Raw genomic sequence first — 111,563 nt, 5'->3', positions numbered from 1 at the left:
CAGACTGGGCTCAACCTGGCTAGGGCATAAGGGAGTTTCTTGGATGCCCCTAGGAGGTGGTCCAACAGCCAACAGGTGTCTCCCTCTCAGCCCTTCTTCTGGGCTCTGGGTGTGGAAGCAGTTGTAGCCACGCTGTGATCACGAAGCATGGCCCACTGTATTTTATTTCTCTGCTTTGTGACTCCGCTTCAGAAAGATGGTTTTCCCCCCTAGCTTAGAAAAGTTTCAAACCAATGGAAAAAGGGTAAGAACAGCACAGCGAATACCATGGCTCAGCAGATTAAGGATCTGGCATTGTCACTGCTGCGGTTACAGCTGTGGTGCAGGTTCACTCCCTGGCCCAGGAACGCCTACATGCCATAGGTGCAGCGGGAAAAAAAAAAGAAAAGAAAAGACAGCACGTGGCGTTCCCACCATAGTGCAGTGAGTTAAGGACCTGGCATTGCTACAGCTGTGGTATAGGTCACGACTGTGGTTCAGATTCACTTCCTGGCCTGGGAACTTCCATATGCCACGTGTGCAGCCAGGGGGAAAAAAAAGGCACAATGACTACCATATGGCCTTCACGTAGGTTCCTAGCTGATGATACCAATCCACAAAATGAAACAACTCCACATTTTACGCCCTGGTTTCAATAGTTTCCTAGTTTTGCGCCCCCCCACCCCCACCCCTGCATGTTGACTGCTTTCTTGTGACCAGAGGCCTCAGAGGTACTTTCTTTTTTTTTTCTTTTTTCTTCTTTTTTTGTCTTTTTGCCTTTTCTAGGGCCACTCCCGCGGCATATGGAGGTTCCCAGGCTAGGGGTCGAATCGGAGCTGTAGCCACCGGCCTACGCCAGAGCCACAGCAACGTGGGATCCGAGCCGCGTCTGCAACCTACACCGCAGCTCACGGCAACGCCGGATCCTTAACCCACTGAGCAAGGGCAGGGACTGAACCTGCAACCTCATGGTTCCTAGTCAGATGCGTTAACCACTGCGCCACGACAAGAACTCCCCACCCAGCACTCTTGATTTCATTTTAGCCATTAGAGATAACCAGAATGAAGGGGCTGTACATCTGACTCTTTTTGCAATTCCTTGTGCATCCGGTAAGCCAGCTCCCCTGGAGCTGGAGCTGTCTCCAAATTCCGCTGGTAATGTTTACCTTTAGTAATAGTGCAGCACAGCTGCTGCTCGGGCCCCATGACCACGTGACCGCCTAGGACTCAAAGGTTCCTCACCCTCCTCCCTCCCTCCCTTGCACACTGTCCCTTCCCAAATCACATGTTTCCACGAGCTGGGGCCTCTGCAGCAAATCCCACTTCTCTAAAATCAGCTGAAAGGGAAAACGATGTCCACTATCCGGGGACTACAGCACCGCTGTCCCCACATGTGAGATTTCCACAGCAAGCAATTCTCCACTTTTCTGCAGACACCAACAGGGTGTCCTACGGTTGAATTCAATTCCAAAACTAAGTGGAATTAGTGCAGATCCCACAGGTTAAGGGTCAGTCCCCCAAGCCTTTCCCCCACTTCAGACGGCAGTCATAAGTGCCAGGACGTCACCTGTATGTACTTCTGACCAGCTGGCTATAGATGGGAGCTTCCCACAACACTCCCCCCTCAGGTTTGATCATTTGTTATAACTGCTCACAACACTCGGAGGACCACTAGGCTTACTGGTTTACTATATAATAAAGGGCACGATAAAGCACACAGATGAACAGCTATATGGAGACATACATGGGGCATACATACATACATACATGCATACCTAGGGGGAGGTCCTGCAGGGTTCCACATGCAGGAGCTTCTGTCCCCATGGAGTTGCCACCCTCCCCGCATGTGAATGTGTTCACCAACCCCAGAAGCTCTCCAAACTGTGTAATTTGGGGATTCTTTTTTTCCCCCCTCTATTTGGACCCCCTGATGGTTTATGGAGGTCCCAGGCCAGGCATCAGATTCAAGCTGCAGTTGCAACCTACACCACGATGTGGCTATGCTGGATCCTTTAACGCACTGTACCAGGCGGGGTTGGGGATCGAGCCTGTGTCCTCGTGCTGCAGAGACCCCACTGATCCTGTTGCACTACGGCGGGAGCTCCAGTTTACAGATTCTTATGGAGGGGATTCATCGCATAGGCATCCCATGGGGCTGAAATTCAGTTTGAAGCTTCTCATCACAGTTTGTCTTTTGGGTGAGCAGCGCCCGTCCTGAAGCCATCCAGGAGCCTGCCAAGAGTTACCTTGCTAGAGCAAAAGAGGCTCCTGTCACCCAGGAAACTCCGAGGGACTTAGGAACTGGGCTCGGAGACCAAATGTACATTTCTTATTACGTCACACACCCCACATGTTAATTTAGAAAAGTTTCAAATCAACACAAAAGGTACAAGAACAACGCAACGAACACTCATGCGCCCTTCACCTAGATTCCCAGTTGTTCATATTTGTCTCGTTTGCTTAAATGCTCTTTGTACATATTGACTCCCCCCTGCCTTTTTTTTTTTTTTTTTTTTTTAATGCTTTTTAGGGCTGCATCCACAGCATATGGAAGTTCCCAGGCTAGGAGTCGAATTGGAGCTGCAGCTGCCAGCCTACACCATAGCTACAGTCACATGGGATCCGAGCTGCGTCTGCGACCTACACCGTAACACCGGATCCTTAACCCACTGAGCGAGGCCAGGGATGGAACCCCCATCCTCATGGATACTAGTCAAATTCGTTTACGCTGAACCACAATGGGAAACTCCTTTTTTCCCTGTTTGACTGCAGCATGCAGCAGCTTAATGTGGGATCTCAGCCCACAGACCAGGAATTGAACCCGGGCACTGAGTTCTAACCACTAGACCACCTGGGAACTCCCTATATTGACATTTTAAAAAATTGTTTATTATAGTCGATTTACAATGTTGTACCAATTGCTGCTGTACAGCAGAGTCACCCAATCATATATACACATACATTCTTGCTTTTATGATTTTTATTTTTTCCATCATAGCTGGTTTACAGTGTTCTGTCAATTTTCTCCTGTACAGCAAGGTGGCCCAGTCACACATACATGTATACATTCTTTTTTCTCACATTATCATGCTCCGTCATCAGTGACTAGATGCAATGCTATACAGCAGGATCCCATTGCTTATCCATTCCAAAGGCAATAGTTTGCATCCATTAACCCCAGATTTCCAGTCCCTCCCACTCCCTCCCCTTCCCCCTTGGCAACCACAAGTCTGTTTTCCAAGTCCACGATTTTCTTTTCTGGGGAAAGGTTCACTTGTGCCATATATTAGATTCCAGATACAAGTGATAGCATATGGTATTTGTCTTTCTCTTTCTGACTTACTTCACTTAGTAATATACATGCATTCTCTTTCTTACATATTATCTTCCATCGTGTTCTATCCCAAGAGACTGGATGTAGTTCCCTGTGCTGTACAGCAGAACCTTAATTGCTTATCCATTCTAAATGGAATAGTTTGCATCTACTAACCCCAAACTCCCAGGCCACCCCACTCCCTCCCCTCTCCTTGGCAGCCACAAGTCCTTTTTTTTTTTTTTTTGGTCTTTTTAGGGCCACACCCATGGCATACGGAAGTTCCCAGGCTAGGGGTCTAATCAGAGCTGTTGCTGCCGGCCCACGCCAGAGCCACAGCAACGCCAGAACGGAGTCGCATCTTTGACCTGTACCACGCTCATGGCAATGCCGGATCCTTAACCCACTGAGCGAGGCCAGAATTGAACCTGAGTCCTCATGGATGCTAGTCAGATTGGTTTCTGCCGAGCCACGATGGGAACTCCAGCAACTGCAAGACTGCTCTCTATGTCTGTGAGTCTGTTTCTATTTTGTACATAGGTTCATTTGTGCCATATTTTAGATTCCACATGCAAGTGATATGTATTTTGACAGTTTTAAACTGATTCACTCAAGAGTATGCTGAAGATGTGAAGACAGTTCATCCCAAAGCCCTTAGCGTGTCTGTCCTAAGAGCAAGGATGAATTGTGGGCCGTGGTTGTGCAGAAGAGCAAGGACTGTCTACCCGGCCAGGGTCCACCCTCAGGGACTCGGATCCTTGATGATTTCATTGAGCCACTGAATTAACCTGCCATGGAAACCTCCTGGCTCCAGAGGGCTTCTTATATGAATTTTCCTTAATTTCCAAGCAGTTTCAGTTGAATTTCCTGTTATTTGCAGCCCCAAACTCTCCTGATACAAGGGTCCCAAGCACATCATAGAAAACATTACAATGTGCCCACAGCCCATGTTAAATCTATTTATGGAAGGCCTGCTATATGCTTTCCCAGGTGCTTTTATACCTTGGGGGGGGGGGGCGTGTTCATGGCATGTAGAAGTTCCTGGACCAGGGATCGAACCCACACCATAGCAGCGACCCAAGCCACTTCAGCAACAACACCAGATCCTTAACCTGCCACGAGGCAACGCCTATCCTTTTGTTCTAGATGCTGATTGGCTATGGGGATCTAGCAACCAACCTCTAGGAAGACTTGGGCATACTTTTTGAAGAATATTCAACCCACAAAATCGTTTTCAAAGGTTATACTTTTTTTATGACCACCAAGTTTTAGGTTTGCGCGTAGTTTTGAATCCCAGCTCTGCAGTCTTAGTATTTTGGGGCCAACACATTTTTTTTTCAAGTCTCACATATTTTCAAAGCTCTAAGCTTCTTGTGAATCTATAATTAAGTATGTCATCCAAAAAGAAAAATTAAAAAATTAAAAAAGACTCATGCTTGGGAGTTCCAGTTGCCGCTCTTCAGTAATGAACCTGACTAGAATCCATGAGGACGCAGGTTGGATTCCTGGTCCCGCTCTGTGGGTTAAGGATCTGGTGTTGCTGTGAGTTGGGGTGTAGCTCCCAGATGTGGCTCGGATCCCGTGTGGCTGTGGCTGTGGCTGTGGCGGAGGCCAGCAGCTGCAGCTCTGTTTCGACCCCTAGCCTGGGAACTTCCATACGCTATGGGTGGGGCCTTAAAAAAAAAAAAAAAAACCAGGCTTGCTCCTTGGAGGGCTGATAAATGACAGGGTTTGGACCCCACCCAGCCAGACCTCACGTGAGAGGAGGGACGGTTCCCCCAAGGTGACCCAGAACCTGTGTCCAGAGGGGGACACAGGAATGCAAAAGTGAGTCCACTGTGTTTGGGGAGGTGGCTGTCTGGACAGGTGGACTGGCACACGCAAAGGCAGGAGGGTGGGACTGGATGAGCAGGTGAGTGGGGTGGGCTCCAGCACAAACTGGCTGGAAAAGCACCTGAAGTTGGAGGGACCCCCATCCCCACCCCCCGACTAGTCCTTCCTACCCTTCAGGAGCAGCAGGAAAAGATCTTTTTTCCAGGTCCAGGTTTCCCAGGACCACAGTGTCTTTCCTAGGCTCAGCGGATGAAAGGGCTGCAGCCCTAGCTCCCTGTGTGACCTTGGCCAGGCAGCCACTCTCTCTGGGTGGTCTCTGCATCATTAAATGGAGAGGCTCCGGGGCTGGCTCTGACTACCCACACCTCGCCCAGCTCTGCCAGCCAGGTTGCCTGGGGATGTGGGATGCGGATGAGGTCTCTGAGGGCCTGGCTGCCCTCCCCGCCACCGCCAGCTGGAGGAGGCGCAGTCTTGGTGGGGGCAGGGCGGGAGCCAGCAGGCTGGGAAGGGCTGTGCTGGCTTGGATCCCCTGTCTGGACAAGCTGAGCTCATTTCTCACAGCAGCAGCCAAGGTCCAGCCCATAGGACCAGCCCGTAGGACGGAGGAATTCCAGAAGGCTCGCTGTCTCTGCGGCAGGCTGGTGAGGAGGAGGAGCGTTGCTGGGGGTGGGGACCTTGGCCTTGGCGGGTGCAGGAGAGAGAGCTGACCTTGAGGCCCTCCCCCGTCCCTCCTGTCATCCTCCCACAGCTGGAAGATGGGAAACATTCCCACTTTCCAGGCCTGGATACAGGTTTGGGGAGCACAAGGACCTTGGCTGGAGTCACAGTCTGGCAGCCCCCAAGTCAGAACTTGCCCTGATGGACCCGATTCTAACGACAACTTCATGTCAAGGCCCCAGAACAGCCTCTCCGCTCAGAAGTTCGACCCAGTTGGCCTGATTCAGGAGGGAGGTGAAGATGAAATGACATAGTGTATGAAAGCAAGGTGCTGGGCACAGGGCCTGGCAGATAAGTGGGCACCACCGCTAAGAGACACCGAGCCTGGGAGGGGACACATGATGCACCTTGCACCTCCCTTTGTCCCAGGAGAACCACAGTCCCTGTTATAGGGGACACTGAGCTCTGGAGAGACTCCCCACCCCAGCCTAAGCAGGAGGGGACTGTTGGGGATGAGGTGGGGGTGAGAGGGAGGCCTTCCAGAGGTGTGGACGCAGGAAGGTAAACTCAGCTGGGGGGAAGAGACGAGAAGAAGGCTAGAACTTTCTGAGACTCCATGAAAAAAAAAAAATCATCTATGAAATAGAATGGGAGGAGTTCCCCTTCCCATCACGGCGCAGCAGAAACAAATCCGACTAGTATCCTTGAGGACGCAGGTTCTATCCCTGGCCTCGCTCAGTGAGTTAAGGGTCCGGCTGTGAGCTGTGGTGTAGGTTGCAGATGCGGCCCAGATCTGGCATTACTGTGGCTGTGGTGCAGGCCGGCAGCTACAGCTACAATTCGATCCCTAGCCTGGGAACCTCCATATGCCATAGGTGTGGTCCTAAAAAGACAAAAAGGCAAAAAAAAGAATAGACCTGAACTCCACCTTGTACTAACCTTGTGCAGGAGAGCAGGGCTGCACATGCCCAATTCACAGATGGGGAGACTGAGGCAAGCAGGGAGAAGCAATTTGTCAGGACGCCCTGGGGACAGTGTGGCACGGCTAGAACCAGAACCTGAGGCTCCAGACTCCCAGAGGGGCTTTTCTAGGGGCGGACAGACCATGTCACCATGCCTCTCCATCTCTCTGACAGCCCCTGGCAGGCCAGATGCCAGAGGAGAGAAAAGCAGCCCCCTGTCCACCTGCAACCATTTCTGGTGCTGGCCCGTCTTCTGGTTGCGGGGGCGGGGGAGAATGGAGGAGCAGCCGCTGAGGCCTGAGAGCCCAACTACTGGGTCGGAACAGCCGGCCAGGCCCCCCTGATGGCCGTCTGGCAAGACTATGCCTGAGGCAGCTCTGGCCTTGGTCCAGGACTCCTCCTGAAATGCCTCCACTCCTTGGTCAGGCAGAGGGGGTGTTTGTGGGCCTGGGAAGGGAGGCACAGGAGAGGCAATGGAGCGGGGCCTCACCCACCCCTCCCCAAGCCGAGTTTTTCAGGAGGCTCTGCAGGAACTCGTGAAGTGCTGGGGTTGGATTCTGAGGCAACCGGCTTGGTCTAGGAGGAGGGATGAGGGGCTCACTTGGGGGTGCGAGCCCCCGCCTCCCTGGGCCTGCCTCTCCGCCCACGCACCCCCACCCCGCCCCCCGTCTCCTCCTGTGGCAGCGTGGGTTTCGGCCACCTGGAGGAAGATGAGGGAGACAAGGCCGGGCTGTGGAGGCGCGTGGGGCAGGGTGGATTTGCTGGCCTGCCCTCCAGATGTGAGTCATTTCTGGTCTGCATCTTCCTCCTTGTTCAGTGCTGGCAATTTCAGAAGGGGGATGGTGATATGCAGAAGGAGGCCCCACGGGTAACTCCTTTAGCAAGCCCCCACCTTGCCCAGGGCTCCCCACGCCCTTCTCTCTACCTGCTTTCTGAGGATGAGGTGAGTCCCTCTCCGATCCACCCTCACCTCTGGTGCTATGGCGATTTTCCTGCAGCCTAAATCTGGCCTCAGTATTCACCCTCTCTATAACCTTCTGTGGCTCCCTAGTGCCTTGGGACAAAACAATGCCTCAGTCCTTCAGTGAGGCCCTTCATGATCCAGTTGGCCTCCCAGCCTCGTGCCCCGTCTTCCCCAGCACACCCTAAACTCCAGCCATGCCCAGATGCTCACTGTTCCCCAGACGTGTGCTTTGTCATTTCTGAGCTTTGGCCCATGCTGCAATGCCAGTCCCTGCTCCATTGTCCATCCTTCGAGACCCACCTTCTTCCTGTTCTGGAGCATCTCACCACTTCGCTCAGAACCAGCATCATGCTACTTCTCAGGTTCATGGTGAGATTCTGCCCCAACGGTGGGCCACTGAGAGCAAGGACTGAGGAGTAGTAGGGATCAGTAAAGCATCTGCTGAAGGAAGGAAAGGCTGTGCCTGGTGTCAGAGGGAGAGATATGAGGAAAGCGGACGGGGGTGCACAGCCCAGGGACCCCAACCCCTCATGGCCTGGCTCACCCTGGGCCCTCCCAGGGCTTATCCTCTTAGAGGCCAGAAGCTGTCAGGCGGAGGCCCCTGGAGGATCCCCTGCAGGCCCCTCGGGAGGCTCCAAGCCTGAGGTCTGAGCCCTGAGCCTGGGCGGCAGCCTCAGGCCTGGCACCAGCCCAGTCTTTCTTTAGCCCTTGTGAGGAGCACGAGCAGCAGCAGTAATCCCTGCTTCCGGGGGAGGCCCGGGCGGGGCCGGGGCTCTGTGGTTAATGGTTCTGGGCCCTCTGCAGAGATTGCCCCCCCAACAGCCGGCCACGCCCTGGCTCCTGCCAGGGAGCAGCCTTGCAAACCCCAGAACTAATTCTTTGAAGGAACCTGCACCCCCTCAGCCACCTTCTCTTAGTACCCCCTGAACTCAGGCAGCTGCCCCTGGCTCTCTTCCCACCAACGCTTGGGTCTAGCTCATCCTCAAACTATTTTCCACTGGTTTCCCCCAATCCCTGCCACAGCACAATTTGGCAGGGGTGCGGGTAGGGAAGGATGAAGCAAAATGGGAGGTGGAGTCTTGATCCTGGGGGAGTGGCTAGGAAGGAATTGGGGGGGGGGTCTCCACTCTGATTGGTCACCTCTGCTCCAGAACAGGCTTCAAAATTCCATTGACTCCACCTCCCCGTGGCCCCCATCCCCGTCCTGACTTACAATTGGCTGAGCCCCCAGGGGGCGGGACTCACCGGGGTCTGGTCCAGTTAAAAGGGTGGGAGAGGCCGGCGGCCCTTCTCTCCGGTAGAGTCTTCGGACAGCTGGTGCCACAGTTGTGGGAACATCCTTCTCTCCTCAGTCATGGCTTGTGTGAGTATGGGGACCCCACCCCAAGGCCCAGGGATGGCGTGGGGCAGACAGCTGGGGCAGAGTGAAGGCAGATCAGGATCTGGGTTCTAGTTCCTGGGGCGTGGCCTTGAAAAAAGTGTCTTCTCTTTTCTGGGCCTCAGTGGCCGCGTCTGTGAAATGGGGGTGGGCGCCATGGTCTCCCGAAGTCTTCTCTGGCTTAAGAATTTTCTGGATTCCTCCAGGGTCTGACAGCACAGTATTTCTGCCCATTTCTGACATCCCGCAGTAATCTGAGAAGTGGGAGTGGGAAGGGTGTGGCCGGCTGGAGATGGGGGCTGGTGTATTTTGATGGCGCCCAGGCCACTGTCCCTTCCCCCTCTTACACCCCAGAGAGCCTCCTGTCCCCTCCCCCCTGCAGCTGTCCCCAGCCACTGGGCCAGGGCAGAGTCACCCTCTGCCCCGGAGAGCTCTGAAAAGTCGCCAGGACCTGAGCCAGGCTGCCCGGAGGAAGCTTGCCTGGGTTAGCCAGGGGAGGGTGGGTCTGTCCAGGCAGGTCAGGTGGGGGCTGGGGGAATTCCCCACCACCCATTCCCCCAAGCTAGGAGGTGGGTGTGTGTGATAAAAGAGTGGGAAGGAAGCAAGAATGTTCTCCAGGCCCCCCCCGGGGGGGGGAGGGGTTACGTTTCTGGCTGAAGGAACCACTCACACCAGTTAAGTTGTAGGCTTGATCTCGTTAACCCTGAGCCAGCCAGGCTTCAGACCCCAGCCCTAGGCTACTCTCCCTTCTTAGAGGGGCCTGGCTGTGCTCCTTAGGGGAGTCGCCTCTCCAGCCTTTGCGCCTCTCTGCACCGAGGCGCCCGAAGGGCGTGGTGGGGGACGAAGGGCGTGGTGGGGGGCGGCCCAGTCTTCTCCTCTCCAGAAGAGGGGCAGACTCACCTTCTTGGTCCCCAACTCGCAATGTGACCCATTCGGCGCCTGGCTCTCTCCATCTATTCAATGGGGTGATGGCGCATAACACCCCACCTCCCAGGCCACTCTGCATCTAAAATCCCAGGCTGAGCCGCAGAAACTTCTAGATCCTGTCTTCTGAAACCTCAGTCATGGTACACAGAAAAAACTTAATGGTTGAGAGTGGGGAGTTGCCAGGACCACACGGAGAAGGAGAATCTCGAACTTGCAGCCAGGGTCCCCAGGCTTCAGGTCGACCTGGTCAGAGCATCCAGAGTGGGGACGACCCCGCCCCACCCACGTCCTTTCTCCCCACTGCGTCCTCTAACCCCGAGGGTGGGGTTTTGTCTGCGCAGGGTCTGGTCGCCAGCAACCTGAATCTCAAACCTGGAGAGTGCCTCAAAGTGCGGGGTGAGGTGGCTCCGGACGCCAAGAGGTGAGGGGGCGACGCGAGGGCTGCGGGCGGTAGGGGCGGGGGCTCCAGCGCCAGGGTCCCGCCCGGCGCTGGCAGGGGGCGTGGCCGGCCTGGCTCCTCCCCCCAGCGGGGCGGGGTTAGTGTCTGCAGCCGCTGAGGCTGCGTCTTCTGGGTGACTCACTTCTCCCGCGGGGTCTGGACGCCCCTACCACGGTCGCCCCTCTCAAACTAAACCAGCTGCGGCTTCGTCATTGCCTCGGCCGGCCTTCCTCTCCTCCCTGCCGTGGGCGGGGAGAGGGACTGAAAAGGTGTCACCGCCGCTGCCTTCCCTCGGCGGTCTTTTCTGCGCTCTTCACTCTGCGCCTCGCACTCCTTGGGTCCTTAACTCATCGATCGGTCGGCCAGCGGGCCTACTTCTCCGCAGCCTTGGACCAGTCCACCAACCGTCCTGAGCCTCGTGTACTAATCAGCTAACCGAGGCGGGAGGTGTTTCAGTGGAGGTGAGATGCTGGATCCCTCAGTGAAGATGAGGACCAGCAGACGGTATAAAGAGCCGCGCACTTCATATGCTCCGGGCATTTCATTCCTTACCAAACCCGCAGAGGTAGGCGTTGCCTTACCTCCGCTCAGCAAATGTATTATCATTATTCCATCCTTCGCCCTACAGTTGTTTTCTGTTTGTTTTACGGGGGCCCATTAAGACAAAGTTCCTGGGCTAGGGGTTGAATCAGAGCTGCAGCCGCAGATCCGAGCCGCGTCTGTGACCTATGCCACAGCTTGCGGCAACACGGGATCCTTAACCCACTTAGTGAGGCCAGGGATTGAACCCAAATCCTCACAGATACTATGTCGGGTTCTTTTTTTTTTTTTGCTTTTTAGGGCCTCACCACGGCATGTGGAAGTTCCGAGGCTAGGGGTCGCATCGGAGCTACAGCTAAGGAGCTACAATGGGAACTCCCACCCCACTGTTACTGAGCACCCACCGTGTGTCACACATCATGCTGAGCTCCAGGATTACAGAGACAGATGAGACAGGCAGGACATTCGCCCTTCCAGAAGTCACCATTGCAGGGAGTCTCTGACCTTGACCACAGGGACTGGGACACAAACATGTCTGCAAAACTCCACTGTGCAGATGAGGAAACTGAGAGCCAGACAGGGGCAGAGACTTGCTGCAGGTCACAAGGCAAGGAGGTGGCAGGGCCACGGCTGGAATCCAGGTTTCCTGCCTCTCGGCTCAACAGTGCCCCCAGGGAGGTGCATTACCAGTGGACTGACGGGCACAGACTGGTCAGTCTGGGGACTGCAGCTGGTGGAGGGGACCTCAAGCCCACCTGTCACCCCCTAGCTTCGTGCTGAACCTGGGCAAAGACAGCAACAACCTGTGCCTGCACTTCAACCCTCGCTTCGACATGCACGGGGACATCAACACCATCGTGTGCAACAGCAAGGACGGCGGGGCCTGGGGGGCCGAGCAGCGGGAGTCGGCCTTCCCTTTCCAGCCTGGAAGTGTCGTGGAGGTGGGCTGGGGCCTGGGGGTGGGGGCGGCGTGCTTGGTAGGCTGGGGCGGAGCTGGGTTTAGTGGCTAGAGACCTAGGTTCCACCCTGCCCCCCTCCCCTCCCTCTCTCTCCCCTCCCTCCCCTCTCCTGTATCCCCAGCAAGCGTCACCCCCCTCTCCCAACCTCAGGGCCTCACCCATGAAGCAGGGCTATAGTCTGGACCAAGTGAGGAAGGGGTTCTGGGAGGGCCTAGGACCTGCAGGCCATGGCTGTGGCTGCAGAGCTGAGGCTCCTGCTTTGGGGTCCACTGGCTCACTGTGCTTCTCCACCCCCAGGTGTGCATCTCCTTTGGCCAGACAGACCTCACCATCAAGCTGCCAGATGGGTATGAATTCAGTTTCCCCAACCGCCTCAACCTGGAGGCCATCGAGTACCTGGCGGCCGATGGCGACTTCAAGATCAAGTGTGTGGCCTTTGAGTGAAGCCAGCTGGCCCATGGCCCCCAATAAAGGCATTGCCTTTGCTGCCCCTGAACCGGCCTCCTGCCTCGTGTGTGTGTGTGTGTGTGTGTGTGTGTGTAAGAGGAGGATTCCGCCAACTCCTCCAGGCTCTGCTCCTTCTCCCATGCACACCTCTTGATACTTTTGGCCATACCCGAGCATGCAGAAGTTCACAGGCCAGGGAATGAACCCAAGCCATAGCAGTGTCAATGCCAGGTCCTTAACCCATTGAGCCACCAGGGAACTCTTTTTTCATGTACACTTAAGTGCCAGTGACATCTTCTTACCCTGAGCTTCTTGAACAGAGCTCAGAACACAGCAAGGGGCTGAGTGAGTGCTAAATAAGACCCAGTCACTGCCCTCACATGGCTCCAACTCAGTGAACCCCAGCGGCCAGTGGATGTTGAATAAATGAACACCGGGGGAAAGAGGCGAAGACAGACTGATTCATGCCCTGGTACGTGGGGCGGCACGGAGGGAGGGGGAGGGAAGAACACCTGGGGCCCCTCTCATGTGGTTGGACAAGCTAGGAAGAGATCAGTGTGCGGAAACCAGCTGTGTGCCCTTGTGGGCCTTAACTGACCTCTCTGAGCCTCATTTAGCTGAGGAGGAGGACAGCAGGTAACTTGAGAGTTTGTCGTGAGGATGAAAGGAGGCGTGTGAAGGAGGACGGGGCGGTGTCTGGCCCGTGGTGAGCACTTGGTGGACAGCGGTTTCTTGTCCCCACTACACTACCTCTTTTTTTTTTCTTTTTTTTTTTTTACCTTTTCTAGGGCTGCACCTGCATCATATGGAGGTTCCCAGGCTAGGGGTCGAATTGGAGCTGTAGCTGCCGACCTACACCCCAGCTCACGGCAATGCCGGATCCTTAACCCACTGAGCAAGGCCAGGGATCGAACCCGCAACCTCATGGTTCCTAGTTGGATTTGTTAACCACTGCGCCACGACAAGAACTCCTACACTACCTCTTAAGGTGGTATTAGCCGAATCTGAAGGAGAGGAAACACTCTGAGTGATGACTGCCCAGTTTGGCCTTATGGGGCTCCCCAGGCAGCCCAGCTTTGTGGCACCAGGCCACACACCTCAATGCTTGAGCATAAGGGCAGCTAGGGTGCCAGTCTGAAAACTCTGGTTCTCTAGGCCAACTTGGGACCCTCAACCCAACACTGGGAAGATGGGCCTTGGCACAAATTGCTGGCCTGTTTCTGTATAGGAGGGACCGGGGTGGAGGGCACTATGCCAGCCCCTGCAGAGAACCTAGAAATAGAGGCACATGGGTCAACTTGAAGCCCTGCCTTCCAGCTCCCAGAAGCCTCCTGCCACGCACAGCCCCTTCCCAGCAGAGCAGTGGAGGGCAGGAGGCTCACTCCAGGAGCCTCTCCTGATCTCCAGAGGATGAGTTTTCCAAGATCAGCCGGGCTCTGTTACCCTGGAGAGTAATGCTTAACCCAGCCCCAAACGATGGGATGTGAGCTGATAGCCGGGTAACCCAACCATTCCCCCGCTCCTCTTCTTTTTAGGGCTGCACCCTTGGCATATGGAAGTTCTCCAGCTAGGAGTCGAATCAGAGCTGCAGCTGCCAGCCTACAGCAGAGCCACAGCAATGCAGGATCTGAGCCACGTCTACAACCTAGCATAGCTCATGGCAATGCCAGATCCTTAATCCACTGAGTGAGGCCAGGGATCAAACCTGCGTCCTCGTGGATACTAGTTGTTTTCGTTACTGCTGAGCCACAACAGGAATTCTCCCCTGCCCCTTTTCCTTTCTGCTCCCTGCTGTAGGATCCCTAACTCCCTGGGAAGTAGCCCCTGGGAACTGAGCCCAATGTTCCAAGATTCCTTAGAACCAGAACCTCAGCAGGCACCCCCCCCCAATCCCTAGGGCAGTCTCCTGAGGTGTGTTGGGGGTGGGAGCTTGGCAATTCTCACTCTCCAGGACAGCCAGCACCAGCTATGAAACCCTGGGAAGGTCTCTGTCACCCCCCAGCCTTAGTTTCCTCACCTGGGCCCTTTTGGGTGGATGATTTGCATCTCATTGGGTCCACTTCCAGGAGGGAGGCACATCTCTATAAGTGGCCAAGGAGGATGGAACACATATGAGGGAGCCGCCCATTAGCCACACCCAATCTCCAGGCTCTCCTGGGGCACCCACGTGACCACCCAGAAACAGCTTTGGAAATCTGGCTGTGATCGGGCGCCCTCTGCTGGACGTTAGAGAAAGTGTCTCCCAACTACTTCTCTGGTCCCACCTATTCTCCCTATGCTGGCTGAACGCTGGCAATACACCAGGACTGGGACACCAGGTAGAGGAAAGTCCTGGGGCGGATAAGAAGAGAGACCACTAGCTGGGGAGGAAAGAAACTGGGTTCTGAGTCAGACCTGTGTTCAAACTCCAGCTCCATCACTGTGCATCCTAGAGTCACTTACTCAACCTCTCTGAAACCTGTTTCCTCATCTATCAGATTGCATTAATACTAGTATCTATCCTGTGGGATTGTTGCAAGGATTAACTGAGATAACGTGGAGAACTTCACAGTGCCTGGCTCCGTAAATCTTGGTTCTCTTCTCCTCTTTTAAGACTTGGTGGGGGAGTTCCCATCGTGGCGCAGTGGTTAACGAATCCGACTAGGAACCATAAGGTTGCGGGTTCGGTCCCTGCCCTTGCTCAGTGGGTTAACGATCCAGTGTTGCCGAGAGCTGTGGTGTAGGTTGCAGATGCGGCTCGGATCCCGCGTTGCTATGGCTCTGGCGTAGGCTGGTGGCTATAGCTCCGATTCAACCCCTAGCCTCCATATGCCGCGGGAGCGGCCCAAGAAATAGCAAAAAAAGACAAAAAAAAAAAAAGATTTGGTGGGGAGTCCCCATCATGGCTCAGCGGAAATGAATCTGACCAGTGTCCATGAGGACATAGGTTCGATTCCTGGCCTTGTTCAGTAGGTTAGGAATCCAGCGTTGCCATGAGCTGTGGTATAGGTTGCAGAAGCAGCTCAGATCCTGCATTGCTGTGGTTGTGGCGTAGGCAGGAGCAACAGCTCTGATTTGACCTCTAGCCTGGGAACCTCCATATGCTGCAGGTGTGGCCCTAAAAAAGACAAAAAAAAAAACACTCGGTATGTCCCAAGAGCCTATGAATCTAGGTCCAGAGATACTAAGTAAAGCCCTGTCCTTAAACCACTCGGGCTTCACCTTCAGCACTTGCTCTTCTCATCTGTGTGACCTCAGGTAAGTGACTGCACCTCTCTGAGCCTCAGTTTCATACCTCAAAGTGAAACAGCTTCTTTTGCCCCTTTCCCGTTGTTGCCTTCTAACCTTAAAAGAACCTAATTATAGGTATGAGATCACTAAGCAACTGAAACTAACTCCTGATTTATGCTCTCCTGAAGGCACACCATGCCTTGTCTACACTGTCAATTCTTTTCCTAAATAAAAAGAAGAATGAAGAATTGAGCAGTTGAAAAAATGACTCGCTCTCTATCCCCAACAGCCCCCCTAAGCCATCCCGCAGGTAGATCACTCAGGCAAGATAAATCCAAAGAGTCAGCCATCTGTACGCAATGGAGACTGATGCGGAACCCAACCTCCTGCCTTGATAATTCCCTGAGATTCTTCCCTCCCATTTTTCCCTTTAAAAACTGTTACGGCAGAGTTCCCATTGTGGCACAGAGGAAGTGAATCCGACTAGGATCCATGGGGATGAGGGTTCCATTCCTGGCTTCGCTCAGTGAGTTGGGGATCCGGTGTTGCCGTGAGCTGTGGTGTAGGTCGCAGATGTGGCTCGGATCCTGCGTGACTGTGGCTGTGGCTGTGGCCGGCAGGTGTAGCTCCAATTCAACCCCTAGTCTGGGAACTTCCATATGCCGTGGGTGCATAAAAAGAACTGTCACAGCTGAGCAGAATCTTTGGAGCTGGTCACTGGGCACAAGTCTACCATCTCCCCAGATTGCCAGCTTTCTAACTTGCCTTTCTACTGACATTTGCCTCTCAAATTATTGGCTTATGAGCAGCGAGCAGCCAAACCTGTGTTCCGTAACAAAAAGAGATAATCGGAGTTCCCGTTGTGGCTCAGAGAGTTAAGAACCCGACATGGTGTCCATGAGGATGTAGATTCAACCCCTGGCCTCACTCAGTGGGTTAAGGATCTGGCATTGCTGCAGGCTTCAGTGTAAGTCGCAGATGAGGCGCAGATCTGGTGTTGTGGCTGTGGTGTAGGCCGACAGCTACAGCTCCAATTAGACCCCTTGCCTGGGAATTTCCATATGCCGCTGGTGTGGCCATAAAAACAAAAACAAAAACAAGACAAAACCCAAAAAGAGACATTCGTGTGGGGGGCATCACTGCAGCCAGGACAATGCTCTACCTAGGGGGAGGGTGCCAAGGAGGGCATGGGGCATGGCCCCTAGGGGGCAGCAGAGGGTCAGTTCATCACCCTGTAGCCCCATCATTCAGGCAGCCTCCTGCTGTGCGCTGGATTTGAAGAAAACTCTCTCAGCGCCCACCTCAGAATCTGTCAGGTGGAGGACCCTTGTGAAATGGGTTCAACATTCATGGAGAGCTGCACCGACAGTGTGCCTGTGGCTCCTTTCAAAATTTATCATAGGGCAATGGGGTGTGCTAGCTACTGGGAGAGTGAGTCCTCAGGCTAGCGGTCCAGGATGCTGGGCCATGAGGCCAGTGACCCAGGTCAAGTCTCGCTTTACCACAGAACAGCAGTGTAACTCTATACAAGTCACGTCCCCTCTCTGAGATAACAGTTGCCTTCTTTGTATAGCTGGCATACAGTAGGCACTTAATATGTGTGTGCTTACCTTCTCTCTGGGCTCCAGTCACTTGTCCAAGAAGAGCAATGGTTCCTAAGGGTGGGTTATCCCCATTCTCGAACTGTTCTGGGGTCACTTCCTCTGGGAATCCCTCCACTGGAGGAGCCACCCCTGAGCTCCTACAACCTCTGGTGCTTCTCACTGCAGAGGTATCATTGCCTGGACTGTAATGATCACTGACCCTGTGGACTGGTGAATCCTTAAAGACAAGAGCAGCAATTTGAGAATGGGGGCAACGCTGGATCCTTAAGCCTCTGCACCACAAGGGAACATCCTACAAATCGGGTAACTGAGGCACAGCAAAGGCAACTGGCCAGGACCATACAGCTGTAACTGGGGTACCAGGATTCTAATCCTGGTAGTTTGGCTCAGAAACGTGCTCTTGGAGACCACCACTGAGTTGACTTCTAAACCAAAAGTAAGATCAGCAAGGAGTTCCCTTGCGGTGCAGCGGGTTAAGGATCCCACGTTGTCACTGCAGTGGCTCAGGTCGCTGCTTCGGCAAGGAAGGGTTCGATCCCTGGCCGGGGAATTTTCACATGCTAGAGTGCGACCAGGAAAAAAAAGATCAGCAATCTGGCCATTCGCCAATAACTCTGTATTGAACACTCTGAGAGACACAGTGCTAGGCGCTGGGACTTTAGGGCCTCGCTCTCACCGCTGCCAGTCTAAGAGTAGGATGAGTGCTGTAGCCGATGGGGTAAGGATTTTTGCCTCTAATGCGGAGAAGGGAGGTGCGGGGGAGACAGGCTGGGCGGCCCCTTTAAAAGGCGGGGTCTGGTGAGCGGGGCGGAACTACTGAGCGCGGCTGTGGGGCAAGTCCGGGACGCCGGAAGTGCTACACCCGGAAGTGTCTCAGGTGAGCGGGATCCGCGCCGCCGAGGCCTTACCGCTATGGGCCGAAACAAGAAGAAGAAGCGAGATGGCGATAGCCGGCGGCCGCGGCTCATTCTGAGCTTCGACGAGGAGAAGCGACGGTGAGTGCCAAGGCTCGACTAGAGCCCGTTGGGGCCGCAGGCCAAGGCCAGGGCCGCCGGCCCACGCTCCCGCGGAGGGCCCTTCCGGTCCCGCCCTCTCTTCAAGGTGTGGAACTCCCTCGCGGAAGGAAGCGGTTGCCCTGGGCCCCCATCCCTGAGGAATGGAATCGCCCGCCCCGCCTCGCCCTCGCTCCTTTTCTCAGCTTCTCTACCAGCCAGCCCTGCCATTTGCGCGGCCGGAGAGCGGGGAGCTGGGTTCTTGGAGCGACAGCTTTGATCTTCCCCACCCAGGCCGGCGGCCCCGCACGCAGTAGACTCAGCTATTTATGAATGATGAGTGAATGAAATGAGTGGCTTACATTCATTTATTTACCAGGCGATTACTAAACTCTTTTGGATTGTGCGCGTCAGGCCTCGGGACCCCTGAGTTGGACCCCTAAGTGTCAGCGTCCAGACTATCAGCGTCCCCACTCAGAGTGCTACATGGGCTTATGGTAGTGGGTCAGCGAAAAACCTAGGGCAGTCAGCTCTAGAGAAATGAGAAGGGGCTGCGATCAGATAGGGGGAGAGAGGGAAATCCTGGGGCATCATCCGGAAACTCAGGATGGCATCAACACGACCTATAGTTGTGCCCAGGAGGAGGGCCCTGGGGAAGTGGGGTCTTGGTCCAATGGAGATTTTATAGAGGTTTGGTTGCGGGTGGCCTTGAAAGCCCTCAAGGGCTTAAGAGGTGGCTTAATTCACGGGGTAATGGAGTTTACCAGCAAAGAAGGGACCCTTACCTGTTCCAGAGGCCCACACCCTGTACCCACTACCTGGCCCTGTTGCTGGCAGCTGAGAGCTCTGGAGAGGAGAGAGGAGAGAGGCAACATCTCCCTCTCTTTGCCTAAGCTTACATTCTCTGTGCCTCTGTGTCTCCCATCTGTAAAATGGGATACCTACTACTACACAGGTTGCTGTGAGGATTGGACAAGTTAACACCTATACATTTTTGGAATGATGCCAGGCACCTAGTGAGTGCGGTATGGGCGTCTCCCAGTCCCCCATTCCTGGAGCGAGACTTTCTTTTCTTGTATCCTGACTTGCTTGTGATTTTTCTTTTTTTTAAATGATTTTTATTTTTTCCATTATAGTCGGTTTTCAGTGTTCTGTCTGTTTTTTACTGTATAGCAAAGTGACAGAAAACTGTATATATATACATATTCTTTTTCTCACATTAGCCTCCACCATGCTCCATCACAAGTGACTAGATATAGTTCCTGGTGCTATACAGCAGGATTTCATTGCTTATCCATTCCAAAAGCAATAGTTTGCATCTATTAACCCCAGATTCCCAGTGGATCCCACTCCCTCCCCCTTGGCAACCACAAGGCTGTTCTCCAAGTCCGTGAGTTTCTTTTCTGGGGAAAGGTTCATTTGTGCCCTATATTAGATTCCAGATATAAGTGATATCATATGGTATTTGTCTTTCTCTTTCTGACTTACTTCACTTAGTATGAGAGTCTCTGGTTCCATCTATGTTGCTGCAAATGGTATTATTTTGTTCTTTTTTATGGCTGAGTAGTATTCCGTTGTGCACATATACCACATCTTAATTCATTCATCTGTCGATGGACGTTTAGGTTGTTTCCATGTCTTGGTTATTGTGAGCAGGGCTGCAATGAACATACAGGTGCATGTGTCTTTTTTAAGGAAAGTTTTATCCGGACATGTGTCCAAGAGTAGGATTGCTGGGTCATATGGTAGTTCTAGATTTAATTTTCTGCGTTACCTCCACGCTGTTTTCCATAGTGGTTGTACCAATTTACATTCTCACAAGCAGTGCAGGAGGGCTCCCTTTTCTCCACACCCTCTCCAGCCTTTGTTATTTGTGGACTTATTAATGATGGCCATTCTGACAGGTGTGAGATGGTACCTCAGAGTAGTTTTGATTTGCATTTTTGTAATAATCAGTGACGTTGAGCATTTTTTCATGTGCTTGTTGGCCACCTGTATATGTGATTTTTCTCTCTTGCCTCTTTCCTGTAGGGAGTATCTGACAGGCTTCCACAAGCGGAAGGTGGAGCGGAAGAAAGCGGCCATTGAGGAGATCAAGCAGCGGCTTAAGGAGGAGCAGAAGAAGCTCCGGGAGGAGGTACAGAGGGGGGCGGGTGGGAGAGTGTCTGACTTCCGGGGCACTTGCAGCCTCCATGGGCAGATGAGGGGCGGCGTGGGCAGGCCCGGGGAGCAGTTTGTGTGGATAGAGTCACTGTGGGCCCAGCTCTGGGGAAGGTTTCCTGGTCTCTCACATCCAGCCATGGTCTCACTCATCCTGGAGGTGAGCAGTGCCTCTGCCTGAGGCTGGACTGAGAGGCCACACTCACACTGTTCCCTTCCCTTTGGTTTCAGCGCCACCAGGAATACTTGAAGATGCTGGCAGAGAGAGAGGAAGCTCTGGGTAAGCCCCCCTTGGCCTTACCTGGAGGACACCCAACAGGCTGGGTCTCCTTATCCCTTGGTGGGTGGGAGGGGGTGTGAGGGCTGCACAAAATGTGACGTGCAGGGGTCTTGGTGGTGACTTGGGGGCCAGGGGTGGTCCTCAGATCACTCTAAATGTCAGTGAATCCGAGACCAGGGGCAGACCCAGACCTCTTGGTAAACTGATCCTGAACAGAAAGCCCAGTTTCTGAGGTCCAGAGAGACTAGGAGTGGTAGCATCTCCTGGTGTCACACCAGGTTTGTCCTAAGTAGGGACCAGGTGGTCTGAGGTCTCCCTGGAGCATGGAGGGAAGAGTTGGGTCATTTACAGCCTTCATCTCCAGGCCGGGCTCTGGAGCTGTTGACTTCCTGGATGCCCTCCTATAGAGTAGAGGAGGGCTGGGACTGGGGCCGGGGTGTCGGGCTGGGCTGCTTTCTTGTGCCCTGGGACTGAGGCCTGGTCCTGTACCCGCCCCTGCACAGAGGAGGCAGACGAACTGGACCGGCTAGTGACAGCAAAGACAGAGTCGGTGCAGTATGACCACCCCAACCACACTGTCACTGTGACCACCATCAGCGACCTGGACCTCTCGGGGGCCCGGCTGCTCGGACTAACTCCGCCTGAGGTGGGTCTCCCTTCCAGCCCAGGAAAGAAGGGACGCAGGGGCAGGGTGGCTTGTCGAGGGGGTCGCTCAGCGCTGGTCCACGTCACGGGGATTCCAGAGCCCTGGGGCTTCAGAGGTCACCTCTCCCACTGAGCGGCTGTGAGCTTTTGCCTTGCCCGTGTCCTTTCACCACTAAATTGGGGGTCCCTGATATAGCAGCTGCCTGTGGGACTGCTGTGAGCATGAAAGCGGTCAGTCCACCTGACGCGCCCGAGAGCGGTTGCCTGTGGTCACTCCTGTTGCACAGCACGTCTCTGCCCTGAGCTGTGGGTGTGAGTCATTAGCGAGTCCCAACCAGCCTTTCAGAAAAAAGGGAGCAGAATATCATTGAAAATGTCAGTAAGCTGAGTTCACATCGTGGCTCATTGGAAACAGATCTAACCATGAGGATGCAGGTTCAATCCCTGGCCTCACTCAGTGGGTTAAGAATCCTGCGTGGCTGTGGCTGTGGTGTAGGTCGGCAGCTGCAGCTCCAAATGGACCCCTAGCCTGGGAACCTGCATATGCTGTGGGTGTGGCCCTAAAAAGACAAAAAACAAGAAAAGAAAGAATCTCAGAAAGCATCACAGTGAGTGTTGTCTTAGGACACGTTCCTTTCAGTTAAGCTCGTGTCTGGGTCATGTAGGACTTCGCGCAGGTGTATGTGTACCTGAGCAGGTAAGCTGTATCTGTCCTGGGTTAGTGTCCTTAATTCCTAGGCCACTGCTTTGTCATATCCTTTCTGAGCTCACACTTGCTTTGAATTTGGTGCTTGTTCTTCTGTAAGGTCTGATGCAAAGACCAGTCCTGTCCCCATTAGGAGTTCTTTCATCCGTGAGTGTCTGAGTGGCCACTGTTGCCGTGTTGGTGGAGGACCTGGGAACCCAGCTCTCTCTCACGTGGCCTCGCCGCCCACAGCCCCGACTGAGGGTGGGAGGCAGCAGGTCATACCCCCACTCAGCAGAGCGGGGACTACTCAGGGGGCCCAGGCCTCTGGAGTCACCGCTTCCTGTGACGGTACTTATCCTGGGCTTCTTTAGCAAGGGGCCGGGCATGGGCCCGAGGAGGAGACATCGTCTGTGGAGAAGCCAAGCAGAGCCTTGCCCAGGAAGTCCAGAGACCCCCTGCTGTCCCAGCGGTGAGCCCCGGCGTGTCCTTCCCTGTGCACCTGCTCCTTATGGTTGGTGTTGTGATGTGGCCTATGGAGTCACCTCCTGCTGGCCCGTGGTGGGCGACAGGGCACATGTGAGGCCCTGAGCAGCCCCTTGCTCTGCTCGTCAGGTGGTCCTCAGTCCCCCTCACTGCCTCCCACCTCCACCCCCAAGAATGTCGGGCCCTGGGGACCCTTAGCGCCCATGAGCTGAGGAGCTGGCAGGCCCTCTGGGGACAGAGCAGGCTGCCCTGGGAATGGATCCGGTACCCCCAGCATTCGGGGCCTATCCTGACTTCCCCTCCATGAGCCAGGCCCTGACCTAGCCTTCCACCCACACACCCTGTTCCCCGGGCAAACTGAGGCCCTGGCCTCACCAGCCTTCTGCCCGCCCACAGGATCTCATCTCTCACAGCCTCGCTGCATGCACATAGTCGCAAAAAGGTCAAGAGGAAACACCCCCGCCGGGCCCAGGAGTCCACCAAGAAGCCCCCGAGCGCCACTCGTACCAGCAAGACCCAGCGTCGCCGGCTGACAGGCAAAGCCCGGCACAGTGGGGAGTGAGACCGGCCAGCAGGCCATGCCCGCCTGGGCTGCACAGACCAGCATCTCAGCTTGGCTGTCCTCTAACCCAGCTTGCGCCCAGGCGATGGCTCCACTGCCCAGGCTTAGGAGGCCAGCACCTCTCCGGCCTGGGGCTTGGGCTCCAGAAGGCGCAGGCAGCTGAGAGCTGGCCTCCCCCGCCAGGAGCCTCCAGGGCTATCTGGGACGTCTTCCCAGGTGTACACCCCATGGTCCCTTCAACAGACTCGTGAAGCTAAGCACACTGTGGTTGGTTGGTCCCTGGCCCTGGTGCCACACACCAAGGGCAGGCGTTGGGGGTAGTGGAACCCACTGGGGGCGTGGGTCACGCTCACTCTGCGGCAGCTTCCCCTGGGGCTGCGGGAAGGCGCTGCCGGGGCCAGGCGCCTGACCAGGGCAGAAGGCCAGCACCACCCCCAGTAGCGGAATCCAGAGTCCACCCGCTGCTCTGGAACATGGGCTGGTAGGTGAGCAGCCGGCCTCAGGCTTCGCCTGGCCGAGACTCTGGGCCTATCCTTTCTTGGCCTTGTTGGTCTCAGCTGACACGAAGGGGCGGAGGTAAGCGAGTCCTGGGGTGTTCCTCACCCCAGGCTTCCAGCATCTCCCAGGCAGAGCCCAGCCAAGAAGGAACCATTAGTCCTCTGTCGAGAAAATATACCTCAACTCGCCGGAAAGCGTGGCCCTCTTGGAGCAGGCCCCCGGGAGGCCGCCGGTGTCCTGTGAGGGCTCCCGATTCTTCACGCTTCTCCCACGTGGACCTTCAGGTGTGGCTTCAGAGCCGATGAAAACCAGCCTTGCTCCTTCCACGTCCCGCGTGCGGGTGACCACCTCGCTCACACGCCCTGCTGTTCTCCCGAGCGAGCAGGGCTGGTGGCGGAGTCCAGGCCCACCTGAGGCGGGCGGATGCGGTGCGGTGTGGACGGCCAGCACACCTGTTCTGGAGATGGTCGGACCCCACTTGTGCTGACTGGTTCCTGTGACCGGACCAGAGCACAGGGAGCTGCGGTTGGGCCCTGACGCTGGGACTGCAGAGGGGAGAAATGAGCTCTCAGCCTGGGCAAAGCTCATGGGCCAGTGAGTGTACTGGTGTGAGGGGAGTGCCTGGAGGAAGGGCAGCAGGGGACTGGGACCTGCAGGGCAGGCCTTCCCCTCCACTTACGCCGTGGAGGGCCCCCCACAGGCAGGCGCTCTCCGACCCCATCGCCCACGGTCTGGTGCTGTCTGCTGGCTGATGCGGGCCTGAAGGCCACGCCTGGCTCCTCGGCTCCTTCCGCCGCTTCCCCTGCTGTTTCCTCTTGTCCTTCCTGTGCTTGGGGTGGGGTGACTCAACCCATTTGGCTGCCAGGACGGAGGGTGGGGCCTGGTTCTGGGCTGTCTGGGTGGTTCTGGTGCTCGGGCCAGGGCCATAGGTGAGTCTCGTCCTCACAGGCCCCGTGAGCGGGAGCAGATGGGCCCGGGCTATGCTTTGACTCCTGGCTCTGCCGCCAGCCCGCTGTGTGGGCTCCTCACTGCTGACCTCCCGGGGACCATCCCCCCACCCCCACCCCCTGAGATGACCTGACACCTGCCTCTCAGGCCTGCCCTGAGGCTGATGTGAGACCTTGTGCATGAACCACCTCCCACGGCTCCAGGGGTTCCTGGGTGTGGCTTCCATGTGTGCCGGCCGCTGCTGAGACACCTGACCCGGCTCTTCTCCATCCCCGGTGATGTGGGGTCTTTTACAGCTGACACCTACATTTATAGTGTTGACTAGTATTAAATTCTCACCCACTCTCCCGAGTGTGCCCTCAGTTCTTCCGGGTGACCAAGGTAATTGCATCAGGATGATTTTCGCCAGCCCTAGGATGGGGAGCAGTGCCCTCAGAACCCTCTGGAGCGCTTGTCTTTCTCATCATGTTCCACCTGGCTACTTGTCACTGCACATCCTGCAGGCGCTGTCAATTGGGGCAGCTAGGAGCTTAATCAGGAAAGATTAGATTTAGCTACATATAAAACAAGATTTTAAAATAACTGGCTTGTATGAGAGGTTTCTCAGGCTAACAAAAATGGAAGCTGGAGTTGAGATGGCACACTTTCAACTTTTTGTTTTGTGTCATTTTCGGTACATGGGTTCCACTTCATGGTCCAAGCTGCCTGAGCATCAGCCCTAGGAACTGGGAGGTGGAGATCCAGGATCTTACCTCCAGGGGGCGCCACCCACATAGTCGGCAACGTGAAAGATAAACCCCCAGTGGGAGTCTTGCACAGGATCCCAGCAGTGAGCCCTCACTTAAGGCTAGGGAAGCCAGAGACAACTTCCTGGAGGGGGTGGCATTTAAGCCATCACTAAAAGAATGAAAATCTATCTCTGATTTACCATTTCAGAGACACTGCTTGGAAGAGAAGGCCTGAAGGTTAGTTTGGTTTGACTCACACAGTGTTTAAAAACAATTTGACTTAGCTGTATTAAAAAACTTTGAGGTTTCTATAAAAATTCAGATTTCCACCTTCTCCAGTAAAAACAAGCTTGGCTGCTTTGACCACTTCACTGGGTAGCTATGGGCTGGAGGCAGCCCTGAAGACCCCTCAGAGACTCCTGCCTTCCTGCCCCTGTCCCATTGGGGCGTATACCTCCTACATTTCTATCTTGCCTTCCCAGACGGTGTGGTTCTCCAACAGGCCTGTGAGCTGGGAGGGAATGAGTGCGGGGATAGAGTGGGATTAGAACTGTCACTTTAGGAGTTCCTGTTGTGATTCAGTGGTGAAGAAGCCCACAGTATCCACGAGGACGCGGGTTCAATCCCTGGCCGCGGTGGGTTAAGGATCCAGTGTTGTTATGAGCTGTGGTGTAGGTTGCAGACGCAGCTCTGATCTGGTGTGGCTGTGGCTGTGGTGTAGGCTGGCAAGAGCAGCCCTGATTCAACACCTAGCCTGGGAAATTCCATATGCTGTGGGTACAGCCTTAAAAAGACAAAAAACAAACAACAAAAAAGAGACTGTCCCTTTTAGTTCTACTTCCCCAGATCTCTGAAGAGGCGTGTCTGGGCCAAGGGAAGGGCATGAGGCAAGGGGTGGAGGGAGCAGGCAGACTCTTCAGGGAGCAGAGAGGGGAATGGGAGGCTGGGGCTAAATGTTGAAAGTTGGCGATGCCTTCCTGGCTGTTACCATTGTGCCCTGAACCCTGAGCCAACCCACAGAGCTCAGAGTGTATTTTATTTTTATTTATTTATTTCCCACACCTGCAGGATGTGGAAATTCCTGAGCCAGGGATCAAACCGGGTAGCTATGGGCTGGGGATCATACCCTAGCCAGAACCAGGGATCAAACCCTCACCACAGCCGTGACAATACCAGATACTTAACCTGCTGTAGCACACGGGAACTCCCAGAGTATGTTTTTAGACTAGGCACTGTCATTGATGAACTGAGTGGCTTTGGGCAACTTGCTTGAGCCTTGAGTTTCCTGTCTATATAATGGGGTTGTAGCTGCCCTTGCCATCACAGGGACGGTGTCAGGAGAAACCCGCTAATGTGTGTTTGAGGAGGGCCGCTTTGCCCTCTGGTGAAAACAAGGGCCTGTTATCCCTAGATTTCTGAGGGCCCCTCTTCTGGCCTCAACCGCTATCACCACTTGCCCTCCCCAGGGGCTCCCTGGGCCCCTCCTCCGTGTCGCCTTCCAACCAGGCCTGCCTCAGGACCCTGGCTGCTGCCCAGCCCCCACCAACCCTTTCCCTGCCCTGGAGGCGCTCGAGAGAACTCAGCACAGCCCACCAGTCCAGCCCACTGACTCTCCCCCTCCCCGCCTCATTCTTTCCACTCCAGCCTCGCTGCTTCTGTCCCCCTCAGCCTGAAATGCTCTTCCCCAGGACTCGCAGGCTCACTGCCTCATCTTCCCCAGGTCTTTGCTTAAAGGTCACCATCTCCATGAGGCTTCCCCTGACCGCCTTATTTAAAAAATAATGACGGAGTTCCCGTCGTGGCTCAGCAATAACGAACCCAACTAGTATCCATGAGGATGTGGGTTCAACCCCTGGCCTCACTCGGTGAGTTAAGGATCCAGTGTTGCCCCGAGCTGTGGTATAGGTCACAGACACGGCTCAGATCCTGTGCTTGCTGTGGCTGTGGTTTAGGCCTGCAGCTGCAGCTCTCATTTGACCCCCAAGCCTGGGAATTCCCATGTGCCCCACCTGCAGCCCTAAAAAGCAAAAGCAAAAAAAAAAAAGTAATGTTTTCCCCACACCAGCCACTTCCGGGCCCTCCTGCCTCATTTTTCTCCTTAGCATCTATTCCCGGGGGACATACTCTCCATATTGCTTGTTTATTTTGTTTGGGATCTGTTTGTCTCCACTAGAATGTAAAAGCACCCTGGAAACAGGAGGTTTACACTTTTGTTTGCTGTTGTGTCTTCAGCACCCACAACTGACAATTCATTAAATATTAGATTTTGAGTCGGCTCCAGATTTTGCTGACTTGGAGGAGGCTGGCTAGTAGGCTGTGGCCATCTCCTGAGCTTCAAATTCAAACCAAGTACCGTGGCTCAGAGAGGGCAGGCAACTCTCAAGATCACACAGCCAGGAAGTACTAGAGACTCGCTACTCCCTGTTTTGTTTACAGTAATTGCGACTGAGCAGAAAGATTATTATCCTTGTTATGAAGGTGTGCTTTCACCTGTTCCATCCTGGGCCAGGATAACCTGTTCAGGGGTCCATCTCTCCCACTGGTCAGTAGGCTTCTCTTTCACAAGGAGCCATATTTCATTCATATTGCCATTTCCCTGGTGCCCAGCACAGGCCTGGTATGTACCAGGCACCTATGAATGTCTGAGCGAATTAGTGAACAAAGAGGCTCTGTAGTGGCAGGTAGAGTCCAGACCCACCAGGATTTTAGTCTTGACTTTGCCACTTACTAGCTGTGTGGCGTAGGCGAGTTAGTTAATTTCCCTGATCCTAGTTGCTGTGAAATGAGGATGCTGGTACTTAATCCTTCAGATTACTAAGTAACCTGTAACCTGTAAATATAAAGATTTGAAATAGGACCTGGCACATAGTGCAGAGTGCTAGCTTTAAAAAAAGGCAGATTTTAAATTTATTTTATTTTTATTTACTATTACTTTTTCTTTTTATGGCTGCAGGGTGGGCCACATGGAAGTTTCCAGGCCAGGGGTTGAATTAGAGCTCCAGCTGCACCCTATGTCACAGCCATGGCGACACCTGATCCTTAACCCACTGATCAAGGCCAGGGATCAAACCTGCATCCTCACAAAGATGTCAGGTCCTTAACCTGCTGAGCCACGGCAAAAACTGCTATGTTTTATTTTGTTGGCCATGCCCACAGCATATGGAAGTTGCCCAGCCAGGGATCAAACATGCACCACAGTGGCAACCTGAGCCACAGCAGTGACAACTCTGGGTCCTTAACCTACTGAGCCACCAGGAAACTCTAAAAGCAGATTTTTTTTTTTTTTCAAGGAAAGAGCTGTGCATTTCGTGACTGAGTTCCGCTTCAGTGGAAGTGTGCGAATGGATGCGCAAATGGTCAAAAACCCTAGGCATTTCATTTCATCCTCACAAGTACCATTAGGAGCCCCATTTTACAGATAAGAAAACTGAGGCCCAGGGAGGTTAAGTCTCTAGCCTAAGGTCTGCGCTAAAGCCAGCCTAGGGGACTGTAGCGGGACTGAACCGAAGGGAAGGAGATTAGAAGAGGCCAGACCCGCCAGTACCAGGCCTCTCAAGAGCCCCTTGGGAACCCAGGCACTGCTGCTCAGGCTAAACGTGCGGCGGGTCCCGCACTCTGAGGCATCTGGGCGCCGCCCGCCTCCGCCCCGCCCCTTGTCCTCGGGTTGTCCAATCCTACACTCTTCATGTAAATGAAGCACCTAGAGCGAGCCTATGCGAGAGCGGCGGGGGCGTGGTCTTCATCCCCCTCCCGGGCAATGTTCTGATTCATTGTTAAAATAGAGAGGCTATGACCCCTGGCACCCCACCCCCGCACCCCCCTGTGTGTGGAAACCCGAGCGGAGGTCAGCGCCGCGAGCCGAGAGGTTGGAAGAGAGTGGAGGCAAGTGGGGAAAGGTAGAGGGGGTGAGGGACTCTGGGAGGGACTGGCTGAATGGCTGGATGGAGAGGTAAGGGGTCCATTCTCCGGGTGGGGCATGTGTGTCCACCGAAGGTTTTTCATTGTTGTATCCACACCTAAAGTGCATTTTAGAGAAGAATTCTGCCGGTTGGCTGGGAGTGGGGAGGAGGAAGCGGGAGCGGTGAGGGGCACACGTAGTGGAGCCCCCCACACTTGCCCCCAGGGAAATAAGCGGCCGTTCTCCGTCTGAAGCGATGCTCCTTTATGTGGCGCGACTGGGAATGAACCGCCCAGGCTGGGCCGGACCGACGCGCTCCCCCCACCCCGCCCCCTCCACCGCTAGGAGCTGGAAGACGACGCGTCGACGGAGACCTCGGTGGGGGGGGGGGGGGGTGGGCGGGCGCCGAAGGGCCAATGAGAGCCCCCCAACCCCCACCGTGCCCTGCCACCTCCCCAGGTCTGATGGTGAAGGAGCCGGGAATCTTCTCCCTGGTGGCCCCAGGGGAGAACGTGAAATTCCCCCGCTCTCCGCTGAGATTGGCAGCTAAGGCCGGATCCCCTGGGAAGCTTTGGAGGAAGCTGCACAGGTATGAACAAGTGACCTGGGGGCACGGTAAGGTGTGGGTGTGTTTGGGTGTGGATTCCTTTCCCTCCCACCCCCTCCTGGGGCTCTGGGCTGAGGAGGGCATCTTCAAGTCACTCTTCTGACAGGGCTTCCCCTCCTCAAGGCCTGGCCCTGGAGTCCTGAGCTCAAGTCCCATCACCAGGATCTCTCTTTGGCTAAGCTCTGCCACACTCGCTGTATGACCTTATGTTTTCCCTTTCATCCATGATTTTGTCCTCACCTCTGAAAATACCTCACTGGCCTCTTGCCTCACTCCCAGTGTTTCCCAAGGGTCCTGTGTGAGTTGGCAGTGAGATCCAGTGTCCCTCACGTCCACCCCTGAGAGGGTGGGGAGACACACAGCCAGAGTTTTAATCTAGTCCAGCCACTGGGGCTTTGAACAAGTTATGGAACCTCTGTGGAACTTAGTTGCTTTATCTGAAATTGGCATTAATTTGATCTACAACACAGGATAACTGTAAGGCGAGGACACTCAAACTTTGGGGTTCGTTGGAATCACCTAGGAGATGTATATAAAACGCATTGTGTATATGCCTTGTGTAAGTGGGTCACCTCAGAGATTCTTCTGGGTGGAGCTGGGAGGGAACTGGGAATATGCATTTTATGAGCAGCTCAGCTGAGTCTAATAATGCAGGGTCCTCAAAATACACTTTGAGCAACACTGCAGTCATGACTAGAAATCACATGTCAAATGCTTGGCAGAGTGCCTGGTGCTTAGGAAATGCTTCATGAGTGTTTGTTGAGTGAATAAATGAACAGCTGGAAGAATTGATGGATAACCTCATTTCCTTGGTCCTTGTCTGTCTGGGGCTGGGACTGGAGTCTGGGTGGGCTGCCAGCCAGTCATCTGGCCTTTGCCTTCCCCCCATTCTTCCCAGGCCCCACCATCGGATCCCAGGAGCTGCCCCGGCCGGCCGATATGGAGGGGGTGGCTGGGAATGCCCCCTATGAACGCTTTGAGGCTAACATGCTTGCCCAGAGCTGCTGTCAAAACTGCTTCCACCCTGAGGAGACCCACAGAGCAAGACACCAGGTGGGCAGGCTTTCCCAAGTGGTCGGGGGTGGGGTGGGGTGGGGGGGGTGATGGGGTGGTGGGGGGCGGGGTCTTTGATGGAGAGGGAAGCTGGCTGGGCCACCAACTTGCAGCTGAGCTCAGACATGGACCTTCCTGCTGGGCTGAGCCTCAATTTTCCCATCTGTACAGTGGGTGGTGGGACCATGTTAAAGTTTCCCAAAGGCTAGTCATTCTCTTCCTTTTATGACTTTTTTTTTTTTGCCAATCCTCCTATAATCTATTACTTACATTGTTGTTCTTGAAATCAATACCATTTTTCCCCTTATACTAAAAGAGAACTTTACGTTGCCACCACAAATGGAAAACTAGGATCATGTCCTTTATATAGAAGGGAAAAAGGAAAGAAAGAAAAAGAAAAACACCCCAGAAATATCATCAAATTCTAAGAATGTGTTGTCAGCTAAAGGCTCTGATCAAATCCTGCTGTCTCTCCATTAAAATGGGAGACTGATGGGTGTTGGGGATTAAATGTACCCCCCACCCTCTGGAGACTTCCTCCTTGAAGGTATTGAAGAAGGAAAGGGAGGTATTTTCTCACTTTGTGATCGTGTGGTTTTCGGCTAAGCCCTGGGGTAAATGCCAGGCGGGCCAGCGTTCCAGTCCTAGGTTTGCCATTTACCTGCTGTGTGACCTTGGGTCATTGCCCTCTCTGGTTTCCCTCTCCTAATGGGTAAAGTGGGGCAACAATGCTTCTCCCTAAAGGCATCTGGCCCTGCTTAGCCCGGGTCACATGTGGCTAATTCAGGATACATTCGTTTCCTCTCCTGCTCCTTCCTGACCAGAAAAATGAACTTGAAAGACTCTTTTCTACCTGTCTTGATACCTCCAATCACAGCTCCCCTGCCCTCAGTCTCAAGTTCAGGGAACAGATCCCTTAAAGCCCTGTGAGTCCGCCTCCCATGCAAATGACCTTCTCCCAGTGGGTGGAGAGATGGCAAGTGTGGAGCAGGAGGAGAAACTGGGGTTCGGACAGGTCTGAGTTCTGGTTTCAGTCCTACCGCTTCCCAGCTGAGACTTTGGGCCAGCTCACATGTTCGCATATATTGAAGAGGTTTAAAATGTGCCAGGCATCAGGCTGGATGATGGGGAAACAGGGATAAATAGCACAGACACAGTTCCTGGTTCATGGGGCTTGTCATCTAGCAAGAGACATGGAGACTTGGGACGTAATGATGCAAATAATTATTTAATCGTGGTTGTGATAAATGTTGTAAAGGAACAGCAAGTGGCTTGAGGGTAAATGATAGGGCACTGGAGGATGTTTCTCCACGGAGATGATATTTTAGCTGCTTGATAGAGGCTTTGAGGCCGTGGCCAGTGAAGTTGGGGGAAGAGGAGAGGAAAGGAACGTATGTGCAAAGGCCCTGAGGCAGAAAGGAGGTGGTACAGAACAAGGACGGAGAGTGGAGTGAAGGCTGTGTCTCACCGGCCCTGTGGGACTTGTGGATATACTGAGGACTTGGACTTGAGAGGCACGGGATGCCACTGAAGATTTAAAACAGGGGAGTGACATGATCGATCAGATTTGCAATTTTTTTTTAATCTTTTTTTTTTAGTGTTGTGCCTGTGGCATTTGGAAGTTCCCAGGCTAGGGGTCGAATTGGAGCTACACCTGCCAGCCTACCCCACAGCCACAGCAAGGCCAGATCCGAGCTGCATCGTGCAACCGACAGCACAGCGACACCGGATCCTTAACCCGCTGAGCGAGGCCAGGGATCAAGCCTGCCTCCTCATGGATACTAGTCGGGTTCGTTTCCACGTTGCCACAGCGGGAACTCCCAGATTTGCAATTTCCAAGAGAATGGGACAGCAGCGAGTGAGAGTGAACCAGGTGGCCAGTGAGGAAAAAGTGCAGTTACTCGTATCAGAGATGACGGAGGCTTTGAGATGGAGACAGAGGGACACAATTCAGAACTAACTGAATAGAAGGATCTAAAGGTTGTGGTAGCCGAGAAACGCGGAGAGGGTAGGACACAGCTGACTGCTGAGTCAGGTTCCTGGGATAGGAGGTCTGTTGGGAGTGTCTGGGGTGGTGAGTGAGAGGTGCCTGGGGAATAATACCCTGGAGATGAGGGGCGTTTACTTAGTATAAGGCGCTCAGGAGCCAGAGCTCCGTGGGAGATAGAGGCTTACAAGTTATCCGCATCTGGCGCTGATCAAGGTCTTGCTCATGGATGAGCAGTTTCAAACATGTGGAGTCACAAAGTCTGTGTGTTCAAAAAGCATCTCCTGGGGAGTTCCCGTTGTGGCTCTGCGGAAACATATCTAAGTATCCATGAAGATGCAGGTTCGATCCCTGGCCTCGCTCGGTGGGTAAAGGATCTGGTGTGGCAGTGAGCTGTGGTGGAGGTCACAGACGTGGCTCAGATCCTGTGTTGCTGGCTGTGGTGTAGGCTGGCAGCTGCAGCTCCCATTTGCCCCTTGCCTGGGAACCTCCATATGCTGAGGGTTCAGCCCCCCCCCCCAAAAAGCCATCTCCCAGGGTTCCTTTGTAGCTTAGAAGGTGAATGATCCCGGATTGTCACTGCAGCAGCTCGGCTCGCTGCTCTGGCACAGGTTCGATCCCTGGCTGGGGAACTTCAGCATACCTCGGGAGCAACCAAAAAAAAACAACCCCAAACCCCCTCACCCCATCCCCCAGCCTGGATGGAGCAGCGCATTCCCCAGCTAGATCCCTGAGGGGATGCAAATGTACCACCAGGGTATCACCTACATTAGAATGTGCAGAAATTGGAGTTCCCATTGTGGCGCAGCAGAAACAAATCCAACTAGGAACCATGAGGTTGCGGGTTTGATCCTTGACCTCTCTCAGTGGGTTAAGGATCTGGTGTTGCTGTGAGCTGTGGTATAGCTTGCCGACGTGGCTCGGATCCTGAGTTGCTGTGGCTGTGGTGTAGGCTGGTGGCTGCAGTTCTGATTCCACCCCTAGCCTGGGAACCTGCACATGCTGTGGATGCAGCCCTAAAATGCAAAAAGAGAAAGAAAAAGAATATGCAGAAATGGCCCCAGATCCCAGAGTGACGCTCTCCCAGAAGCTCGCTCCAGCTCCCCTAGGATCCTGGGCTCCCCGATGCATCTCTGCTCAGCTCTCAGCCGAATCTCCCAGCCTGGGAGGTGGGGGGAGGGCTTATCTCTGGACATCACACAGCCTAGACCAGGCCGTGCCAGGTTCTGGAGGGAGGGGGGAGGGGCTAGGTGGGAGGGTCTTGCTGTGTGCCAGGCCCCTCGCATTCCTTTCAATCTATCTAGTCAAGTGTATTTAAGTCTATTGATTTAACACTAATAAACGTCTATCAGATGTTCTTACATTATTTACTATATTTAGAATGTATAGACCAGGCACTGTTCTAAGCCCATTACAAGTATTAACTCATTTATTTCTCATAACCCCCCCTAGGAAGTGGGTCCATTAATCATTCGCCTTTGTGGATGAGAAAACCAGGCTCAGAGAGAAAAGCCACCAGGCTGAGGTCACCCAGCTGGGAAGTGGAGGCGCCAGGATTGGCCCTGAGGTCTGTCTGGGGCCAGAGCCTGTGCTGACCCGCCAGACAGGAAATCAGAGCTGGGCCTACTCCTGCGGGTAGTGGGTAGTGATGGGGGCTGGAAGTGACAGCAGGACAAAGGTGCCGTGACAGGCTGGGGGTCCTGCTGGGCCCAGCTGGGAGGGGACCCCCTGAGGATGCCCAGTGCCCAGGGAGCTCGTGCCTCCTTATTCACCCGGTGAGGTCCCCAGGGCAGCCAAGGCGCCAGGCCGGGCTGCAGATCTGACACCTCCCAATACCCTGTGCTGATCAGAATCTGGCTCCAGGGCAGGGGGCGAAACCGAACCCAGACAGGCCTTCTCTGGCTTGGGTGGCATGGCGGATACCCCAGACCCACTCCTCGGCACTGCCCAGATCCCATAGTGGCGATCTGCTCAGAACCCTGGGACTCTGCCCACCCCGGGGCTGTGGCCAGGCTGTGGCCTCCGCCCTGGTTCTGGGCTCCAGGGTCCCCGGGGAGCTCACGCCCAGGGCCCCGCCTGGCCCGCTCTCAGGTGAGCCTGGAGGATCAGGTTCCTGCGGTTTCATGTCCTGCATTGTTCTTGGCTGGGCCCCGGCTTATGAAACAGTAATGAGGGGCCCCTGCTCCCGCAGCTGGCCCCTCTAAGGTTTCTGCTGCCTCGGCCGCCGCCGCCACGGCCCAGAGTTGGGGCCTGGGAGGGCGGCAGCGTGGGGGCCTGAGCCGGAGCCCCCCGGGGACGAGGGTGCTGACAGACGCCAGCCGCCGCCACGGCCGGAGCCCGCCGCCCAGGTAACCCGAGAGGAGGCAGGATGCAGGGTGCTGTGGCCGTTGTCCCCCACCCCTAGGTGGGGGGGGGACCTGCCATCCCAGAAGGTGGGGAGGGATTGGGGGGGCCCTCCTGGAGGTGAGCAGCCGTTCCCCCCGGGTGAGCCCAGCACCAGCCTTTGCAGGAGTGGCCCTGCTCAGGGCAGGAAGGAGAGCGCAGCCGGCAGGTGGCTCAGGGCCCCCGCCCCCACCCCTGGGGCCTTGACCTTCCAGCCCTGGAGCCCCCGGCCCTCCTTTGGGAAGGCAAATCTCCGGTCCTTCAAGGCTGCTTTCCCCTCTCCCTCCTCCTCTCAGACTGCTTCTTCCTCCTCCAGCCTTTCCTTCATTCTCCGGGTGGCTTCCGCGTCCCCCTCCCCCTCCCTCCTCGTCCTTGCGTCCTGGTGACAGATGACCGTTTTGGGGTCTGTTTGTGCACCTCCTGTCCTCTGGCAGCATTCACATATACGTGGCAACATACATGTGTACACACGTCGAGTGGGTGCACTGATGGTGTGCTTAGAAACATGTATACATAAACATACATGCACTTATGCAAACAGACGCATCAGTGTACCCTTGGGACATGCGCACACGCGTGCACATGGGCACACTTGCACACACGCAAGCCTTTCAACGCACGCATACCTGTACACGTGTGCGCATGCACATACCTGTAAGCCCCAGCCAGCCCCCAGCTTGGGTTCCCAGGGGCGCTTCCAGTCTGATGGACAGCTCTCGCTGAGAAGTGGAGATCCCAGCACGAGCTGCCTGGAGGCTTCCACGGCGCCTGTGGGGGAGGGGCTGCACCGGGGGAGGGGAGCCCCCACGTGGGCGATGAGCTGCCTCCTCTCAACTCTGTCTCAGGAACCTGGGAGCCCTCCAAGCACTGAGGCACCCTACTGCGACCTGCCCCGCTGCCCCCTGCCTGCCCCTGAGGATCCACTCCGTGCCTCAACCCACGGCTGCCTGTCCGAGAGGTGGGTAGAACCCTGGGGTCTTTGGAGGGGCTCCTGGGGGGGGGGGCGTAGGAAGCCCTCAGCCATCCCACCCCATGCCCCTTCCTGATGGCAGCTTCCGTCTGATGGCTGCTGGCGTGTGTGGGTCACATGGTCAGTCTACTCAGCCTGGGCACAGGCAGAGGGGGCATGTTCCTTGGGCCTCGGCTCAGGGGACAGAGCAACTGTGCACCCACCCTGCGGTGGCATGGCCCACAGCCTGCTCACATTTCCTGGTTCCCTTTGCACAACTTTAAAAGATTGAACAGGTTCGGCACCCGGGGCACTTGTGTTGAGTCACACGAATCCTGACCCAGGGCACTTTTTATCGCCCACCTGCCTGACCATGCCCTGATCCAGGCTCTGGGGTTACCTGTACCCTGGGGCCTGAGTTGCACTGAAGTTGGCACGGCATGGCTGAGGGTCTCGAAACCTGGGTTGCAGCTTCAGCACCCTTCCTGATGGGCTGTGGGACCTTGGGCAAGTAATTCCCTCTTTTTTTCTATCTCAGTTTCCCTGTTTAAAAACGAAGAGGGAGGAGTTCCCATTGTGGTTCAGTGGTTAATGAACCCAGCTAGCATCCACGAGGACGCGGATTCGATCTCTGGCCTCACTTAGTGGGTTAAGGATAAGGTATTGCCGTGAGCTTGTGGTGTAGGTGGCAGGTGCACCTCACAGATGTCGCTGTGGTTGTGGTGTAGGCTGTTGGCTACAGCTCTGATGAGACCCCTAGCCTGGGAACCTCCATGTGCCTCAGTGCGGCCCTAAAAAGACAAACAAAAATGAAGAGGGATTGAATCAAATCAGCATTGCTTTGGGAACATGTGTTTCTTATAGGTAGGAATTACTTTAAAAAAACAAAACAAAACAAAACCAGCTCTACCGTCAAATATGTTTCAGAAAGTCTGAGATAAACGAGTTTGAATATCTTTTCCTGCAGGACTTGTCAGAGGCTTTAGTTTGCTAGCATGCATTGTGCTTCGGGGCAAGGGAGCTAGGAGAAGTATGTAATATGTCTTAGACTTACTTGACCACAGACCTCTTTAAAGGTCATCACCCATTTCTATCTTGCAGCCAGTCTGTGGGTCAGTCTTTGAGGATGCCGGCAACTGTAATTAACTGGATTTTTTTTTTTTGTCTTTTTGCCTTTTCTAGGGCGGTTCCCACGGCATATGGAGGTTCCCAGTCTAGGGGTCCAATCGGAGCTGTAGCCACCGGCCTATGCCAGAGTCACAACAATACAGGGTCCAAGCCGCGTCTGTGACCTACACCAATGCCGGATCCTTAACCCACTGAGCAAGGCCAGGGATTGAACCCCAACCTCATGGTTCCTAGTTGGATTTGTTAACCACTGCGCCATTACAGGAACTCCTCAAGTGGCTTTTTTAAAGCAGGGCTTTCACTATAACTCCCTCCCTTGGCATCCAGACGGGTGGCCCTGTCACTGCCCCTGGAGCCCTGCTACCTCTCAAGGTCCCCCATTAGTCCAGCATGATTCTGTCTTCTTAGTCTTACTCAGCTTGGGGTCTTCTCTCCCGCTCCAGTGACCTGGTCGGGGCTGGGGCTATAGCCCTGGTTCCCAATCTATGCATCTCTGCCTTTTCCTAGCTCTGTGACTTTGGCCAGTCCCTTAACCTCTCTGAGCCTCAGTTTTTCCATCTGTAAAATGGGAATCATGACACTCACATCCAAGGGAGTCTGTTGGAGTTAAACAAGGCAGCCCATGTAAAGAGCCCAACCCCATGGAGAGCCCTTGGTGTGGGCTCCCTCCCCCAGGCTAACGTGAAGGGTGTGTGTGTGTGTGTGTGTGTGTGTGTGTGTGTGTGTGTGTGTGTGTGTACCTGGGTGGTGGTGGCGTGTTATTCCTCAATTCCCATTACTCAGAGGCGAAAAAGTCATGGGTCTGTCTCCTCTCCCAGGGGCCCATCAGCAGGGCTCCCTGCTGAGGGCCTCACAGCTGCCCCCAGAAGCCGGGAACCTGAGGCAGTACCCTACCTGGAGGGCCTGGCCGCCTCCCCGTGTAGCAGCTTCAACGAGAACCTTGACTCTGGTGCCAGCTCCAGCCCTGACGGTGACGCCCCTGATGATACCAGCAACTCGTCCTCCGTGGTGAGATGGGCACGGGAGGCCACGGAAAGAGTAGGTCTCTGCCCCAGGCCAGCCCTGGGGTCCCACCCAAACATCCAGACATGGCTGAGCAGAGGTCTCCTGGAGACTAAGCCAGCCCCTTAGGCTGCCCCAGGCCACACACCTGGGAGGGGCAGGGGCCTCTGCAGGGGCTGGCCCAGGGGGCTAAGTGTCTGGCTATGAAAAGAGGGAAGAAGGCTTTTCAGTTGGCAGGGAGCTCCAACTGATTAACCAGTGGGCTCCCTGATTAACCAGTGATTAACCAGTGGGCTCGGGCTGCCGGAAACTCTCCATTCACAGAGGGTGTGGTATCCGGAGCAAGAAGGGACTGTCCCTAGGCCTGGTCACACATCACCGAATGCCATGACCAGCCCTGGCATACATCTCCAAGAGACAGAGCAGGCCAGGGGGCCTGGCAAGGGCTTGGCCATTTAGCCAGAAGAGGACCCTTGGCAACTTCCAGGGCCATTCACCCCTCAAAGGTCTGACCCAGGACAGAAGAGGCAGGCCATCCGAGAGACCCTAAGGGGGAGTGGTAAGACGCAGAATAAAACAACCCAGCCCTCGAGTTCCCATTGCAGCACAGCAGTAATGAACCCTACTAGTGTCCATGAGGACGTGGGTTCGATCCCTGGGTTAAAGGACCCGGCATTGCCATGAGCTGTAGTGTAGGTCGCAGATATGGCTTGGATCCTGTGTTGCTATGGCTGTGGTGTAGGCTGAAAACTGCAGCTCCGATTCGACCCCTGGCCTGGGAACTTCCATATGCTGCAGGTTCAGCCCTAAAAATAAAAAATAAAATAAAATAAAATAAGAACCCAGCCCTGCAGGCATTGTCCCCAGAAGGCTCACCACCCCACTCTGAGGTAGACACTTTTATGGCCCCATCTTGGGACAAGAAATCTGAGACTCAGAGAAGGGAAGTGACTTCCTTGAGCGCACACATTTGGGAAGTGATGGGGCTAGACTCCGACTCCACCTACCTCTCTTCGGACCTTGGGGGTGTCTCTGGGGTGGGGTAGGGGGACATTATGCCAAGGCCCTCCTACCACATGGAGTCCGACTGCTCTGGGCTCAGGTCCCCTCCCAAATAAACCATTTCCCAGCTGTGACTTCGGGCAAGTTCTTAGCTCCAATGGATGTGCCTCCCTCACAGGGCTGACTGATGATTCGCTGAGTTAACACCTGCAAAGAGCGCAGCACAGGAGTTCCCGCTGTGGTGCAGTAAGATTGACGGTGTTTCTGTAGTGAAAGGGACGCGGGTTTGATACCCGGCCTGGTGATTAAGGATCTGGCGTTGCTGAAGCTGTGGTGTAGGTCACAACAACGGCTCAGATTCAAATCCCTGGCCTGGGGACTCCATATGCCTCAGGGAGGACAAAAAAAAAAAAAAAAAAAAGCCCAGCACAGCCCTAGGTATACACAGGTCTGGGTATACAGTAGGTGCTCTTTCAGTGACAGTTCCTTTCCCTTCCTCCTGCACATCTCTTGCTGGGGGTGCAGGCCCCGGGCTCTCTCTCCTTCCTCTCTGAACACGCTTTCTCCTCCCTTCCCCTGGCAGGACTGGGACACTGTTGAGAGGCAGGAGGAGGCCCCCAGTGGGGACAAGTTCGCTGTGATGATCCCACGGAAGCCCCAGGAGGGGCCAAGAGCAGATGGTGCTCGAAGGGCTCCTCCTCTCGTCACCCGGTCCCCTGTGGGAGGAGACACTGCAGGCCAGAGAAAGGAGGGTGAGTACCTTTTGCCAGGCCAGGTTGGTCCCTTTGACCACGGGTGTGGTGATGGCGGGGAGTCTGGGAACCAGAGAGCCATTTCTCTGGCCATGTGGGCTAGAGAAAGCTACTTCGGTGGCTTGAGTCTTAATAACAGTAACGGTTCCCATATAATTATGGAACAGTCTGCTCTAAATGCATCATCTCGCAGCTGGTGGGTTAGGATCTTCAGGTTGCAAGTGGCAGAAACTGGCTAAGTAATAGTCTAAGAGAATGACTTCAGGCATGGCTGTATCCAGGTGTTCAAATGGCCTCAGTAATCAGGTCTTCACTCTGCTTTCTTCTTTGTTGGCTTCTTTCTCAACCAGATCTTCCCTTGAGAGTGGCAGGATGGGCAGCAGCAGTGCCAGGCTATAGCCTACTAAATTTTCAACTCCCATAGTAAGAGGGCACAGTCTTTCCTGTAGATGTCGCTGATGTCGTGGGAAGGGTTCTCTAACCTAGTGATCAGGGGGATAAGATCAGCCCCTTGTACAAACCTCATGGTCTGAGAGACGGGGGCGGGGGGAACAGATGGCTCAAGGCAAATCAGGGAGATGTTCCCCAGAAAAGGAAAAGGCTTCCTGTTAGACCAAGGCCACAGATGCCCCTGACACTGGTCAGCATCTCGCTGGTATGTGAACCCAGGAGGCTGAGCTCCAAAATTTGGATCCCCCATCACTACTGCACTGTGTTGCCTCCTGGTCTGTGTCTTTAGCATCATCAAGATTTGGGAGCGTGGGGCCAGGGCATCCGTGTTCGAATCCCAGGGGGCTTCCCACGGCTCCTGTAGCATTCAATCAACAAACACACGAGCACTAACCTATGTAAGACCTGATGCTAGACACACTGGGTGTTCAGGAGGAGTCAGACATGGTCCCTGCCCCGGAAAACTCATCATCTAGTAAAGCAAACAGACAGGAGCTGACGATCAGCAGCTCCAAACAGAGGAAATGCAGAAACAACTGTCCTGTCGGGCTGCGAGAAGGGCTGGGGGTGGGGGCGGGGGCAGAGGAGAAAGAGCTTCGCTCCAGCGGGGGGAGGACTCACAGGGGAACAGCTTCTGGAAGTGGCACTGTAGCTGAGGAAATAGCTGGGGAAAGTCTCGGAGGTGTGAAAAGGGAGCATTCTGCTTCAGACACTGCAGCAAAGACGGGGCTGTACAGTTAGGGCTGACCATTCGGGGCCTCAAGAGTCTAGCCAAGGAGTTTGGACCTTCTTCTGTAAGTAGTAGGGAGCCATGGAATATTTTGGAGAAGAGGAGTGATGTAATTCGTCCTGTGTCTTAAAGAGTGTCACTAGGGGGAGTTCCCATTGTGGCTCAGTGGGTTAAGAACCGGACTCGTCTCCATAGGGATGTGGGTTCGATCCCTGGCCTTGCCCAGTGTGTGAAGGGTCTGGCATGACCACAAGCTGCGTTGCGGGTTGCAGAAGCGGCTCCGATCTGGTGTGGCTGTGGCCGTGGCATAGGCTGGCAGCTGCAGCTCCAATTCAGTCCCTGGCCTAGGAACTTCCATATGCCGCAGGTGTGGCCCTAAAAAGAAGAAAAAAAAAAAGATTTTCACTAGGGCAAGGGTGTGAAGGATGAATTAAAGCAGGGTGAGGCTGAGGGATGAGAAACCACTTCAAGGGATTACTGTAGCCACTCTAGTGATGACTGGTTCAGGCACGAATCACCAGCTGATGCTAAATTCCTGAGTGAAAATTGTCAGGGAACAGGATAGTCACACGGTCTCCAAGTATCACCCCTCAGAGTACACGTCGATTACAGAGGGAAAAGGCAGCCTTGGGATGGGACGATCTGGCAGACGCCACCTTAATCAAGTGGCCGCTCAGCATCCCAGCCTGGGGCAGACTGGCCACGTGCCTCCGTGTCATGCTCCGGGGAGGACACAGCCTCCTTTCCGGGTCTTGCTGCTAAAAATCCATTGCCAGCACCTCCTCACTGGCTACTCCTCACTCTCCTTTGCGGTGTCTCCTCCTCCGCCAACCTTCCAATGCCAGACACCCCAGGGCCCCTCTGTTCTCTCCCTGCGCTCTCAGCCACCTTGGTTTTCAAGACTGTCTGGAAAAAAATCGCTCTCTCCTGAGTCTCCGTCCCTGGACTTAATTTCTCCCCTGAACTTTAGTTCAACTGTACCACACCCTCTCCACGGGGTGGAGCACCCCAAACTCAACACAGCATTCTTTTTTTTTAAGGGCTGCATCCTCGGCATATCAAGGTTCCCAGGCTAGGGGTCCAATCCGAGCCACAGCCATGGCAACACCAGATCCGAGCCGCATCTGTGACCTACACCACAGCTCATGGCAATGCCGGATCCTTAACCCACTGAGCAAGGCCAGGGATCGAACCTGCAACCTCAGGATTCCTAGTCGAATTCGTTTCTGCTGTGCCACAATGGAAACTCCCAACATAGCAATCTTTATTTGACTCATTCATTAAGTACGTATTTATTTTTATAGAAGTATGGTTGGTTTGCTGTCTTAGATCCACTTCAGATATACGATATAGTGAAGCCCATTCTCCCCCAGCAGCTAAGCCATCTTTTTTTTTTCTGGCCGTGCCTGGGGCCTGTGTAAGTTCCCGGTCCAGGGATCAAACCCACAGCCGTGGCCACAGCAGCCACTCGGGCCACTGGAGTGACAGTGCTGGATCCATAACCCCCTGTGCCGCAAAGGGACTCCAAGCCATCTTTTTTTTTTTTTTTTTTTTGGCCACACCTGCAGCATATGGAAGTTCCCGGGCCAGGGATCCAATCCGAGCTGCCGCTGCAACCTACACCACAGGGGCGGCAATTCCAGATTCTTAACCGGGTGCACCACAGTGGGAACTCCAAAACCATCTTTAAAAACCTTAATCAGGGGTCTCTGCTCTGGCGCAATGGAATCAGGGTTTCTGTAGCTCCAGGACGCAGGTTTGATCCCTGGCCTGGCACAGTGGGTTAAAGGACCTGGCATTGGCACAGCTGCAGTATAGGTCATACGTGCAGGTCGAATCTGATCCCTGGCCTGGGAACTCCATATGCTTCGGGTGCGGGGGGCAAAATCTGATCTTGTCAGCATCCCACCCCCACTGCCGTGTCCTGTAAGCATCTGGGGAGAGGGTGTGTGGGAAGAAGTGACAACATAAGGAGACCAAATGCCTCCCCAGTGTAAATGGCCCGAGAGGTGGTGGAATTTTATACTAAATACCTGCCACCTGCTTTCTTGTTCTTAAACACGGGCAGTGGGATGGAGGACCCTCACTACGTGACCTGCTGGATCAAAGGCAGTCACCACTGTCTACCTGGTGGCAGGTTCCCAAATTGCAGCAGGGGGCTGAGGACTGGGGGGGATTAGCCAAGTCCAAGATGCTGGAAATTCCTTGCATCCCTCTCGGGGTACCTGCCAGTTTGCAAAGCTCTCTCCATGGGGCAGAGCCCGGCTGGCTGAGGGACAAACGCAGATGCCCTGGCACATCTGCAGTGCCTGCTTCATGGGCGCAGTCAGGGGGCCGCAGGAGTGAGGTCAGATCCTGGTGGGATCTTGTGACGGGTGGAAAGGGTAGAAACGGGGCTGGGGCTGCTGACCCAGCTGGGAGCCACTGGGACTGGCAGCAAAGGCCTTCTCATCCAGCAGCCGTGCTCAAAGAGCGGGAAGACTCCAGGATGAGGCAGAACTCAGAGCTGGAAGGTGGTGGCACCATATTTTTGAACACTATGGTGTGCTAGGCAATTTTCTAAGCCCAGTGGACACAGTGGAAAACAAGGTGGTGACGCCTCTACGCGCAGGGAGCTGGGCGGCCTGGCAGAGCCTTGCTAACCATGGGAAATGCCTGGATTTTATTCCAAGTGCAGTTGGGAGTCTCAGAAGTAGTTTTTTGTTTTTGAGTGTGTTTTTGTTTTTGCTGGTTTCTTTTTACAGCCAAACCTGTGGCACATGAAAGTTCCTAGGCGAGGGGTCGAATCAGAGCTGTAGCGCCAGCCTACACCGCAGCCACAGCAACGCCAGATCCAAGCCGAGTCTGCGACCTATATCACCGCTCACTGGCAAAGCCAGATCCTTAACCCACTGAGCGAGGTCCGGGATTGAACCCGAATCCGCATGGGTACTAGTCGGGTTCATTACCACTGAGCCATGACGGGAACTCCTAGAGACTTTATCTGGATTCACTGTTTTTCCACAAGTATCCCTTTCCTGTTTCAGGATCCAATTCAGGACTCATCAGTGCATTTCTCCCAACTAGGTGGCTAGGTCTCCATCTCTCCTTGTCAGCAGGGGTGGTCTAGCCAGGTTTACTTTTGGAAAGGCTCTCCCTGGCTAGGACGATGACCTTGGGCCCCGAGGGCACAATTTGGGGTGACCACAAGCGTCCAGGTGAGAAAGGAGGGTAGCTGAGGCGGGGGAAGGGAGGAGGTGGGTGAGAAGCAGGCAGAACATCGTGGGACGTCAGTCCCTCAGGCAACAAAAATGCCACCCTGAAGTGCTGCTTGGTGTGTGGTTCCAGCTCCTCGCTGGATGCTGGGAGCTCAAGACTCCAGGGACACCCGCTCAGAGAGTTTAGAGGAGGCAGAGGTGTCGCAGTGCGAGAAGAGGGAAACTTAAGCATGGCTTTTATTTTATTTTATTTTATTTTATTTTATTTTTTTATTTTTGCAGCCACACCCACAGCATGGGGAGTTTCCCAGCGAGGGATTGACCTAAGCCACAGCAGTGAAAACACCAGATCCTTACCCGCTAGGCCACCAGGGAACTTTGAGCACAGTTTTTAATGAAGGCAGTCGTGGCTCCTTCAAGATGAGGCCACAATACCCTTTACCTCCTTCCTAAAGCACAAGCCCAGGGACATGCAAACAAGCTGGTGGCCACCACAAGCTTGGTGACCAAGGGACAGAGGCAGGTGGAAGGTGACACTAAGATCATGGAGGCCCCTTCCTGGGGATGGGAGTTGTGAGGGGGTCACTCTTTAGGGGGTTACATCAATCCTTGGATCAGGGCTTCTTAAACTTTTACAGGCATGCAGATCACCTCGGAATCTTATTAAAATGTGGATTCTTTTTTTTTTTTTGTCTTTTTGCTATTTCTTGGGCTGCTCCCGCGGCATATGGAGGTTCCCAGGCTAGGGGTCGAATTGGAGCTGTAGCCACCGGCCTACGCCAGAGCCACAGCAACACGGGATCCGAGCCACGTCTGCAACCTACACCACAGCTCACGGCAACGCCAGATTGTTAACCCACTGAGCGAGGGCAGGGACGGAACCCGCAACCTCATGGTTCCTAGTCGGATTCGTTAACCACTGTGCCACGACGGGAACTCCTAAAATGTGGATTCTGATGTGGTCCATCCGTAGTGGGATCTGAGATTCCGTATTTCTTTTTCTTTTCTTTCTTCTTCTTTTTTTTTGTTTTGTTTTGTTTTTTAGGGCCGTACCCGCAGCACATGGAATTTCCCAGGCTAGGGGTTGAATCGGAGCTACTGCCGGCCTACCCCACAGCCATCCGAGTCTCATCTACAACCTATACCACATCACGGCAATGTCAGATTCTTAACCCACTGAGGGAGGCCAGGGATCGAACCCCCATCCTCATGGATCCCAGTCGGGATTGTTAACCACTGAGCCATGAAGGGAACTCCCTGAGATTCTGTATCTCTAACAAAACCCCAGATGAGGCTGATGCTGCTGGTTCACAAAAAGAACTTGTTAGAGCTGTCACACCAGAAAGTCTCAATAGAGGAAATGGGGGATTTTCCGAGTCCAATCTCAGGAAGCAGAACAGAAATGGAAGAGTTCCCACTGTGGCTCACTGGGTTAAGAACTCGATGTAGTGTCTTCGAGGATGCAGGTTTGATCTCTGATTAAGGATCTATCATTACCACGTCACAGATGCAGCTCGGATCCCATGTGGTGGTGGATGTGGCTGTGGCATAGGCTTCATTGCAGCTGCCATTTGATCCCTAGTCCGGGAGCTTCCATATGCCTTAAAAAGAAAAAAGAGGGGAGTTCCCGTCATGGTGCAGCGGAAATGAATCCGACTAGGAACCATGAGGTTGCGGGTTCCATCCCTGGCCTTGCTCAGTGGGTTAAGGATCCGGCGTTGCCATGCGCTGTGGTGTAGGTCGCAGATGCGGCTCAGATCCCGCATTGCCGTGGCTGTGGTGTAGGCCGGTGGCTACAGCTCCGATTCGACCCCTAGCCTGGGAACCTCCATATGCCTTAGGTGCGGCCGTAAAAAGACAAAAAGACAAAAAGAAAAGAAAAAACAAAACAAAACGAACAGAACAGAAATGTCAATTGTTAGATAGCTGCTGTTAGAGCCACCTCTCCTGTTCTGGAGTCACACAGGCTATTGTCAAGCTGCTCTCCAGGAGTTTGTTCTTTTCTGACTTGTTCGTGGACCCCCAGGCTATGTGACCCTTGGCTCTGGAGCCCAAGCTCATTTACTGAGTCAGCTTGGGCTTCGATTTCAAATTCCTGACCTCAGCTTCAGAGTGGCATCTAAGCTCCCTGCAGTCTGCTTGGCTCAGAGGGCTGGAGCTGTGTGGTAAGGGCAGTGGGTCTTCTAGGAAGACAGTGTGGGCTCTGCCCCACTCATCTGTCCCAGGGGACCCAGAAAGGTAGGATGTGGGAGCTGCCTGGACCTCTGCCCTTGAACCTGCCTCTTCACTCTCTAGGCATCGGCGGCGGCGGGGGCCGAAGCACTGGCCAGCACTGGGCAAAGCTCCGGGGAGAGAGTGGGTACTTCTCCTTGGAGCGGCACCGGCCAGCGGGGGACCAGGCCTCTCCCTCGGCACAGAGCGGACCTCGAAGTGCCACTCCCCAGGCTTCCCCTCTCCATCACTCTGCCCAAAGGGATGTGGCCCAGACCGCTTCCACACAGCTCCATATCCCCCGAGCCTCCTCGCCCCCGGGAATCGCCCCACGGGATAACCTCAGAGCCTCATCCACACAGCGGAACACCCCCAGAGCGTCCTCTCCCTCAAGAATCACCCCAAGGGACAGCTCCAGGACCTCGTCCACCCCACAGGACACCCCGAGAGCATCTTCTCCCTCAAGAATCGCCCCAAGGGATGCCCCCAGGACCTCGTCCACCCCACAGGACACCTCCAGGACCTCATCCACACAGCGGAACACCCCCAGAGCGTCCTCTCCCTCGAGAATCACCCCAAGGGACAGCTCCAGGACCTCGTCCACCCCACAGGACACCCCGAGAGCATCCTCTCCCTCAAGAATCGCCCCAAGGGATGCCCCCAGGACCTCGTCCACCCCGCAGGACACCCCGAGAGCATCCTCTCCCTCAAGAATCTCCCCAAGGGATGCCCCCAGGACCTCATCCGCACTGCGAAACACCCCCAGAGTGTCCTCTCCCTCAAGAGTCGCCCAAAGGGACACCCCCAGGACCTCGTCCACGCAGCAGATCACCCCCAGAGCATCCTCTCCTTCAAGAGTCACCCAAAGGGACACCGCTAGGACCTCATCGACCCCACAGGATACCCCCAGATCATCCTCCCCCTCAAGAATCACCCAACGGGACACCCCCAGGACCATGTCCATGCAACGAAATCATCCTCAAGTTTCTTCTCCCCCCAGAGCCACCCAACACGACAATTCCAGAACCTCCTCTACCCCCCAGGACAACCCTCGAACCCCTCTTCCTACTTGTGCTCCCCAGCGGGGCCGCCCCAGAACTTCTTGCATTCAGCAGGACACCCTCAGAACCTCTTGTACCCAACGGGACAACCCCAAATCCTCTTCCTCGCAGCGGGAAAATCCTGGAAGCTCCTCCTCTCAGGGCTGCACCCAACAGGGCCACCCCGGGCCCTCCTCTCCCCATCGCTCTGCTCAGCGGAACAATCCCAGGAGCTCCTCTCCTCATCGAACCAACAAAGACATTCCCTGGGCCTCTTTTCGCCTCCGGCCAACCCAGAGTGATGGCCCCCGAACCTCCTCGCCATCCCGCTCCAAGCAAAGCGAGGTTCCCTGGGCATCCATTGCCCTCCGGCCAACCCAAGGTGACAGATCTCAGACCTCGTCTCCCATCAGACCAGCTCAGCGTGACCCGCCCCAGCCCTCCTCCAGCCCTACCCGGGCCAGCTCCTGCTCCCCAAACCCAGGCCACCACAGTGCCTCCTGGACCTCCTCGCCTCTGCACCCTGCCCCCCGTGCTGCGCCCTCTTCTGAGCCCTCCCAGCCGCCATGTGCTGTGTGCATCGGGCACCGCGATGCCCCTCGAGCCTCCTCGCCACCTCGTTATTTGCAGCATGACCCCTTTCCCTTCTTCCCAGAACCCCATGCCTCTGAGACTGAATTGCCCCATCATGATCCGCCCTATATGCCCCCAGCCGTGTGCATTGGACACCGAGACGCCCCCCGGGCCTCCTCCCCGCCTCGCCACACCCAGTTTGACCCCTTCCCCTTCCTCCCAGGCACATCAGAGGCTGAGAACCAGTCCCCCCAGCATGACCCTCCTCAGTTCCCCCCACCTGTGTGTATCGGGTACCGCGATGCACCCCGGGCCTCCTCCCCACCGCGCCAAGCCCCGGAGCCCTCCCTCTTGTTCCAGGATCTCCCCAGGGCCAGCACCGAGAGCCTCGTCCCCTCCACAGACTCTCTGCACGAGCCCCCCCACATCCCGCCCCCTGTGTGCATCGGGCACCGCGATGCGCCCTCCTTCTCGTCTCCCCCGCGCCAGGCCCCCGAGCCCTCCCTCTTCTTCCAGGATCCCCCTGGGGCCAGTATGGAGAGCCTGGCCCCCTCCACTGACTCTCTGCATGGCTCCCCGGTGCTGCCCCCTCAGGTGTGCATCGGCCACCGGGATGCCCCTCGAGCCTCTTCCCCACCCCGCCACCCACCCAGTGACCTAACGCTCCTGGCGCCCTCCCCTCCGCCAGGCAGCTCGGGGGGCTCCCGGGGCTCAGCACCCCCGGGAGAGACCAGGCACAACCTGGAGAGGGAGGAGTACACCGTGCTGGCCGACCTGCCCCCGCCCAGGAGGCTGGTGCAGAGGGAGCCAGGGCCCCAGGGCAGCAACGGGGGCCGCACCCGCAGCCCTGGCCGCGCAGAGGTGGACCGCCTCTTCGGGCAAGAGCGCAGGTGAGCCCAGGGTGGGGTCAGCCAGGTGGGCTGGGGAGGAGGCTCAGCAGCAGGACAGGTAGAAGGTTCAGAGGCTTAGGTTCCAGGCCAGGAAAGGGTTTAGCCACTTACTGGCTGTGTGACCTTGGGCAAGTCACTTTACCTCTCTGCTTCCACGTGGGAGGAGTTGTTTCGGACAATTAAGTGATATTGTCCGTAACTTCGTGATTAAGAGCAAGTGTCAGGCTGGCTGGGTTAATCCTGTGTCAAAGCCATTCCCCAACCTATGCGACCTGGTAAAGTGATTTAACCTCCCTGAGCCTCAGTTTCCTCATCAGTAAAATTAGAGCGTTAGCACATTCATTTAAACGATGCTAAACTCTCAAAACCTTTGTTTGATGGAGAATCCCAAGTTTGTTTTTCCCACCTTATGTGGGGGAGAAGAGAGTGTCCATGATTTTTTTCTGCCTTAACAGAGAAAACTCACTTGTCTCACGCATTTCAGAAAACAGAAGTGTCGATTTAAAACACGTGGCCCGAAGTTCTCGTTGTGACTCAGAGGGTTAAGAACCCAGCATAGTATCTGTGAGGACGCAGGTCTGATCCCTGGCCTCACGCAGTGGCTTAAGGATCCAGCACTGCCGCAAGCTGCAGCTCAGGTCGAGGACATGGCTCAGATCTGGCGTAGCTGTGGCTGTGGTGTAGGCTGACAGCTACAGCTCCGAATCGATCCCTTGCCTGGGAACTTCCACATGCCGCAGGTGTGGCCCTAAAAAATAAACAAAACAAGACAAAACAAAAAAGTGTGGCCAGAGCCACATATTTTAAATGAACTCACAGAATGACAGACTTTGTAGAGGTTAAATGGTCCTTTCCTGGAACATGGCGACAGCGCATGGGGTCTGAGCATCCTTTGCGTCTCCTTGGTCAGTGGGCTCTGCTCACACGGGCATTTGCGACGCAGCAGAACATATGCTTTTCTGCAGCAGCGGGGTGGGGGACAGAAGCATGTCCTCCTCAGCTGGCTGAGATGTCTTTCTCCAGCAGTTCCAGTCTCAGAGTCTTGAAGGAGTTCCATTAAGTAGGGTCAAGAGAACAACAACAAAAACTGTAGATCCGATAGTCTCAAAACTTTCAGTGTAGAATTCAATAAATTATAGTATATTTACTGAGACCAAGTTGTACAACCATGTCCACAACCTGTTTTTTTTCCGCTTTTTTTTTTTTTTTTTGGCCGACCCTGCGGCACGTGGAGCTCCTGGGCCAGGGATCAGACCCAGGTTGCAGCTGAGACTTACACTGCAGTGCGGCAAGGCCAGATCCTTGACCCACTGTGCCAATCCCGTTGTGCCACAGCACAACTCCTCCCCAGCCTAATTTTAGAACATTTCCATCACCTTAAAGGGGGGTAATATTTTGCACCCACGATTCCTCTTTTTATTGTCGCTGAGGCAACATTTTCTCTTCAGTTTGAATCTGCATAAGAAATCTTATCCCTTATTCTTCACATTTCCTTTTCCAGGAAGTTTGATCCCTTTACTATCCAGGTGACAACCTTTGGGGGCTCCAGCATTAGCGTAACTCTTTCTTTGGGCTCTTAAAAAAAAAAAAGCCAGGAACAGTTTAGCTTTTTTGTTTTTTTTTTGGTCTTTTTGCCTCTTTTAGGGCCGCACCCGCAGCATATGGAAGTTCGCAGACTAGGGGTTGAATTGGAGCTACAGTCGCTGGCCTACACCACAGCCACAGCCACAGCCACGCAGGATCCAAGCCGTGTCTGCAACCTATACCACAGCTCATGGCAACGCCGGATCCTTAACCCTCTGAGCAAGGCCAGGGATCGAACCTGCAACCTCATGGTTCCTAGTCGGATTTGTGAACCACTGAGCCACAAGGGGAACTCCCAGTTTAGCTTTTTAGAGCAGTTTTAGGTTCACAACAAAATTGGGTGGAAAGTACAGAAATTTCCTATTTCCTCTATACACCGTTTCCTACCCAGGCGCAGCTACTCCCGCTATCATCTGCCACCAAAGTGATACACTTCTTACAATCCATAAACTTACACTGATGCATCATCATCAGCTGAAGTCCAGTGTTGACGTTAGGCTTCATCCAAGGCGGTGCACGTAGTAGGACGTGTATCTACCTTCAGAGTCTTACACGGAGTAGTCTCCCTGCCCTCAACACCCCCTTTGTCTTCGGCTCTTTGTCCTTGGTACTATTTTCGGTCTGAGGTCAATTTGCATACTTTTGACTTTATCCGATAACTTAGCAGGGTCTTTCAACCAAAATTAAATTTTCTTTCTTGTTCTTTTTCTTACCGTGATAACTTTTAGAGAGATGAAGGGTTTATAACAGACGTCTGGCAAATGTTTATACTTTTATTAATCATGTATTTTTACACAGATACGTCCATTTATTTTGCTCTCTTCCAAGTGGATAATTTACCCTTTTGAAAGGGCTTTCTTGAAGTAGAAGTGATAGGTAACAACTGCCTAGTTAACATGTGTATTTTGGCGAAGTAGATTATTTACCTAACGGCCAAGGTTTTTTATAACTCTACTGAATAATTAAAATTTTCCCTAATGTAGAGCACTTTTTCCAAGTAGAAAACCATTCCTTCTCTGAAGAGGAAATTTTAAAACCTATTTAGAAGCTCCTGTTGTGGCTCAGCAGTAACGAACCTGCACTAGTATCCATGAGGATGCAGGTTTGATCCCTGGCCCCACTCAGTGGATCAAGGATCTGGTGTGGTCATGAGCTGTGGTGTAAGTCACAGACGCAGCTCAGATCCTGTGTTGCTGTGGCTGTGGCATAGGCTGCTGGCTGCAGCTCCAACTTGACTCCTAGCCTGGGAAATTCCATATGCCCTTAAAAAAATAAACAAATAAGCCTATTTAACTATCTGTAAGGGACAAACTGAAATTTATGAGTGGGGGGCTATAGAGCTGTACTTTTGTTTTCTCCCATTTATCGATTCAACGTATATTTATTGAGCATCTACTCTGTCCAAGCATCTTTCTAATGGAGCCTGGGAGCTTTTTTCTTAAAGGGCTGTCACATTAAAGCTAGCTTGATATCGTCATTCTTCCCACCCCCACCCCCATATATATATATATATATATATAAAATTCTCTCTTATCTGAGAATCGTATAAGCGTTTTCTAGTCTCTTGAACTCAAAACAGAACCTTCATGGAATTTGCTAGACTTGACGGCTGTTGTCCATTCTCTGGAGGTGGAAGAACCCATCTAAGCTTTCAAAGGACTCCTTTGTCACCCTGGGTGCAGCCACACCAGCTCTCAGACACAGGTGGCCCCGGGAGACACTGTTGCTTCTGCTTCAGAAAGGCTGGATCTGTCTGAGCCTCGGAATCTTCTTGAATTTCTCCCACATGGGGGGAAAGTCTCAGAAGGAATGCTCCCTTAACAAGCTGGAGTTTTTATGGGAAATGCATTCACTTACCACCCTGTATGGATGTTTTCTGTGTTTTCTGCCGTCACCCTCCCCAGCTCGTCATCTTTATTGTTGCTTCCCAGAGGCTCCTGCACCCCCGTTCTGAGGGAAAATCACTCTAATACGAGAGACCTCACAGAGAAAGGGACCTCTCTCGCTTCAAACTGGATTAAAAATTGAACCTGATCAGGCAGCCCTCAAACTTAGACACACTCCAAAGTAGGGAACTTTGGTTCCCTGTGAGCCAAAGGCTAAGAAGTGCTAAAAAAAAAAAAAATCAAATTAGTTGATGGAACTAAATTTTTTTTTTTAAGTCTTTTTAGGGCCACATCTGTGGCATACAGAAGTTCCCAGGCTAGGGGTTGAAGAGGAGCTACAGCCACTTCCTACGCCTCAGCTGCAGCAGCATGCAGGATACAAGCTGTGTCTTTGACCTACACTGCAGCTCGTGGCAACGCTGCATCCTTAACCCACTGAGCGAGGCCAGGGATCGAACCTGCGTCCTCCTGGATACTAGTCGGGTTCGTAACCACTGAGTCATGACAGGAACTCCAATGGATCTAATGACACTGGCAAAAGCCATAAAACAAGAACAAAGGATTTCTGATCGGGTAAGGATCCAGTGCTGTCACTGCAGCAGCTTGCGGTTCTGCTGTGGTGTGGGTTCAGTCCCTGGCCTTGGAAATTACCCATGCCTTGGGCACGGCCAAAAAAAAAAAAAGAGAGAGAGAGAGAGAGAGGGAGAGACGGAGTTCCCGTTGTGGCGCAGCAGAAACGACTCCGACTAGGAACGATGAGGTTGGGGGTTGGATCCCTGGCCTTGCTCAGTGGGTTAAGGATCTGGCGTTGCCGTGAGCTGTGGTGTAGGTCACAGATGTGGCTCAGATCCTGCAACGCACTGCTGTGGTGTAAGCTGGCAGCTGTAGCTCTAATTCGATCCCTAGCCGTAGCCTGGGAATCTCCATATGCCATAAGTGCAGCCCTAAAAAGCAAAAAAGGAGAGAGAGAGAGCAAACCTCCAGCCCATAGTTGTTTTACTCTCCAAAGCCTCTGTAGAGTTTCAACCTGGTCCCCAAGCGGGAGGCCGACTGCAGAGCGCAGTCCTGCTCAGACCTGGATAGAAGTTCCCTTCCCATTTTATTTTTATTTATTTTTTTGGCCATGCCCACAGCACGCGAACATGCGTTGGCCTGAAGCCCAGATGTCTTATAAATGACATTTGCGTGGACAGTTTTATGAGGGCCTTTCTGGAGTTGTTGGGGAAGAGAGGGCGTTTCTTCTTTCTGATCTTGCTGAGAGCTCTTTCGCCAACAGCTAAGAGGGCGGCCATCCTGTTAGCGCTGAGGGCAGGCCCGGGAAGTCCAGAACTTACCATAGGGACAGGAAGAGGCCAGAGAGAATGGAATATGGAGACATCCTGCGTCTCCCGTCCACCCCTCGTGGGTTGCAGGAGATGAAATGAGATAGTACAAGTGCCTGGGACACAGCAGATGCTCCATAAATCTTAATTCCTACAAGGACCAGTCTAGCCTTTGTCTGGGGGTGAGCTGTGGGCTGCTGGTGGGGTGGCAGTCAGAAAGGAAGTGCTGATTGAGACTGGAGGCAGTCAGGGCCAAGGCTGGGCCACCCACCTTTGCTCAGCCCTTTTCTTTCTCTCTCTCTCTCTTTTTGGTCTTTTTAGGCCGAACTCGTGGCATACGGAAGTTCCCTGGGCTAGGGGTCTAATCGGAGCTACAGCTGCTGGCTTATACCACAGCCACAGCTGCGTCTGCAACCTACATCACAGCTCACAGCAACCCTGGATCCTTAACCCACTGAGCAAGGCCAGGGATGGAACCCATGTCCTCATGGAAACTAGTTGGGTTCTTAACCCATTGAGCCACAATGGGAATTCCACTCATCCTTTTTCTCATTCCACCTTCACAGCAGCCCTGGGAAGCAGGCAGACTAGGGCAGGGTTGACTGTCCCATTTTACAGAAGGGGAAACTGAGGCCCTGGAAGCATCCTCTCTCATTTAGGGCCCTTTGGTGAGCTTTCGGTGGGTCCCTGCATCTGCTACATCTCCTCCATTGGGGGTAGGACTAGAGGGTCTGGGGTGCTGGGAGTGGGACAGTCCCAAGGGCCCTTTGCTCATAGGAGGTCCGAGGTACCAGGGGCCTTCCAGGCCCGGGACGAGGGGCGGTCGCAGCGGCCCAGCCAAGATCAGAGCCAACTTCTCCGAAGACAACCCAGCTCTGCCCTCAGCAGGGAGGTGAGCGCTGCCAGCCTGTCTGGGGCCCCTGCACCCTCATGGCTTCTCCCCTACTCAAGGTGCCGGGCAGGGCCTGGGAAGGAAAGTTCCCTATTCAGAGTCGCCATCACGGGGGTCCAGCTTCTTCCTCTCCCAAAGAGCCAGCAGCTCCTGGAAAAACTGAGATGGACCCGAATCCGTCTGTCTTGAAGATGGCCAGTCCATGCTGCCCCCTTCCCTTATGAGCTGTCTGTCATCTTGGGAAGTTTGCATGGAAAACCCCCCATGCACCAGTCCAGCCTCTTGGGGCGGGGTGGGGGGGGATTTGTATTTTTAAAGAAACTATTAGAAGGCCCGACCCTGTGGAGGGTGGTGGAAATTTCGGCACCTGATAGCCCCGGTTGGAATCAATATCTTGGGGGGAGGGGGAAGCCGGAAAATGAGCAGCTCTCTGCAGCTCTTTCTGGAACTGAGGAAGGCAGGTGAGAGGGAGGGGCTGACACCCCCTGGGAAGGAATCCAGAGACTTTAAGTACGTGACTTTTGATCTGGCCTGCTGTGAGGACACAGCTCGCCTCTCCCGACGGCCTGGCTAAGGCTGCAGTTTCCTGTCCTCCTGGCCAGACACTAGCCAGGCAAGGTCCTGGAGGCTAACCTCCCCCCCTCCCCATCCTCAGGTAATCAAGCCCCTGGCGCAGCAGGCAGAACCAGCCCGCCGGAGCCGAGCAGAGGCCCCTTGTCCCAGGAGCCCCGAGAGGCGGCCGGAGGGGGACCGGCAGCTCCGGGGATCCTCGCCGCCCCCAAGGACGTCAGCCAGGACCCCTGAGAGGGAGCAGCGGACAGAGAGACATCTGCAGAGCAGCCGGGCAGCCCCAAGACAGCCTCCCGGAGGGTGCCAGAGTCAGGAGGCACCACCAGGACCCTGGGGCCTGCACCAACACCTGGAGGAGGGCCCGGGCCCGGGGCGCTGGCTAGGATTTGGGGTGCCCAGCCGGGGGGCTCCCGGAGCCCCAGAGGGAGCATGGCAGGGCCCTCCCAGGGAGTCTGAGGAGAGCTGGAGGCTGCTGGGCAGCCCCGCCTTTCACTGGGGGCGGTCAGAGGCCTGGGAGGAGCCCCCCAGTAATGGGCTACAGGAGCCCCCTGACAGGTCGGCTCAGAGGGGCTGGGGCAGCCTGCAGGAGCTGTCCGGTCCTCAGCAACCTGTGAGCTCCCCGGAGAACTCCGGGACAGGGGCGGCAGAATTCGCAAAATCCCAGAGGCCTGAGACACCCCCTGCTGCCAGCTGGGGGGTGGAGGGAACCTGCCCACACCTGCACGGCCCCGAGCAGCCGCCCGAGCTTGACTGGAGGGACCTGGTGAGTCTTCTCGGGGCACCCAGAGAGAGGGCCTGGACCCACTTGGAGGAGCCAGCGCTCCCCTGCCATCTTCCCAGGCTGGACTGGGAGGGCCTCCTGGAGCTCCTGCGGGCCCAGCTGCCCCACAAGGACCCAGCTGGACCCTGCGCTGGCCCAGGCACGGCTTCTCCAGGCACGAAGGTTACCCTGGAGCTGGAGCCAGAGCCACACCGCCAGCCTGAAGGAGAGGCAGGGGCTACCCTCATCAATGGATACAGTCCTGGGCAGTGGGCCCAGGGCTCCAGCCAGCCGCCCGGCCTCCCCAGCACCTCCACCCAGTGGCCAAAGACCAAAGTGACAAGCGGACCAGAGACCTCACCGACGGCTGGTCTGGAGGAGAGGGACCAGCTGGGGAGCAGGAGCCCGGCAGAGGGCCCCAGCCCACCCCAGTGGGAGGTAAGTCAGCCTCACTTCCCAGTGGGGGGGGGGGTGTTTGGAAGTCAGCCCCACCCCAGGCGAGTGTCCAGGAAAAGGCTCCCCCCATGGACTCCTCCTCCCTCCCGAACAAAATCTTTCCCTATCGCCAAGCTGGACAGTGATAATAACCAGCGCTTTTTTTTATTTTTTTATTTTATTTTATTTTATTTTTGTCTTTTTGCTATTTCTTTGGGCTGCTCCCGCGGCATATGGAGGTTCCCAGGCTAGGGGTCCAATTGGATCCATAGCCGCCGGCCTACGCCAGAGCCACAGCAACGCGGGATCCGAGCCACGTCTGCAACCTACCCCACAGCTCACGGCAACGCCGGATCGTTAACCCACTGAGCAAGGGCAGGGACCGAACCCGCAAGCTCATGGTTCCTAGTCGGATTCGTCAACCCCTGCGCCACGATGGGAACTCCAACCAGCGCTTTTTTGAGCATTTACTCTGTGCTAAGCCTTGGTCTGAAAGTGTTCTGGTATTTTCCTCATTTAATCTCCTTGGCCATCTGATGAGAAAGGCACAATCCATTTACAGATAAGGAAACTGAAGCCCAGAGAGGTTAAGCCACTCACCCAAAGTCACACAGCCAGTAAGGGCTGGGGGGAGGGGTGGGCCCCAGGTCTGGCTCTGTGTAGATCCCCTGAGGCCTCAAGCAAGATGCTGTGGCCAGGGTCTTCTCCCTTCCCTCCCTGCCCCTACAGCACCCGGTTTGTGTTGCCTCTGGTGGTTTCTGCCTGGCCCTGTCTGGGACTCTAGCCCATGCGGTCCCCTCCTGCTTGCTGTCTTTCAAGTTTCTCAAAGGTCAGGACAGCTCCGCTTATCCCCTGCGGCCCCTCTGTCTCCTCTCAGGCAAAAGGAAGTGGTTGCACAAATGCTCACAGAGCTGGGCTGGCTGCCGAGAGAGCTGCTTAAGTGAGGGCCTATGCACCAAGCAGCTCCAATGCCTGGCACATAGGAGGTGCTCGCCGAGTGCCTACCCTGTCTCTTTGGCCCAAGAGCAGGATCACAGAGTCAGCATTTATCTGAAGATGGTGAGTGGGAAGGGTCCTGGAGGCAGAGGCTGCAGGCTGCCTTCAGCTCACAGCATGTGGTTTTGGACACAGCTTCTCTTGGTCCTGGTCTTCCCTGTAAAGTGGGACCAACTGCTCCCCTGACAGGCGCCAGTGGGACGATATGGAGGCTCCTGCGCCTTCATCCAAACCCTCCCCTCTACGATGTGCACGCCCTGTCATCCACGGGGGAGAGTTTACAGGGTGCCAGGGGCTCCTGGGCTGGTGCTTTACATGCACAGCTGGATATAAGGCTCAGACTCATTAAGCATTTGCCAGGCACACATATGTCAAGAGAAATGAGATCAAAGTATCGGCTCCAGTGCCTGAGCTTTTAAAAATTCATTCATTCATTAAATTTTGGCCAAGCCCACAGTATGCAGAAGTTCCCGGGCCAGAGATCAAACCTGCACCACAGCAACAAGCCCAGCCACAGCAGTGACAATGCTGGATACTTAACCACTAGGCCACCAGGGAACTCCAGCAAAGCCTGAGCTTTTAACCACTCTGTTGGGGAGCCCCTGAGCCCATGGCAGGACTAGGGAGCCTCCGTGTCTGTTCTTCCCTGAGGCTGCTATGATTTGTCCTCTGATCAACTTAATGCACTGACACCAGTGATGCAGGGATGAGCCAGCTTGGTCTTGCCCTTGGGACCAAAAGGAGATTTGGGGATTTGGGGCACCACATGAGAGGTGGCTGTCAGGCTGGTGGGAGAGGCAGGTGGACCACAGGCAGCTCAGGGCGGAGAAGATGCTGCATCCCAGTGGATGCAGGGGTGCTGCAGGCTGGCCTGCTTAAATGGGAAGGGGTGGGGACAGAGAGATTCCAGCTAGAGTTACTCTATGGTGAAGCTCGGAGGCCCCTGGGCGGTTAGGAGATGGTGACTGGGGAGGGGTGGGAGCACTAGGTGCCTAAGGGTGTTTCAAATATGACACAGGAGAAGCATTCACCAGGGCCTGCGGGGGCTCCAGCAGGTCACCTCTAGGAGATCTTTGGCATGGCATCCCTCCTGGCCTTCTACCCCGGATTTGCCCTTTGTTGTGCTGTGCCCTGTTCTGAGATGCCTTCCCTGAATACTCACCCCACCCCTGGGTTGGTGATTTTTCCCTTCTGGGCTTGGTGGTTCGGCTACTCTTCATGTGATCATGCTTAATTGTCCTTCCCCTTAAGAAACATGAGCTCCTTGCAAGCAAGAACTGCACCTACATTATCTCTGTACCTCTGGCTCCTGGTCCAGGGTCTGACACAAAGGAGGAACTCCTTGGCTGGTTGACCAGTAAATACATGGATGCTTGAGGGTTTGGAAGAAATAGATGGAGGGTGGGTCGGTCAGTGGGCAGATGATGGATGAACGATGGATGACAGACGTGTGAACTGGTGATAGACAGAAGATATATGTTGGACAAGTGAGAAAGAGATAGTGAATGGGTGACAGATGGGTGGATGGATGGGTGGATGGGTGATGAATGGAACAGAGGATGGGTATGGGCTAGACAGACGTTGCTCAGATGATGGATGGTGTGATTAACGGATGGATGAATGTTGGGGAGAACCCGGGCAGATGGGTGTGGCAGGGACGGGTAAATCTGGAAGATGGATGATGGATGGTGAATGGATGTTGCGGAGATGGGTAGATGGATGATGGACAAATGGATGTCGGATGGATTCAGGAAGGATACATGGATATGGGATGGATGGAGAGGTGGTGCATACACTGAAGATGGATGTATTGGGATAATGGATGTCAGATAGAAAATGGGTGGATGACACAGGCTGGATTTTGAATGGTTGGGTGGATATACATGGATCTATTGATGACGGATTCTAGGTGGATGTTAGATGGATGGATGATGAATGAATGGATAAGAGGCTGGGTACATGGGAGTTCCTGTCGTGGCTCAGTGGTTAACAAACGCGACTATCCATGAGGATGCAGGATCCCTGACCTTGCTCAGTGGGTTAAGGATCCAGGGTTGCCGTCAGCTGTGGTGTAAACTGCAGACACAGCGCAGATCTGGCATTGCTACAGCTCCGATTCGACCCCTAGCCTAGGAACCTCCATATGCTGCAGGTGCAGCCCTAAAAAGACCAAAAAAAAAAAAAAAAAAGTAGGATAGATGGTTGGAACCTGGGAACAACCTGACCTAAGCTGTATTCTTTCTTATCTCCAGTTCCAATCAAAGGCGCCTGAGGAGTCAGAACGAAGCAGAAGCCAAGACTCCCCGACTGACCAGAAGCAGGCAGACTCGGTAGTTGGATTATGGGTGTGGGCACACAGGGAGGGGACGTCAGGTTGGAGGTGGGCCGAGGTCCTCAGATGAGCTCCAGCATCATCCAGACCAAGGTTGGCTCTGCCTTGGGGTCCTTCAGAAGAAGGATTCCAGAAGAGCTGGGCAGCAAGGGCCACTTTTTGGCCTGGGAACCTGGGTAGGTGGATAATCCTGGGGTCAGAAGTCCAGGGCTCTGCTTTCAACTTGCTAGGATGCCCTGAAAAGGTCACTGCCCTTCCCTGGGCCAGTGGCAGTTTGGCCCTGATGTTCTCTGAAGGCAAGGTCCTTCTGGTTCTGGAGGGCTGGCCAGGCTGGGAGAAAGGGTAGGGTTTCCAGGAGCCGGAGCCAGAGGAACACCGAGGGGGTACGGAAGTCAGCTGGGCCTGGAGGCTCTCCAGGGTCCCGGGGCGGGGCGGGAGAGCTGTGTGCAAGGGTGGGACCCGCCGAGGCTGCCCTGAGGCCTGGCTGCAGCTGCAGCAGCTGCTCCGCCCCGCCCCTGCCCACGACCTGCCAAACAGACTGTTCTCATCACCCGCAGCCTCCAGAGAGGTGAGGTCAGAGCCGAGGGCCTGGGGCAGCGGGAGGCGGGGAGGAGACAGGGCTGTTTGAGGCTGAGCTCTCCTAATCCTGCTGTCCTGCTGTTCCCGCGAAGCCGGGTGTGATGGGGGGCGTCTGTCTGGCAGCCCAGAGCCCCGAAATCTGGCCCTGCTGCTAGTCAGAGCTGGGGGGATTCAGGGCAGATGGGGAAACAAGGGGCAGGACAGTTGTCCTAGATCACATGGCCGGTCGGTGGCGGTGGCTGGGCTCCAATTAGGACCCAGGGCTCAGGACTCCCAGCAACGCCGCTTCCCGGCTCTGCCCTGATTGCCAGCGTGGCCTCGCGCCGTAGAAGCAGCAACCTAAACTGCTTGGTGGGCCAGGTTTGCCATCTGGGAAATGGGAGAGGACAGGGGACTGGTCACTAAGCACCCTGCCAGCTCTCACAGGGACTCCGGCACCGTTGCTCTTCCTCTTTCTGGATTATTTCCTCATACTTCCTGGGGTCTGTGAACAAAGAGGAAATAGCAATGCAGGGGTCCCCCTCCAGTCATCATGAAATAGGCCGGCCCCAGCAACATAGAAAACCTCTCACTCCACCTCCGGGAAGCCTGGGTTGGACAGAATTGATAACTGCCTCCTTCATGCAGCATGCATGCAGGCAGGCAGGCATTCACAAACCCTCAGAGAGCACTTGTGCCTGGGTGTGGGCCAGAGGTGAACTGGAGCCCGGGCACAGCGCCCACGGTCTAGTGTCAGGGCTGTGATGGGGATGTAGTGACAGAGTGGGGACACTCCTCCCCTCAAAACCCCCTGGACCTGTGTTTTGATGCTTCATGTCCCATGTCCAGAGACTCTCTGGACTCTGGAGAGTTGGGACAGCTGAGCTCTGTCCTGCCTCTGCCAGTCACCTGCTATGTGACGTTGGGCAAATGCCTCTGCCGTACTGGGGTCTCAGTTTCCCCAACAAGGACGACTCCAAAGGGGGTGCGCCTGGGGGCTCTGCTGGGTGTGGCTGTAGACGTCAGTGACTCCTTCACAAAGGTGAGGAGAGAGGTGGATGAGGGACCCCGGGGTTAGGAGGTCCATGGGTGAGCCCTTGGCTCCCATGGTTGTTGGGATAAGAAAGAGGGGCCCAGAGTTTCTCCATCTTTAGACATTTCAAGAGCAGCTGGAAGTATGTAGTTATAGACTAAACCTCTTGATTATTTAATACTGGAACGTGATGCAAATAATCTGAAAACCCCATGCGGGCTGAACACACATTTGTGGTCCCCACGCCCCTCCTGCTCATCCCCAGGGGTGCCGAGCCCCAGGAGAGCTGTCGGCCGACACCACGCAGTGTGGACAAGAAAGATGGGGACCCAGGGCCTTTGAGGTGGGCATGGCAGCACGGGAAGGGGTGGCTGTCGTCAGAGACTCCCCCATCCCATCAAAGAGACTTGGGGACCAACACTGGACCCTGTTTGACAGGCAGACAAGAGGCCAGCAGAGGGCAAGGCCGGGAGCCCACTCAAGGGCCGACTGGTGACCTCATGGCGGATGCCCGGGGACCGTCCCACGCTGTTCAATCCGTTCCTGCTGTCTCTGGGGGTCCTCAGGTGGCAAAGGGTAGGCTGGCTCCAGTGGGGCGGGAGGGGGGAGGGTGGGGAGAGGGGGGAGGGGAGGGAAGAGGCTGGTGTCAGTCAAAGAAGAGCGAGGCGGGGCCGAGAGAGCGCGGTTCGAGGCCCCCATGGTCTCTGAAGTGAGTGGGGTGTCTCACCTGCAGGACCAGGCTGGGGCCCTTTTCAGCTTTCAGGGTAAGGGTGATGGAATAATCCACGGAGCCAAAAGCTCCCAATCAGCAAACAGGCCAGGGGAGCCAGACTGGGGGAAGGGGGAGAGGGAAGGGGGCCGGTGAGGGGCTCCGGATTGCAGAGCGTGTCTCAGACCTGGGCCCAGGCCAGTTGCACAAACATCTGGCATTACGTAACCCATCGCCTGCCCAGAGAGGGCTGTAAACACTCAGGCCTCTGGTTCAGGGTTTCCTCCAGGGCAGAGAGGGGAGGCAGCTGTGACCTGCTCTCTCCTGCCCCCTCCACAATGGGAGGGAAGAGGCCCAGCCACCTCCAGGGGCCACAGGCAGGCTCGTGGGGTCTCTTCTCTCAGTGACAGGCTGACCGTTGTACTCTCATTGGCTTGGGGGCTGGTGCTCGGTGGGCAGGTGAAAGTATACCCATTCTACAGATGAAGGACTGAGACCCAGGGAGGTGAGGCTGACATGCCCAGGGTCGCCCAGCTAGGGTTTAGAGGAGCCAGCCTCTTGCTGATTTTCCTTATGCCTGGATAGAATGGCTGCAGTCAGATGCACCAAGCCGCAGCAGCCACATCTGCCTAATGGGGAAAAAAAATCTATGGAGCCGATCAGATCAGGTTGGCAGGAAGGGCTCAGAGAAATCAGGATGCACAGAGGCGTGATGGGGGGAGAGGTGGTGTCCAAACACTAACTTTTCCATCCATTTCTTTCTTTCTTTCTTTTTTTTTTTTTGTCTTTTTAGGGTCGCACTCACGGCATATGGAGGTTCCCAGGCTAGGGGTAGAATCGGAGCTACAGTTGCTGGCCTCCACCACAGCCACAGCAACGCGGGATCCTTAACCTTCTGAGCGAGGCCGGGGATCGAACCTGAATCCTCATGGATACCAGTCGGGTTCATTAACCACTGAGTCACGACGGGAACTCCCATCCACTCCATTTCTATATACTAATAATGAAAGCTCAGCAAGATAAATCAGAGCAACCATCCCCTTCATAATTTCCTCTCTGCTGCTCTTTGGGGGTTAAGGCACAAGGATAACCAGGCAAACGTGTGGCTATCTGGGCAGGAGGGTGGTATCTTGAAGCCATGGGCGGGAATTACCTTATCAGCATAACTAAAGGTCACTGCAACACAGTCGTTCCAGCGGGAGGGGGGCAGCTAAGTTCCTGGTTTGGGGGGGGGAGAGAAATGGGGAAATGGGCTCTGGGATGATATTGATGGTGATGATAGTCAGCATTTATTGTGCACCTACTATGTGCCCAGTTCTGTGTTCAGCACATGGCATCCCTGGCTGCATGGATTCCTCACCATTCAGTTCGTATTGTCCACTTATAGATGAAGAAAGGCAACTCACTTGTTCTGGGTCACACAAAAGGGAGAGCTAGGATTTGAACCCTGCTCTGGCTGACTTCACCACCCCCTCCACCTCCGTGCATCCTGATCTCCCTGAATCCTTCTTGCAGCCCCGAGAGTTCTGGTAGGTTTTCCCCATTAGACAGATGTGGCAACTGAGGCGCAATGAGTTTGTAGCTGTTCTCTTATCAGGGCAAGAGGCAAATCAGGAGCTGAGAGATGGAACTGCTGGTGGAGCCTCCCAGACAGTTGCTTAGAGCAGCTTCAAACATTTTTTGGGCTAGAGAGTGAAATTAGTCCCAGGTCAAGAGCCAGGAAGCCTGGGCTAGAGTTCTGTCCCTGCCCCTAACTTGTGTGACTTAGGGCCATTATCTCCCTTCTCTGAGCCTCCTATCATTATCCTCAATGGAGAAACGGTTTGAGAATGGATAATCCCAACGTTTGGTGGCTCTGTTTGATAAGTCACTTCTGGGTCCCCGAGGCTGTGTCATCTCTGTCCTACCAGGACAAGCTGTGGTAGAGAAGCTTTTGTGCATTCGTTCACTTGACCAGTGTTTACTAAGGACCTGATGTGGGCTGAGGCCCAGGGCTGGCCTGCAAGATAGAACAAAACCCACTCTGTGCCCGCCCACAAGGAACTCACAGTTTGTGCGGACACTGACATAGAACTGGTGAGAACACAGTGTGGCCATGGCTTGGGCTAGGAAGTGTCCAGAGGCCAGGAGCTCTGGGCAGGGAGCTTCTAAGTCTGTGCTGGGGGGCACTCTGGCTTCCTTTGGACTGCGATTTGAAGGGTGAGGAGGAATTTTCCAGGCAAACAAACATCTGGAGGGAAGGGAGGCAGAGGGTAAGTGTATGTGTGTGTGTGTATGCGCATGTTGGGGCATAAGAGGACAGGAAGGGAAGTATTCCAGACACAGCACAGAACACCTGGTGCAGTTAGGGAGGGACAGGGGACCTGGCTTATGCTGGGAACTCCCAGTGGTCCCCTGCTGTATATCCCATGTGTGTGGAGCGTGCATGTCTAATGATGGAGGCGAGCAGGCGGGGCCAGATGATAATGGACATTGACTGCCTGGCATAAGAATGTACCTATCAGCTTTGCAGAAGTGATGAAGAACTTGGAGCAGGGCAGTGGTCTGAGCACCATGTTGCAGGTACTACCCGGGGAGTCTCAGTGGCCAAGAAACCAGCAAGGAGGCTGGTGCTGTCAAAGAGCCCACACCACTGTGCCTAGGGCATTGGTGGTAGCTGAGGCCTTCTGTTTTGTTTTGTTTTCATTTTCTTTCTTTTGAGGGCCACACCTATGGCCTATGGGAGTTCCTGGGCTCGGGGTCCAATTGGAGCTGCAGCTGCTGGCCTATGCCACAGCCACAGCAATGCCGGGTCCTTTAACCCTCTATGTGAGGCCAGGGATCACACACACCCACATCCTCTTGCATACGAGTTGGGGTCTTAACCTGCTGAGCCACGACAGGAACTCCTGAGGTCCTCTGTTTACTCTCCCAAGGACCAAATGCCTGAGGGACATGCAGGGGTTAGGTGGGAACACAGCACAGGGATGCCAGCAGGTCAGTGTCTTAGAGAAGATGGATTTACCTTTGGCCTCGTTCCTCAGGGTGGAGGAGAGAATTCCAGGAGGAAATCTGGGAAAACTTAAGCTCCTTGAGCCTCTGAGGCCCTTGAATCTGTGACATGGGGATAGTAATTACAATCATGGGAGCAATAGTTCTTGAACCCCAAACTGAGAAGGCAGAATCATTGAAATGGTAGTTATTCCAAGCTCCCCACCTCCCTAACTAAGGATCTCTAACTAGGGATCCAGGTGTTGTAGGTGCGTGACTGAAATTAACACTTAATCCTTACAGCAGCCATGTGAGATAATAGCATTATCCCGTTTTACAGAGGGCAGAGTTGAGGCACAGAGAGGTTAAGTACCTTGCTTAATGTAACACAGGGCTTGAATCACAATGCCTCATAAACCACCCCATGCATTTAGCAACTTACTCCACCACAGTCCCTCCTCAGCCGCAGGCTTAGATCAGCTGTGGGCAAAAGGCTTCCTACAAACCACCAAGTGCACTGGGAAAGTGAGAAAAGGGTGTAGTTCACACTCGAGAACCCCAAGTGAGGTTCTTTTTTGGGGGGGGGGGCTTTTTAAGGCCACACCCGGGGCCTGTGGAAGTTCTCAGGCTAGGGATCAAATCGGCATTGCTGCTTCTGGCCTAGGCCTGGGCCACAGCCAGGGCAAGGCCAATTCAAGCCGAATCTGCAACTTGGGCAACCCGGATCCTTAACCCGCTGAGCAAGGGCAGGGATCAAACTCACATCCTCATGGATACTAGTCGGGTTCCTTACCGCTGAGCCACAACAGGAACTCCCCAAGCAAGGTTCTTAAACCCAGAAAGACCCCCATGAGGAGGAGTTATTTAGGGAAAGAATCACAATCACAGAACTCACTTGTGCTAGGAATCACGTCTCTTCTTACTGTGCGACTTTGGGCAAGGGGGCTTACCTCTCTGAGCCTCCGTTTTCTCATTAGTAAAATGGGGACAGGGATATCCCTCTGTCAGGTCTGCGGTAAGGACGAAAGTCGATGACATAAGTAACGAGTGGGGCTCTCGAGTGGGACCCGCTAAGTTGGTAGCACTGAGGCTTTCCCCATGTTGCCATCAAACGGAGGCGCCGAGCCCCAGTGGACCCCTAACTCCTTCCGGCGGCTGGGGCCCGGGCGGGGAGCCATGGCTGGGTGAGGAGATGCCACACCCGGCTGCCCCCACCCCGCACTCCTGCGCCGTGACCCGACGGAGTCACCTGCACACTGGGCCCTTCCTTCCGCCCAGCTCGCCCGCGGCCAGAGCCGGGCTCGCCCTCCCTTCCCTCCGCCCCCATCCGCCTGCGGGGACCGCCCCCGCTCCCCCCTGTCCCGTCGGGGAAGACCCCGCCCCCTGGCCCCTTCTGCGCTCCCATTGGCCGGCCCACGGACCCCGCCGCTGTTTGTCCCGGCTTCCCCGCCGCCCATTGGCCCGCCCGGGTCCTCCCAGGAAGTTTGAAAAAAAAAAAAAGTTTTATGGGCGGATGGAAGGGGCCGGGGCAACGCCGGGGAAGGGAAGGGCCGGAGGAGCGGCGGCGGGCAGCCGAGAGGGGCGGCGGCGGAGGCGGCGGCGGGATTCCCGCGCCGCTGAGCCCGGCCCGAGAGCCCTTTCCACCTTCCTGCCTCCTGCTCCCGCCGCCCCGGGGTGCCGCCATGACGGTGAGTGCCCCCTCCCCAGGGGCAGCCCCTCTGTGCCCCAGGCCGGGTGGAGAGTGACGGCCCGAGTCAGAGCCGAGCCGCTCCCCTCCTGGGCAGCCCCCTCCTCACTTCCCTGAGGCGAGAGGAGGTCTCGGCCGGAAGACAGGGCCACCCCAGCGGCACCGGCCGGCCGTCCTGCCTCACCTTCCCCCGGCCTCCTCACTTTTCCCGGCCAAGAGCCCAGGCGGGCGACCCCGGTGGAAATGGGAACTCTCGGTCCCAGGCACCACCCCCTCACTTTTGCGGGACCAATCACGGGCAGATTCGGGGTGGCTCTTTCCCATCGCCCCTCCAACCCCCCTGAGTGAAAACCTGATCTGATTCTTCCAAATCGCCAGATCGGTAGGGTTCCAGGGCTCTGGAGGAGCGGAGATGGGCCTGGCCTGGGTCTGGGTCTCGCTGGGGGCTCCTGGTTCGGATGGGTCGCGCCGATCCGGGCTGGGAAGACTGTCCGCCCGTGTGGGCGCTGGCCGGAGGAGCTGGGTGGGTGAGAAGGGGCTACCCCGCCCCACCCTGTCCCAGCCCATTCAGGGATTTCTGAAGCAGCGGGATACCATGTTCTCCCGAGCTTGCCACTTCGTAGTGGCGCTGGAACCTTGGGTGGGGCAAATCCTCGATTGGGGGTGGGGAACATGATGGCCGGGATTTGTCTTTCTTTGGGGGATGAGCCATGCCCAAGCTCTTGCTATACTTGTGCCCTAACTAGCATATTGGGCCTCCCAGCTGAGTTCACTCTTATCCCCATTTCACAGCGGGATAAACTGAGGCTGGGGGACAGGCATTGGTGAGTTGCCAGAGGTTACCCTGAGGGTGAGGGAAGGAGTAGCCCTTTTCCAGGTCAGTCTGGCCTCTTGGCTGGGAAGTTCTGGAAGGGAGGGGCAGGACTGTTTCTGGCAAGTGCTTTCCGGAGGCTCTGACAGCCTGGTGAGGAGGGTAGGGGGAGTTGAGCAGGGGGTGTGTGTGTGCTGCCACGAGTCTCTTTTCTTCCACCGAGTGGAGACCCTGAGGAGGAATGGGCTGGGCCGATGGGGTGTGTGGTTCTGGAAGGGCCCCTGCCCCCGTGAGTGTGATGACCTGGTCACTGCCTGGACTTCCTCAGCCTCTGCACATCCTGCCACCTCTCTGCTGGCCCTTCCTGTCGTCAGCAGCCTCCCCTTCCCAGTCAGGGAGTAGAGAGGGATATGGGGGGAGGAGCTGAGTCAGTGTCCTGCCCCCACCCCCCAACTCTGCCCCCCCAGGCCAGTGGGAGGTGGCTGCATTGCCAACTGGGTGCCTGCCAGGCTCTGAACTGGGTGCTTTCACGTCACCAGATTAGATCCTTGAAGGTTGCTGGTAAGTCCCCATCTAACAGACGAGGACACTGAGGAGTAGAGAGGTGAAGTAACAGGTGACAAAGCTGGGCCGTGGCTGGGCCAGAATTTGTCACCATCTCTGTCCCAGTTCTCTCTCAGGATGAGATAGGATGTGCACACAGTTGCCTTTCCTGGGGAGCACATGCCGAACAAGGTGAGGCTGCTCCGAGTGTGCTACAAGCGTGTCCTTGCTGGTAGGAGGGGACTTCCAGAGGGACGTGTCCTCCCCGGACCGTAAGACTGGGTCAGGTAGAGGTGGACCATGCTGGGGGCCAGTGTGGACAAAGGCTGGTGGCCGTGTTTGGGAAACTGAATGGTGAGAACAGAAAAGGGGCCTGGGGAGGAGGGTCTCCAAGGCCAGGAGGAGTTCCTGTTGTGGCTCAGCTGGTGAAGAACCCGACTAGCATCTGTGAGGACGCGGGTTCGATCCCTGGTCTTGCTCAGCAGATTCAGGATCTGTCATTGCCATGAGCTGCAGCCCTAATGAGACCCCCTAGCCTGGGAACTTCCCTATACTGCAGGTGTGGCCCTAAAAAGAAAAAAAAAAAAAATCAAAAGCCAGGAAAAGCAGCTTGGGCTTTGGTTAGGAGCACTGGGGAGCCATGAAAGGTTTTGGAGCAGAGAGGAGGTGCCCGATCATCTCCGACAGTATTTGGCAGGTTCATCCTGGCCCTTTCTAGACCTGAGCCTGCTCTAGGCTAGCCTCCTTCCTTCTTCTTCTTCACATGCTTTTCCCCTTCCCTGGCCCCATCTCCCCAACCTCAGGAATCTGTACGAGCAAGTGGCAAAGGTGCTGCAAAGAGTAAATGCTTGGAGGCTTCGGGAAGCCGGGCCTGGAGTCAGGATCTGCCCCACCTCCTTTTGCCTTAGCCGGCTGCAGCCTTGCCCCTGGAGCTTCATTCCCCAGCCGCTGCCTGGCATCAAATTATATACCTGCTCACTTGTTTATTGTCTGTCTCTGTCCTGAGTTCCACCAGGGCAGGAACCACCCCTCTTGCTCACGGCTGATTTCTTGGTGTAGGACAGTGCCTGGTTCCAAAAAAAGAGAAAGAAAAAGAAAAAGAAAAAAAAATCCCCAAAAATGAAGGAAAGAAAGAAAGGAGAAGGGAGTTCCTGTTGTGGCTCAGTGGTTATGAACCTGACTAGTATCTGTGGGGTTGCAGGTTTGACCCCTGGCCCTGCTCAGTGGGTTAAGGATCCAGGGCTGCCATCTGTGGTGTAGGTCACAGATGAGGCTTGGATCTGGTGTGGCTGTGGCTGTGGCTGTGGCCAGCAACAGCAGCTCCAATTCCACCCCTAGCCTGGGAACCTCCAGAGGCCGCTGGAAAGAAAAGAGAGAGGGAGGGAGGAAGGAAGAGAAAGCAAGAGAAAAAGAAAATTTTTACAGATGCTCCTCCTGAGTCCTGGGGAGTGGATCCTGGGGGGTGAACAGCTTATGTCCCCCACTGAGTTACTTCTAGTCTAGCCTATGAGGGTAAGACATGGCTTCAGGATGGTCACTGATGCAGCAGAGGTCGTGGGAGGTTGTTTGGGGTGGTGTGTGCTGTGTACTGGGAAGGGAGCCTCAGAGGTGGCGGTGAAGCTGGGTCTTTTTTTTTTTTTTTTTTTTTGCTTTTTAGGGCCGCACCCACGGCATATGGAGGTTCCCAGGCTAGGGGTCAAGTTGGAGCTACAGCTGCCGGCCTACACCACAGCCACAGCAGCACAGGATCTGAGCCACATCCGTGACCTACACCACAGCTCACAGCAACGCCAGATCCCTAACGCACTGAGCAAGGCCAGGGATCAAACCCACAACCTCATGGTTCCTAGTCAGGTTCTTTTCCACTGCGCCACGATGGGAACTCCGAAGCTGGGTCTTCAGGCATGAGAAGGGGTTTGCCTGCGTTCGCCTGGTCAGAGGAGAAGGAGGAGGCCTGGTGTTTCAAGCAGAGGACACTGGCGTGCGTGGAGGGCCCCGGGTCCTGATGTGTTAGGAATCAGCGAGGGTATGTGGTGACATAAACACGAGCCCCTAAGCTGCCAGGCGGAGGCTTTTGTGCCATATCCTAAGGCGGCTGGACCTTGTTCTGGAGCCTTCCCTGGAGATCTGAAGCAGGCTTGTGCCACTAGGCCTTTTTGAGTGGGTCCCCCCACCAGAGTGGGCTCACAGGAGGCTGTGTCGATGGTCCAGTCGGGTGGGAGGCGGTGCTGACCTGTGGCCAAAGGGCAGAGGGCCCGCTGTGAGTCCTCGGTCCTCCGGAAGGGAACAAAGAAAGGGAGCTTCATGCAGGTGGAAGCAAGGTGCCTGGGCCGGAGGAGCCACCTGTGAAGGTGCAGCGGGAGAGATTTATTTTATCAGAACTCTGACCCGCAGGACCCCCTCCCCCCAACAGCACGTTTAAAAACTCACATTGGGAATTCCTGTTGTGGCTCAGCGGGATTAAGAACCCAAATAGTGTCCATGAGGATGTGGGTTCGCTCCCTGGCCTTGCTCAGTAGGTTAAGGATCCAGTGTTGCCCTGAGCCATGGTATAGGTCGCAGGTGTGGCTTGGATCCTGTGTTGCTGTGGCTGTGGTGTAGGCCGGCATCTGTAGCTCCAACTCGACCCCTAGTCTGGGAACTTCCATATGCCTTTAGGTGTGGCCCTAAAAAGAAAAAAGAAAACAAACAAACAAAGAAAAAACAACCTCACATTGGCAGCCTCCTCTCCTCAAGGTCAGGGTGCCATCTCATGCCTGACATAGCGTGCAGGTGTGTGTGTGTGTTTGTGTGTGTGTGTGTGTGTGTACCGCCGTCTGCGTGGGCAGCCCATTCAGTTCTCTCACAGAACTTGGGGGAGGGCAGGACCCCTCCCCCATCGTTTGCCGCATCAGGCAGCCTGGCTCAGGAAGGGGATGTGACTTAGGAAGGTCACCACGACCCCACTTCCCAGGCAGCCTTTGGGGTCCCAGCCTGTCATTCCCACTGAGAAGCCCCTCCTCAGCCTCCGGAAGCCTGCGGCTGATCTAGCCCGGGCTCAGCTCGGTCCGATGGGCGGGTCATCTGCTCGTCCTTGCCGGGGGGCTCTCCCCACGTCCTCTCCCCAGATCTGCACAGTGATGCCAGCTCCACAGTCCATCCCAGAAACCCTGGCTCCTCAGCGCCAGGAAGTGGGAGTGGGGATGCCCCCAAACCACAGGAATTTAGATCAGGGAGCTGGAGGGGGTAGATATTTATTCCTGCTGCCAGGCCCTGGGGTCACAGGTGGTCCCCATGTGCAGTGGACCCCGGTGACTTGGTGGCCCTGAGTGTGGCTACCGGTCTTCAGTCTTAGCTTTGGAGCTGCCCTGAGTAGCTTGCGGCAGATGTGGGCAAGGGGGCAGTGAAGAGCAGAGAGCAGACAGGGCGAACGCAGCCCAGGCTTTCCCAGGTCTGAGCAGAGCCCATGTCCCTTCTCTCAGGTCTGCAGGGAGGGGCTACGGTGCAGGAGTAGGGCGGCCATCCAGCTGAGATCCAGGGGCCCTGGCCCCAAGGCCGTGGCTGGGGATGGCTGGGGATGCCCAGGCTGCTGGCGCTAGCCCCTCTCAGGACTCTTCCTCCACCTGCAGAAGTGGAGAATGGGGCTCCCTGGGTGGAAGGCAGATCGGGGGAGGTGGCCAGGTCAGGTGGCTCCGGTTTCCAGGTTTCCAGCTGCACGTTGTCACCACTGCCACTGCCACCACCACTGCCCACCCCACTGAGCCAGGCTACCCACTCCCTCCACGCAACCAGACACCTTGGCCTGGTGAGGCTGTGATGCAGGCGCTGATAGGTGGGCTCAGAGCCATGGCAACAGGTGGCTGCCTCCTCCCTGCCCGCCAGCCTGGTCCGCCCTGCTCTCCCCGCCAGTGGGCAGGAGCTGAGACTCTGCAGGGGGACCGGGACGTAGACAAGAGAGAGGTCTCCCCAGCAGGCCGGGAGGGTCTGTGACTGGTGCCCACCAGATAGTCCTGGCCAGAGAGGATGCCCAGATGAGCCACTTTGTCATCTAGGGCTAGGTGGCGGGGCCTAGCTCACGGGCCCCCGTGGAACATGCTCCAGCTGGGAGCCCCCAGACCCCGGAGCCGTGCCCCCCTGGGCAGCCCCCGCCAGGTAGGGCTTTGCCAGGACCGAGGTGCCATCTCCCTGGCCCTTCCAGAGATCTGGGGGAGACCAGAGGGTCTCTGACAGCAGCCTGGGCCTGGCTCCATCTCTCAGGGTCTCCAGGAGACCAGAGGAGGGCAGGGCTGGTTGGACCATGGGAGGTTCATGGGTTGGGGGTAGGTAGGAGCATTAAGGCATTTTCCTGGTGGGCCGCCGGGACCTCATCCGTGAAAGGACCTGGACAGTTGGCTCAGCCCTGCTGGTCTGGCCTGTTCTTGGAGCTACCCAAGGGTCCCTTTTTACAGGCAGGGGTCTCCGGGCCCCTCCGCCCCCCTTAGGTGGGGAAGCAGGCCGGTGGGAGGGGGGCTTGGAGGTGGGCCAGTCACCCAGCCTACCTCTGAGACATTGCCAGGTGTTTGGGAAGGGGCCAGGGCGGCCTCAGTGGCTGGGGTGGATTTGAGGGGCTCCCTGGGCCCTCAGCCCTCTCTCCTGGCTTCGCAGGACCTCAGTCTTAGAGGACTCGGGGGGCGGGATGGGCAGCCCCCTTCCCTCCCCAGGCTCCCTTGGATCGCACCAGCCTGACTCATCTGCCCCTTCTCCCCATAGCCCGATCTGCTCAACTTCAAGAAGGGATGGATGTCGATCTTGGACGAGCCTGGAGAGGTAGGAGGGCTGAAGCGGAGCGGGGGGAGTGGGGCTCGCTGCAGGGTCCTGGGGGCGGCCCCGTGGCTGAGTTTGGCTTCCCCGGGCCTGTCCAGCCTTCTGGAAAGCCTGGCTTCTGAGTGGAGGGGGATCCAAGGTGGGGGTGGGAAGGGGAACCCCAGGGGCGGGATGTTCCTTGTCCAGTTGGAAAGCAGGCCTTGGGCTGTGAGGGTGGGAGGGCAGGGCAGTCGTCTCCGCCTCTTGGAGACGTCTGCGGGATGTGAAGGTCACCAGGGTTGGTGGCCTCCTGCACCCCACCCCCTCCTCTCACTCACCAAGAGCCCCTTGGCCCTCCCACCTCTTGACGACCCTGGCTGGGTATCCAAGGGTCTGGGCTGGAAGGGTTTCCAGAGAGTGGCTGGCCTGAGGGCCCAGCCACGTAGCAACATCTTTAACCCTGCGGGTGGGGCTCAGGGTCCCTTTTTTGAGGTCGCACCAACCTGTGGCCCCGTGGGTCGAGTCACAGCTTGCTCTGGCCTCAGTGGCCTCATCTGTGAAATGGGCATGCTGGATGGTGATAGCTCTTTCCAGGGCGGATGCCAGGGTCACAGAGATCAAGCATGGAAAGGGTCCCGACAGCCCCCGGTGTGCGCTTGGGCCTCGGCTAATAACCCCTCCCTTTCTCTAACGTGTGCATCTTTAGACCCAGGAGGGACAGTCGCCTTTTACCGGCTGTACCCTTCTGGCTGCCAGGCTGGAGCTGGAGCTGGCATCCTGCCCACCCAGCCTGGGAGGGGACGTCTCCCCACCCGGGTCCTGCATGCGCCTGCGGCTTGGGTCTGCGTGCAGCCCGCATGCCGGGGACGGACTGGAGCCAAAGGGAATCTCATTGTGTTTCCTACTCACATGCCTGGTTCCGTACCCGCTGCCTGCTCGCCCGTCCTCTGGTGGCTGGGCTCCAGGCTCACACAAGGCCGGGCACTCTGCCAGTGACCCTTCCCAGCCTCCCCACCCGGGGTCTCTGGAGGGCAGAGATTATGGGCTCCACCCAGAACTGGCCGTTACTCATTCTCTTTCACAGAGTTTTGGAATGTTCCAGCTGGAAGGGCCCTGGGAGTTCAGCCAGCCCAACCCCTTGGTGCACAGACAGGAGACAGCCCCGCAAGGGCTTTGATCTCCTCCAAGCCCAGCAGCACCTTGGGCCAACCCAGGCCTGGACCTCGGGGTACCCAAGGCCCACGGAGTTCCATCCAGCTGCCGACTTGGGCAGTCAGACTCTGCCTGGAAGGGCATACTTGGCACAGGGCCCCTGCCCTACTTTACAGAGGGCCAGTTGTCCTGAGCAGAACTCGGCCTACTCAGGAAGGGCAGGGAGGGTCTGAGAGGACCGCCCTCTTAGAAAGATCCCCACCAACCCAGCGCCCAACCTTATGCCAAGAGCCGTGAGAGACATGCCGGGGGGCGGTGGGGGGGGGGGCGGTTAGGAACTTCTGACCTCACCACAAGGCTTAGGAACTTCTTATTGGCCCTCCTCTACAAGTCAGAAATCGGAAGCTCAGAGAGGGCAAGACACTTGACTAAAGACCCACAGCTTGAGGGAGTTCCTATTGTGGCTCAGGAGGTTATGAACCCAATTGGTATCCATGAGAATGCGAGTTCCATCCCTGGCCTTGCTCAGGGGGTTAGGGACCTGGCATTGCCATGAGCTGTGGTATAGGTCGCGGAGGCGGCTCAGATCTAATGTTGCTGTGGCTGTGGTGTAGGCCAGCAACTGTAGCTCCAATCCGACCCCTAGGTTAGGAACTTCCTTATGCCTCCGGTGTGGCCCTAAAAAGCAAAAAAAAAAAAAAATCACACAGCTCACAAGAGAGGCAGAAAAGCATCACCCTGGCACATCCTTGCAAACTTACCATCTTCCAGGGGAAAGAAATCTAAGTACTTGAAATGGCCAACAGTAGGGATAGGGCTTGGTGATGTGGGGGGAGCTCCAGGAAGACCAGGGACTGGGTGATAGGCACTGACCCAACCAGTGGGTGGATCTCGACTGGCATTCGGGTGAATGGCCAGAAGCCCAGAGGTGGGCTGAGCTTGGCACTTTAACATCAGGCTGATCTGATGCCCCCATTTCTCTCCTCTGTGTCCTGCACCCTAACCCGGGCAGGAGCAGAGAGAAGCATTGCGGAAAGGTGCCTGCATCATAAGTGTGCAGACAGCGTGTTCCCACGGCTGGACACGCATGTAACCAGCCAGCGCCCAGATGGGGGAGTAGAACGTGACCAGCTTCTCTGGGCCTCCTTCTCTGGGAAACTTGTCCTTGGCCGCGGAGGTGGCTGACCCAGGGGAGGTGCATGGAAAGACTTTTAGCAGTTCTGGTCCCTGACTTGCTGGGCGAATGACCTTACGCAGGTCACAACCCCTTCCTGGACTCCACTGGGCGGGATTTGCTCGCCGGACCCTTGGTGGTGATCTTGGCAGAAAGGACCAGGAAGCCTATGGAGGTGTCAACAAGTCAGAGACGGGCTTCTGGAAAGAAAGGGAGGGTGTGGTTACCGAGAAGCCGACCCATTTCGCAGATGCTGCCCCCGAGGCTCAGAGAGGAAATGGAGAAGCGAACCTCAAATGTGGATTTTGTGACTCTGCCCTGTCCCCTGCCCCTTAGCAGGGCAGGTGAGGGTGCCAGGCCCCTGCTGTGAGTAGAAGGGTTGACCTGGCAGCACCTAGGACACCCATGGACAGTGCACCCACATGGTCTCATTCCACCCCCCCAATTCGTCACCATCTCCTTCACAGTGGAAGAAGCACTGGTTTGTGCTGACTGATTCAAGCCTCAAGTACTACAGGGATTCCACTGCTGAGGAGGTGAGACAATGGGGTGGCTGGGGGATCCCCAGAAGGGGTTTGGGGGTCTGGGGGGGGTCACTGGAGTCCGTGGACCATTGTGAGCCTTCCTGCTGCAGGCGGATGAGCTGGATGGCGAGATCGACCTGCGCTCTTGCACCGATGTCACCGAGTTCGCCGTGCAGCGCAACTATGGCTTCCAGATCCACGTGAGGCTGCAGGCGGCTGGGGGCGGCATGCCCGGAGGGCCCCCTGGAGGAGGTGTTGGGGTGGGGCATGGCTCACCACACCGGCTCCTGTCACTCATTTACCCAGAGAGCCAGTCGGAAGCTCTGCGGCCAACACTTAGCATACCCAGGGCGATCCCAGATATGGTTGGCAGGGCGGTTTGAATGTCGGAGGGATCTTGGGGGCGATGGGGCTCTTGCAAGGCTGCTGGAGGGGAGGTTTGGCATCCCCCGCTTGCCTCCAGGCTCAAGACCTTAGATAGCCGCCTGGGAGGGGAGGGCGTCTCCCCGGGGTCCATAGTGGGAAGGGAGCAGTGGGGCTGGCCAGGTGGCAACCTACCTGTGGGCTGGACTTGCAGACCAAAGACGCTGTCTATACCCTGTCGGCCATGACCTCGGGCATCCGGAGGAACTGGATCGAGGCTCTGAGGAAGACTGTGCGTCCAACCTCAGCCCCAGATGTCACCAAGTATGTGCGGGCTGGACCGGGGCCTCGGGGGAAGCGCTTACCCCTGCGTCCCTGAGTGGGTTTCTGGCCCTGAGCTGAGGGCCTGGTGGCTGTACTTTTTGGGTCTCAGTTTCGCCACCAACAAACTCGGGAGAGGGAAGGGCAGTAAGTGCGCTTAAAACTCACCCACAAGGACATTGAGGATTTGGGGTTAACGTGTCCCCATATCGCAAAAGCGTTGGGAGAGGGCTCGACTCTGGAAAAGATGCCAGCCAGTCAAAGGTCCCCGTGTGATGGCTGATCATCTGTGCCTCAGGGGCTGTGTCTGGGCCTGTGTTAGGTGGAGGGATGGCCGTGTAGTCTGGGTGGGGAGCGCCCCCCCCCCCCGAGGTTGCTGTGGGTAAAGAGGCCAGAGGACCGGATGACCAGGTGGTAGAGTCCCCACAGAGCATGAACCCCAGATGCCCCCGGGCTGCTGGGTAGCAGGAACAGAAACCCAGTCGCTATCAAGGGGTGCTAAGTGCCAGCCCCCCTGCCTGGTCACACCCTAGCTGGTCACCCTTAGGCCAGTTGCTGTCCTGTCTGAGTTTCAGGTTCCTCATCTGTCACTCCAGGTGTCATGTGTGGATGGGCCTGGAGGCCCTGTGTAAACTCAGCTGCTGTGCAGCTGAACTGTGATTTAGTTTGTAGGCTCTGCTGCCGTAACAGAGAAATCCTAAACACAGGCTTAAACAAGAGGCAGGTTGATTTCTGGCTCCAAAACAGTCCAGTGTACAGCCCAGACCCTTAGCCCACAGCCATGACCCTGGCCCAGAGCACTGCTCACATTCTCATGGGGTCCTGGCCAGGAGCCAGGCTGGAGCATGCCGGGTCCTTTAAAGGGTATTACCTCTCACACGCGCTGGGCAGAGTGCAGTCACGTGGCCACGCATGGCTCCAAGGGATGCTTTCGTTTGGGGCTAGGCGGCCACATACCCGGTATTGCTATGGAAGAAGAGGGGCACTGCCACAGTTGTTAAAAGTCTCCAGGGCACCCAGGGGCCACCCTTCACCTCACCAGCAGTGACCCTGGGCATCTCCCATGTTCCATTGTGAGCCTCTCAAACCTGGGGCCTTGTCTCACACTTTTTTTTTTTAGGGCCACACCTGCGGCATATGGAGGTTCCCAGGCTAGGGGTCAGACTGGTGCTACAGCTACTGGCCTATACCACAGCCACAGCAATGCCAGATCTGAGCCATGTCTGCGACCTACACCACAGCTCACAGCAACACCAGACCCTTAAGCCATGGAGCGAGGCCAGGGATCGAACCTGCATCCTCATGGATACTAGTCGGGTTCGTACCCCGCTGAGCCACAACGGGAACTCCTCACACCGCCCTCTTAGCACTAATGCTTCAGTCCCCATTTGCAGAGGGCTTGCGGGTTGCTTTGCACATGTTCATTTGCTCCCCAAGTCCTCACATTCATCCCGCGAGCGGCATTGTTGTGCCAGATGACAATTGAGGTGACTGAGGTGCAAAGAGGGAGGCCTGGTACCCTTGTCCCTCTGCTGGGACGTGGTGGAGCTCCGATGGTTCCCAGGGTCTGTTAATGATGAAGCTCCAGTTCTAACCTGCTTTCTCCCTGGGGTCCGCCCCCCGGCCCTGGAGCACAGGTGGCACCCCGCAAGTGCTTGTTCACGGACCGAGCGGGCAAGGTCCCACCTGACATGGCTCTGCTGGCCCCCTAGGCTCTCGGACTGCAATAAGGAGAACACGCTGCAAGGCCACGGCACCCTGAAGGGCTCCCTGAAGGCGGGGGAGCAGCGGGTGGGCTCCGAGGTCATTGGCCGGGGCGGCCCCCGGAAGGCGGATGGGCAGCGGCAGTCGCTAGACTACGTGGAGCTCTCCCCGCTGACTCAGGGCTCCCCGCAGCGGGCCCGCACCCCGGCCCGCGCTCTCGACCGCCCGGCCAAGCAGGAGGAGCTGGAGCGGGACCTGGCCCAGCGCTCCGAGGAGCGACGCAAGTGGTTCGAGGCCACGGATGGCAGGGCCACGGAGACACCGGCCGGCGAGGGTCCGCGCCGGGGCCTGGGCGCCCCCCTGACCGAGGACCAGCAGAGCCGGCTGAGTGAGGAGATCGAGAAGAAGTGGCAGGAGCTGGAGAAGCTGCCCCTGCGGGAGAATAAGCGGGTGCCTCTCACTGCCCTGCTCAACCAAGGCCGTGGGGAGCGCCGAGGGCCCCCCGGCGACAGCCACGAGGCACTGGAGAAGGAGGTAGGTGGCCAGCTGGTTTCTAGGAGCCTCCTCACTCCACCAAGGCCTGTCCTATCCCTACAGTCACACTATGGCATTTGTCTTGCATACCTGCAGTGATGGGGAGCTCACCCCGATCCACCAACACCTCAGACTCCTGTGAACTGGAATCTTTCCTGGGCCTGGGGATTTTTTGTTTCATTTTGTTTTCCATCTTAGTTCTGTCCTCAGCGGCCACAGAGAAGGGAAGATGGAAGCGAAGAGGAGAGAGCCTTTATTGAACACCTCGTGCATACCAAGCCTGGGCCTCGGCCCTCATTACATTGGCTCATGTTAACCTCACGGTCCCATAGGGTTAGACCTCATCCCTGTTTCACTGATGGGAAACTGAGGCGCTGAGACGTTTCCCCCCACCTGCATTCATTCAGCAAATACCGGTGACCACGATGCCCTGTCTAGCCTTCTCTGGGCCGTAGCTCTCCTGGCTCGCTGACCTGGCCATCCAGGAAGTGGCTGGGACATCCCCCTTGTCCGCATCTCCACACCAGGACCACTTTCCCGTCTCAAACCCAAAGCCCCTCAAAGCCTCCCACCAGCTCCGTCCGGTTTCCAGGCCCTTGCTAACCTCACCTCCTCCCATAGGTCCAGTCCCTTCGAGCCCAGCTGGAGGCGTGGCGTCTCCAAGGGGAGGCTCCCCAAGGTGCACCCAAGTCCCAGGAGGACGGCCGCGTCCCCCCAGGCTACATCTCACAGGTAAGACTGAGGAGCGGCTTTAGGGGGGACGGGGGCAGGTTCCTGGTTGCCATGACTTGAGAAAACGGCTCACGTGGGGGGAGCCCTTGCTACGTGCCGGCATCCGTGCAAGGCATTTGACGTGCATCATCTCATTTCATCTCCCCAGTGGGTGGATGTGAGCGCTGTGCCCATTTTACAGACAAGGCCACTGAGCTATGAGAGGTTATGTGACTTGCCTGAGGTCAACCAGCCTGCAGATGTCAGAGGCGGGATTCGCTCAGGTCCGGCTGACTGCAGAGCCTGTGTGTGAGCCCCCGTGTGATCCTCTGTTCTCGCACCCCCCTGGGGAAGAGGGGGCCTAGGGGAGAGTGGGATCCCCAGGGGGCAGGCCCCTAGGAGTTGCTCCCTAAACACAGGGAAATCCTGCCCACGCCTGCCAGCCCCAGGCTCTGTGCAAGGCGGTCCCTGGGTCCTGGGAGCCTCCAGTGGCCCTCGGGGGACACACGGTCTGCTTAGGACAGTGGTCCTCAACCAGGGCTGATTTTGTTCCCCTGGGGACATCTGACGGGGTCCAGAGACACTTTCGCTGTCACAACCGGGACGACTAGCTCTCCAGAAGAAATACATGTGTGTACATTCACACACTTACACGTTAATTGTTAATTTTACTCATATTAAAGGATGCTTAGGGTGCAACTTACAAATGAAAAATACGTAATGCTTTTTATTGTGAATTCCATATAGCAAACTGATTTTTCTCAGAATGCTTTGATGGATTTTCCCGAAGGCTCGGGACCACAGCCCACCCACAAACAAAGCGTTGTTCTATCGTGAATGTTGGTTGGCATTTTGATTTGCGTGAACGCGTACGATGACAAGGCAGAAGTTGAAACTTTACTTGTTCGAGGTCATGAGCAAGTTCTTTGCTGAATGGGAGGAGTGTGTTCTGTTGAGACTGTTCCTTTAAGAATCCTTCTCAGGTTCTTGTTCTGTGTATACCGTGGCGATCATAGCTTGGGCTCGCCTTGAAGTTTGATCTGTGCTGTGAGCGTCATTAGCTTTTACTCATCGCTTGGTTACATCTGGACAATCAACAAAACAATAAAACCGTTTTGTCCGTTTGCCAATTGCCACGGTGTAAATGCTCCTGCGATGGCCGATGTCCTTGAACCTGGCGTTAGGAAGCTCTGTGTCTGCCGTCATGTAGCGTTTCCACCCCACAGATACAGAAGATGTATGACCTCGAAGCATAGCTGATAATAAAACGCAGTGATGTAATTAGGACGTGATGAATTTTGAGGATGACCTTTTTGTTTGTTTGTTGGATTGGTTGGGTTTTCTGCTTTTTGAGGACCATACCCGAGGCACATGGAAGTTCCCAGGCTCGGGGTCGAATTGGAGCTACAGTTGCTGGCCTACACCAAGCCACAGCAACTCAGGATCCAAGCTGTGTCTGCAGCCCATACCACGGCTCACGGCAGTGCCGGGTTCTTAACCCACTGAGCAAGGCCAGGGATCGAACCTGCGTCCTCATGGATGCTAGTCAGGTTCATTTCTGCCGCACCTCAGCTTTGTTTTTAATGTAACCATTATGTTTATATAATTTATAATAATGGCTGTGCTTAAAAACTGCCACAAAATTACGAAAAAATTGAGGAGTTCCCATTGCAGCTCAGTGGGTTAAGAACCTGACATAGCATCTGTGAGCATGTAGGTTCGATCCCTAGCCTCGCTCAGTGGGTCAAAGATCCGCTATTGCTGCAAGCTTCAGCATTAAGTCACAGATGCAGCTTAGCTCACTCAGGCCTCAGCTACAGCTCAGATTCGACCCCTAGCCTGGGAACTTCCATGTGCTATGGGTGTGGCCCTAAAAAGACCAAAAAAATTGGAGTTCCTGTCGTGGCACAGTAGTTAACGAATCCGACTAGGAACCATGAGGTTGCGGGTTCAATCCCTGGCCTTTCTCAGTGGGTTAAGGATCCAGCGTTGCCATGAGCTGTGGTGTAGGTCGCAGACGCAGCTCGGATCCCGCGTTGCTGTGGCTCTGGCGTAGGCCGGTGGCTACAGCTCCGATTCGACCCCTAGCCTGGGAACCTCCATGTGCCATGGGTGTGGCCCTAGAAAAGGTAAAAAGACAAAAAAAAATTACTAAAAGTTTGAAAACCAACTGCTTCCACCTAGCATACTCTTGTCTGAAGTAAAAAAGAATGCTAGGATCCCAGGCTCTGCACAAGGGGCCTTCTAGAAATTCCAGGGGCTTCGGAGATCTCAGGAAGCCTTCCTGGGGTGGCACTGAGCCGGGCATGGCCTTGATGGGGCATGGGCTGCTGCAGGAGGCAGAGGGCCAGTGGGTGCTTATTGTGGAGCCCCTGCTGCCACGCCAAGGAGCTGGGTTCGCATTCCGCACACTTGAGGAGGTTTGGGGTCTGACAGCGACCACGGGAAGGCGGGGTTGGAGTGGAGGGGGATCGGGAGGGGGCAGCGCTGGTGCCCGGAGCTAGAACAATGGCTGAAGGAAGGAGGGATGAAGAAGGGCTGGTGGACGGAGGCTGGGTCCCTGCCCCAAGGCAGGCGGAGGGCAGCCGGCCAGGACCTGGGGCTGAGGGATTGATGGAACATTCAGCTGAAGGGAGACCAGGGTTGAGGGGTGTTGGGATGTGACGCGGAGGGCCAGCTGGGGGTCACCTGACATGGAAAGGGGGAAAGGCAGGGCCCAGTGTTGTCGCGGGTCCCTCGAGGCCAGAGGAAGGGGAAGCATCTCCAGATGGGGTGGGGCCCAACACCATCACGGAAGCATCTGGGGACCTCAGGGACCCCCACCAGGCTGTGCTCTCTGGAACCCTTGGACACCCCAGGTGCTGCCTTTCTGGATGAGGCCATTGGCAGCCACCCGTGACCAGAGCCCCTCTGCCTTTGTCCTTTTTCCTATTGGAAGCTGCCTTAGATCCCCTTTGGAAGAAGGTTTCTGTCGCTCAGATATGTTTGGAAAGCATCGCTCAGCTTACAGATGGGGAGACTGAGGCCCAGAGAGGAGGCGAGACCTTCCAGCTGAAGCCGGGCCTGTGTCTGCAGTCCAGCCATCCTGGTCCCCTGGTCCCCAAGTCCCCACTGAGCACCCCAAGGCCGTCAGCATTTCATCCTGTTTAGTGGAATGGGGGAATGTGGAAGCAGAGAGCCCAAGATGGGGTCAGGGAGGGCCCCAGAGGAGGCAGCTGGAGAGTCAGTGGACCCTGGAGACTGGGCACCTGGGAGGGATCCTCAGCCTGGCATCTCAACCTGAGGGGGTGCCCGTCTTTCAGCTTGTGGAGCTTGCCACCGCAGGACAGCAGCTGGGGGCTGGGGCCACAGGCACTTCTTCATCTACTTTGATCCATGTCAGAGGTGGCAGCCAACACCTTGGGTCCTCGGGAAGGCAGGTCAGAGAGAGCAGCACCTGGCCTTCTAGAAGCCTCTCCTCATGGGCTGGTTCCTACCTCCTGACAGCCTCCAGACACCTCATTGGCTGCCTGCCTGCTCTGGCTCTTTAAAAGCATCAGTCCTGGGAGCTCCTGCTATGGCTCAGCGGGTTAAGAACCTGACTAGTATCCATGAGGATGCATGTTCGGTCCCTGGCCTTGCTCAGTGGGCGTTGCCACAAGCTGTGACATAGGTTGCAGATGTGGCTCAGATCTGGCGTTGCTGCGGTGTTGGCTGTGGTGTAGGCCTGTGGCTGTGGCTCCAATTTGACCCCCAGCCTAGGAACTTCCGTATGCCACAGGTGCAGCCATAAAAAAAGAACAGCAGTCCATTTCCCATAGTGCCCTAGTCTCTGCAGGTGGGTGACCTCTATAGGTGGGTGCTGGCTTCCCTTAGGAACTCTCATGAGTTGGTCTTTTGTTTTTTTCCTCACCCAGGCATGTGGACGTTCCCAGCCAGGGGTCAAACCTGTGCCACAGCAGCAACCACACCAGATCCTGTAACTGCTGGGCCATTAGGGAACTCCCATGAGTTGGTCTTATGAGGCCTGTTTTACAGATGAGATGGAGGCTGAGAGAGGGAAGGGGCTTGTTCAAGTTCACACGATGGTACAGCCAGGACCCAGTCTGTGGAACTCCAGAGCCATGTGCTATGGCCCTAACTGGGGAGACACACAGAGGACAGGCACAGAGGTTTAGTGGGACAGATGTCCCCTGCCCACCATTCAGAACACCTGGACCCAGGGGCCCTGGCCCTTGCTCTTCCCATGAACAGGCCCATGCAGCCCCCAGATGTGACGCTGGGCAGGTAAGGGTCAGTCCCACCAGCCACGAGTGCCCTGGGGCATGGATGGGAAATGCAGCCTCTTATCTGGGCATCTGGGCCTCAGTTTCTTCCCTGGCTCTTCCTTGCCCTTTTTAATGATCTTAATTATTTGTTAATTGTGTAAGAAATAGGTTCACATTTTCAAAAATAATTCAAGGAGGAGTTCCCACTGTGGCTTAGTGAAAATGGCTGACTAGCATCCATGAGGCCACAGGTTCAATCCCTGGCCTGGCTAAGTGGGTTAAGGATCTGGAGTTACTGTGAGCTGTGGTGTAGGTCACAGATGTGGCTTGGATCTGGCATTGCTGTGGCTGTGGCGTAGGCCGGCAGCTGCAGCTCTGATTCAACCCCTAGCCTGGGAACTTCCATGTGCCGCCAGCACGGCCCTAAAAAGACAAATAGGTGAGGTTGCCTCCCCCCCGCTGGCTCCCAAGCCCAGGGGTCACCTTAGTACCCTTTGGAGCACGTCTGTATAGTTCCCTGTTGCAGCTGGAACAAATTACAGCAAACATAAGTAATATGAATTCATCATCTCACAGTTTTATAGGGTAGAAGCCTAACATGGGTGTTGCTGGGCTAACATCCAGGCAGCCACAGGACAGAAGTCCCTTCCAGGCTCTTGGGAGGCTCCGTTTCCCACCTTTTCCGCCCCTGGCCGCCACCCGCACTCCTTGGCTGGTGGCCCCTTCCTTCGTCATCAAAGCCTGTGAAGGAGAGTCAGGTCCTTCTCCCTCCCCGTCACAGTGAGCCCCTTCCACAGGCCCTTCTCCCCCTGCCTCTGCTCTCCTGCCGCCTCTTCCATGGCCAAGGACTCTGCGATTACTTTGGGCCCAGAGGATAATCCAGGATAATCTCGCTCTTTTAAGGTCAGCTGATTAGCAGCCTCTGTTCCCCTCAGCCGTGTATGGTAACAGAGTCGCAGGTTATCCGAGGGGGACGTGGACTTTTGGGGCGGGGGGCATGACTCTACCTCCCACAGTGTCCTTCCTCCCTTCCTCCTTTTCTTGAAATTTTATTGGAGGAGTTCCCGCTGTGACACAACGGGATCAGCAGCGTCTCTGTAGCACAAGGCCATAGGTTCTATCCCTGGCCTGGCAGTGGGTTAAGGGATCTGGCATTGCTGCAGCTGTGGCATTCATTCCCAACTGCAGCTCAGATCTGTCCTTGGCCCAGGGACTCCATATGCCACAGAACAGGCGTGCGGAAGTTCCCAAGCTAGGGGATGAATCGGAGCTGCAGGTGCCAGGCTATGGCACAGCCGTGGCAGCGCCAGATCTGTGCCTCGTGGTACGACCTACCCCACAGCTTACGGCCAAACCAGATCCTTAACCCACTGCGCGAAGCCAGGGATCAAACCCGCATCCTCATGGATACTCGTCGAGTTTGTAACCTGCTGAACCACAATGGGAACTCCAAAAAAATTTTTTTTCTGGAGTATTGTTGACTTACAATGTAGTGTTACTTTCAGGTGTACCGCAAAGTGATATTTATCCATTATATATTTATAAATATATAAATATCCATAGATATTTATCCATTCCTTTTCAGACTGTTTTCACACATTGGTTATTACAGATATCATCCATACATTGTGTTTTTACATACATGTACTCAGACCTACGACTGTGTATTTTGTTTCTGTGACCGTGTGTATTGTCAGAAGCCAGTTTCTGGAGTTCCCAACGTGGCCCAGCTGGTTAAGAACCCGACAGAGTCCCGGAGGGTGCGGGTTTGATCCCTGGTCTTGCTCAGTGGGTTGAGGATCCGGTGTTGTCACAACCTGCAGCGTAAGTCATGGATGCAGCTCGGATCTGGCGTGGCTGTGGCTGATGCAGAGGTTGGCAGCTGCAGCTCCAGTTTGACCCCTGGACCGGGAGCTTCCGTATGCTGCAGGTGTGGCCATAAAAAGAAAAACAAAACAGTTTCATCACCTTTCCATAGTCCACGAGGGCAGCTCTGTCTTTTAACAGCTGCCTGGGTCCTCCGGAAAGCTCGATCCCATCATTTATTTAAGGGCTTCGCTGTTTGGTATTTAGATTTGTCTCCGGTTTTTGTCTGTTACCAACCTTGTCACAGGGAACACCCTTGTCCAAGAGCCTTTGTATATGTGTGACTTTCTCTGGGGTCATTGCTTGGAGTGGACCTGCCAGGGTAAGGGGTCATTTGAAATTTGATGATGCCACTGAACTGCCCTCCACGCACCGGGTCGCCGCTGACTCTCCCAGAAGTGGGTATTATCAGTTGTTTAAAAACTGGCCAGTCTTGTCTACACAGCCCCATTTTGTGAGAAGTCATCAATTTCAGCTTACTTACTCAGCACCTGCCACAAGTCAGGCCCTGGCACAGACCCCAGGGAGTCCAAGCTGGATCAGATCTTCCTAGTTTGGGGGGAATTTAGGGTTTGGGAGAAGCAGAGCCTTGGGAGGCTGGGGGAGAGGTGGCCCAGAGCCAGAGCTAGGAGGATATTGAAGCAGGGCTGCAGGCCAAGTGAATTGCCCAGGAAGGAAAAATGGTAAAAGAACTTTGCAGGCAGTGGAAATAACATGAGGTGTGAATGTGCCGTGAACTGTTGTGTATGTGTGTGTTTAATAACCTGGGGGTTTCTTGGTGGGGGAGGGTCAGAGGTGAGTGAGACCACCAGGGTGAGACACTGGAGTGGGTTCTTGGCTGTATGGGATGGGGAGGCTAGAAGGGCTTGACACGAGAATGCCAGGGTGAGGTTTGTGGGTGGGGGGAGCAGGGCCAGGTACAGGCTGCTGATGCCAAGATCTCCCTGAACCACCCTGGAGGTCTCCCTGGAGGTGGTGAAACCTGGACCAGGTCAGGCCTGCCCTTGAGAATTCTTGCTTCAGTCTGGGGCGATGGGGGCAGCCCTGTGACCTCCCGGCCTTCCCGCAGGAGGCGTGCGAGCGCAGCCTGGCCGAGATGGAGTCCTCGCACCAGCAGGTGATGGAGGAGCTGCAGCGGCACCACGAGCGGGAGCTGCAGCGGCTACAGCAGGAGAAGGAGTGGCTCCTGGCCGAGGAGACAGCAGCCACAGCCTCAGGTGAGGACCCTGGGCAGGATCGGACCAGCAGGGCCCAGCACCCCCTCCCCTCAAGCCTCCAAGCTGAGACTCCCCTTGACTGGATTGGGGAAGCCTTAAAATAAGAGGTGAGAGTCTGGGTGCCAAATTTGAGAGGAGTCAGGCGTCCCTAGGTCTGGCCTCTAACCCTATTTGCAAAGGGGAAACAGGCAATTAAAAACTCCCATTCACGGGAGTTCCCATTGTAGCTCAGTGGGTTACAAACCTGACTAGTATCCATGGGGACGCAGGTTTGATCCCTGGCCTCTCTCAGTGAGTTAAGGATCCAGTGTTGCCGTGAGCTGTGGTGTAGGTCACAGATGTGGCTCAGATCTGGCATGGCTGTGGCTGTGGTATAGGCTGGCAGCTACAGCTCCCATTCAGCCCCTAGCCTGAAACTTCCATATACTGCAGGTGCGGCTCTAAAAAAAAAACAAAACACCACCACCAATGAAAAAACTCTCATTCACAGACGATGGCGTGCGACCCCCCTCCCTCAGGGGCCTATGGCAAATGGAAGGCCACCCCAAGCCACACACACTGGACTCCAGCTCCACGCCCAGGCCCGTGCTGTGTGCTGGGGAGAGACCTCTCCGCCACAGACCCTGCTCTCTTAGGAGTGCCACCTCCCTGGGCATCTGGTGTGGGCCAGACCCTGGGGAGAGCAGCGAAGGGTGTCAGCCTTTCCCGAGCTCATTATCAGCATGGATGCCCTGAGTCCTTAAAGTGCCCGAGGGAATGACCCCATTTCACAGATGCGGAAACCAGGGCTTAGAGGGGTCGGCGGCTCGTCCCAGATGACACAGCCCAGAGGTGGCGGAAGCCGGAGCTGGAACTGATGCAAAGCCATGTTCTGAACCCTACCCTCTGCTCTCCCAAGTCAGACCCAGGAACACCCGTGATGCTGGCCCACTCCCTCCCCCTCGCTGTCCCCTGCACACCTGCTGTGTGTCGCTGGCACATCCTAGGCACTTCAAAGGGGTTTGCAGGACAATGGACATGATGAAAGAGGCCATATGATCTGGAACATACCACCTGCCAGTGCTTCAAGCACTCAAGCCCAGGGACCTGCATCCCAAACCTTGGGGTCAGAGTGTTTTGCTTTTTAGGAAGATAAGCCACTGTGTGTGTGTGTGTGTGTGTGTGTGTGTGTATGTACACACTAATATATATATATATAACTAATATAAATATATAACTAATTACTAATATAATAGTAATGTATACTAGTATATTGCAAATATATATATTTTATTTATTTATATGTTACTATATATATGTTACTAATTGCTAATACATTACTAATATATATATTTTTTCAAATTAATTTATTTATTTAATTTAATTTTATTTTTTGTCTTTTTGCCATTTCTTGGGCTGCTCCTGTGGCATATGGAAGTTCCCAGGCTAGGGGTCAAATCGGAGCTGCAGCCGCCAGCCTACACCAGAGCCACAGCAACGCGGGATCCGAGCCGTGTCTGCAACCGACCTCACAGCTCACGGCAACACTGGATCCTTAACCCACGGAGCAAGGCCAGGATCGAACCCGCAACCTCATGGTTCCTAGTCGGACTCATTAACCACTGAGCCACGACGGGAACTCCATATATATATTTTAGATATCCTCCCCCAGCGGGGTCTGGGCTTCAGCCTGAAATCTAGCACGGAGGCTTTGGCAGTGCGGTGTCTCTGAGTCACACTGCAGTGGGATAATCACGACCACAGAGAGCCTCGGGTCCATTCAGGTTGGGGAAAGCCCCCCCAAAGAGTTAGGAAGCACTCTGTGTTCCGAGCTCTTGGATTTGGGAATTAAGGACAAGACTGCGAATGAAGGCTTGTTTAATCCTCACAACAACCTCGTGTGAGGGTGGAAAGAGGCTCAGTCCGTGGGGCTCAGAGCCTGAAAATGAACCAACGGGGCCAGTGTCTCTGCGTCCTAACTCACTCTGTGCCATGCGCTGTGCTACGTGCTCCGCGCACACCTCCCAATAACCCAGGAGAGAAGGGGCTGTCATCATTCCTGTTTCTCAGATGAGGAATCCAAGGCATGGAGGGGTTAAGTCCCCTGCACAGAGTCGCATAGATGTGTCCTGGCCTGCGTTCTTGGGCACTAGCAGGGCCAGGTGGATGGGCCTTGGGAAAGGACCCCCCAGCTTTGCGGGGAGGACTGTGTGGGGTCTTTTCCCAGAAATCACTAACAACAAGAGCCACCAGCAGGGTTCCCGCAGTGAGGCCACGAGATCAGAGGCGTCTCAGGAGCGCTGGGACGTGGGTTTGATCCCTGGCCCGGCACAGTGGGTTAAGGATCCGGCATTGCCACAGCTGCAGCACAGGTTACCACTGTGCTCAGAGCTGATCCCTGGCCCAGGAATTCCATGTGCCTGGGGCAGCCAGAAAAAGAGGTACCAGCAGTCAGACGCTACAGTCAGGTGTCTCTCCAGCAGGGTCCCTGAGACAGGGACAGTCATCCTTCCTTGGTAGACGGGCTCAGAGGGGTTGGGTGGCTCACCCGAAGCCGCTCAGTCCATGACAGCCCAGCCCAGTGCTCTCTGCGTGCTCTCCCTGCTCCTGTCTCCATGTGGCCTCCCGGAGGAGGCAGAGCTTGTGGCTGCTGACCCCTCCCCAACCTCCTTTCCACCTGTCCGCCCTGCTTCCAGCCATCGAAGCCATGAAGAAGGCCTACCAGGAGGAGCTGAGCCGGGAGCTGAGCAAGACTCGGAGTCTCCAGCTGGGCCCAGACGGCCTCCGGAAGCAGCACCAGTAAGATGGCACCTGGGCCCTGTGGTCCGAGCCGGGGGTGGCTGTCCACCCTGCTGGTTGTGAGTGGGAGGACCTGTGCTGAGACCCCTGGCAGAGGGAGTGTCCACTTGCCCCCAGCTGAGACTCCTCCAGTCGCGTGGCTCAGGGAACAGAAGCAGCAAGGGCTCAGCCAGACCCTGACGCTGTGCACATGACAGTTCTCAGGCCCAGTCTCTGCCTCCACCCCCACCTCCCGCTCTTTATAGTGTCCCCTAGAGCTGGGCTGCCAGGAGGTGTCCCTCCCTGCCACAGAGCACTGTTCTGGAATGTCGGGGCTGTGGAGCCTTTAGAGATGGGCTCCTCCAACCCACCCCCTCCTAGAGGAGGCGCCTGCAGCCCAGAGAGGCCATGACGGGTTCACAGCCCCACAGCACTGAAGCCAAAACTAGGGCGGGAGCCAGGAGTCCTGAGCTGCTTGAAATCTGCGTGACCTGTCCCGGCTTAGCAGAGGGCACGAGAGCCCGGGGGCCATCCCTCCCTTCCTCCGCCCCGGGCAGGTCGGACGTGGAGGCGCTGAAGCGGGAGCTGCAGGTGCTCTCAGAGCAGTACTCGCAGAAGTGCCTGGAGATCGGGGCCCTGACGCGGCAGGCGGAGGAGCGCGAGCACACGCTGCGGCGCTGCCAGCAGGAGGGCCAGGAGCTGCTGCGCCACAACCAGGTGGGCCTGGTCCCCTCGGGGGTGGGGCCAGGGTGGGGCGCCCCAGCACCCCTGCACTGACTACCGCCCCCCTCCCAGGAGCTGCACACCCGCCTGTCCGAGGAGATTGACCGGCTGCGCGGCTTCATCGCCTCACAGGGCCCGGGCAGCGGCTGCGGGCGCGGCAGCGAGCGGAGCTCCTGTGAGCTGGAGGTGCGCCCGCCCCCTCATGCCAGGCTGCCCAGCTGGTTCTCAGGGCCGGGGAGGGTACCCCGACAGGCTGGGTCTGCCCTGCAGCGGGGAGAGGCCAGGCAGCAAGGAAGGACGCCTCTGTAGCCAGCACTGCTGGCCAGCTGGGCGAAAGCCCTCCGTCGGAATCCTGCCACCCACCTCACCTTTCTGAGCCCCAGTGGCTCATCTGTAAAATGGAGCTAGCCCCTGCCATGCTGGGAGAAACTGGAGTGAGAAAGTGTGTGTGGGCCCAGGATCACCCTGTATATAAATCAAAATTTTATGTACAGCTTTGCTCTGTGCTAGGCTTCTTTCCTTTCCTCTTATTTTTTTTGGGGGGGGATCTTTTGAGGGCTGCGTCTGCGGCATATGGACGTTCCCAGGGGTCACATTGGGGGCGCAGTTGCCAGCCTACTCCACAGCCACGCAAATGCCAGATCTGAGCCACATCTGTGACCTACACCACAGCTTGCAGCAACCTCAGAGCCTTAACCCATGGAGCGAGGCCAGGGGGATTGAACTTGCATCCTCACAGATGCTAGCTGGGTTCCTAACCCGCCGAGCCACGACGGGAACTCCCGTGTCTGGCAATTCTGTAAGCCCTTGTATGTACCTCATTGAAGCGTCGCTAACAGTCCTATGAGAAAGATGCTATTACTGTTCCCATTTTACAGGTGAGGAAACTGAGGCACAGGGAAGTCAAGTTCCTTGCCCAAGGTCACATAGCTAGTTAGTTGGGATTTGAACCAGGCAGTCTGACCCCAGCATCTAAGCTTTTAAGCCTCCCTTGTCCTGGTTGAACCTGTCTCCTCTGTGGTCAGGTCATGATAGCAGTTCCCGCCCGTCAGGGCTTGGGGAGGGGCTGATGAGGAAGCCCTGTGGGTTCACAGTGGGGCCACACCTTGGCCTCTTTTCATGCTCTTTGCCCTCAAGTTGGGGCCACAGCAGAGGGGACCATAAGACACCCATTCACGTGGTCTGGATGGGGTGAGAAAGCAAGGAGAAATCAGAGAGGGCTTCCTGGAGGCGTCTGCCCCTGGGGCAGTGGGTCTTGGTGCAGGGTGGGAGCTGTATTCTAAGGGCCTGAGGCAGAGAGAAACCAGGCTTCGGGGGGTGATGGGCCAGGGTAGCTCTGGCCTCTGGCCCTGGCTCAGCTTGGCTCCTGTGACCCCAGGTTCTGCTGCGAGTGAAGGAGAACGAGCTGCAGTACCTGAAGAAGGAGGTGCAGTGCCTCCGGGATGAGCTCCAGGTGATGCAGAAGGTGAGTCCCCGGCGGCCAAGGCAGGGTGTCGGGAGTGGGGGTGGGGATACCCCACCCTGTGAGCACCCGCTCCGTGCTGGCCACTCCTGGCCTCCGTCAGGCTTTTCCCCCCACGTAGGTGCCCCTAGTCCCATTCACAGACAAAGAAATAGGCTAAGAAAGGGTGACTTGCTCAAGGTCACACTTGCTTTTATTTATTTAGAAAATATTTCTTGAGCACCAGCTATGTGCCCAGCAGTGCACTGGGTGCTAGAGTAACAGCCGTGAGTAGAAAGACCAAAACCCCCACCCGTGTGGGGCATCCAGAGCAGGATGAGCCACAAGCTGGGGGAGCAGGGATTTGGGGCCCAGCCTGGCCCACCCTTGGTGCCTCGACCCCGAGTCTGACCAACACACCCACTGTGTGTCAGTGGCTCTGGGAACATATGTGAGCCACACCCACAGAAGGGCCCCAAGCACTGGGCCAGGCTGCCCTGGTTCTCCTCCCAGCTACTCACTGCTATGTGGTTTTGGACAAAAGCTTCACCTGTCTGAGCCTCCGCTCTCATCTCAAATGGGATGCAATGATGCTGAAGCCTGGATCCCTGGACAGAGCTGGGGGCCACCTAGAGGGAGGAGGTGCTGACAGGCAGGCAGCGGGCTGGGTGGGGCCAGAGGAGGGCTTGGTGGCCTCACAGCCCCTCTCCGCCAGGACAAGCGCTTCACCTCGGGAAAGTACCAAGACGTGTATGTGGAGCTGAACCACATCAAGACGCGGTCGGAGCGGGAGATCGAGCAGCTGAAGGAGCACCTGCGCCTCGCCATGGCGGCCCTGCAGGAGAAGGAGGCCGTGCGCAACAGCCTGACCGAGTAGAGGTGGGCGCCTGGGGTGGGCAGGGGTGAGGCCAGGCGGGGCACCAGGCCTGGAGGTGTGAGCTCAAGGCTCATCCTGGGCCAGGGCACTCCCTTCCCCTGGCCTCTGGATCCCGCTCTGTGAACGCAGACAGCGACAGACCGCTGTCAGTGACAGCTGACCCCTCGCGGTTGTCTTGGGGGTCCCCCAGACTCAGCCAGAGGCTGCTTTGTACACTTGAGCGTGTTTCTGCCGAGTGGGGCCGCGAGTTCAGGATCTCACGATCATCACCCCGTTCCCGACCCGGTGTGACAGCGGGTGCTTCTTAACACAGCCCCAGCCTCGGCCTGAGCCATCCATGCTCTTCCTCAGGGCTGGCAGTGCCCTAACTGATCCGCCTGCACTTGAGTCCCAACCCAGATGTGCCCACCCCGCCATCAGACCCAGCAGCATGGCACGCGCCACTAACCACTCTCAGTGTTCCCGTCACCCAGTGTCACCTCTCAGACATCACTGACGGAAGCTGTGCTCCACCCACTTAGTCTCTCAGTTGTCCTCGATTTGACAGGATTTAAAACATTTTTATGAAGTTCCCGTCATGGCGCAGTGGCAAAGAATCTGACTAGGAACCGTGAGGTTGCGGGTTCGATCCCTGGCCTCACTCAGTGGGTTAGGGATCCGGTGTTGGAGTGAGCTGTGGTGTAGGTCACAGACTCGGCTTGGATCCTGCATTGCTGTGGCTGTGGTGTAGGCTGGCAGCTGTAGCTCTGATTTGACCCCTAGCCTGGGAACCTCCATATGCTATGGATGTGGCCCTAAAAAGAAAAAAAATTTTTTTTTTAAATTTTATGATGCCTTTCCTAATACCGTATTTACCCGGAGCCTCCTCTTTCTTTGTCCTTTTTTTCTTTTCTTTCTTTTTTTTTTTTTTGCCATTTCTTGGGCCACTCCCGCGGCATATGGAGGTTCCCAGGCTAGGGGTCCATTCGGAGCTGTAGCCACTGGCCTACACCAGAGCCACAGCAACGCAGGATCCAAGCTGTGTCTGCGACCTACACCACAGCTCACGGCAACGCCGGATCCTTAACCCACTGAGCAAGGCCAGGGATAGAACCCACAACCTCATGGTTCCCAGTCAGATTCGTTAACCACTGAGCCACGATGGGAACTCCGGAGCCTCCTCTTTCTTATGGATCCTAAGGCACTCAGGAGAGGCCACCTGCAGGCCAGCCTTGGGGAGATTCCTGGAGCAACAGAGATGTCCCAGCCTTTTGGGCCAAGAGGCATTGGAAGAAACTGCTGGCCACCCTTGCCTGGCCTAAGCAAGGGTGTTTTGTTTTGTTTTTGTTTTTTTTTAGGGCCACACCTGCAGCATATGGAGGTTCGCAGGCTAGGGGTCAAATCAGAGCTATAGCCGCCAGCCTACACTACAGCCACAGCAACGCCAGATCCAAGCCACATCTGTGACCTACACCACAGCTCACGGCAACACCAGATACTTAACCCACTGAGTGAGGCCAGGGATCGAACCTGCGTCCTCATGGATTCTGGTCAGATTTGTTTCTGCTGAGCCACGATGGGAACTTCTTGGGGTTTTTTAGTTGATTTACCGTGTTGTGTTCGTTTCTGGTGTACAGCGGAGTGATTCAGTTACACATAGACACATTCGTTTTCAGATTCTTTTCCGTTATATTTACCAGAAGATATTGAATCTAGTTCCCTGTGCTCTACAGTAGGACCTTGTTGTTTCTTTTCTTTTTTTTTCTTTTTTCTTTTCTTTTTTTTTGTTTTTGTCTTTTTGCGCCTTTTCTAGGGCCGCTCCCGCAGCATGTGGAGGTTCCCAGGCTAGGGGTCCAATCGGAGCTGCAGCCACTGGCCTACGCCACAGCCATAGCAGCGATGGCTCCAAGCCGCGTCTGCAACCTACACCACAGCAACGCAGGATCCTTAACCCACTGAGCAAGGCCAGGAATCGAACCCGCAACCTCATGGTTCCTAGTCGGATTCGTTAACCACTGCGCCACGACGGGAACGCCTATCTATTTTCTATGTAGAAGTTTGTACCTGCTCATCCCAAACTCCTAATTTGTCCCACCCCTTTGGCAATTGTAAGTTCTTTTGTTATATCTGGGGATCTGTTTCTGGCTTGTAAATACGTCCATTTGTATCTTGTTTTAAAAAAAAATCCATATTTAAGCGATGTCGTGTCTTTGACGTCACGTAGCATGATCATCTCTAGGTTCATCCGCGCTGCTGCAAATGGCAGTACTTCGGAGTTCCCGCGGTGGCGCAGCGGAAACAAACCTGACTTTGGAGGATGCCGGTCTGCTCCCTAGCCTCCCTCGCTCCGTGGGTCGGGGTCCAGCATTGCCGTGAACTGTGGTGCGGGTGGTAGACATTGCTGTGGCTGTGGCGTAGGCCAGTAACTACAGCTCCAGTTCGACCCCTGGCCTGCGAACTTCCATAGGCCACAAATGTGGCCCCAAAAAGCCAAAAAAAAAAAGAGGCATTATTTCATTCTTTTGATGGCTGAGTAGTATTCCCTGGGTATATATGTACCACATCTCTGTCCACTCACCTGTCAGTGGACATCGAGGTGGCTCTATGTCTTGACTGTAGTGAGTATAGTGCTGCTGTGAACACTGGGGCGCCTGGGTCCTTCCTAATTAGCAGCCACCCCGCCTTGTCTTCCAGGTCCTCATGGTCCAGCCCTGCTGCAGACCCCCAGCCCAAGGGGACCAGTCACCCTCCTTCCCTGCTGGATGGACGTCGGAAGCCAAGCTTTCTCCCCACCCCCTGTGGGCTGCACGTGCACTCACACACCTACCACACACACACACACACACACACACACACACACACGCATACACACACACACACTCCCTCTGCGTATCTGAGCGCGCCCCTAGCACTGGGTCTTACCTTGCACCTTCTTCAGGATTTTATATGTGAAGAGATTTTTATATAGATTTTTTTTCTTCCCTCCCCCCCCCCCGAAACACTTTATACTTTTTAAAAAGCAATCCCGGGTGGCTTATGCCTCCAACACTGGCTCCCTCTCTGTCTCCAGCTGCCTGCTTGGGCTTCTGGGCCCATGGCCCCATCCTGGGGTCTGGCAGGGGCCCAGCAGCCACCACGGCAGGACGGACTCTGGTGGGAGAGGCAGGGAGCCCACCACCCTCTTCCCACCCTACCTCCCACTAACTACTTCCTGCCCTGGGGGGACCCACTCCCTGGGACTCTGGACCGAGGGACAGATGGGCAGAGGGAGCCGGCAGCTGTCCCCACAGCCCCACCTCCTCTCAGGGGTGCCGGGCACAGATCTGCTGGAGCCGCCCCAAGCAGGCATTTCTCTCCTGCTCCATGAGCCTTCTTAACTTAATAAAATGTTCCAGCAGCCATGGTGTCCTGGATGGCTGGGCAGGGCGGGTGGTGGAGGCTGGGGTTTCTTACAGTGGCTTCACCTTGCCCACCGCCAGCACTCCACCCTTCCTGAGGCGGTGGCCTGTGGGCTTCTGAGGGTGGAGTTGAGAATCGGGTTCCTCCACCAGGCTTTGCAGCTCCACATGGGGTTCGCGGATGAGCAGGAGCAGCAGTGATGCCAGGGAGCTTGTTCAAAACACCAAGCCCAGGGGAGTTCCCTGGTGGCTCAGCAGATTATGGATCTGGCATTGTCATTGCTATGGCTCCAGTCACTGCTGAGGCATGGGTTTGATCCCGGCCCAGAGAGGGGAACTTCTGCATGCCGTGGCCGTAGCCAAAAAAAGTCAAACAGAAAGAGAAAGATAATACAATAACAAATTTTTAAATTTTTTTTTTTTTTTTTTGGTTTTTAGGGCTGCACCAGCAGCACATAGAAGTTCTCAGGCTAGGGGTCGAATCCAGGCTGTAGCCACTGGCCTATGCCACAGCCACAGCAACACCAGATCTGAGCTGTGTCTGCAACCTGCACCACAGCTCACAGCAATGCCAGATCCTTAACCCAGTGAGCCAGGCCAGGGATCAAACCCTTATCCTCATGGATGCCAGGTGGGTTCATTTCCACTGAGCCGCAATGGGAACTCCCCAAATAAGTTTTTTTAAAAAAGAAAGAAACACTAAATCCAAGGCCTGCCCTGACCTGAGTGAGAACTGCATGTCACAGAGCCCCTAGGGACTCACCTGCACCTTGGTCTCAGAAGCCCTGGAGTGGGCGCTGTGCTCAGCCTTAGAGGGAGGAGCAGAGCTGAGACTTTCCCCATGACTGACTTGGGCCAGCCACACCCCTCTGTGAGCCTTAATTTGCTCCTCCATCAAGTGGGTACCTTTCAGCCTCGGTCCTATACTGAGGCTGTGCCCCAAGGTCTTATCCAGCCCTAGCAGGGTTAGGGTGGGGGCGATGGGCGTGGCCACCCCAGGCCCACCAGGCTGGGTGGCCTTAAACTTGGCTGGCTGGCTGTGCAGATCCTGACCCCCTGTGGGGTCGGGACGTGGCCCCACATCTGAGGAGCTGCTGGCCCAGCCTGGGCTGTCCGATTCGCAGGGCTGTGGCTAAGGTGATGAAGAAGAAGGAACAACTTGAGCCAGCCTCGCCCCCCTACAGCTGTTCCCATCAAGCCTCGGGCACCTCCCCTGGGCTGGGCACTGGGTGTGTAGAGCTGAAGAAGAGCTGGCCCTGCCCCCGACTGACGGAGGCCGCAAAAATAGGTCACATCACATTGGGTCCCAGAAGGCTGCGGGAAGCCAGAGGAGAGCCCCCCACCCCCAATCAGCCTGCAGGTCGAAGAGGGTTTGGGGAGGTGGCTTTGGAATATGACTTTTTCTAGACGGAAAAATCTGGAAGGGAATTCCAGTTCCAGGGGAATAGCATGAACAAATGTCCTGTGAACCTCTGTGATGTGTTCAGGGAACGACCTATAGCAGAGCCGGCTGTGGGATGTAGGGAACAGTGACCCTGACCTTGCCCGTGATGGTTTAGGAATGGCCATGGGATGCAGCTCCCACCAGTGAGATGCCAGGAAGTCTTGGCTGGGGGAGGGGGGGTTCGAGGGGGTCATCTGGAAAGGACCTCCTTGGTTTTTTGTGGTGGTTTTTTTCTATAAAGTTTCATTGAACTATGGAGTTCCAGTTGTGGCCCAGCAGGTTAAGAACCTGACATAGTGTCCTTGAGGGTAACAGCCTTGCTCAGTGGGTTAAGGACCTGGTGTGGCTGTGGCTGTGGCTGTGGCTGTGGCAGGCGGCTGCAGCTCCAATTCGACCCCTAGCCTGGGAACCTCCAAATGCTGCGGGTGCGGCCCTAAAAATGAACTGTTTCATTGACATTTAGTTGACAACGTTGTGCTCCTGTCTGCTGTGCTACAAAGTGATTCCATTACCCGTGTGCACACATCCGTTCTCTTTCAGATTCTTTTCCCATGGAGATGGTCACAGAATATTGGATAGAGGTCCCCATGCTATACAGCCGGTCCCCATGGGCCAGTCACTCATAAACCACATCCCTTGCTCTTAAGGGGCACAAAGCCTCTGTCTCCCGGCCTTTGGACCGTGTTGGGTGGAATCCCCATGTTGCCACCATCTCGCCTCATTAATAGGCTAAAAATGGCCAAGCAGAAAGAGAGATGAACCAGGACTCCCGAGCCATCACATCACCCAGGCTTGGTGCTGCCCCACCTCAGGACATCTTGTCTGCTGAGATAAGGAGCATCCTATGAGCAGCCCCAGCATTCAGGGCCCCGCCCACCCTCACATGCTCTGATGCCTCCCCCCGCCCCTCCCGCCCCGGCCCTCCTGAGCATCCCGTTTCCATAACTCCCTCAGCCCAATCTGGGCTGCCCGTGGCAACACCTTACCACCGTCGGCTCCCACCCCACCCTCTCCTCAGGCAGGGCTGCCTGGACCAGCTGAAAAATCAGGCCAACGTATGAGCAAGTGCCCCACCTCTGTTTAAAAACAACGAACTATCCGTTCCCACCCCGCCCCATGAAACTAGTTCAAATGAACAGGGCCAGTGATATGAAAAGCTGGAATTTTCACGCACTGCTGGTGAGCGTGTCCTTGGTACCAGCACTATGGGGAGCTGTTGGCGGTTTCTTATAAAGTTAAACACGCACGTGCCCCGTGACCCAACATTTCCACCCCTACCTGTACACTCAAGAGAAATGAGTGCTCAGGTTTACTAAGCGACTAGGATAATCACATTCATATCAGCCTCAGCTGTTCCCAGCCCAAATCTGAAAACAGTACGTATGCCCATCAACAGTAGGATGAATAAAGAAATGGTGGTGGAGGAGTTCCCGTCGTGGCGCAGTGGTTAACGAATCCAACTAGGAACCATGAGGTTGCGGGTTCGAACCCTGCCCTTGCTCAGTGGATTAAGATCCAGCGTTGCCATGAGCTGTGGTGTAGGTTGCAGACATGGCTCGGATCCTGCGTTGCTGTGGCTCTGGTGTAGGCCAGCAGCTACAGCTCCGATTGAACCCCTAGCCTGGGAACTTCCATATGCCACGGGAGTGGCCCAAGAAATGGCAAAGAGACAAAAAAAAAAAAAAAAAAAAAAAAAAGAAGAAGTGGTGGTGGAGTTCCCGTCGTGGCTCAGCAGGTTAAGAACCTGACTAGTATCCATGAGGATGTGGGTTCGAGCCCTGGCCTCCCTCAGTAGATTAAGGATCTGGTGTTGCTGCAAACTGCAGCATAGGTCGCAGACGCAGCTCGGATCCCCCTGATTCGACTCCAGCCCAGGAAGGTCCATATGCTGCGGATGTGGTCCTAAAAAGAAAAACAGAAGGAAAAAAAAAAGGTGGCACATCATACATTAGAATATTTTGTGGCAATAAAACAAAGAATTACTTCTACATGCAACAAACCAAGCCTTCCAGACATAACGTTAAGTGAAAGAAACCAGCCGCAAAAAGGCTCAAGCTGTATGATTCCTTTTTTTTTTATTATTTTTAGGGCTGCACTTGCAGCATATGGACATTCCCAGGCTAGAGGTCGACTTGGAGCTGCAGCTGCAGGCCTATGCCACAGCCCCAGCAACACCAGATCCGAGCCACGTCTGCAAACTACACCACAGCTCCCAAGAAATGGCAAAAAGACAAAAAACAAAACAAAAGTTCCAGATCTTAACCTGGCTGGTAGTCACAGGTAAAAATATACCACACTGTACACTTAATGATTTGTGCATTTGACTGTGTGAATCATGTCTAATTTTTCAAAACACCCAAACATCCAGCGTTCTAGCAGGTGCCCAGGTGAGGCTCGTGGGGAAACCCCAGTAACCTGTTAGACAAGGAACCTGGCCAAAACCACATGGTTTGGTTGCAAGGTCTGGTCTCCTCAGGCAGCCACGCATGTGTCATGGAAACAGCACAGGTGCCAATTTGTCTGCGTTCAAACCCCAACTGCTGCTCCTTATGAAGTCACTCCCTCCCTGGGCTTTATTTCCCCATCTCTTAAATGGGGATGATAATGTCCACACAGAGTCATTCAGGTATTAAATCACCAACTGTTTCAATGAACGATTGCTGCGTAACCAACTACCATAAACTTCTTTTTTGTCTATAGTTCTTTTAGGGCCACACCCACGGCATTTGGAGGTTCCCAGACTAGGGGTCCAATCGGAGTGGCAGCCGCCAGCCTACAACAGAGCCACAGCAACGCAGGATCCGAGCCGTGTCCGCGACCTACACCACAGCTCACGGCAAAACCGGATCCTCAACCCACAGGGATCGAACCCGCAACCTCATGGTTCCTAGTCAGATTCGTTTCCGCTGCGCCACGACGGGAACTCTGAAAACAGGTATTTCTTATCACTCATGGTCCTACTGGGCTCAACTGGACAGTTTTCTTGGCGTCTGTTTTCCAGTTATTCATGACGATGCCTGAGCTGAAGTCACCTGAAGGCTTGGCTTGGTTGGACATGCACAATGGCTTTCTCACTCACAGGTCTGGTGCCTTAGCTGGGATGGAGGCCAGAGCTGGGGGCCACCCCTCTCCCGCTTTCTCCACGTAGCCACTTCATGTGGCTAGCTTGGGCTTCCACATGGCATGGCGGTCTCAGGGCACTCTCTAGTCTGATTCCTCCCATGGTGGTATAAATTCTCCTTTAGAGAGTTTCAAGTGCTGCTGGTGGAATCTACAAGCCTCTTATGTCAGGCTGGGAAGTGCCATGGCATTGCTTGCCTCACATTAGTCAAAGGCAAATTCACAGCGCTGGCCCAGATTCAAGGGCAGCGGCCAACACCAGGGCGTGCATGCCAGGGGCTGGTTCACTGGGCGTCATTTTCTTCTCTGTTCCTGCTTCTCCACCTAACTCTCCAGCTCCTCCTTCTCATTCCCCTTTGTGGACTATTCTTCTGCCCAGCCCTCTAATACTGGGCGTCCCCTAGGTCTGTCCCCAGCTCTGCTGTCTTCTCCTACATACTCCCATGTGACAACCTTGATCTCTGTCTTTGATCGCTTGTCCTTGGCTTTTGTCTGTCTCCACCCCAGATCTTTCTTGGGAATTCGAGACCTGGGCAGCCTCAGTCTCAAGGCCACTGTCAAGGCCCTGTCTCCACATGCTCCTCTTCAGTTAATTACATAAAGCCACAGGGAGGTCCCACTGTGGCTCAGCAATAATGCACCAGACTAGTAACCATGAGGATGTAGGTTTCATCCCTGGCTCTGCTCAGTGGATTAAGGATCTGATGTTGCCATGAGCCGTGGTGTATGTCGCAGATGCATCTCAGACCGAATGTTGCTGTGGTTGTGACATAGGCGGGCAGCTGCAGCTCTGATTCAGCCCCTAGCCTGGAAACTTCCATATGCTGAGGATGCAGCCCTAGGAAAAAAAAAAAAAAAAGGGAAGCCATAATGAGCACAGAGGATGCAGCAAACCCAGGCTGGGCAGTCAGGAGGCTGGGCGGGTAGAGCGAGTGTTTGAGGTCAAATGAATGCTGCATTCAAAGGCACTAAGTTCATTCAGGCACAGTGCCTCTGGGTTTGGCTTGAGTTTGGAGTGCATAGAGGGATCTGAAATGAGCCCGAAGGGACAGGCCAGAGCTAGAAGTCAATCTGCAAGGAAGATGGGGACCGTGGATCCAAGCTCTAGATGTAATCTTTTTAAAATTAATTAATTACTTAATTTTGTATGGTTGCACCCACGGCATATGGAAGTTCCCAGGCCAGGGATTCGGTATAAGCCCTCAGCTACAACCTAGGTTGAAGCTGTGTCAATGCCGGATCCTTTAATCCACTACACTGGGCCAGGGATCGAACCTGAGCCGCCAAGTAACCAGAGCCACTGCAGTCCACTTCTTAACCCACTGTGCCACAGCGGGAGCTCCCTCTACCTTTAATCTTAACCCAGTGGGGAGCCACTGGGGAGTTTTCGGGCGGTGCCCTTGCTCAGGACGGAGGTCTGGGCAAAGACCAGGTCACGGGCACCATGGGCACACGGGGTCAGTGATGGCTCCAAGCTGGCCTCGGGGGTGCTGTGTAGCGGCGGGCAGAGGGTCGGAGAGGAGGACAGGACCCCGAGAAAGGGCAGCAGGTGCGCTCCCAGCAGTCGAGGGAGCAAATACTTTGAGAAGGGGGTGGCCAATGACGGTCTCGAGAAAAAGCCCGCCAAGGAGCCACTGAATTTCATCAGGCCACCAAGGAGGGTGGGGAGCCGTGTGGGGAGGGGGCCGTGGGGGCAGACAGAGAAGCGTGGTTGCTTCCTTGTCACCTTTACGCTTTACACCTAAATTTTCAGTCACCCTCCCAACCCATCAGGGGCTCTGAGACCACCCACCCACCCTCAGCTCCAGGGACCTGCAGCTCCTTTGGGAAGTGGGGGGCAATGTCACCCCCAAGAGCACTAATGACGCAGACTCTGCCGTGACGCCTGTGGGAGCCCAAAGAATGAAGGAGTAAGAATTCAGGTCTTGGCGGGGGCAGCCAGCCCTTCGCTCCGTAGCCATATTCTAGCTCTTAGCTCTGCAAACTTGGGCAAGTTACATACGTTTTCTGTGCCTCCGTTTCCTCAGCTGCAAATGGGGAGAGTAGTGCCTCCTGCCTTGCAGAACTATTGCGAAGCTCAAAAATCCGCCAGTGTGTGTAAAATGCGAGAAGAGGGCCCAGGATGTAGGAAGTGCCATAAAAACGTTAGTTTTTATTGTGGTGCTTGTTACTATTACGGGGCGGTGATGAGGAGTAAATGAAATAATGGAAGTAAAATGCATGCACGGGGCCCAGAACACAGTTCGTATTTCAAAAGCAGGAGCGGAGTTCCCGTCGTGGCACGACGGAAACGAATCCGACTAGGAACCAGGGAGGTTGCCGGTTCCATCCCTGGCCTCGCTCATTGGGTTAAAGATCTGGCGTTGCCGTGAGCTGTGGTGTAGGTCACACATGCGGCTTGGATCTGGCGTTGTTGTGGCTGTGGTGTAGACCGGCAGCTGTAGTTCCGATCAGACCCCTAGCCTGGGAACCTCCATATGCCGCAGGTACAGCCCTAAAAGGAAAAAAGACAAAAAAAAAAAGCAGGAGCCATTATTTCATTAGTGGTGGTCAGAAGTCAGCCCCTGCCCCCTGCCATGCCCAGGAGAGCTGGTTAAACTCTGTCCAGACCCCAATCCCATGGCCTGTGAGAGTCCAGGCCTCTTCCTTCAATTTGGGTGGGTTCCCACCTGTGGTTTTCAGGGCATCCTGAGACGTCCCTTCTCTTGGGACGAGATGTACAAAGCCAAGTACAAAGCCAGCCCCCTCGGGGGCTCTGTTAGTCCTCTGGGAACTTTCACATCCTGCTCCGGCACCATCTCCACCCCGGCAGGTGGGGACGCCTGGCGCCCTAGGGGGGATCCCACCTGGCCTCAGGGTGCTGCCCCATCTCTACCCTGATACCCACTTGCCACCCTTGCATGTAGCAGCTTTTCCCTGTCCCCATGCCCATCCCTCACTCCGCCTTGTCCCTGGTCCTCACCCTCTGCTTTTTCCTCTCCCATTCAATGTGCACTTCACCCGTGAAGGGCGGAGGGGGGGGGGTCGCTTTTTTTTCTGTTTTTTTTTTTTTTTTTTAAGGGCCGCACCTTCGGTATATGGTAATTCCCGGGCTAGGGGCTGAGTCAGAGCCACATTTGCCAGCTTAGAGCACAGCTCACAGCACAGCTCACAGCAACGTCAGATCCTTAACCCACTGAGCAAGGCCCAGGATCGAACCCGTGTCCTCATGGATCCCAGTTGGGTTTATTAGCCACTGAGCCACAACGGGAACTCCCCAGCAGGGGTTTTCTACAACAGAGCTTTCCCTTGGTGAAACCCTGCTCTGATCTCCAGTGTCCCTTATAGCCAAGTCTTGGCACATGAGCCCTACCCCGGCCCCCTCTCTCTGTCCCTTCAGGATCCCTGGACCCCAGATTTCCACCCACCACAGAAAGGCATCTGCAGCACCCAAGGGTGCCCAGCCAGGCACCTGTCTGTCCTTACCCCTCTCCTCCACATGCACTGGCCCACTCCCGCCCCTCCCCTGCTAAACCAGGACTCAGATCAGTAAACGTCTGCCGCCTCCGAGAAGCCCTCCCAGATCCCCAAGGCGGGGCGAGATGCCTGCTCTAGCTTCCGTAGCCCTTGCACTGGACACATACTCTCCACCTGGCTCCCTCAGACTGTGATTCCCCTGAAGCCAGGGACCAGCTCTGATTTGCCTCTGTTTCCCCAGGGCCTGGCACAAAGCACATGGAGTCTCAGCTGGATGGGTGTTTGTTGATTGACCGACTGACCGAATGGAAGTGAAAGACTATTGAGCCAGTCACCCTCCAGACTGGGCAAGCCACAGCCTCCGCCTCACCCCTACGCCAAATGGCAAAGGGCTGGGTCTCCCCATAAACCAGCTGGGAAGCCTGGCCGCCAGCCCGAGGGGCTAGGCGCTAATGGCAGTTTCCAGTACATGAAAGGGCCTAAGCCATGACTGTGAGTCACCGCTGTCAACCCAGCACCCCATCAGGATTTTAGGAGGGCCCTGTGGGCTCTGAGGCCCCGGGGAAGAAGGCGCTCGCATTGGCAGAGCTTTGGCCAGGAACAGACTTTTAGACAGCATCCCTGTGGATGCCAGCCAAAGCCCTTTGAAATGCTGTCACCAATTACAGAGGAGGAAACCGAGGCTCAGAGAGGGGACGTGACTCACTGAGGTCAAGAATGTAGTGAGTCACATCGCGGCATGTCTGGCAGCAGAGCTCAAGGCTTCTCCTTACTCAGGCCTCAGGCCGCCTCCTCCGACAGAAAAATATCTGCCTTTTGTGGAGCACGTGCTGTGTGCCAGGCCCTGGACATTCATGAGCCCCCGTTTTAAGGAAGAATAATCTCATTCACTATGTCTCATTCATTAATTTCAATCATGAGAATGAATAATCTCATTCATTGCATTATTTTTTTAATGTGTATTTATTTTTTATTCCTTTCTTTTCCTGGCACATTTTTGAGGGTTTTTTTTTTTCTCATTGTCTAAAGTTTTACTAAAGTCTAGTTGATTTACAAGGCTGTGATCATTTGCACAACAAAGGGATTCAGTTACACAGAGACACGCATCCATTCTTTTTCAGATTCTTTTCCTATACAGATGATCACAGACTAGATAGAAGCACATTAGCGCCTTTAATCCCCAGAACAACCCCCAAGGGAGGGGAAGTTCCCAGCTAGGGGTTGAATCGGAGCTGCAGCTGCCGGCCTACCCCACAGCCACAGCAAAGCGGGATTCAAGTCGCATAGGCAACCTACACCACAGCTCATGGCAACGCTGGATCCTTAACCCACTAAGTGAAGCCAGGGATTGAACTTGCATCCTCATGGATCCTAGTTGAGCCACAGCGGGAACTCCTGCCTCCATTTTGTATGTGAGGAGCTGGGACTCAGCAGCACAGGAGTTGCAGGGGCTGGAGTCCAGGTCTGTGGGCCTCGTAGCACAAGGGGCTTCCTGAGCTGAACAAGGTTTTTCTTTGGAAACTGCTTGGAGGCCACGTGCCTCGGGTCCCCTGCTTGGGGCAAAGGTGTGGAGGGAGGCGTGGGGGCACCTCGGTGGGCTGACTTGGGTGAACCACCTCCACACTCCTGCTCAGTTTCCCTAGAAACTCAGATCAAGAGCTTCCTCCCGAGTTCCCGCTGTGGCTCAGCGGTAATGAGCCTGACTAATATCCATGAGGACGCAGCTTCGGTCCCTGGCCTGGTTGAGGATCCAGTGTTGCCGTGAGCTGTGGTGTAAGTGGCAGACATGGCTCAGATCTGGCATTGCTGTGGCTGTGGCATAGGCTGGCAGCTGTAGCTCCGATACGACCCCAGGCCTGGGAACCTCTGTATATCGCAGGTATGGCCCTAAACAGAGAAAGAAAAAAAAAAAAAAAAGAGCTTCCTCCCAAGGGGGCCAGGCAGGCTGGAGACCCCTAGAAAGGGCAGGAAAGTGAGAGCAGCTCCAGCCTCACCCCTGGGTCCTGGGCGTACCAATCACACTTTCTTCTCCAAGCTCCTCACCTCTTGCAGCATGGCTTCCTGCCTGGACCTCCAACCCCACTCCCTGGACTCCCACACCAGACCCTCTCCCGCTCTGGCCACCCTGGACCCATTCTTTCCAAGCTCCCCCCTTGCAGTTCCTCGACGTCCTGGTTCAGCCACGCCAGTGGCCAACCCTGTGTCTCCTCTGTGCCTCCTTCTCCCCCATCCGTGTAGGGGGTGGCACCTACACCCTGTGGCTGTGGTGTAAGCAGCTGCAGTTCCAATTTGACCCCCAGCCTGGAAACTTCCATATGCCACAGATACAGCCCTAAAAAGGGGGAAAAATGACAAAAAAAAAAAAAAAAAAGAATACCTACCACCTAGGAGCGAATTTATTGTTATTGAATATCCTTGTATACACATAACTATGCATACTTACACAGTTCTTTTTTTTTTTTTATCTTTTTGCCTTTTCTAGGGCCACTCCCTTGGCATATGGAGGTTCCCAGGCTAGGGGTCAAACTGGAGCTGTAGCCACTGGCCTACACCAGAGCCACAGCAACGCCAGATCCAAGCTGCGTCTGCGAGCTACACCACAGCTCACGGCAACGCCGGATCCTTAACCCACTGAGAAAGGCCAGGGATCAAACCTGCGTCCTCATGGTTCCTAGTCAGATTCGCTTCTGCTGTGCCATGATTGGACTCCTCCACCACTATTCTTACTGGCTTCATAAGACCAACATTTATTTCTCTGGTCCTGACTGTTTCATGTATACATATAAAAAAATTCCGGAGTTCTCTCATGGCACAGTGGGTTAAGGATCCGGTGTCACTGCAGCAGCTCAGGTCGCTGCTGTAGCGCAGGTTTGATCTCTGGCTTGGGAACTTCCACATGCTGTGGGCAAGGCCAAAAAAATAGTGTTTTCTCCCTCTTGGCTTAAAAATAATGCAGTGCAGAGTTCTCTGGTGGCATTAAGGATCCAGCATTGTTACTGCTACAGCTCAGGTCACCACTGTGGCACAGGTTTGGTCCCTGGCCCGGGGAAGTTCTGCATGTCGTGGGCACAGCCAAAAAAAATAAATAAATAACAATAATGCTATGAACATCCAGCAGAAATATTTGTGTGGATTTCTGGTTCTTTCCTTAGGCTTGATTCCTATAAGTGGGGTTTTAAAAGTTTTGGTCTCTCGGAGTTCCCGTTGTGGCGCAGTGGTTAACGAATCCGAATAGGAACCATGTGGTGGCGGGTTCGATCCCTGGTCTTGCTCAGTGGGTTAAGGATCCGGCGTTGCCGTGAGCTGTGGTGTAGGTCACAGAGGTGGCTCGGATCCCCCATTGCTTTGGCTCTGGCGTAGGCCAGTGGCGACAGCTCCAATTAGACCCCTAGCCTGGGAACCTCCCTATGCCACAGGAGCAGCCCCAGAAAAGGCAAAAAAAAAAAAAAAAATTTGGTCTCTCAAACAAACTCCGTTCAGAAATAAGAGATTCCCATATTTAAAAACATTAAGGAAAACCATATGGAACTGCCAGTCAAATCTTTGAATCAGCAGGAGAAAACCCCCTGTTTCCACACTGAATTGACATATCTCTCAGCCAAAAGTAAAGACAGTTAACACATTTGCGAGTCTCTGCTGCCTTATTGTGGCCAAACACATCCATTTCCATCCAGGTGTCGAAATACCAACGATGATGCTAACAGCTAACACGGAAACTGCACCGGCTGGAGTTCCGGTCGTGGCTCCGCAGTAACGAACCCGACTAGGACCCATGAGGCTGAGGGTTCCATCCCTGGCCTCGCTCAGTGGATAGGATCCGGCGTTGCCGTGAGCTGTGGTGTCGGTCGCCAGCTGTGGCTCTGATTCGACCCCTAGCCTGGGAACTTCCATCGGCCGCACCTGCGGACCTAGAAAGCAAAAAATAAATAAAAAAATAAACAGCGCTGACGACATGTCAGGCACTCTTCCAAGTGATATGTATTTATCACTTACATACACACACAGATATGTAATCATAATATATAGTACTGTAGATATTATGTATAACACATCTCACTTATTATAAACACATTACATCTACGCATATATATTAATACATACACACACACATATATATAGACTTCGCCTTCATGAAAACTCTCTCAGGTAGGTGCCACTATTATCCCGTTTACAGGGGAGGACTTTGAGGCACAGAGGGTCAACTTGACAAAAACCTCCGACCTGCAAGTGGTAAAGCTGGGATGTGAGCCTGAACAGTGTGAATCCATGGTGCTTGGACCCCACCATGATGCTAGACTGTGTGGACTTCTAGGAGCTCAGTGGCGTCCACCCAAAGCCTGAGTTTATGGGAGAGAGCACATGAGCCCAGAGAGGGCAAGCAAATGACTTTAGGTCACACGGCAGATCTGTGTGCTTCTCCCACCCCCACTGCCCCCTAAAGCATGTTTAAACACCTTTGGTGCCCATGGGAAAAGGGCCCTGAACCTTTCCAGAGAAGCGGCAGTGACCCAGAGTCTATGCCCGGGAGGAGCACGGAGCCCTCGGCCCCAGCAAGCACCGCATGGTTTGACCATTTGCAGGGAGAGATGCCAGCGACATTTGGGCCCTAGCTGGGGGTGGCCCTCACCAGACAGCAGCCAGGCCCAGTATGTGGACCTACCTTGGGCACCCCAGCCTCGGTTCTGGGTCCTGTTAGCCACTGGTACTGGTAAGGGTGCCGGTTAGGGTATTGTGGAGTGGAAAAATCATATTTGCCCATCTAGCTAACCATCTTCCAGCTATAAAAGACTATGATTCTGATATTTTAGAATTCTAATATAAGTGAGAATTCTAACATGAGGGCCAAATTCTCAGCTTGCAAATTCTCTGATTTGCTACGGATTTTTTTCCTTTGGCTGCACCCACAGTATGTGGAAGTTCCTGGGCCAAGGGTCATACCTGCTGCACAGCAGTGACCTGAGCTGCTGCAGTGACAATGCCTGATCCTTAACCCACTGCATCACAAGGGAATTCCACTTCCAGAAGCCTCTGAATTCTTTGATTCTAGAAGCCTTTGCCCTTCATTCCCAAAAGCTGGGGCCAAGGAAGGCCAGTGCTCCTTCCTCTGGGTGGTCGGGGAGTGGGCTGTGCGGAGGCCTTCACGGGGGTAGGAGGCGGTTAGGTTCGGTCCCTCAGAGTGAAGGGCCATGACTTGGGTACTCTGCCATTTTTAGCTCTGGGGGGTTTTTGGTTTTTGGTTTTGTTTTCCCTTTTAGGGTCGAACCCAAGGTATATGGAAGTTCCCAGACCAGGGATCCAATCAGAGCTCTAGCTGCTGGCCAGATCTGAGCCACATCTGCCACCTACATCACAGCTCATGGCAACGCCATATCCCTAACCCACCCAGCAAGGCCAGCGATCGAACCCACATCCTCAAGAATCCTAGTCGGGTTTGTTACCGCTGAGCCATAAAGGGAGCTCCCAAAGCTCCCCTTTTGTTTTGTGTCGTGTGTTTCTCCCAAGATGCCCTAGTTTCCCCCAGCCAGGGGCTCCTCTTATCTCCTCGTCCAGGCAGATTCTTGCTCACGGGAAGGGCCCCAAGGTCAAGCTCAGCTGACCACTTCGATAGCAGAGCACGTGCCCTGAGGTTAAGAAAACAACTGCCAATGACGTCGATTGTTACTGCTTTTTGAAAAAGAAAAATAAAAACACAAACAGACCCACCACGTGTCCTCATCTTCAAGCAGGGCCTGCACTGAGTGGCAGAGGCAGGGCCTCGGATTTGGGATGGGGTTCTCCCGGGTTTCCTGTGAGACCCTCACTTTGGGGGGCTTCCAAGACCTTCCAGGCTGTGGTTGCCCATCCCAAACTTACCCGTGGGGGGAAGAGACACAAGCCCAGGGTGCTAGGAAGGACAGACGAGCAAGAACAGCAAGGAGGAGTTCAGTGGGTCAGTGGGTTAACGTAGTCTCTGTGAGGCTGTGGGTTTGAACCCTGGCCTCGCTCAGTGGGTTAAGGATTTGGCAATGCTGTAAGCTGCGGCGTAGGTTGCAGACGCGGCTCGCATTCGACCCCTAGCCTGGGAACTTCCATATGCCACAGGTGCAGAAGAAGAACAACAAAAAGAACATCAGGGAACTGGTCCCAGAGCAGGGCTAAAGGACAAGATCACAGGCAGAACAAGGACCGGGACTCCGTCTCTTTGACCCTACCCAAGTGTGAGCGCCAAGCTCTGGGATTAGGGCCCTGAGGTGAGACGAGGACTAGAAAGGACTGGCTCAGGACCCGAGCCACAGCAGTGACAACACCAAGTCCTTTAACTGCTAGGCCACCAGGGAACTCCTATCCAGTTCTCTTCTCATGATTAGATCCAGGCTGAGTTGGAATAATTTGAAGCCCTTGAGTCCTAGTGGCCAGTTGTTAACCAACCATGCTGATGTAATGCCCACTCCGGCCACTAGGGGCAGGGGGTTCCCAACTCCCTCCCAGCACTGTTCCCATTTCTAAAAATTCAGTTAATCTGACAGGTGAAAAACATGACATTGCTGTTGTTTAAAGTTGCACATCTCCCGCTGTGTAGCCCTGGGGACTATGTCTGGTCACTCGCGATGGAGCATGATGATGTGAGACTAAAGAACGTATACATGTGTGTGGGACTGGGTCACCTCGCTGTGCAGCAGAAAATTGACAGAACACTGTAAACCAGCTCTAATGGAAAAAATAAAAATCACTATTTTTTAAAAAGTAAGTTAAACAGGGGGAAAAAAGCTGCACATCTTTTCTCACATATGAGGTCACATTAGCTACATAATTTATCTGTTGATATGCTGTTTCCCACCGTGGCGTTACCATTTTTCACCTAAGGATTTATACCACTATTCCATATGCTATGGATATTTCCCACTCATCATATTTACTCCGAAGTTTTTTTTTTAATGCTATTTTCTTCCTTTTCCTTATATGTGTGTTTTTGACATTATTAAGGTTCTTTTTTTTTTTTGTCTTTTTTGTCTTTTTTGTTGTTGTTGTTGTTGTTGTTGTTGCTATTTCTTGGGCCACTCCCGTGGCATATGGAGGTTCCCAGGCTAGGGGTTGAATCGGAGCTGTAGCCACCGGCCTACACCAGAGCCACAGCAACGCGGGATCCGAGCCGCGTCTGCAACCTACACCACAGCTCACGGCAACGCCGGATCGTTAACCCACTGAGCAAGGGCAGGGACCGAACCCGCAACCTCATGGTTCCTAGTCGGATTCGTTAACCACTGCGCCACGACGGGAACTCCAAGGTTCTTTTTAAAATATACATATACTTTTTTTTGGCAGCACCCACAGCATATGGAATTTCCCCCCAGAGAACTCCCAGAGGTTCTTTTTTTTGGGGGGGGGGGGGCTACCAGCAGGCAGTGGCTTCATGTGGGATCTCAGTTCCCAGACCAGGGATTGAACCCACGCCATGGCAGTGAAAGCACCAAGTCCTAACCACTGGACTACCAGGGAACTCATTGAAAGTTCTTTGTAACAAAAGTAATACATGGTTATTGTTTACAAAATTAAAACAATACAGAAATGTAAAATAAAAGCCTGCCACGACCCACATCCACTCCTTGGAGAAAACTAGTGGTGATAACATGGGCTGTACACACACATCCACAGCCCACTTGCCCAGCCTGGAGAAAGACC

General features: G+C 55.1%; 3 protein-coding genes across 8 annotated transcripts; all 3 read left to right on the top strand.

Annotated features, from left to right (window-relative positions):
• Nucleotides 1–8,948: 8,948 nt before the first annotated feature.
• On the top strand, nucleotides 8,949–12,447 carry LGALS1 (galectin 1). Its single transcript, XM_047786321.1, has 4 exons — nucleotides 8,949–9,071; nucleotides 10,355–10,434; nucleotides 11,762–11,933; nucleotides 12,249–12,447. The coding sequence occupies exons 1-4, from the start codon at nucleotides 9,063–9,065 to the stop codon at nucleotides 12,393–12,395; spliced, it is 408 nt and encodes a 135-aa protein (XP_047642277.1). The 5' UTR covers nucleotides 8,949–9,062; the 3' UTR covers nucleotides 12,396–12,447.
• Nucleotides 12,448–18,049: 5,602 nt separating this feature from the next.
• On the top strand, nucleotides 18,050–24,813 carry NOL12 (nucleolar protein 12). The gene is made up of 6 exons (XM_047786320.1): nucleotides 18,050–18,207; nucleotides 20,236–20,341; nucleotides 20,596–20,644; nucleotides 21,148–21,290; nucleotides 22,349–22,446; nucleotides 22,857–24,813. The coding sequence occupies exons 1-6, from the start codon at nucleotides 18,125–18,127 to the stop codon at nucleotides 23,020–23,022; spliced, it is 645 nt and encodes a 214-aa protein (XP_047642276.1). The 5' UTR covers nucleotides 18,050–18,124; the 3' UTR covers nucleotides 23,023–24,813.
• Nucleotides 24,814–34,727: 9,914 nt separating this feature from the next.
• Nucleotides 34,728–95,885, top strand: TRIOBP (TRIO and F-actin binding protein). Of its 6 annotated transcripts, XM_047786318.1 has the most exons (21): nucleotides 35,924–36,081; nucleotides 38,019–38,208; nucleotides 39,788–39,956; nucleotides 46,629–49,047; nucleotides 54,617–54,731; nucleotides 55,387–56,499; nucleotides 59,745–59,822; nucleotides 61,854–61,991; nucleotides 72,864–72,920; nucleotides 75,690–75,758; nucleotides 75,857–75,946; nucleotides 76,324–76,433; nucleotides 78,143–78,668; nucleotides 79,290–79,400; nucleotides 86,562–86,709; nucleotides 89,385–89,487; nucleotides 90,024–90,183; nucleotides 90,262–90,375; nucleotides 91,568–91,654; nucleotides 92,346–92,509; nucleotides 95,181–95,885. In XM_047786318.1, the coding sequence occupies exons 1-20, from the start codon at nucleotides 35,939–35,941 to the stop codon at nucleotides 92,505–92,507; spliced, it is 6,102 nt and encodes a 2,033-aa protein (XP_047642274.1). In that variant the 5' UTR covers nucleotides 35,924–35,938; the 3' UTR covers nucleotides 92,508–92,509; nucleotides 95,181–95,885. The 6 variants fall into 6 exon arrangements, with proteins under 6 accessions (XP_047642271.1, XP_047642274.1, XP_047642269.1 ...); XM_047786313.1 differs by lacking the exon at nucleotides 61,854–61,991; XM_047786314.1 differs by lacking the exons at nucleotides 61,854–61,991; nucleotides 86,562–86,709; nucleotides 89,385–89,487; ... (3 more) ...; nucleotides 92,346–92,509; nucleotides 95,181–95,885 and adding an exon at nucleotides 79,549–80,504.
• The last annotated feature ends 15,678 nt before the right edge of the window (nucleotides 95,886–111,563 follow it).

Source organism: Phacochoerus africanus, chromosome 7, assembly GCF_016906955.1.
Source record: "Phacochoerus africanus isolate WHEZ1 chromosome 7, ROS_Pafr_v1, whole genome shotgun sequence".
Lineage (NCBI taxonomy): Eukaryota > Metazoa > Chordata > Mammalia > Artiodactyla > Suidae > Phacochoerus > Phacochoerus africanus.
Note: the sequence above shows the minus strand (reverse complement) of the source record. Positions and strands in the feature narration are given on the sequence as shown.

Coding starts and splice junctions, on each gene's coding strand:
- LGALS1 (XM_047786321.1), top strand. Junction 10,435..11,761: donor GTGGCTCCGGACGCCAAGAG/GTGAGGGGGCGA, acceptor GTCACCCCCTAG/CTTCGTGCTGAACCTGGGCA. Junction 11,934..12,248: donor AGCCTGGAAGTGTCGTGGAG/GTGGGCTGGGGC, acceptor CTCCACCCCCAG/GTGTGCATCTCCTTTGGCCA.
- TRIOBP (XM_047786318.1), top strand. CDS start 35,939: ATGAGCTGCCTCCTCTCAACTCTGTCTCAGGAACCTGGGAGCCCTCCA. Junction 49,048..54,616: donor CTCTTCGGGCAAGAGCGCAG/GTGAGCCCAGGG, acceptor CTTTGCTCATAG/GAGGTCCGAGGTACCAGGGG. Junction 75,947..76,323: donor ACTATGGCTTCCAGATCCAC/GTGAGGCTGCAG, acceptor CTGGACTTGCAG/ACCAAAGACGCTGTCTATAC.
- NOL12 (XM_047786320.1), top strand. CDS start 18,125: ATGGGCCGAAACAAGAAGAAGAAGCGAGATGGCGATAGCCGGCGGCCG. Junction 20,342..20,595: donor AGAAGAAGCTCCGGGAGGAG/GTACAGAGGGGG, acceptor CTTTGGTTTCAG/CGCCACCAGGAATACTTGAA. Junction 20,645..21,147: donor AGAGAGAGAGGAAGCTCTGG/GTAAGCCCCCCT, acceptor GCCCCTGCACAG/AGGAGGCAGACGAACTGGAC.